This window comes from Amphibalanus amphitrite, unplaced genomic scaffold (assembly GCF_019059575.1).
Source record: "Amphibalanus amphitrite isolate SeventyFive unplaced genomic scaffold, NRLGWU_Aamphi_draft 001478F_arrow, whole genome shotgun sequence".
NCBI lineage: Eukaryota > Metazoa > Arthropoda > Thecostraca > Balanomorpha > Balanidae > Amphibalanus > Amphibalanus amphitrite.
Window position 1 is genome coordinate 8,253 of NW_024882971.1, and position 116,978 is coordinate 125,230.

A 116,978-nucleotide genomic window follows, 5' to 3' on the forward strand; every position below is an offset into this window, starting at 1 on the left:
TTAAAGTATGCTTATCAGTGCAAGGCGTATGGCCGACTTCCTTAGAACTTAAAGGATATCCGCATGCGATTGTGATAATTTCCGCTCGTATTCTTGCTATCGGCCTCCGCAGGATACAGTGTCACGGCACAGTGGGGTCAGAGCTGTGACTGCGATCATTTGAACTGCATTACGTGTTACTCAATTGGCAACAGGTATCAACTAACATGCCTTTTTTATTCGAAGACGTAACGAATTCGGTTTGTATCTATTTGGTGTGTAAGACTTGAGACAAAAATATACCTATACGTAACCTGACATGTACACATGGTTGGTGCATGGTGCATGGTCGTACAGAGCTCAATGTAACTGGGCTCTAAAAATGTGTTTTTAACCATAAATATCATTGCAATGCAACAGATTCAGAAAGGTTCAACCACTATCCCAGCTCATCCCCATACCACACGCACTGGCAGATCCAAACAGGCGGTCTTGGACGCTGTGTGTTTGTGTGTGTGTGTGGGGGGGGGGGGGGGCATACCCCAAAAAAGTTTTTTCCATATTCCAAAACTCCTCGGATTTCGATTCCTTACGCACCGCTGTGCAGTTTAAAACAAACTTTCGCATAACAGTTCATCACTTTTTGTTTTATTCTCAGAAAACCGCAAGTTTTCGTCGATTTCGGGGGCTGTATGGGGGAGGGGTATTTGCCCCAAATGCCTCCCCCCGAATCTACCAATGACCATACAACACTGTATTCCAATGCACATCGTGGAATGACCTAGAGGATTCCAAGAAATCGACACGTTTGGTTCAGTATTACATAACTATGTAGATAGCACTGGTATTTGGAAACAGCTTAATTCGCATAAGATAAGACCCCACTTATACCACTGTCTCCGAAAAGAACGCACATGGGCAAGAAATTACGGCTAAGGCATAGGTCATACCCACTAATTTGAAACGCAAACTCACCATCCTACGCACTTGCGCAAGCAACTATCAATTCTACGGACGCTTATTTCCAATTCATGAACGCCTTCATCTAGTCATCCATAATAAGGTCAATGATGCATCTCACATGCCTCTCCCTTGTGAACAAGTAGCGGCGAAAGCACGTCTATTCATTCACGCGTTTCAGTGTCTTATGGAATGCATTTACAAATAGCGCGATGCCTATCGATAAAGTCGGAAGAGACAAACGAACGAAGGAAAGGCATGCATAGTTAGAATTAAAGCATTCGGCGACAAAGGACAATGCTGCTCACGTTTCTCTAATTTCCCAAAGATGCATCTAAAGTGCGTGAAACCACTGCGTTTGTGGTGGACCGGAATTTCGTGAAACTACAGAACGAGAACGGACCGCATTGGGAGCCTATGGCATGAAAGAAAACATAATTACATACTCGTACGTGGTTTACGTTTACCTACGTTGTTAACGACCGAGACTCCGAGTTCTTGTTCCAAATGATATTTATTCACTTTCGATGATAACACAAAAACAAATATTCTAAATAGCCAGACGTTTCGGCCTCAGGGTGCCTTCGTCAGTGACAATACCGAGATACTAATACATTAATAAATTAATCAATATAATCTTTTACACTTTCAAAATACACATGACCTGGACATTTTTCAACCATTCTGTTGGTTGGCAGAATGGTTGAAAAATGTCCAGGTCATGTGTATTTTGAAAGTGTAAAAGATTATATTGATTAATTTATTAATGTATTAGTATCTCGGTATTGTCACTGACGAAGGCACCCTGAGGCCGAAACGTCTGGCTATTTAGAATATTTGTTTTTGTGTTATCATCGAAAGTGAATAAATATCACAATGTCTGACGTGTCAGACATTGTCTTGTCTGGTTTGGAACAAGATGTATCGTGTACGATACATCTTGTTCCAAACCAGACAACATTTGTTTTACCTGACTTGGCTCGTCTCGTTGTAATGAAGGTATGGGAGTAGAGCGATGTGTTGCAACCGTTACAACCAAGTCGGCCTTCAAAAGCGTGAAACATAATGCCATGTGCTTAGGTTGTAACGTGTGGTCAATATATGGAGGGCAGGGGCAGCGCTGGCATTGATTATACATCGCATGGGAGGCGGGCCGCTACGAAATGGTGGGTGGGGCGCAGCCAGGAATTCAGCTGGACGTATTGGGGCGGAAGCAAACATACCACAAGGGATACCAAGATAGAAAATAAGACTGTAAGATAATTATATAGGTATCTGACTTTGTTCTCCTTTTGAGGTCCAAATTACATATTTTAAAAGATGTATAATCAATGAATAAGATTTGCTGGCGCAAAATAAACGTTTTATCAGTTTCAGCGATGCAGCGAAGCTTGTAATAAGATTGCATGCAAATTGCTTTTATAAAATGAACACAATACAGCACATGCTTGTATCTAGAGTATTATAATGCCGGATATATACATAGCCCAAAAGGTTGAACGACTCACAACTTTCACTCACCTTTCGGTGTAATCCAGCGGGTCGTCTGTTGGTCTGACAACTCTCAATGGTTTCAGTGTTGTCACTGACAGTCACACCCGAGCAGCCACATCGACAAGAGCTGACCCGTTCCACCCCAGTGACGGTTTTCGTCGGACGGACCCGACCTCAGAGCAGCGCGCCCGGTCGCTCGATCCTGCCACTGCAGCCCTCAGCTGAGCGCAGTGGCGACGGCGACAACCCCCCCCCCCCCCAGCTGGGGAATTTGGCAGCCGCCCCGCCGGTCGACGCCCGTCGACGGTCTGCCGTCGGTGACGGTACGCGTACCGTCACTCGAGAGAGTCGACGGGACAGGTGATGGAGCGGCGCCGGTCACCGGTCGCAGGGCTCCTCGGTACGCAATGCATACCACGGCACACACCTGACAGCATGGCAGCTCGCGCAGAGCGGCCGGGCGCCGCACATGCCACTGTGCGCCTCCGATTTCGCCCCTCTCTCCGCAACAGCTCCACTTGGGTGATGGGATGAGGGAATGACGGTACAGCCTGTTAGCACGTAAATCAAGGAGCATTGAAAGCGTGGGAGGGTGGAAAGTTAGTATTTGCTGCACGACGTAATAATATGCATAGCTATGTTTTTTTTTTTTCCTTAGCTGCTCAATTTCAAATAATTCTAGACTATGATCCTTTTTTTAGTTCCCGAAGCAATGTAAATTGAAAACAAACGGATGGCTTTTTATTTGGGCACATTGATTAGTCTTTTTATGCTAAAAGTAAAACTAGTTTTACGACCTATATTCGCCACTGCGGTGCAGTGGCGGGAAATCCGCAACCAGAAAAGGCGCGGAAATTGATGATAGCTGATTTGCCGGCTTGGCTGGACGCTGGTCATAAGGGCACATATGGCATGAAAAGGCATTTCTAAGGACGTTGTTATACTCCATGTATATTTGAACAGCGGAAAATTCAGATGATATGGAAGAAAAATATAGATATAATATAATCGCTGGTACATATTTTCATGAAAATCGCGTTCAATGAATAAAATGAAGCATTGTATGTATAGGTAACAGTAATGCTTTAATGTTGTAGATCGACTATGCAATATGCGTGATAAGGGAAAAGCTATAGTCAGTAAAAAAAAAACGCTCCTCGGGATTCGTTGAATTTTTCCTCGAGGATCGCGCTGGGGGTAAGGAAGCATATTCGATTTTTTCAGACTGTTCGGAAATGGTGCCGAGGCCGACTGCCGAGTAATACACTACGGCGACTGTTTGGCATCAAATATAACACGAATATTGGACAAGCACTATAGTCCATTTCAGTTGCTTTTATTGAACATGTGCACAATTTTACAAACGCCAGTGTGTCATCACTAGAACACAAACTCGAAGACTTCCCCAAGCCAGCCCGCAGTAAGATCAGAAGGCCGTCACGTTCACTTGAGGTCGTGGACGTAGTGGTTGAAGATGGTCTCGTAGTGCTCTTGTTGTCCAGAGGTGGCGGAAGGATTGCCATGTTTGAGAACGTACGCCTCGCAGTCTTCCAGAGTCGCGGTGCCGTTCGAGATCTGAGGATGCACACAATCGACACACGAAATGAGGAAATGGCCACTTGATCATGACAATAGGGTCAGACGGCCCACTGCCAATAGGATGGCGGTTAGTGGCGCACTTGTGCTATTTCCGGTGTCGCCGTATAGTGATAGATATGAATTCCTGTGAATCGTTCGGGAAGAGAACGGCTTGTAAATGAGTTGTCAAGGCTAGAAACGAAAAATCTTATTGCAATTTCCTGGGTGCATGGGGCATGATATGTAGATAGGATTCTATTTCAATAGCAATGTGCGGAATTCAATAGCAAGGTGCAAAATACATGGACAAAACGTTACTTTTATTAAAAGGCACAAACACATTTCTGGCTCCAATGCAGCTACACACATAAGGTACCTATAAAATGTAAAATTTTAAAGAAAAATAAACGGTTTCCCAGTGTCTGCAATGAATGAAAACATGACAACGTCGAATGTCGCCACCACAGAGCATCTTTCAGCATCGTTTGTTCAGCCCGTCCACTGATCCATCCCCATCTGCCAGCTCTCCCCCGTCCACCAGCCCTTTCCTGCCCACCTTGTGCCCCAGTCCGGACTTGTAGGAGCTGTAGCGCTGCTGCACCGCCCTGGCCAGGGTGCCCTCCTGGATGAGCCGGGCGGCCGCCTTCAGACCGCGCGCCATCGTGTCCATGGCTCCCACGTGACCGATGAACAGGTCGCGGGGGTCGGTCGACTCGCGCCGCACCTTGGCGTCAAAGTTCAGTCCGCCCGGCTGAAGGCCGCCCTGTGGGTCACAAAAGATCCGCCAACGATGCTTACTACCAAGCGTATATCTTCGAAGAAGTACGATCACTTAGAATTGAGCCAACATTGGTATTTTTGACGTTGGTAAATTGAGGCAGCATTGGCGAAATTAGTACCTATTGCTCTTATTACTTTTTTTCTTTCTCTTGCCTTCACCCCTTTTTGAATTCACCAGGGGGACATACCTGTTCGATAACGGTCTTCATCACCATGGTAGCCGCCTTGACATCCATGGGGAACTGATCCGTGTCCCAGCCGAGGTCCGGGGAACCCGTGTTGGCGTCGATCGAACCGAGCATCCGCATCCTGTCAGCAGTGGAACATGCACCCCGATGGAAACATACGCCTCACGAATGGCTGCTATATCGGGCAAGGAGTAGAGAACGGAGTGCACAGAATCTCCTAGGTGAGTTGATTGAAAAATAAAGCAGTTTTCGCTATGCATATTTGGGACTCGAGGAGATTATGTCGTCGAGTAAAATTTCAACAACAACGAAGTCATAGCTTGCTCTTCTAGTCCTCCATCCCTCTCTCTCCCTTCTCCCTCCCCCCTCCCTCCCTCTCTCTCTCTCTCTCTCTCTCTCTCTCTCTCTCTCTCTCTCTCTCTCTCTCTCTCTCTCTCTCTCTCTCTCCTCTCGTGTCACTCACGCGGAGGCCATGACGACGTCATGCTCGTAGCTGTGTCCTGCCAGCATCGTATGGTTGGGCTCGATGTTGAGCTTGAAGTGCTTGTCCAGCTGGTGGGTCTTGAGGAAGGCGATGACGGTCATAGCGTCGTAGTCGTATTGGTGACGCGTTGGCTCCTTTGGCTTGGGCTCAATGAGCAGCTGACCCTTGAAGCCGATCTTCTCCTTGTAGGCTGAAGACGAAGACTCGGGTCAGACCGCGTAGAAACTTGGAAATATTCTAGAATGTTTAGCGACTCAGGTGCTCTGGGCTCAGCTGCTAATGGCATCGGGGTATAATGATGATCCACTCATTTGAAGAACGATTTACAAAAATGAGATCATCAAATCAAAAGCCAAACGTGACAGTCTATCATTGTTCTATCCCTCTCCCAGGATCCTCACCAACAACCATACGGAAGAAGTTGGCCATGTGCTGCATCTCCTTGTTGAGGTCTGTGTTGAGCAGGGTCTGGAAGCCCTCACGGCCGCCCCAGAAGACAAAGTTCTCGGCGCCCAGCTTGTGGGCCACCTCGAGTCCTTTGCGCACGGCGGCGCCGGCACAGGCGAACACGTGGGCGTCAGGGTTGGAGGCGGCACCGTTCATATACCTGACGGGGCAGCGTGTTGAGTGTCAGGTGGATAGAGGTCGGATAGCTTTCACCAGCCCCCTATCTCGGCTTAAAGACATGAAAACAAAGACATTGTATAAAAAAAAAAAAACAGCTTGAGAAACTAGTAACAAAACATGTCCAAACGTCAAAGCCGCGTGCTTAAAGTTTGAGATGCATTAGTGGCTAGTGCCTTCGAACCAAGTACCTATGCATGGATTGGGAGGCGACCACACCTGGGGTGGGAGAACAGGTTGCAGGTGGCCCACAGAAGCTTGATGCCGTGCTGCTTCTGCAGCTGCGCGGCCAGCTCCACCATCTCGTCCAGGTTGCGATTGGTCTCCTGCCAGGAGGAGCCCTCAGGAGCGATGTCGCGGTCATGGAACGTCCAGTACTTGTTTCCTGGTGATTTGAGGAAGAGTTGTAGCATACGAGACAATTTGTGCGCTTTTTTGCCATCGAAACTTTTAATGTAAAATAGGTACACAGTTGTTTTTATTTCAGTCACCAGAACAAAATTGGATAGATTCACGTCACAATCTTCCTTTGCTAAGAACTATGTGAACCATTTTACACCTGCGACTACTATGGGATCTTTGTCCTCATGAAATTCTCACCGAGCTTCGCGAAGAACTCGAAGGCGGCGTGCATGCGTCGTTTGGCGTTCTCCAGGGTGTCGGAGCCGTCGTCCCAGGGCCGCGTGATGGTGGGACCCCCGAACGGGTCCAGGCCCGTGGCGCGGAACGAGTGCCAGTAGCAGACGGAGAAGCGCAGCCACTCCTGCATGGAGCGTCCCATCACCTGCTGGCTGGCGTTGTAGTGACGAAACACGAGCGTCTCGTCGGCCGGCGCGTCCGGACGGTACGCGATCGGCGAGATGTCTGCCGGACAGGGAAAAAAGCGGACTAGAAGTGAGGAATAATGCGAACCACCTCGCTTACAGTTTCACAATTCACATCATCGTTGTGATATGCCCTCTTTATTTTGGAGCACCTATAGGTAGGAAACGGAGGACATCTTATTTGCCACTGATGAGGCTTACTGTTCTAACTGCTGAGATCGATTTCCGATCGTTTGGCAGCAGCGAGTCGGCAAGTTTTGCAGGATTTAGTCCTGGACCAACGCTCGGATTGCCGCCTCGAGTGGCGTGTTGACATTATTGTGAGACCTTGAATGTCTAATTTTAGTTGCCCGTGATAGCAGCTCAACACTGATATGGTAGGTATGGCACTGGCAGACAGTTGCGAGGACCGTCATTGAACATTTTAGACGTGGCGTAAGTCGTGGCCGCCTTGATTGAAGAAAGCATTTATTACTAACTAGGTCTAAAATTGTCACGAAAAGGAAACGAGGAACATCATATTTCGCTGTTCGATTCGTTGAATTTGCAATGATATGCATTGGCATATGGTCATGACTCATGAGTCATGACAAAGTTCGATGCAAATGTTCAGGAAACATGCTTACTTATTTTTCATGCTTGAAAAAAAAAACAATGACTGACCGCCAAATGCTAAGTCTGCGTTATTTTTCGATAGCGAGACGTCCTTTATACTCCAAATCGACCGTGGTGTAACGCGTGCATTATGCGACCTACCTATGGGAAATATTTTTTGACAGTTTCGACTTTCGAGCGTACCTGCCTGTGGAAAGCAGCGAATAAGAAACAAGACTTTAGCGAGGAAGCGCCTTCGACCTCACCTGGAAAAGCCTCCTTCATGTCGTCCGAGTTGGCCTCCTTCCTGGCTCGTTTGGCGGGGCTGACTGCTGCCATTGCGGGGTCTCGCGCGCCGTCACTGTTTATATCAGCTGGGTAGGAGCCGGTTTTGGGGGTGCAAACCGCCTTCACGATGCACCGTACACCGTCCGCGTCACAGACACCGTCACAGACACCGTCACACCACACCGCCGCCGGCGCACGTGTCACACCGTCCTCGCCGCGCGCTCACCAACAGCCCTAGCTCCCCCACTGCACCGGTCCTCAGCAGAGTGAGCCCGGCGGGGGGGGGGGAGGGGAGGGGGAGGACGCCGGCCGCGTGGGGTGGCATCGGGTACACCTTTTCCCGGCGTGCTCGGCAACCAAGGTCAGCTACCCTGCGCCGGGGGCGTGTTTACTGATAAACGACTCTGCCGCGTGCACGGAGTGAGGGGCGGGGTGCGGAGAGGGATGCGGGGAGGTGGGTGGGTGGGGGGGTGGGGGGGCAGACACTTCTGCCTGCCGGCGACGAGGTGTCAATGTGGACTGGCATAGGTCGTATATGTCACAACATTTTGTCCAATCCGCTAAATTGCTTTCAAATGTTATTCAGTACCTATCATAATTCATAATACTCAACAAGCCACGTTTGATTTCCAACGGAATGAAGACTGTATAGGGTATTGCTTAATCAGCCAATGCAGTGACCGGGGCGACTAATCGAATTTACAGTGAGGTGCACTTTGAGAACTGAGTGTTTGAGCGTCGTTACCGTTTTTAGCGATGAAGAAAGATGTTCTCCCATTGCACGTATGTATGGAGTGGTTATGACCCCGTCATCTTTTCCACCGTCTCTCTAAAAAATGCGAAGAAAGTTAAGTGAAACCGTCGTCAAACTTGGTACACCTGATTTGAGGAGCACGTCCTCCTTTGATTGACAATTCACATCTGTTAATTGACAATTCACATCTGCACTGCCAGGAATCAAATTCACGCTCGCTACATTTTTTATGTTTACATTCGTTGGGTCTGCTCGAATCAATTTTTTTCGTCTGCTGTTAGGCTCTATAAGCATTGGAAAAAGGCATGCCTATGTCGTTATCTTTTAGTGTAATCCATCTGATCGGGTAAGTTTTGTGCGTACCAGGGGCGGATCCAGAAAATCTCCAAGGGAGGGGCCATTAGAAACCAGGAGGCCCCCCCCCATAATCCCACCTGTTGGAGGCCCCATCTTCCCACTTGTTGGCCCCCCCCAAAAAAAACTGCGTCTATTGAGCTTATCTAGCTGTTCAGGCAACATCTCAACATCTGTGCAGGCTTGGAGGCCCTCTGTGCAGGTTAGGAGGCCCTGTAAAAGTGGTCATCTCTGTGAGTATAAGAGACCTCCAAGTTATGAAAAGCTTTACCAATCTTCTAACAAAGAAGTCTTCTCAGCTAGTCTTCTAAGAAATAACTAAGTGGGTAGGTTAAAAAAAAAACTCATCGGATTTCGGCCACTTTATTTTCAGGAGGCCCCCTTTTCAGCTTTTTAACTTTTTAACTTTTTATTTTATTTTTGAAAAAAAATCGGCCAAGGGGGGCCATGCCCCCCCCCTTGTATCCGCGCCTGGTGCGTACCTACGTAACACCGTCTTCTTTCCCTAATGATTGGTTTTGCGTTATGTATTGTTGTAATGCTTGTTGTAATGCTTCGCGAGATAAGATAAAAGGTTAGGTACGACAAATGTAGACGCGTCTCGTATTTACTCATACCAGACTGCCCACCAAACGCACAGTATGTAAATACGAGTATGTAAATACTTGGGTACGTGCCCATAAGCACATACACCACGCATACAGACAAAGCATAAGGTCGATATGCAGTCAGGCAGGCGCAGCCATGCCGTGCCACAGTTGGAGCCGGTGCCATTGGGTGTGTCGGGTTCCGTGTGACAGCGGCGTCCCGGCCACCTGTCTGAACTGTGCAGCGGTGCACCAGGGATGGAACACCTGTCCCGGTCACCGCACTGTGCACCTAGACGTGGTGCAGATTAGTGCAGAAGCCGTGCCGACGTGCCAGCACAGAGGCGGGGGCGGACGCGGGGTTACTTTGGTGGACACTGTTGAAGACTTTGAGGACAGTGAACGCATGACAGGCGACTGCTCTGGTGTGGAACTGTTGATTGATAAGGAGGTAGGGACCAAGACAGAAGTGACAAAAGCGGCAGCCAACGTGATGTCTAGCAAGCAGTACAGGGTGATTATTATTATTTTTTTTTTTTACTTGTTAAAAAGTAATGAGGTCTCTAGTCTAATGGCATTAAAATGTTGAAAAGCATCAGGACTTTCCCGACACCCTGTAGACCTAACATAGCGCGTCATATCACGCGGAATTTTGGCAGCCACCATTGCCCTTTGTATCAGACCCGGAGTCGGAGTCGGAGTCGGAGTCGGTGTCGGAGTCGGAAGAGCACTACCACGACTCCGAAACCCTGACTACAAGCTTGTTCGTGCATTATTTAACGTCTTTTTTTAGGTATCTCCTCGACGATCGTATGCTTCGAACTGACTCAATACTCCAAAATCATCGTTTTGTGTCGTTCCTTACTGAACGGCGGTGGACCATGCGTGCCCGTTTTGTGGGACATTTTCAGGCTCTATGTATTGGGGCCAAGGCCGTCGGTTAAAAGGGACTAATCATGACATCATACAAAATGTCCCAGAGTTAACTGAATATCTATCACATGCATTGCTTTTTTTGCACGCGATTTTTCGATTTAGAGACCATCATTGACGTTTACTTTTTAACAGCTATAAAAAATCGACCTGTTTACAAGACAGCCGTCGCAAAAAGGAAAACAACAGAAGCAGACAAAACACGAGTGATACAAGGCAAGCGAGACGATCTATAGGAGTCCGAGTACCTACTAATTGACCTGCTAGGCTAGCTAAGTGCTCGCCGGGGAAAAATCGACATTTTCGATTTAGAAGACCAGCAAAGAAAAAAAAGCAGGTGAAAGTAAGAAAATCTTACTTTAACAAGAATGAGCACCGAGGTTTTTCATTTTTGTTGATTTTTATCCCTGTTTTTTTCTTACCCTTTCGTAAAAACTCAATAGATTAAAGTTTTCCCGAATTGTCAACCGTAGTTGATGGTAGTATCTAATAAAGTGAATGATAAATCATTCTTTTCCATACAGGTATTGTATATTACACACACACCTATATATATATATATATATATATATATATATATATATATATATATATATATATATATATATATATATATATATATATATATATATATATATATATATATATATATATATATCCATTACAACCCCTGTTGTTGTTTGTGTCGGTTTGTGTTGGTAATGCCGATAATTTTTCATTCATGACCAGCGAGTCAACTAATCATTTTTCCCGTCCACGCGTCTGCCATTTCTGACCCATGTCCAGCCTCGTTCTTTTGCGGGGGGGGGGACTACGACCGTTAGCATATAGCCTCGCTGGTCCCGTGAGTGACATACCAGCGCGCTCTGTCCGTTCCAGCATGGTGGCCGCCGAGCTGGCGATGGGGATGATATTTGTGGCCGTCTGCGTCTCGATCCCTCCGTGCCTGCTGATATTCAGCTCCAGCATTGAGCGCCTGTTTGTGCTGAAGAACAAGTTTAGTCCGGCAGAGGTGGACACAGAAACAGAGCCCGAGTCCAGCTCAGACGGCAGCGACAGCGATAAAAGCGATGGCCAGGATCGGGAGTCGAACCCGAGGCGGCGCCACAGCGGCGGTACGCACAGACCGCGAACGGGTGACACTCGCTGAGTTCGGAAAACGTTCTTGTGCGGTGATCAAAGGGTGTGGTCAAGCAGTTAACAATATCCTCTAGCTTGTTCTTAGTTTGCCTGACAGATGATGTAACCACTTGTAATGTGTGTTTCATTGCTGCAATATTAAGTGAATAATCTTCTTCATCTTTTCGAGACGCGTGCTGTACATGCGGATTAACATATAATAGCCGTCTTCACGACAGGCTATTTGGTGAATGCACCTTATCTGACCAAATCTCCACCCAATCTCTGTTATAACATATTTTTCGCATCATGGATTCATTTTAGTGTTTTAATCGAAAATAACGTCTGATAATTTGAAAAAGAAAATAGGTGTATAAGCATCTGTGCAACCCAAATAGACAACTTTGTAGAAACACAATGAACCTAATTTGAACAAATCTGTACGTACCAAATTTACACCTAATCTGCACCAAATACGTACCAGCTGGCCGTCGTGAAAACGGCTATTATGCGGTTATTTTAATAAGGTGTCTTCTGCTCAGTGAACTTCAACTGGCTAGTGTTTGCCTATTATACTCGTAAACCTAAATATAACATAGTTGATATTGAATACCGAATACCAAGCAATCACTTCATACAAGCATTTAACTAAATAAGGTTTCATTTATTCATTTTATTGCACATGTACAACACTCCGAAAAGTGCAAAACAAAAGCAACACAATCGTCTGTGAACAGTGGGATGTGAAATGATATATTCGAACGAAAATGACCACAATCACAAACCACTAGAATTCTGGACGTCTTGGCCACAGGGTAACCTGGTCATCGGATGAATAAATAAAGCTACAGCCAACGTGTGACAATCACAGTACGAACCATACTACACTGCTTTACTAAAATGTTTCCTGGGTAATATCATGTTTCATGCTGTCTTATGTAGCTTAATGTTTATTATTCATATAATGATAACCACTGACGAAGGCACCCTGTAGCCGAAACTTCTGGTATGTTTGGATTTGTGATTGTCGTCATCCACGCTCGAAATGCAAACGTCTGTGGCGCAGGGCAGAGGGCTTCCAATCCAGTCGCGGCGAATCCACTGGCATAGTCGAATGGCCTGGGTATTCCGACCTGAGCTGTCGCTCGGCTCCATCCGACTCAGGCCTGAGGCCGGTGCAGACCGTCTGACTCAGGCGCGGAGACTACCCGCGAAGTGCTGGGGGGAGGCGTTAAGCGCCCCCACTTTTTTCGCCGGGCCATATAATAAAAACGGCGCGCAGCAGGCGCGCCAAATTTTGTGTACCTGTAGGGAATCGATTATAGTTTATTGTGACAAAGTTTCAAAAAAATCCGTCGGAAATTTTTTTGAGATATCGAGTTTTTATTGAGGTCATGATTTCTGAGTTTTCGACCAAAAACGGCATATGTTCAAAAAATCATATAAAATGACCGAATAGACATACAGACATGCCGTAAACGCCATTAGACTGCCAATACCATGAACAATCAAATGGCTATCTTCGATTATTGATTATCGTTCCGCATTTTCCAAAATCTTAAGCTGAATCTTTGCAATTTCTCGTGACTACTTCACGACCATGATACATGCATTTCTTAAATTGAACTTTTTGAGCCAAACACGTATACATATGATAAAATGAATGTCACTTTCATGTTCTACGCCCCAAATTGCCCATAAAACATGCGTCACAGGCTGCGAATATCAGTTTTGATTTTCGGGGATATGTGCCTACCCGGTTGACCTGACCTTGACCCTGACCTATTCTTGACTGACCCCTACATGGAGCTGACACTCTTGTAGGCCTTATATGATGGATTGTGCACCGTTTTGACAGAGTTTATGACGAGAGGCGCCCATTGCGAAGTCCTGAAGTCCATGCTACTGAAAGCCCGATTTCAGGTGTTTGACCTGACCTTGACCCGACCTGTGACCTCAAAATTCAACTTTAAAGTACTCATCTGAAGCTTCTCGTCGCGTTCTTTCGTTTGCCGCCTCGCGCGTTTCGCTGCGCCCATTGGTTCTCGAGTTATCGGTTGGGGGCGTTTAACGCCCCCCCCCCCCCAGCAAACGGTGGGTGGCGAAATACCCCAGCAACTGCTGTTTGACTCGGTCTCGGGTACAGACTGTTTGACTCAGGCCTGACTACACACCGTCGCAGTCAGGTTGGTAGCACGCCTTCAGTTGACAGAGTGGCTTCTTGGCCTCGAACTCTCGGGTGCAGCTGGCGTCGTTCCAAGTCTTTCGGGTCGTCATCGCCACGCAGTGTTCGTCGTTGTCCACTGGCTGTCCGGGGTCCCACCAGTGCTGCGGCACCGGGAGTGTGCCGCAGCCGTCGGCGGCCTCCCAGTGCATGCTGACGCTGCGATCGGAGACCCCGAGCCACACCGGCCCACCACCGATCATCTGCTGGGCGCACTGGTTCTCCTGCTCCGAACGGGGCACAGCCAGGTGGGCCGACAGTGCCGCGCACGCCTGCTCGGCATCGGCGTAAACTGCGAGGTCAGGCAGCACCCTTAGACAGCGGCCGGCGCAGCGGCTGAAGCCGGCAGGGCAGGCGCACCGATCCGTGGAGGAACCTGAGGAGGAGGCTTGGCGTGTCAGCAATGGTAGGGGCTAGCCGCTAAATATTTCACTAAAGGTACATAACTGGCTGCATAATGCAGGTGGAATGCAGGCTCAGGACCGTAAGGTATTCAGCAGATTCTTGAACACTGAACAGTATCATAGCATATTTGATATGACTCAGGCTATTTGATACAGACCTCAGCGATTTAGTAAAAACGACATAGAAGGAAAACATTTGATAGGTATTTGACATTTTTGTGCACGTTGGTGCAGCTTTGAGTGGGGAATTTTGAAAACAATATTTTTAGTCGAAGTTTTGAATTCAGTTTTGTCTCAAATATAAAATACCCACAGGGAAACGCATATTTTATGTTACTAAACCCACGCACCGACGGGGATCTGCGCCAACTTAGAACCGACGGGAGGGGGTGGATGACTGCCCCCCTGACATCTCGAGAACGAAGCAAGATAGCGACAAGCGGTAAACGGCATGGGGTATGCATGGACAAGGTCTACAATTTTTACAAAGGTCATTTTCAGGTCAGGTCAAAGATGACGCCACAGGAGTCAAGAAAGTCAAAATGGCGGCGCTAGAAATGGAGAGAGCTTTTCTCGAATAACGTTCGAATTAGTCAAGTTAGGAACAAACTAAGGGCATCATCGTGATCCTCTCGTCAATCCGCATCGAATCATATTATATATGTTGACCTCGAAAGGTCAAGGTCAAAGGTTGACCTCAGGTCACGTGACCTCGAGGTCATCATGTATATCATTCGATGCGCCTTGACGAGCTGAACACAATGAGACCATCCGCGCGTCTGTATCTCATTCCTGTAAGGAGTTATTGGCAAAAAAAACCGTTGGTGACCTTTGATGACGTCACATGACCTTACAGCTGGCCAACAGCAAAACAGGCCTCAAGGTAGTGAAGGTTGATCGTATATGAAGTCACGTAGGTATGGTATATGGGGCCATTCCGACGCGTTTAGTGAAAAAAAAAACAGGTAGTTGATTTTCCCCCACACTGAAAACCAAAACGATTCTCTATTCCCTTTGATCATGGTGTGTCATGCTCCTATAACTCTGCCGTTTTCCTGGCGGAATGCCCTTAAGATACTCAAATGATTCCTCAAATGATTCCTTTTAAGCATATCAGGGGTTTTGGTCTAAAACAACACCCTGATCATTTTCTTCGAACGTACCCAAACTATACCCTCATTCTTTCAATTCCTCCCTTGAATTCTTCTAATATACCCTAGTGTACAGTCTCTGCCGCTACTGTCAGATACCGTACCTGTGCCGCTCGGCGCCTCCGGCGGTGACCGGTCGGCGGGCCGGGACTGGCCGGCCGGGCGGGCGAGGAGGACGGGCAGTCGCTCCCTGGACGTGTTGCTGACCACTAACCCGCGCCCCGCTGGGCTATTCAGCCATACGCGCCCTGCTGGGGATAGAACCTTAACCCTCGTTTTGGATGTGTTACGATATATAAAGGGAAATCGGACGAGGGAGCTGAGAGTAATGAGACAGTTTCTGAGCAAGTTCTACGACGAATATACCTAGGGCATTATTATTTTCCCTTCTGGGTTTATGTGGGGTCTAATGCAAGAATACATTGAGATCAGTGATGGAAATCACAGAATAATACGGGAGTGTTACGTGGTATAATGCGAGTATAGTTTGCAAAATATTCCCCTTATACGCTTAGAAGGAATACTAGAGGTTTCGATGTAAGGGTATTTTGGTAGGTTAAAAGGAGTGTACTGTGGGTATCGCAGGGAATAGAACAGGAATCATATTCCTTTCCTCTTCGGTACTTACTAGGGTATATTAGAAGAATTCAAGGGAGCTATTTAAAGAACAAGGGTATAGTTTGGGTATATTCGAAGAAATGATCAGGGTGTTGTTTTAGACCAAAACCCCTAATATGCTCAAAAGGAATCAAAAAGGTTCTCAGTGTAGGGTATATTAGAAGAATTTCAGAGTGATATTCAAAGAAAGTGTATTTGGGGTATATTCGGAGAAATGATCAGGGTGTTGTTTTAGACCAATTCCCCTAATATGCTTAAAAGGAATCAAAACAGCTCTCAGTGCATTGACGCCTACGTCATCTACTGTAGCTCTGACACGGTGGCAAAGTTGCAAAAAAGTGACTTGAGGTTGGGTCATTCAAAGTGACCTGGTGACCTGACCTTAACCATCGCTCAGTTGGGGGGGCCATTTTGGCTCCCCCCTGTGGTTTTTCCTGAATAGCTAGAAAACGGCGGCGCGCAGCGCCGCCAAATTTTCAGTACCTTCCCGGGCATCAATTTGACACCTTCACACCAAATTTCAAGTCTTAGGTCACCTTAGGTCAGGAGTTATTGAGGTCAAACTGAGGTCATGTTCGAGCAAAAATGAGCAAAAAACATGCAATCTTGAAACGCTCACCAAATCTACAGTTATCAAGCAATTTCAAAGTTCTTTATATGGTCTAGTAGACAAAAAGCGGCGCTACAAAACTGCTATCTCGGATTTTCAAAATTTTGGGCTTTTGACCCCAAAAATTCTAAAAATTGATTTTTTTAGAAAAAAAAAAAACTTAAAAAATCCATTTTTTCCGAATTTCGAAAAAACGGAGTACATGTGATATTCCCTGCGCTTTTCTATATACATACCAAATTTCAGATCGATATATCGTTTTTTGGCCAGGTTATAGCGAAAAACTGTTCAAAAATGATGACGTCAAATTTTTGAACTCAATTTTTAGCGATTCTAGACCACTTACGGCAAAACAAAGACCACCATTGAACTCCCCGTGACGAGCTGCATCGATTCAATACCCATTTTATGCACAAATATTAACTTTGAAATTTGACCTAATTTGACCTGACCTTGACCAAAACGTGACCTTAGCTGGTCCCAAAGGCTTATTGACCCACATAATCGCATTTGTCATGTAAAATGGACCATAAAACATGTATCACACGACACTTTCATATTGTGACCCCCCCCCCCGTGACCTAACCTCTGTGACCTGACCTGGTATCAGTGACCTCAAATAGCAAAATACGTGTTTGAAGAACATTTCCCCATCGATGATTTCCAATGAAATGCATTTTACTCGATTTTACAACGTATTTCTTGAAATGCCTGTAAACGGTGAAAATTGGACCTTTGACCTGACCTGTGACGTCATCGGTTTGACCTAGGTCAATAAAATTGGGTCACAAGGTAGTTCCCTGATAGGGCTATCCAACACCGTTTGCCGCTTGTCGCTAGGTTGCGTAGTTCTCGAGATCTTAGAGGGGGCCAAAATGCCCCCCCCCCCAACGGGGCGCATTGCTCGGCAGAGCCCAACGGGGCGCGGGTTAAAAGTTAGAAGGTTCAAACTTGCACACCTTGCGTAAAAGTTATGAGAGAATAGTCATGCCAAATTTCGCGGCGCTACGCGCCACGGTTTTTCCACTATTCACTAAAAACCTGTGGGGGGGGGGGGGGTGGATGACCGCCCCCCCCCCTTCGGTGCGCGGATTAAAAAGGTCCTAGCTACAACTTGGAAAAAAGAAACTTTGGTAACTTTTCCATTAAATTGCGCCGTGCTGGAGGGGCATTCTGACGCACCCCCTTCCCCAGGGTTTTTGCAAATTTCTCAAAAATGCCCCGTGCAGCGCCGCCGTTTTAGGTACAACTCTTCATACATCTTTTCCGCACATGTTGTGGAAATTTCAGACCAGGTGTATTCAAGGTCAGGTCACCAGGTCACGTCACGTGAATGCCTGTTATAACCACACCGACTGAACAATCGCATCGAAACTGATGCCTTTTGATGCCTTTTTTATGCCTTTTTATGCCTTTTTTATGCCCTTTTCCCTGTAATGCCCACCGTCTGGTGGTTAGAGGAAATACACGAGGTAATAATAATAATAATAATAATAATAATAATAATAATAATAATAATAATAATAATAATAATAATAATAATAATAAAAATAATAATAATAACTTTCAGCGATAAATAAGAGCACCAGTATGTATAAAAGGTATATCTCGAAATTTCGATATCTCTGACCTAAGGTCAGGCCAATTCTGCGATCTTTGCATTACCTATAAGTTAAAAACCGCGACGGGCCGGTGCTCCGCGACTTCCGCGCCGGGCCGGGGGGGGGGCATGTCGGACCCCCCCCCCCCCCCTCCGTCTAACCCGGCTCCTGGGCCACGTAGCGACACGCGGTAAGTGGCATTCGAAAGAGCGTAAAAAAATACTTGACGGAAGCTCATTGGTCATTTTTTGGGTCAGGTCAAACGTCAGGTCGCCAGAGGTCATCAAAGGTCAGATGTAGTCCATTTCAACAATGTTGGAAACTGCCAGAGGCTAACTCGGGAACCAATAGAGCTACAGCGCCGCGGCAAAGCGCATTCGATAGTCCTTTTACAGAGCTTTCTGCATAATGTTCTCAGATTTGACCTCAGGACAACGGTTTAGCCTCCAGAGGGCAAAAACTTGCCGTTTTCACGAAAAAGTTTTTTTCGGTAATAACTTTTGATTCAAGCAGGCCACCAATTAATTTTGCCAGCATCGTGTTCCTCTCGTCGAGACGCGTCGAATAAACTATTCGTTGACCTTGAAAGGTCATTTTGAAAATCTGATCTCGGGTCAAGGTCATGACCTAACCGGAAAGGGTCATGTTGCATATCAGTCGATCCGTATCGTCGCGCTGGATACATCTGACCTGTTTTCATTGCTCTAGCACGTCTCTATCAAAAGTTATAGCAAAAAAAACTTCTGGTGACCGTTCATGACCTGAGATGACCTAAGGGGCACACAGAGGGGTCACAGGTGCATTTTTCCGTTTCAGTGTAATTGCATAACATTCATACAGAAGCTTCCAAACTGCATATGTATTTCCTCTTCGTGGACTCAGCCCTCTCACCGGAGCAGGTGTGCGTGCCACGCCGGAGGAGCTGTGGACCGTGGACGTCCTGTGTGGGGTCGGCCGGCCCGACGGCAGGCAGCAGCGGCCAGCAGCTCTCATCGAGTGTCATCAGCGAGCAGGCGTTCGTGTCGTGCCGATATCGTATGGCGCCGCAGAACTCGGTGTGCGCGAGACAGCGCGCTGCGCAGGCCGGCACCGAGTGGGCCAACTTCAGACGGCGCTCCAGGAACGGGACCGAGCCGTCCTGTTGGTAGAACAAGCCGCGAGATCCCTGCACGGGCCGGGCGCTGCGTGACAGGGCCAGGAGCAGAGCGAGCAGGCCGAGCGGCATCGTCTTCCGGGCCGTGGAGGGACTGCTGGTTCGCAACAGACTAGGAGGCAGAGAGACTGAAAGATGGAGAAACAGAGTGATTGAGAGAAGGAGACACTTTGAGACAAGTGACATATATTGGCATAGAAAGACAGAGACAAAGGGCCAATTGAATCTACAGGTCAAAGTGAAAGACACAGGGCTAGGATACATACGGGCCAGGAGACTGAGGGACTTAAAAGTGAGAGACAATCGGTCTGAGAGATGGGGAGCCACTGAGGTTTACTGGCTGAGAGTCGGATTATTGGAAAGACTTTAAAATGAACAAACTGATAATAAGGAACAGACCGACGGCGGAGAACACATACCTAAACCTACATCTAACCCTCGCCGGCACAGAAGGGTTGATGCAACCCCCTAAGTTTTAAAATAACTCGCGTAAAAAGCGGCTGATCGCGGCAAAGCTTACAATTCCCTCGCATTGATCAAGTCATGTAAACCTGCCCTGAAAATTTAATGACCCTGACCCAAATGACCTTTGACCTTTGACCTTCTTTCTGAGACCATGTTTGGCCAGAATCGCGATTCGGCGTATGTCGGCTCGCATTAGGCCCGGCCCGGCCTCTAACGCTTTTGCGAGGCTTATATCTCAGCAACCACTTGACCGATTTACATGCGGTAATTTTTGTAGGGTAGCTTCATTCCTTCTTCCAAGTAGGTATTGGACTACTCCCGATGCATGTGGGTGACGCCTTTTGCACGTGCCATGCGTGCAAAACGAAGAGGTGTCAGTTTTGTAACAAATGCAATATCTCGTTAACTACGAGGCCGATTGCGCTGAAAGTTGGCATGTGCGTAGGCATCCACTAGGCAGTGCATATCCACGTACCACAGTTGGGGTGTTACTGCACGTGCGCACGTACAGGGGTCGATTCCAGATCTCGAGAACAGTTGAAACGATTTCGCTGAAATTTGGTACATGATTATGGACCAGTTAGTAGCGTGCCGTGCAAGTCAGTTGGGACCTTTTTGCACGTGCGCACGTGCAGGGCGCAGCTTCCAGATCTCGAGAATGGCTAGGCCGATTGCGCTCAAATTTGGCACATTGCTAGAGACCGGTTAGAAGGGTGCCGTGCACAAGTCAGTTGGAGGTAGGTATCCCCTCACAATTTCGCATGTGCATTACCCACCCTCTCACTCGCTCCGTTAGTCGCCCAATAAGGCGTCGTACTGGTACTTACATACAATATACATACATAGTTTTAACCAGATCACCATTTACATGGTTGATGGTAGGTTTACAGTCTTATCAGTAAATCGTATTACAGTCTTATCAGTATCAATAAACAGTAAATCGCCTTTTGGGGCGACTAACGGAGCGATGGAGAGGGTGAGCCTTGCACGTGCGAAATTTCGAGGGGTACCTCCAACTGACTTGTGCACGGCACCTTACTAACCGCTCTCTAGCGATGTGCCAAATTTGAGCACAATCGGCCCAGCCGTTCTCGAGATCTGGAAGCGGCACCCTGCACGTGCGCACGTGCAAAATGGTTCCCAACTGACTTGTGCACGGCACCCTACTAACTGGTCCCTAACCGTGTACCAAATTTGAGAGCCATCGGTCCAGCCGTACTCGTGATCTGGAAACGACCCCTGCACGTGCGCACGTGCAGCAACACCCCAACTCTGGCGCATGGATATGCTTTGCCTAGTGGCCAACTTTATACCTACATGCCAACTTTCAGCGCAACCGGCCAAGTATAGTTACCGAGATATTGCAACTATTACAAAACTGATACCTCTTCGTTTTGCACGTGGCACGTGCATAAGGGGCCACCCACATGCATCATGGGAATAGGCCAATACCTACTTGGTAGAAGGAATGAAGCTACCCTACAAAAATTACCGCATGTAAATCGGTCAAGCTGCTGCTGAGATATAAGCCTCGCAAAAGCGTCCGCACGGCCGGCCGGCCGGCCGCTCATACTCAGAAATTTCCGTTAACCTACGAAAGGCTCCGCTCGCTTCGCTCGCTCCGTAACAAAACGCGTTTTACCGAGTACCTATGATACATTTGTGTAAACTCCGGGTGCAAAGCAACGTCATTCTTCATCCCTATTTACGACCATGCAGATTGCATGGGTCTACTGGAGCTGTAAAATTGTATAGTATATTTCTGATTCCCGCGTATGTACATACCTTTCAGACGAGGCCTGCCTCATGAGTCTTTTTAGCTATACTTGCTAAGGGTCATAAGCGGCGATGGCATCACATAAACAGTACCGATCTGCTTGCGGTACTTGCTTGCTATTTGTTCCGCTGCGAGGTTCCATTGACGTGCGCAGTGCGTAACGAATCCTTAAAAAATGGCACCGTTTAATGCCAGCTTCAACATCAAAACTAAATAGATTCGCTGCGGTCTGAAAGGGCGAACTGCTTTACTTCATGCTAGCCTCAAAGCTCTGTTGAAGGATGAGCTATAGATTTCATAATCATATTCGGCATGGGTCCCGGAACGGGCGATCTGTGACAGCAGCCGTGAGCATGGTCACCCTACTAATAATCGTGTTCTGTGGGCCTTTTGCAGTGTGCACTGCGCAAAGCTCACAGAGTGGTATAATTTGAATGTTGTTTTTTTTTAATTCATTGACGGGAGGTTACCCAGAGGCAGCCCTAGTCCGAGGCCTCCGACTCCGCAGCCCTAGTCGGAGTCGAAGTCGGAGTCGACAGTTTTTCCCGGAGTCGGAGTTGGAGTTAGAGTCGCTAAAATCTTACCGACTCCGAGTCCGGAGTCGGAGTTGGCTCAAAGTCATGCTCTACATACACGTGGAAATACCCCTGCTTTGGACGACCGTTTCATTGGGGAAAAAAACTGAAGACGGCTGCTGCGTAATGGGGTCTGTGTATAACGCACCCTACGGGGGGGGCGGCTATTCATAGCCCCCCCCCCCCCGCCTCTTAACTCCGAAACTACTGGGCCGATCGTCAAAATTCAAACGGCGTCTGATAGCCCCGAAAAAAACAACACACAAAAAACTGTCGAACGAAACCTGATTTCATTGACCTCGAGGTCACCGATGACGTCACAGGTCAGGTCAAAATAAAAATTATCGATGTTTGGCTTGTTCACATTTTGGGCTCTGGCCGCCGTCTTACTAGTCAGGTCAGGCTAATTTTTGCCTTACATACTCGTAAACAGATGTTTTAGATACCCTGAGGGTACCAAACTTGTTCTTTGATTTTCGTGTCATGGTCAGGTCATTACAGGTCACGGAAATCTTATATCCTGCGTCGGTCACGTGACACATGTTTATGGTCCATTTAGGCCATAAATTTCGAATTCGATGTCATTTGTGTTACTCGAGGTCATTTTGAGTTGATTTTAGCTTGGGTCATGCCACTTCCAGGTCAAAAAGGTCAAATTTTGAAATTGATTTTTTTTTTTCAACATAAGAAAACGTGTCTATCGGATGCAGTTTGAGCTCAGAACACGATGGTACTATTTATATTGGTGTACGATGTCAACTATGTACTGAAAAATTGATTTGAAAAATTTATAATTGTGAAATTTTCCTATAATGCGTATAACCTGGCGATTTTTAAAGATATCTGGCTAAACCTTGTTAGTGTAAATCATAAGCATGTGTTATATCACACATATTCCGTTGTTTTTCGAATAAAAAACTTTTGGAAAAAAGACTAAAATATAAATGTTGAATTTTAATATGAATATTTTTTTTCACAATTCTCAACATTTTGAAAATCCGAGATAGCAGTTTGATAGCGCGCAGTCTATTCTTAGTCCTCTCATGCAAAGAACTTGGATCTAGCTTAAAAACTGAGCTTTTGGGAGCGATTGCCGTAGTGCAATGTTTTGCGTCGAAATTTGACGAACATGACGTCACTCTGACGTCATTTCCGGCAGACCTGTGGTAGCTACCAACTTCATATTTTGACACAAGGTGTCAACTTGACGCATCCAAAGGTACTGAAGGTTTGGCGTCGATACGTCTAGCGGTTTGAAAGTTATTGCAGAAAAACGGGAGGAGGGCTATGAATAGCCACACTCTTACCCCGCGGGGCGCGGGTAAGAGTGTAGTACATATATATAAATTTTGACACCTACATCGAGTCACCCTAATTATTCTCATCGGGCGAGTTCTTTTAACGTTTCCAATCTAAGCACTAACCTGCCGTGCGATACTTACAGCGTCTGTTGGTAAATTGTATGTATATGTTGCATGCACTCAGTTGACTTGTAGGTACACGGGAGCGCCGCGCCACTGCACCAGTCGGACGCCGTTGGCCGAAGACCGTGCGGACCGTGCGTCGGGGACTGGATACCTACGCGACTGTGTGGGAGCGTCCGCGTCGGCGTTGTATAAATAAGTACGCTGACCATGGTACGTTGACCATCGATTTCGATGGCATGCTTCCTATAACCACAGTCCACACTGATGCCGTTTGTTCGGCTAGTTCCGCTTTACAAAAAGTTCTCCTTTGTTTGGATTGATCCTAGATTTAGGATGGTGGGTGTACATTGGGAGGGTAACTTGGCCGATTCCTGGGGGTAAGCAGTGAGCACCCCGGAGGTGGGGGGCGTTTTCCGCCCCCCACCCCCTCCGTCTAAGTCCGTAAATAAGAGACCTACAGAAACAAAAGCGATAGGGTAACTGTGGGGAAAACGCACCCCTGGGTTAAACGCCTCCCCTAAAAAAATCGTAGATCCTATCGACGGATAGGTGTTTTATCCTGGCTTTCAGAACAGTCAGCTGCTTGTTTACGTAGTTCTCTATTTCCGGTTCTGCGTCTTGAGGAGCAGCGTGGGTAGTTGCTGATGTTGGTTTTGGGTGCTGTTTTTGTTGTTTTTACAGAAGATTCCTAAGCTTTTGATGCCCTCTTTATATCACAAAACTTGCTATTGTGCACATCACTCAAAACTGCGTTTTATTGTCATTCTGTTGAATTTATTATGCTGCGGTGTTAGTGGCGCGTTTTTTGTCAATATTTTGTTGACCGGAAATGGAGTGGATGGGGAAAGATGCCTACTCGATGCATGGGGCAAGACGCCCCCAGTTTTCTGAAAGGGGGGCGTTTTGCACGGTGGTGAGAGTGCAGGGTAGCGCCGTGTAGGTCGGGGCCCGAAAAGGCCTCTCCCTATCCTTTTTTGCTGATATATCCTAAACGACTGCAGATATCGTCACCAAACTTTCAGGACTGCTCCGGGCATCCATTTTACACATTGCAACAACATTTTATTCCAAAGGCTATGATAGGTTGACCACAAATGACGTCAGAATGACGTCAAGTTCTGCCATGTTCATCATTTTCTGTTGATGGATGGGGTGGGGGCGCTTTGCACATGGGTGTGGGCGTATTACCCAGGGTGTGGGGCAAAACGCCCTTTTGTAAGGGTATGCGGAAACCTTTTTGGGGGGTTAAATGCCACACGCAAGTGTCTTTTCTTGGTCTCAAAGCGTAGTAAAAAGAATGAGCTACATGATGTTGCCCAAAGGTTTGAGTAATCTGGGTTGGGTTGAGTGTCACAAGGTTTCGCGCTTAATGGGGGCGTTTTTGACCTATTCACCCTACTAAACGAAAGGTTCTTACGAGACGATTCTTAACCCGCGCACCGACGGGGGGGGGCGGATATCCGCCCCCCCCTGAGGTTTTTCGCGAATAGCGGGAAAACCGCGGCGCGTAGCGCCGCGAAATTTGGTATGACTATAACCTCATCAATTTTACACATGGTGTGCAAGTTTGAGCCTCCTACCTTTCAAGGTCAGGTCACCAGGTCACTTTGAATGACCCAACCTCAAGTCACTTTTTTGCAACTTTGTCACCGTGCCAGAGCTACAGTAGATGTCGGAGGTCTTTGAAAGTCGCAGGATATTATTAGGTCATTAGTAGCTACAATTTGTATATCTCGGAATTTTGATATCGGTGACCTAAGGTCAGGTCAATTTCGCGACCTCCCCATTATAAGTCAATGGGGGAAAAATCAACTCCCTGTTTTTACCACTAAAACGGGTCGGAATGGCCCCATATACCATAATGACTTCATATACGATCAACCTTCACTACCTTGAGGTCTGTTTTGCTGTTGGGCAGCTGTGAGGTCATGTGACGTCATCAAAGGTCACCAAAGGTTTTTGGCCAATAACTCCGTACAGGAACAAGATACAGACGCGTGGATGGTCTCATTGTGTTCAGCTCGTCAAGACGCATCGAATGATATACATGATGACCTCGAGGTCACGTGACCTGAGGTCAACCTTTGACCTTGACCTTTCGAGGTCAACATATATATCATTCGATGCGGATTGACGAGAGGATCACGATGATGCCCTTAGTTTGTTTCTATCTTGACTAATTCGAGAGTTATTCGAGAAAAACTCTCTCCATATCTAGCGCCGCCATTTTGACTTTTTCGACCCCTGTGACGTCATCTTTGACCTGACCTGAAAATGACCTTAGTAAAAATTGTAGATCTTGACCGTGCGTATCCGATGCCGTTTACCGCTTGTCGCTATCTTGCTTCGTTCTCGAGATCTCAGGGGGGGGCGGTCATCCGCCCCCCCCCCCGTCGGTGCGAAGGTGGCGCAGACCCCCGTCGGTGCGCGGGTTAAACATCTAAAATTTTGACCTCAGGTTGATGTTCAAGGTCAGAGGTCAAGGTCAAAGGCAAAAACCGCCACATGTGTAGTGATCACTGATCTCAAAGTGAGTGCTCTAGAGGGCGGTGCAGGATGCATAAAACCGGTTACAATGGGTGTGAAGCGAAAGAAGAGAATCTGTGGATTCCGATGATGTGTTCTCCATTCAAGGTCAAGGCCAGGGTCATGCTGAGAATTGACCTCAAACTTTGCACATTTTCGCATACATCTTGTATGATTAACCTTCCAGGCGGTGGGGGGGGCATTTTTTTGCCCCCCCCCCCTTAGTTTTTTTCGATATATCTCGAGAACCGCTGCGCCGATCGTCACCAAACTTTCAGTACCCTCCCGGGAGCAGCTAGCGCACATGGTGACCAAAATTTTTTCCAAAGGCTATGATAGGTTGGCCGCTAATGACGTCAGAGTGACGTCATTTCTGCCATTTTCGACTCAAAAAAAGGTTTCGCGGGAAGAGCTGTCAGGTGTCAGGCCTACAGCTTTAGAGATACAGAAAAATGTTTCAGACATAAAAGGTGTGGATTTAAAAGGGCTACAAAACTATTATTTCGGTTTTTCGAATTTTTTTGATTTTGACCCCCAAAAATAAAAAAAAATAGATTTTTTGAATATAATAGCCGAAAAATCCAAAAAGTTTTTTGAATTTCGAGAAAAAAAAAACGGAAAATATATAATAGCCCCTACCACCTTCTATCTAAATACCAAATTTGAGATCGAATTTTTGGCCAAGTTATAGCGAAAAAACTGTTCAAAATTGATGACGTCAAATTTTCACCATCAGGTACGGTTTAGGTCACTTTCTGGTGGAGGTCAGGTCAAGGTCAGGTAAAAAAGGTCAAATTTCAAAGTTGATATTTTTGCATAAAATGGGTATCGATTCGATGCAGCTCGTCACGGGGAGTCTAATGGTGGTCTTTGTTTTGCGCTACGAGGTCTAGAATTGCTAAAAATTGAGTTTGAAAATTTGACGTCATCAATGTGGTTGCCACCCCCCCCCCCCCCCCCCCGCGCCATTTCGTTCCTGTTGGAGATAGAGCTTAGCAGTAAAGACCAAAAAGATTCTTTGGGAAGAGACGAATCCAATGATACCCAGTTTTACCTTCTCAGGTCAGTCATTGACCTTCCAGGTCAGGTCAAACTAAAAAATGTTGCTGTTTTGGGTCACCGTTGGATATCAAGTGCGCTGCTTATCAAATACCGATGACGATGCTGTTTTCTGGTGCCAAGCCAGCTAGAACCTCTTTGTCACACTATCCGACCAGAATTTTGCTGCTGAGGTCATTTCAGGTCAAGTTAGGTCAAGGTCAATTATATGTGTTTGTATGTCTGTGTGTGTCTGTGTGTATACTGATGTGTGCACCGATTGTTTTTGGGTCCATATCACATGAAATCATGATCTGAGAAGCTTTTACCAAAAATGCAGTCAAAAAACTTCACAAAAAGTAAATTCAGCTTGCCTAAAATGCAATTATCTTAGATGACCTAGATTGACCTTGACCCTGACCTTGACCCCTGTACATCGTCGAACAACATGTTCGATGATAGGTGGGAGGTAAGACTGGCAAAAAAGGCCGAAATCAGGGTGTCAAAACCTCACAAGGCCCATGGAAAACGCAAGATGTTGAGAATTGGCCATTTGGGTCATGACATGACCTGAAAAACAAGGTCATATCTCCGAAACCAAAAATCACAGAAACTTGAAATTTTCAGTGGACATCAAGAAAGGATAGCCAGCCGAGCAGCTATACGAAAAATCAGCCTTCTAGCTCTAAAAATGTTGAGTGCAGAGCAGAAAGACTGCCGGGGGGGGGTGGCAACCCCCCCCCCCATGTGCGGGCGAGGGTTAAGGGTAGGGGTAGACCGTAGGAGTGACGGGTAACGTGATAACATGACGTGACGGGACCCGTGATTGTGAATACCTACGGCCAATGACCTCAGGTCACCAATACTATTTTTTGTATTTCTCCGTAGGTCAAACGCTACACAACCGTGCTCGTACTTATTGATTGACAGCTGAGACAAAAAAAAAAAAACGGGCAGGACCTACTATAACCTCTTTCTTCTCGTAACGTGCACTCGCTTGTTTTTTTTCGCTATAGGTACGGTTTTTCGCTCGTATGCTCTATGCTCAATGGGCGAAACGGCGTCCGTTACGGTGAGAGGGGTTGCCACTCGCCCCACTATATCCCCAGTTAGCATTTCGCCTGAGGATCGGTTGATGGATACATATTGGGGAGGAATTGGGATTTTCGGTGCATTTCCTTACCTGGTTGGGAATGCTGAAAAAAATCCCGCGCCAATATATTAGCCGTTTTCACGACGGGCTAGGGGAGAGCGGGGCCAGTTGAAACACGGGGTCAGATGAAACATGGCTTTATTTTCAACAGTATGCAACATATGGCGTTGCCGACACCACTGCGCATCCGCGCTCGACCACTTCCTTTGTCAACGGCGTTTGAGTGGCAAACGGACGGTAATTTTGATTTGACACTTGTTTTTGTGTTTTTGAGGGGCATTTGGGAGAAATCGTTTTTATGAATATTTTGTGATATCTCATATACCTTTGTTTGCTGAAAGAAGAACTCCTGGCTCCGGAATAACACCTTATTTGGCCCTTCATTCAGCATGATGCCGTCCCTCCAGCTCGTTTGACATGTGCTTTACGGCGCGTGCGAGATGGCGGGAGCGGATGGGGTCAATTGAAACGCTTCTCTGAGGGTCAGTTGAAACAGGGCCACAGGCCGTTTCAATGGACCCCGGTGACCTTTGCAATGGTTATTGTTCAGGGGCTGTAAACATTAAAGGAAATAGTCCACCTTTGAAATGAGCTTTTAAACTGAAATAGTAGTTTAATAGAGCTCAATTTTTGACCCCTTTTTCTCCAGCCTTTTGCTTGAAAGCACACTATAGCCTGAGATATTTCTCATTTTCCTCATCCGCCCATTTTACCATAGTCTGTGTACTTTATGTCACGTATTATGAGGAACTTTGCACTTTTAGCTTTCCAACGACCTATTGAATGTAGCATTTGGAAAAGTAAACCGGACAAAATATCTCCTTAAGAAAGTGGCCTTAAAGAGGAAAACATCCCATTGTTAAGGATAGGTGCAATTGACCCCATGGGCTGGTTCAATTGACCCTCGCATCGGGGTCATTTGAAACGGGCGTAGAGCTGTTTTATAAGCATGCGTTTGGCAGCAAAATATGTTTGAAAAATAATTTTACATATCTTAAAATAAAGCCAAAAGACCATATTTTTTCTTGGCATTGTGCATTTTTCGATATGACAACTAGATCTCGCTGTGCATGTCAATATATAAAAAGTGGTTCAACTGGCCCCGCTCTCCCCTATACGACGAATGCACCTGATTTGACCAAATATGCACCTAATTTCTTTTACAGCAAATATCTTCATTTTATGAATTTATTTCAGTATTTTAATCGATGATGCTCTCTGATAATATGACAAAGCAGGCATATAAGCAATTAGTGCAACCCTAGCTGATAGCTGCTAAGAGATGCACACTGAACCTGATTTGACCAAATCTGCACCTAATCTGTACCAGATGTGCACCAAATGTATACCCACCTACCAGATGGCCGTCGTGAAAACGGCTATTACCTTCCCGCTGTTTCAGTGAAGGCTGATCGAATTTTTTGTTTTTATGGACTTCCTCTTGCCTGTGAACTTCAGGGGAAAGTCAAGAAGTTCGATTTTCCCCTTTGTTGGATCGTTCTTTACAGCACACTGTGTTGTGATGTCAACTGTACATCATGGGTGTGAGGGAGGGGTGTGGGGCAATGAGTGCACTGACGTGGCGCCCTCGGAAGGCCGGTATGGGATTAAACTTTAACCCGCGCCGGGCCGGTGCTCTGAGATTCCGCGCCGGGCCGGAGGGTGTCTGAACACCCCCCCCCCCCCCGTCTAACTCGGCTCCTGGGCCACGTAGCGACACGCGGTAAGCGGCAATCGCAAGAACGTCCAAAATAAGGACTAAAACACTCGGTCATTTTTGGGTCAGGTCAAAGGTCAGGTCACCAGAGGTCACCAAAGGTAAAATGTTGACTATTTCAACATTTTGGAAACTGCCAACGGCTATCTCGGGAACCGATAGAGCTACAGCGCCGCGGAAAGCGCATTCCGATAGCCCTTTTACATATCTTTCTGAGTAATGTTCGCAGATTTGACCTCAGGTCAACGGTTTAGCCTCCAGAAGGCAAAAACTAAAAAATAGCCGTTTCAAAAAGCGGTTTTTTGGCAATGATTTTTGACTCAAAAGAGCCATGACATTACTGTTACCAGCATCGTGTTCCTCTCGTCGAGACGCGTCGAATGAATTATAATTTGACCTTGAAAGGTCAACTTGAAAGTTTTACCTCAGGTCAAGGTCATGACCTGACCGGAAAAGGTCATGTTGCATATCAGTCGATCCGCAACGTCGAGCCGAACACAGCTAAGGCGTTTTCAGCGCTCTAGCACGCCTCTATCAGAAGTTATTTGCGAAAAACTGATAGATTCTGTTCGTGACCTGAGATGACCCCGGGGACATAACAAGGGGTCACAGTTGCCATTTTCCGGTTCAGTGTGTCAATTGTACCTACATCTCGATGTTTGAGAGTGTCTAGAATAGCGTTCGTGCAAAACAGATGCTTTTCAATTTTCTCCCATTGACTTATAGGTAATGGAGAGGCCGCAAAATTGACCTGACCTTAAGTCACCGATAACAAAATTCCGAGATAATTTTTTTTATAAATAATGTTGCTCTTATCAATCGCTGAAAGTTTCAAGGCAATCGATCAATCGGTGTAGCTACTAGCTATGACGAGCATTCCTATTTTTTTTTCTGAGGTGAGATCACTTGGCGACCTGACCTTAGGCGACCTGGATCTGAAATTTTCACAACATGTGCGGAAAAGATGCACGAACAGGTGTGCCAAAAACGGCGGCGCGGAGGAAAAACCGCAGGGGGTGTTCAAACACCCCCCCCCCCCCGGCCCGGCGCGGGTTAAAGCTCAACGACACATACGAGCACTCTCCCCTACCTATTAATTTGAGGACTCGCTTTAGGGCCTTGAGCGGGTGGCCGGGCGGATGGGAAGACAGATGGACGGACGAACATCGGGAGAGACGGACGGACGGACGGATGGAGAAACGGACGGATGGAGAAACGGACGGACGGAGAGATGGATGGACGGACGAAGAGACTGACGGATGGACGGACGGACGGAGAGAGTGACGGATGGACGGACGGATGGAGAAACGGACGGACGGATGGACGGACTGAGAGACGGAAGAGCGGACAGAAGGACGGACGGATGGAGAGACGAACGGACGGATGGACGGACTGAGAGACGGAAGGGCGGGCGGACGGACGGAGAGACGGACAAAGAGATGGACAGACGGACGGATACAGAGAGAGAGCGAGAGAGAGAGAGAGAGAGAGAGAGAGAGAGAGAGAGGAGAGAGAGAAAGAGAGAGAGAGAGAGAGAGAGAGAGGGTGGTGAGAGAAATTGGAGGATAAGATGAAGGAAAAGACTTAGAATGGATATTACTTGTCAGAGACTCGGGGAGGACGGGAAGGAGACTGATACCTACAGAGAGGAAAGATAATTGGGCAAGGGGTTTGAGAGATAGGTAAGGAGACGGGGGAAAAATGAGATTTTATTGCTCCGGTCATAATAACACTTCCCGAAATAAAATATAATTGGCCGTAATTATCGAATAAGAATCGGAAATTGTCAATTGAACGTCTGATTTGCTTACATCAATCCGCCCTATAGTTACCCTGTTTGACATGTTTGCACCAAAGCCAACCCTTAGACCCCTAGCTACGCCACTGTTTCATATGCATCATGTCATGTATTTTATGCTCGCCCCCCCCCCCCCCCCCCCAACTTGAAAATTGTTCCCGGGCCCCTGTGTCCAGGGCGTCAAGGGAGAGAGTGAGAAAGTTGCCAGTTTTGTCATCAGAAATTCACCAGGTGGTTATTTTTGGTCTGAATTCGCTCCAGAATTTCAACAGTCACGCGAAACCATGCATCATTGGCGTGGGCTCTTAACCCTATTCCTGGCGGGGGGGGGGGGCCTCAGGAGCCCCCCCCCCTGAGGTTTTTTGGTTATTTCTCCCAAACGCGTTGAGCTAGGAAGCTCAAATTTTCTGACTTTTCCTAAAAGGCTTCTACGCAACATGTCTGAAAATTTTGAGTTGATCTGACCTCAGGTCAGGTCACCAGAGGCGGTTTGGTGACCCTACCTCAGAAAAGTTTGCAATCACGCCAGAGCTAGAGTTTTTGACCGATCAATTTCTTTTCTTCAGGCTTTAGTTAGGGTACCAGTATGTGCAATTTGTATATCTCGGAATTTTGATATCGGTGACCTAAGGTCAGGTCAGTTTCGCGACCTCCCCATTATAAGTCAATGGGGGAAAAATCAACTCCCTGTTTTTACCACTAAAACGGGTCGGAATGGCCCCATATACCATACATGACTTCATATACGATCAACCTTCACTACCTTGAGGTCTGTTTTGCTGTTGGGCAGCTGTGAGGTCATGTGACGTCATCAAAGGTCACCAAAGGTTTTTGGCCAATAACTCCGTACAGGAACAAGATACAGACGCGTGGATGGTCTCATTGTGTTCAGCTCGTCAAGACGCATCAAATGATATACATGATGACCTCGAGGTCACGTGACCTGAGGTCAACCTTTGACCTTGACCTTTCGAGGTCAACATATATATCATTCGAAGCGGATTGACGAGAGAATCACGATGATGCCCTTAGTTTGTTCCTATCTTGACTAATTCGAAAGTTATTCGAGAAAAACTCTCTCCATATCTAGCGCCGCCATTTTGACTTTTTCGACCCCTGTGACGTCATCTTTGACCTGACCTGAAAATGACCTTAGTAAAAATTGTAGACCTTGTCCATACGTATCCGATGCCGTTTACCGCTTGTTGCTATCTTGCTTCGTTCTCGAGATCTCAGGGGGGGCCGAATCGGCCCCCCCCCCCCGCCAGTTTCTTGTCCCGGCGGAGCCCGCCAGGAATAGGGTTAAAGGCAATGAATGCTCTTCTTATTTAACCCGCGCCCCACTGGGGTCTGCGTATAACACGCCCTACTGGGGGGGGGGCTATTCATAGCCCCCCCCTCCTAACTCCGAAACTACTGGGCCGATCGTCAAAATTCAAACGGCGTCTGATAGCCCCGGAAAAACTGTCGAGCGAAACCTAATTTCATTGACCTCGAGGTCACCGATGACGTCATAGGTCAGGTCAAAGTAAAAATTATTAGCATTTTGCTTGTTCACGTTTTGGGCTCTGGCCGCCGTCTTACAAGTCAAATCAGGCTCATTTTTGGATCACACACTCGTGAACAGATGCTCTAGATACCCCGAGGGTACCAAACTTGTACTTTGATTTTCAGGTCAAGGTCAAGTTTCACCGATTGCGATGTGGCAATCGGTGAAAGATATGATACGTGACCGATTGAAGATTACGCTGGAATTGAACCCTCAGGAAATCATATTGGGATTTGATCCAGCTTTGTACGAATGCCCTAGGGAAACCGCAACAGCGATCCAGCGACTCATTTTGATAGGAAAATGGTACATATATAGTTGTAAGGTTAGAAAAGAAAAGCCAAGGTTTGTGAACTTGTTACAAAAAATGAAAATTCTGACACAAGCTGAATTTATGTACGACCATGACAAGAATGAAAGGGAAATTAGAGTACGAGATATTAATATGGTACTGTGCTGTAACCAAACATGCTAATGTAGTGAGCATCATCTATGTGCGTTGGAAAATGTGGTAATGTGTTGTAAAGAAAATGTGTAATAAAAAGTGATGGAAAAAAAAAAAAAAAAAAAAAAAAAAAAAAAAAAAAAAAAAAAAAAAAAAAAAAAAAAAAATTTTCAGGTCAAGGTCAGGTCATCACAGGTCACGAAAATATTATATCATGCGTCGGTCACGTGACACATGTTTTATGGTCCATTTAAGCCAGAAATTTCGAATGTGATGTCGTCTGTGTCATTCGAGGTCATTTTGAGTCGAATTTATCTTAGGTCAGGTCACTTTCAGGTCAAAAAAGGTCAAATTTTGAAGTTAAAATTTTTCAACAAAAAAGGTGTCTATTGGATGCAGTTTGAGCTCAGGAACACGATGGTGCTATTTATATTGGCGTACGATGTCAAATACGTGCTGAAAAATTGATTTGAAAAATTAATAATTGTGAATTATTTGCAATAATGCGTAAAACTTGGCCATTTTTGAAGATATTTAGCTAAAACTTGCTAGAGTTAGTCATAATAATGCGTTCTATCACATATATTCCGGTTTTTTTTCGAAAAGTCAAAAACTTTTTGAAAAAAATGTAAAAATATAAATTTTGGATTTTATTATATCAAATTTTCGAAATTTTCAAAATTTCGAAAATCCGAGATAGCAGTTTGATAGCGCAGTCTATTCTGAGTCCTCTCATGCAAAGAAATTGGATCTAGCTTAAAAACTGAGCTCTTGGGAGCGATTGCCGTGGTTCAATGTTTTGCGTCGAAATCGGCCGAACATGACGTCACTCTGACGTCATTTCCGGCCGACCTATGGTAGCTAAGAAGTTAAAATTTTGACACAAGGTGTCAAATTGATGCAGCCGAAGGTACTGAAAGTTTGGCGTCGATACGTCAAGCGGTTTGGACAGGCCCATGTCACTCCACTTTTGATGACATCATATGGGGGCCTCAGGACAATAATGGCGCGGCGCGCCACAATCGCTTTCAAGCTACTCGCCAACAGTTGCCATTTTTGAAAATATTATTTTGAAATAAAGTTCCAAGTAATAAAAATATTGTAATTAAGTTGTTGAATAAATCGATACCATATCTAAAAACTTACTGAAAAATGATTTATTCATAGTAAAAATATAAGCTCGATGCGTTTTTACGTTGCTTTCCTTCAACTGCAGAGGGTTTTTAAATCGTCTATATCTTCAAAACCGGCCATTTCTTAGCATATTGCTGCTCTTTTTTGTCGCTAGAAAATTAGTTGGACTTTCCAATGACATCAATGGTTGAGCGATTTGTGTAGAGTGTCACCAACAATCTTCAAATGAAATTAGTCATTTTACGTTGTAAAGGAATGGAGTACCCCTATCGAGCATCAGGGGTGACGTCACTCAGGATCTGTCTCTGATTGGTCGGCGGGAGAGTGACTGTACCTTCTATAGATGGCCTTGGGTTTGGAAGTTATTGCAGAAAAACGGGAGGGGGGGCTATAAATAGCCCCCCCCCCCCAGTGGGGCGCGGGTTAATATGCACTGTGGTTCTCTTCTCAAGACTGCATGCTAGTGCGCTAAGACCGTATACACTACACTACATCTCTGATGTAGTGTGGTTCTCTACCAAATCTCTACCCTGCTCCTTATTTATGATTTAGGACGGGGAAAAATATTCTACCTTCATTATCCCTGTCGCAGCTGCGCATTGTTTGTAAAGTTCCACAACCACGCGAGAGTTTGTTTTGATTCTTCATACTTTAGGAGGTAGTGTTTTATTTGATTTTTTTGTTTTTACATGCAACTTGTATATAGGTACTCTGCTTGATATTTTTGCATATTTTAAGAGGGAGAACTGGGGAAGAAAAGGAGTACTTGATTGCCATCGCAGGTAATTCAGATTCGAACTGATTGTTTTGAAATTGATACCTAAGTTGAAGTTATCCGTTTGATTTCTGATTCATTATACCAAAAGGATAGAAAATAAATATTGAAATACCTACATGGTCGGATGTCAGCCTGGTAGTTAGTAACAAGGCTATATGTTTAATGTTATAGTATGTTTTATTCTAAAGGATTCTCCAAGTTCATTATCGAAGCTCTCACGTGAGTTTTGTCAAATTCAGCGTCTCAGTCTGGCTAAGAATTTCTTACTGTGAAAATGATCAATTTCAAATTGTGCTTGGTAAATACATGGGAGTTGTGTCTAAACCCGCGGCCCGTAGGGCTACCGGCGGACCCTACCACCCGTAGGGGGGTCTGAAACGGCCCCCCTAAGATCTCAGAAATTTACCGGCCGATTTTCAAAATTCAAATGGCGTTCGATAGCCCTACCCAGGAACTACCTTGTGGCCAAATTTCATTGACCTAGGTCATACCGATGACATCACAGTTCAGGTCAAAGGTCGGATTTTCACCGTTCACAGGCATTTCAAGAAATGTGTTGTGAAATCGAGTAAATTGGTAAGTTATTGAAAACCATTGATGGTAATTATTCGTCAAACACATACTTCGCTATCTCAGGTCACTGATACCAGGTCAGGTCAGTCACAGAGGTCAGGTCACTTGGGGGTCACAATATGAAAGTGTCGTGTGATACATGTTTTATGGTCCATTTTACATGACAAATGCGATTATGTTGGTCAGGCAGCCTTTGGGGCCAGCTTAGGTCACGTTTTGGTGAAGGTCAGGTCGAGGTCAGGTCAGATAAGGCCAAATTTCAAAGTTGATATTTTTGCACACAAAAAAAATCGGTATCGATTCGATGCAGCTCGTCACGGGGAGTCCAATGGTGGTCTTTGTTTTGCCCTACGATGTCTAGAATTGCCAAAAATTGAGTTTGAAAATTTGACGTCATCATTTTTAACAGTTTTTTTTCGCTATAACTTGGCCAAAAAACGAGATATCGATCTGAAATTTGGTATTTAGATAGAAGACGGTAGGTATTATCACATATATTCCGTTTTTTCCTAACTAAAAAAAAAACTTTTTGGATTTTTTGGCTAATATATCCAAAAAATCGCCTTTTTTATCAAAACTCAAAAATTTCAAAAATCCGAAATAGCAGTTTTGTAGCCCTGTCAATTCTACACCTTTAATGTCTTGATCATTTTTCTGTATCTTCAAAGCTGTAGGCCTGACAGCTCTTCTCGCGAAGGTCTTTTTCGGTCGAAAATGGCAGAACATGACGTTATTCTGACGTCATTTGTGGCCAGCCTATCATAGCCCCTGGAAAATTGTTTTGGTCACAATGTGTAAAATTGATGCCCGGAGGGGTCCTGAAAGTCGACGGAAAAGGACAGGGGGCTGGCGATGCCTCCCCTACGGGGCGCGGGTTAAAAAATGAGCATACTATGATGACGTCACTGGTGGCAGCTGGCACCCAATGTCCATACGAATTACGAAAGCATTAATTGCCAACAAATTTTGGGAAAACTTCGTTTTTCACTCTTACCGAAGCCCGATCCGAGTAAGCGGCTGCGGTTCTGTCCATGATAGTTATTCAGTACATTGCAATGCAAGTGAAGTTCCGCAGCATATGACATCACCACCGTTCTCATATCATGTTTCAAAACGCAAAGTCTGAGTCAGTAGGCGGAACTATGGTCAAGCGTGCCCATTTTTGGGAACGCATTTTCGTTTCCATGTTTGGGAACAATAAACCCAAATTTGGGAACGCCATGAGGCATTATTGGAAACAAGAAGAAGAACCTTTAAATGACATCCAAAAAACATAAAACGATCGTGAACTGCCTTATATTTGTCTCAATATTGCTGGGAAAGACTTTGATATTGTAAGGGCCATCGTAGTTTCAAATCGATTCCCTATTTCTAAAGCAGTCCACCACCCGGCACCGGGTCGCGTGCCCAAATTTGGGAATGCTCTTGTACACTGGCTCGCGCTGCAAGCGTTCCTTATTGTGGGAACGGCGTACCCAAAATTGGGAACGATTTCACTGACGCCTTTCACGGGCTCTTTTCATTAGCATCACGTCCAACGCCGCAAGTTATTGTTAACCTTCCAGGCGGTGGGGGGGGGGCGCATTTTTTGCCCCCCCCCCCCCTTAAGTTTCTTTCTTCTATATATCTCCAGAACCGCTGCGCCGATCGTCACCAAACTTTCAGTACCCTCCCGTGAATAGCTATTGCATATTGTGACAAAAAAATTCCAAAGGCTATGATAGGTTGGCCGTAAATGACGTCAGAGTGACGTCATTTCTGCCATTTTCGACCCAAAAAAGGTTTCGCGGGAAGAGCTGTCAGGCTTACAGCTTTAGAGATACAGAAAAATGTTTCAGACATAAAAGGTGTAGAATCAAGTGGGCTACAAAACTGCCATCTAGGATTTTTGAAATTTTTGGATTTTGACCCCCAAATATCAATTTTTTAATATAATAGCCGAAAAATCCGAAAAGTTTTTTGAATTTAAAAAATCGGAATATATGTGATATTCCCTACCGCCTTCTATCTACATACCAAATTTGAGATCGATATCTCTTTTTTGGCCAAGTTATAGCGAAAAAAAAAACTATTCAAAATTGATGACGTCAAATTTTCAAACTCAATTTTTAGCAATTCTAGACCTCGTAGCGCAAATCCAAGACCACCATTAGACTCCCCGTGACGAGCTGTATCGAATCAATACCCATTTTATGCAAAACTAACAACTTTGAAATTTGACCTTTTTTGGCCTGACCTTGACTTGACCTCCACCAGAAAGTGACCTAAACCGTACCTGATGGTCTTATTACCAACACCATTGAGTTGGAAATGAAAAATTGGCCATAAAACATACATCGCACAACCTTAGTAAAGTTGGGTTCATGTGGTGACCCTTGGTGACCTGACCTGTGACCTGACCTGGTATGACCAGTGACCTCTAATAGCAACACATGTACTAGACAACTGACGCCCTATCGCTGATTTTCAACAAAGTGGGTTTTACTTGGTGTTATAGCGCTTTCCCTAGAAGACCCGTGAACGGTGAAACATTTTATCTTTGACCTGACCTGTGACGTCATCGGTGACCCCGAGGTCAAAGAAATTTGGTTTCCTTCGACAAATTTGACAGGACTATCGAACGTCGTTTGAATTTTCCGGATCCGTTCAGCAGTTTCGGAGATACGGGGGGGGGGGGCAAAAAAATGCCCCCCCCCCCCCCCACCGCGCGGAAGGTGGCCGGGAGGCCCACCGCCTGCCGGGTTAACCCGCGCATGACTGGGGTATTTTCCGTAACACGAGTGACTGAGGGGGTGGGTGTGTAGGGGGGCTCTCCAGAGCACATGAAATGATGATCTCATTTTAACAAGTCGATGGAGGAAATAGAATCTGTCATTTTGCCGCCCAAAGCTATCGAACACTTGCTCAAGCATGTAAAATCATGATTGCTTACGCTTTTTGCTAGGTCTGACGCTTAGCATTTAGGTACATTGTCGGCCTTGATGACGTCTATATTGTATCACTAAGGTCAGCGGAGTTTTCTTCTATAATTCACGATCAAATTAAGGTAGCGAGTCGGAAAAGCCGCCAAGGGACTCAGAAAGATATGCCGAATCAAATATAATGCAGCATGACATTTTACGACCAACTACGTGACCTGAGAGGCTGTGACCCGACCTTGACCGAAATGATATAGTTATGTACAACGTTGGACATCCGTTGGTTTCAGAGTGGTACCGTGACTTTGAAAGGTACGAGGGATACAGGATCTGATGATCGAGGTGATGCCCGGTCCCGCCTGGCTCCGAGCGTATGTGTCCGTTGGTACGCTGCCTCTGCGCCAGACGGTACTCGGACCGCGGCCATTGTTTGTTTGGTCTCTCTCCGAGCGAGGCCGTCGCTGGAGACTGATTTTCTGCTCAGTGTCGGTCCGAAGTCGCTGCCGGTGACATTACTGAGCTGGAGTGCTCGTTTTGGGTGAGTACATTTTTGACTATCGGTGAAAAAATGCCATTAGACTTGTAATGTAGCGTATCGTTCTGTTGGTGGACAGCGATCATAGCCTGTCCCTGTTTAGGAGAATGAACTTGTTTGAAAAGGCAGCTTTTACGATAAAAAGCATATCCTTCTACGTAGGAACTTATCTACAACTTCAACTACTAGTTAGTTGTATTCATGATCTGATTTCTTTTATAATGTCGCCAATAGGTCAATCTGTCCACGGATGTCCTGCTCTCCAAACATTCGTCATTACCAGTGATTTGTTTTTTGCAGACCAGCTGGCGACTGACTTTGAGCCTCGCTCACCACCCACTGCCACGATGGGCCGTCTGGATGGCAAGACAGTGCTGATCACGGCGGCTGCACAGGGCATCGGTCGCCGCTCCGCGCAGCTGTGCGCCTCGGAGGGTGCCGTCGTCATTGCCACTGACGTGAACGCGGCGGCCCTGGCCGAGCTAGCGACCGAGTCTCCTTCCGTCACCGTCCGCAGACTGGACGTCCTGCGACGTGACGAGATCGAGACGCTGGCCGCCGAGCTGGCCGACTCTGTGGACGTGCTGTTCAACTGCGCCGGCTGCGTGCCGGACGGCGACGCGGCCGACACGACGGACGACGTCTGGCAGCAGACGTTCGACCTCAACGTGCGCTCCATGTTCTGGCTGTGCCGCGCCTTTCTGCCGGCCTTCCGTCGTCGTCGAGCCGGTAGCATCATCAACATGGCTTCGGTGGCCGGTCTGAAGGGCGTGCCCAGGCGACTGGCCTACGGTGCCAGTAAGGCTGCCGTGGTGGGCCTGACCAAGTGCCTGGCCGCCGACACGGTCGCCGATGGGATCCGCTGCAACTGTATCTGCCCGGGCACAGTGGACACCCCCAGCTGGCGCGGCCGGGTGGCGGCCAGCCATGACCCGCAGCGGGCCCGAGCTCAGTTCGAGGCGCGCCAGCCGATGGGCCGAGTGGGGACGGCTGATGAGATTGCCTGGATGGTGGTTTATCTGGCCTCGGATGAGAGCTCATTCACCACCGGGGCGTCGATGGTGGTGGACGGTGGCTGGTCCATGTGATGGACGGGCTGAGAGCTGGCACGGAGAGGATGGTAGGCGTATGACGTGTATCACCTTTATGCGGCAATGACACGTTCTTGTAGCAACGACGGAAAGTGAAATATAAGAAGGTTGCGGGGTATTTGATAGAGCAAGGGCTGTTCTATGTGCCAACAACCTAAAGGTCTGGCTACAGTATGCGGGATCCTACTCGCGTGACCTGCGTTTTGTCGGGTTCTGCGGGAAATCGGTACGCAGATGAAGTTCAGCTCATAGGAAATACACAGGGTCGGCTACACTGGGGTCACGCAGATTCAGTCAAGGAAATCCCGTATGCTCGGCACAGGAAATGCTGGATAGTCGGGTTGGTCAGGATTATCCGAACCGATATAAAGTACAAGAGCTACGAACTTTTTATGGCAGAATTCTGCACCCGATGGGAATGTGATGTCTTGAACGAACGTCGTGTAATAATGTTCGGAATCCACGGGCTGTGTAGCAAATACTGATGAGGTCTCGAAAAAATAAGCTGGGACTCGGCATTAGCGATCAGTGTCCGTATTATTGTTTGTCGCTGTAATGTGATGACTAATGTGCAAAAAAATAAACAACGGACTTTATGTGACTTATGGTGATCCCGCGCTAATGAGTACCTAATTGTCGTGCTTTAATGAGTAATGAATAAGTAATAAGTAATAAATAATGAGTAAGAAGGGAGTAATAAGAGAGTAAGTGTTGTAATGAGGAATGAGTAATAATGAGTTTGGAATTACAGTTGTGGGCTAAGGACAAAAATACTGAACAGGGGTGGGTGGCATCTACAAACTACAAACCCAAATGAATTTCGTGATCAAGTCATAGAAAATCGTAGCACAAATGCTGCCAAATGCCCATAAGAGCTATGATGCGCGTTGTTACGCCTTGCTCTTGCTTTGCCATTACAGTCGGTTACCAAACATAGCTCCAATAAACAATGGGTGGGTAATTAGCTCGCCGTCGATGCGCCCGTAAACCCCAACAATCAAACCAAATAAACAGAGCATTGCTCGGATAATTCAACGCAAACTTCTGAAATGCTCCAACGCTCAGTGGGCATCATACAGTGTGTGGGCACAGAGATTGTGCACCCTCACACCGCCTCTTTCCCTGACCCTCCGTCCCTCGCTTTCCAGAGATGTCGGCTGACCCTGCGCCTGTGCGTCGCTCGACGCTTCTGGCGGCGGCGGCGGCGGCAGTGGTGTCTCTGGCGGCCGTCTGGCTGTGGCGCCGCCCCCGCTCCCGCCCGCTCCGGGCGCTCCCGCAGAAGAGGATCGTGGTGGTGGACTCTACTGATCAGTGGTCGACCGTCGGACGGGAGCTGAGAGCGTGAGTTACTGCTGGGACGAGCAGAGATTTGTGGCAGAGATGCTGGTTCTAGCTCCAACTTTCAGCGTGGTGGACTTGGAATATGATGATTTCTGTAAAACAAATGTTTTTTTTTACGTTCATATTCTTGGCAAATAATGTCGGCGTAGTAACTTTTTTTGTTATACACATTTGTTATGCCATCTTTGTTTCTGTACTTCTAGAACCTCCACTTACATGTCGGGCATTTTGCCGTCGCTTTAACGTTGATTCCTCGCCCGTAATGATTGATAAGCCTTAAGACGTAAACATTAGACGTTGGCGTCCGTAAATATTAAGCTTCAATGCTTTGGCGGTGATCAGGCCATCGCTGTCGTGAGTATGGTATGTGCCATATGCTCTGACCCTGCCTTTATCCCTCTCTCGTTCTCAGGCGGTGCTCCGAGACGCCCGTACTGGGCCTGGACTGCGAGTGGGTGACGGAGCCGGGCGGTCGGCGGCGGCCGGTGGCGCTCCTCCAGCTGGCCACCCTGGATGGACTGTGTGTGCTGGTGCGGCTCTGTCGGCTACCGGATCTGCCAGAGGACCTGCGGGTGAGAGGAGAGAGAGAGAGAGAGAGAGAGAGAGAGAGAGAGAGAGAGAGAGAGAGAGAGAGAGAGAGAGAGAGAGAGAGAGAGAGAGAGAGAGAGAGAGAGAGAGAGAGAGAGAGAGAGAGAGAGAGAGAGAGAGAGAGAGAGAGAGAGAGAGAGAGAGAGAGAGAGAGAGAGAGAGAGTGAGAGAGTGAGAGAGTGAGAGAGAGAGAAAAAAAAGAGAGAAAGAGAGACTTCTAACCATTCCGTGACACCTGCAAGATACCTCTGGGTGCTAAAAGCTGAGTCTCCGGCCAATGGCTCAGTCTGCTGCGGGACCCTCCCGTGCTGACCCCTCTCCCTCTCCCCTCCCCCAGTCGCTGCTGCGGGACCCTCCCGTGCTGACGCCTCCCTCTCCCCTCCCCAGTCGCTGCTGCGGGACCCTCCCGTGCTGACGCCTCCCTCTCCCCTCCCCCAGTCGCTGCTGCGGGACCCTCCCGTGCTGACGCCTCCCTCTCCCCTCCCCCAGTCGCTGCTGCGGGACCGCTCGGTGCTGAAGGTAGGCGTCGCCTGTCTGGAGGACGGCGCGCTGCTGCTCGCGGATCACGCGGCGCCGGTGCGCGGCTGTGTCGACCTGCGTCACCTGGCCGGCCGGCACCCGGACAAAGCGCGCCTGCTGCGCCGGCCCGGCCTGGCCGCGCTGTCTCAACATCTACTGGGAGTGCACCTGAGCAAGGGCCGCCGCCTGCGCTGCAGCAACTGGGAGACGGACGCGCTCAGCGCCGACCAACAGGTCAGTGTGGAGCGGAGCGGTGGACCGAAAGGGAGGGGACCGTGGCGCCAAAGGGGAGGGAAGTGGTGTTCCCAAAGGGTGACTCATTGTGCTTATAAAACTTAGGGCTGTCGCCCACTTTTTTAAATTTATTTTTGTCAGTTTCAGTATGATCACAAATCACAATCTTTTCTTGACTGGCGTCTCCTCTCATAATCTTCCAAGTTCCAGTTACCCGTCCGTCTGGTTTCTTTCCTTCTTCTTTTTGTCCTACCATCCGTTTTCTGTCCGTTTCCCGTCCATCGACTCCTGCTCCTGGACCCACCCGTTTTCTGTGTCATCCATTAATCAGTTGTTCTTCCCTCAGGAGTACGCCGCGGACGACGCTCTGGTGGGCGCGCTGCTGTTCCGTGCCCTGCTCGAGCCCAAAGTACCGGAGCTGACTCGGAGTACGTGGCCACGAGTACTCTCTGCCTGCCAGGGCCTGGTCGACTGCAAGTACAAGCCAAGCCACGCGGTGAGGACCGGCGAAAGATCAAGGAAGCAGAGCATGCTGCAATTGGTGGCTGGGAAGGGGTTTAATTCGATAGAGGGGTACTGGGCGCAGGTTAACTCTTTGTCGATAGAACAGTAAGCCCCAGCTAAAGGTGTAAAGGTTTTGTTAGCGTATGAGTGAGACTAAGAAGGTTGTCATCAGGGCTGCGGAGTCTGAGTCGGAGTTGGAGCCGGTCGGAGTCGACAGTTCCACCCGGAGTCGGAGTCGGAGTCGCCAAAAATCTTACCGACTCCGACTCCGGAGTTAGAGTTAACGCTGCGTGGCTCAACGTCATGCCCTGCACCTGTTTACTTGGCGATCCTACGCTCGTTGACCTTTCGAAATCAAAGATTTTTACGCTTTTCCTTCGAGCTGCCAGCAAACATTAATGAGAGAATTAGACTAATCCGTGGAAGTAAACCATCGCGTGACACCCAGTACCCACACCACCTAGCACCTGACATTAAAACACCGTAGCTGTACAAACAGGGGCTATTGGTATATTCATCAGCCCAAACGAACACGGCAAAAAACATACACGCTCAAATATTTCCCCAGAGAGATTGCCCAGCTATCGGGCTATTACCGTCACGCGGCGCATTGATGCCACCACCATTCTCGCAAATCCCTGTCGTGTGTCCATCCCCGGAAAAAGTCCTAAGTAAAAAATGGGGGGGGGGCTAATGGAAAAAAACACATTTTGTGGAAAACCCCATCTTTATTTACAGGTTTCGTGCGTGTAAAAAAATACTTCTATTGGCCTTTGAGGGCCCCTTGGCTGCCTCTGAGGGCGTGGGAGCGCAAAAAAAAACACGGCCAAGGCGGCCACAACCGAGCTGCGACCATCCGGACAGCCCAACACGCAATAGACACGTAGCCACTTTGAAAATCGCGCCGCCGCCACCCCAGGACGAGCCGAGGCAATGCACCAATCAGGAGAGGTCAGCGCAGCACCGCCCTCGGGCCGGGGAAGCCTCCAGAAGACGAGACGCTCGTAGTATCGCGAAAAATACGTTTATATGCTGGCGTATATAAAGGTATATTTTGTCGAAAAAGGGCCATAGTCCTGTTTTGGACGAGTGATTGCAGCGAAAGAGCAGACGGCGGATTCACCAGAACCTGTTTTTAATCCTGCATGCTATTTACAAGGCGTGTTAGTGCAATGCAAGACCTTGGAACTCACGAGGGATCGTTTCAGGCAAAATAAGAACATCTCCACAATGGCCTTCATTTTCATGGTATGGATTTTAAGAAAAACGTCCGTAGTCGGAGCTTGAGTCGGAGTCGGAGTCGGAGTCGATTTTTGAAGCCGGAGTCGGAGTCGGAGTCACCCGAAAATCCATCGACTCCCTAGCCCTTGTTGTCATCCCATACCACTCGTGACTACCTGGTTTTACGGTAAAACTGGGCTCCAAGTTTTTTTTCCGATGCAGTCCATTGATAACTTTGCCGCTAAGTTACATGCTTCTGGAAATGCGATGCTGCATTGTCGATAACCAAATACGCCGTCCGTCAGTTTTTACGCATACCGGAGTCCTGACTTCCCTGTCTCCCCCTCCGCCTCTCTGAGATGATGTTTTTCGTACTCCAGCGTAGATGGGTAGCCATACGGCTTCCACGGTTGACAGTGATGACATCAGTCATCTTTTTGCAAGCTCGTTCAAGATTTGGGCTGTACGGGGATCCCCGTACAGCCCAAATCTTTAACGAGCTTGCAAAAAGATGACTGATGTCATCACTGTCAACCGTGGAAGCCGTATGGCTACCCATCTACGCTGGAGTACGAAACACATCATCTCACGCTCTCAGTCCCAGCGGATAAAAAACAACACCTAAGAACCTCCGCCTCTCTGTTCTCACAGGCCCGTCAGCACGCCGACCCTGCCGTGTCGACGCCGCCGTCGGCCCCCGCTCCGGCGAACCGCGGCGGGTCACGTACGGTACCCACCTCCTACCAGCAGTCCAAACAGGTGTCTGCGGGCTACCAGCTGCGGAAGAGCCAGCTGTACGACAACGCCCGGCTGCTGGCACCGGACGACCAGCCGCTCAGCGTGGTGGAAAACTCCAAGGCCAGGTGGGACCTAGGAGGGAGCCGGGACTCGGGAGGGTAGGGAGGTCATAGGAGTGGTGACATTTTGAGGTGACGGTTCCCAGTGACTGTCAGTGATATGTGTCTCAGTCCGATCCAGATGGAATCTAGTTTATGAATATTGTCTTGAATGGTAGAGTTCATGATAGAGCTGTCTAGATGTCCAGAGCTGTCTAGTGTTTCCGCACCTCTGAACGGTCATGAGAGCATTTGATTTCGCGAGTAGTTGAACAAAGCGCTTTGATATTTTGACAGGTCAGTGCATGCATCTCTGTACTGTGACACTGGTGATTTACTGAGCTGCTTGCTGACGCTGCTGTCCTCTTACGTGCCTTGCCAGGTGGTACGTGTATAAGGGGCTGGGCGATATAGTGCAGGAGGATCCCCTGGTGGTAAAACTGCGGTTCGAGCCAGCCGGTCGGCCCCAGCAGGAGGGCAACCACGGCTACTACTACCTGCAGGTGAGGATAGACGCTTCTCCGTTGGTATGTTATTGTTGGTCTCTGAGAAAGTGTGCGACTGCTGTGTGGATGACAAATGATTTGACGATGGCCTTGGCTTTATGTTTTTTATGAAAAGGAGGTTAAGCATGTTATTATGTCGATAAACATAACACAACCATCTGTTTAGGTGTTGTGCTTCCAATTGGTATGTCGGTCACTGTGAGGACTTGCCTTCATTAACTGTCGCGCCCTCACTATGACTCTCCTGGTTGTTAGAGTGAGATTGATGAGTTTGCTTCTCTCCTTGTGACAACGATTGTCTCACCCGGCCAGGAGAAGGACAACTGCTGTGTGCGATGTGGCGCCAGCGACGGCTACGTCAGGAAGAACATCGTGCCGCAGGAGTACCGAAAACACTTCCCCGGTGAGTACAACTGAGGAGACGTCCGCATTGATACCCGCTCTCGCATGGTATTCCCAGCACACTGATACTCTGTAATGTATAAAGCCATGTCTTTAGTTAGTATGCATAGTTTGTGCACCTAATAATCTGTTTTAGAAGACAAATCTACCCCAAAATATAAAGATATGAAGAGAAAGGTTATTATTGTGCAACGCTAATTTATGCTCGCAGTAAAAACACCTAGTGTCGGAATCATCTGAAGCTACTGACTGATGGTAGGGCGAGTCTAGACTCTGGTTTGTATCTTCATTCGCTTTGTCGGCGGGAGCCATGCTCTCCGGATATCTAGTCCTATCGGTATCTACAAGCATTTCGTAGTTCTGCCAGATTTGCAGTCCTGTGCGTTGTGACAAACACCCAATGCTATGTGATGTCCAGCTCTCCCCGGTGCAATGTTGAAATTGTCGTTTTCGGTCCTGGTCCCGGAGAATAAAATCAGTCCTGAGAACCAACCAGTTTTTATAACAACAAACGGTAAAATAACATGTTGATGTTTGGCCTAATAAATGTGATATCTGATAAATTTTGTTACTCTCAATGCTATTTCTTCATAATTTAGGTGTAATAATACCTAGCAGTTTTCCATCACAAAGCTGGAAAAATTAGAGGATTTCAGGTGCTGGAGTATAAATCCGTAGAGAAGAACAAAATCGTTTGGACCCGACTGGGACCAGCAAAGGGTCCTATTACCAGCATTACCGGGGCGTCCGACTGACGCCGTGCGCCGCTCCGCTTTGATCCGCAGAGATAATGAAGTCGCACCAGTCGCACGACGTGCTGCTGATGTGCGTCAGCTGCCATCAGGAAAGTAACATCCTGGACCTGAAGATGCGCCAGAGACTGGCTGACGAGTGTCACGCTCCTATCGGGACAGAGGCTGATGTCAAGGTGGGTCACACGGGCTGGCATGGACTTATAGTTCCATAGACAGCTGGATTTGGCGTATATCTTAGCATTGTTCAAAATAATAGCATCTTAAAAAGTCGACTCCGGCATTTTCTACAATCCTCCCTCGTGTTATTGATTCCTCCCAGGTTCGTACTCGGTCCCAAGCCCAAGGCTCGTGCTCGCTCACTCTCTCATCATACAATGCTTGTCAAAACTCAGGGACTGATCATGTCAAGTCAGTGTGCATGCGAATAGAACACCCCTTCAGAAAAGACGTTCACGGCCCCCACAACTCCCTCGGTGACTCTCCGTTGTGTCGCAGGTGCGGGAGGACCAGGCGCTACGGAAGGTGAAGTCAGCGGGCCGCGCGCTGCTCAAGAGTCGCGACAAGCTGCCGCCGCAGCGGGCCGCCGAGCTGGAGAGCGTGCTGCGCGACTACTACGGCGTCAGCACCATCACCGACGACATTCTCCACAGCGCCGCCAACATGTGCACCAAGTGGGTACTGCTGCATCAAGCTTCAATAATTGCGGTGGTCGTCAATGTGTAAATTAAGCGATGAATCATGCAAATGCATGAATTTAGCCCCTCAAATTTTCCTATGCTTGTAAACGAACTGAAAGAAATGCGCAAAGAATATTTGTTTAATGATATATGAATGAAGTTTCTCTCTACATATTTTGTATTTTCCTTGTCTTTGGTATCAGCTCCCCAGTGATCTCAAACGGCATCTATGCTTTACTCTGTCCTGCTAGTACCTAAGTGTTTATGTGTTCATCGATCACCCGTAATGTGTCTCCGTCTCTAATGCTGTCCGTCTCTGCCACTCCCGCAGTCACCCTAACTCGGAGTACATGTCCCACGGCGAGGCCGTCTACCGACACTTCTGCCAGCCCGGCCGCGGCCTCATCCAGCTAGAACGACGCTGGCGGCAACACTTCCTCGACTCCATGCGGCCCGCCCGGCTGCCCGACCTCTGGAGCGTCGACCACAACCACGCCAAGATCCGCTGGAAGATCCGACGCGCCGACTGGCCGCTGAGAGTGAGAGAGGATATTTGGAGGCGGTGTATTGGGTCGGAGTACTGGGATGAGAAGGACGAGGGCCCGGTGATGGGGCCGGGACCGGGCGCCGGGCGTGTGAGGGAGAGGGAGGAAGAGGAAGGTGAGCAGGATGTTGAGACCGAAGATGGTGGAGAGGAGATAGATGTGGAGGAGGATGGAGAAGTGGGTGTAGAGCTGGGAGATGAAGATGAGGAACTGGAAGATTATGATGGGGAAGATGTTGAGGTTGAGGTGGAGGGTGAGGTTGACGTACAGGTGACAGAAGAGGGAGTTGAAGAGAAGTTTGAAGAAAATGACAAGAGAACAGTGAACGGTTACGGAGGCGCCGCCAGCACCTAGGCGGCGCCACTGACGCGGTGGACCCGTGGCGGCGTGCGGTGTCGTCAAGAAGACGTCCGTGTTCCAATGGCTAACGTGTCCCGATTGACCGGAACGCTCAGTGGTCAGCGTCACAGCCGCTTTCGGTAAGTCCGTCCTCGAGAGAGGGAGAGGGTGTGAAACAGGGTATCGAGGGGGGATGGGATGGAGGGTGCTGCTGGTTGTTGCTGTTACAGCAAACACATTACGCAGGCCATCACTTGGGCTACGTATTCGTCCGTAGATAGTTGGGACCAGGTACTACCCAGTACCCACTAGCTTGGGTACTGGGTAGTACAAGAGTAGCGTACAAGTTGCGCCTGTGGTGCAGTGGCGCGCGTTGCGTCTTGTGATGTCCCACTCCACTTCATGATAATGGGTAATTATTTGCCTGACCGAGTGCAGTTGAGAAGCCAGTCACTGTCGCGTGCTCTATCCCGCTGCAGTGGGATCAGAATAACAGCTGCGTGGTGCAGAGACGGTCCTGAGAAGTGCCTTACCAACCCTGGTTCAGGTTTATTCTGGTGGTGCTTGACTTGTCGATTTCATCGACATATGACTGGGTTGTTGTGTCGCTGGCTTGTGTTTTTCATCGACTGCTTTTCAGACATTTTTAATCAGCTATCCACATTCTTACCTTTTGCAATGCATTGCTGTGATCATTGGTGTTTGATGTGTGCGACAATCACAAAATTCGACTGTTTTTAATCATATTAGCACACTGCCTTTGTCAGAGATCACCCATGATCACATCACCTGTTTTATTCCCGATTCATTCTATTTTCGTGATATTGCTGCAAGGCAATATCCACGATCCATGAAGCCACGCAACACTATCTCGTTATCGTAATGGTAGCAATCCTCACACGCCATTGATTGCTTGTTGTGACCAAATTAGCCACACGGTCGTCTCGGCTCGGCGTTTTTAGCTCGTGCGGGGGTCCGCCGGCCCGGTGGACCCGTATCGTTCACGGTTGTCCCGTGATCCGTGATGAAACCTGGTCACGGTGTCTCGCTCTCCCCCTCCGCTCTTATCGTTAGATTGTGCAGCGGTGTCAGAGAAAGGCGGCGGAAAGTGGCGCAGTTGCGACAGCTGATCATGACTAGATATACCTCGGGTTGGTGGTGATCTGCACCGGCAGTTTTTTGCAGAGCACGTTTGTGATATGGGATCGTCAGCCCGTTTGTGTACCTGTTGATTTGTCATTGCTGGAGTTTAATTTCGCGTAACTCATAATAAATTGTGATTTATATGCTTTTCCCTATCTTTCTGGTCCCCTATCTTATCGTTTCCCTATCTTATGTAAGAACAAGATTTGCGATTGGTCATGTAGTGAAAGTGGTGACTCAGGCGTTTTCCGCTAGCATCACTGACTGACAACACTCTGTGCTCACCGCCCACGACGTTCAATTCTCTTCAAGGCAGCGTTCAATTCTCTTGAACATGATTTCATGTTCAATACGCTCGAGCGATTCAATTTTGGGCCAAATTTTACGAGATGGGTACGATTACTATATAATCAATCTGAGCTTGCGATTATTAACAATGGATTTACCTCGGACTGGTTTTCGCCTAAGCGGGGCATCATGCAGGGATGTCCCCTCTCTGGAATGCTTTTTGCGCTAGCTGTGGAAATATTGGCCTTAAAAATAAGAGCTTCAAATAGAATTAGAGGCATTTCCGTATCTGGAGTGGAATTGAAGTTGACCCAGTACGCAGACGATACTACGATTTTCGCAAGGGATGAGGTATCAGTTCACGAGCTGATACGGATCGTGCGAGAGTTCTCGGAAGTTTCTGGGTTAGAATTGAACCTAAACAAGACTAAAATTACGCGTCTTGGACCTTGTCAGGATTTGACGCAGCCAGTGTGTGGTATAGTGCCATCAGAGAGTATTAAGATTTTAGGCGTCTGGTTTTCCACGAGCCGGCAGTGCTTAGATGACAATCTCGAACCTATATTGAATAGCATAAGGGTAGTGCTAAATATGTGGTCTGAAAGGCATTTGAGCATAAAAGGGAGAATAACCGTTGCCAAGAGCCTTGCGGTATCAAAACTGAACTATGTGTTGGCATCTTTGGTAATTCCGCAACAGACATTGTGCAGGATTCAGAGCCTCATCATGAAATTCATCTGGCGCGGCCGTCCGCCGAAAGTCTCTCGAGATGTGCTCTACCAAACGGTGGAAGAAGGTGGACTGGGTGCAACATCAGTGCATAGTTTACACAACGCGCTTAGATTAAGTTGGGTGGTGCGCTTACTGGGACATGAATCGAGATCTGGTGATATATTCCGATCTCGCATTGGCCCGTTTACGGTCAACACTTTTTTGAGAACTAGATTCAATGAACAGGTCTTGGAAAGATGTAGACTCAGCGACTTTCACAAAGATTTGCTCCGGAAATTCAAGAAGTTGTTCCACAAACCCTGCCCCGGTTCCAACGAAACAGTTCGAGAAGAGATTTTGTGGTATAATGAAAAAATATTGATAGATAACAGTCCTGTGTTCTTCCCTCGAATGTATCAGAAAGGAATAATATTCATTAACGACTTGCTTACAACCCAGGGACAGTTAATGACATACGCGGAATTTTGCGAGAAATACAACTTTAGAGTGAACAGCCTTCTGTATCAAGGATTAATAAGAGCTATCCCTTCTGATTGGAAGTTATATTTACGGCGATCTGGAGACTTTCTTGATGTAGGACAGATGAGAGGGGCTGCTATTTGCTGCCGGATAGGATCAAAAGTAAAGCGGATCGTAAATTTAAGGACAAAAGAGTTATATCTTTTAGGTTTGACAAGTCAAAAACCAAAGTCTCTAATAAAGTGGGAAGCCGAGCATCTAGCCCCAGAAGCTTGGGCCACATACCTTAAGATTCCATACACGTGTTGCGCTTCCACCCAACTTCAGTCCTTTCAGTTTCAGGTGTTGCACAGATATTTGCCAACTAAACGCTTTTTGCACGTCAGACGAGTCATAGACACGCAGAGTTGTGACTATTGTGGAGAATCCGATACTCTCGTACATCATTTATACAATTGTCCACCTGTGCACGCCCTTTGGATTAGGCTATTTCGTAATATGAACTCGAGAATACGACCTGCACATGTTCCGTGCGATGCTCGTTCCGTGTTGTTCGGTGCAACGCAGGTGCCATGTGTCATTAATGTCATCATTCTGTTAACGAAGCGTTACATACATGTCCAGCGTAGGGATGGTAGGACACTCGTGATGGCGCAGTTGAAATCACAGGTAGAACAGTTTTATGAGGCAGAGAGAATAATCGCTTTGAGAGAAAATCGAATGAAACATTTTGCTGCCAAATGGCGATGTATTTATGTTGAAAATGGTATAGCGATATAACGCTTACGGTCGACTGGTTCGATCAACATATGATTATGGGTTGTGTAATGTGTTGCAGGCAGGCGACACATGTAATATCAAGATATGTTTTAGTGATGTGCTGTGCTTCGCATGTGTAAATAAAGTGAAAAAAGTCCGTCCTCGAGAGAGGGAGAGGGTGTGAAACAGGGTATCGAGATGGGATGGGATGGATCGTGCTGCTGTTGCTGTTAGAGCAAACGCAGGACATCATTTAGGCTAGGTTAGCGTCCGCAGAGAGTCGGGACCAGGCAAGATTTTATCACCCACTAGTTCGGGTAGTACAGGAATACCGTTCAACGCCTATGGTACAGTGGCGCACGTCGCCTCTTGTGATGTCCTAATTCATTATTGGTAGTTAGTCGCCTGGCCGGGTGCGGTTGGGAAGCGTCACTGTCGCGTTCTCTATCCCGCTGCAGTGGGATCAGAATAACAGCTGCATGGTGCAGAGACGGTCCTGGGAAGTGCCTTACCAACCCTGGCCCAGGTTTAATCTGGTGGTACTTGACTTGTCGATTTCATCGACATATGACTGGGTCGTTGTGTCGCTGGCTTGCGTTTTTCATCGACTGCTTTTCATACGATATTTGTTATTAAGCTATCCACATTCTTACATTTTGCAATGCATTGCTGTGATCATAGGTGTTTGATGTGTGCGACAATCACAAAATTTGACTGTTTTTCATCATTTTAGCACACTGACTTTGTCAGAGATCACCCATGATCACATCATCTGTTTTATTCCCGATTCATTTTGTTTTCATGATATTGCTGCAAGGCAATATCCACGGTCCATGAAGCCATTGAAGCCACGCAACACTACCTCGTTATCGTAATGGTAGCAATCCTCACACGCCATTGATTGCTTGTTGTGACCAAATTAGCCACACGGTCGTCTCGGCTCGGCGTTTTTAGCTCGTGCGGGGTCCGTCGGCCCGGTGGACCCGTATCGTTCACGGTTGTCCCGTGATCCGTGATGAAACCCCGTCACGGAGTTTCGCTCTCCCCCTCCGCTCTTATCGTTAGATTGTGCAGCGGCGTCAGAGAAAGGCGGTGGAAAGTGGCGCAGTTGCGACAGCTGATCATGACTAGATATACCTCGGGTTGGTGGTGATCTGCACCGGCAGTTTGTTGCAGAGCACGTTTGTGATATGGGATCGTCAGCCCGTTTGTGTACCTGTTGATTTGTGATTACTGAAGTTTAATTTCGCGTAAGTCATAATAAATTATGATTTATATGCTTTCCCTATCTTTGTGGTGATTACCTACGGCCTATGCTATTCTCCGAGTCAGTTTCGCTCACAGCTATGCATATCACATTTAAAGGCAATAACACATGTTATCCACGCACCAAAATTCAATTAGGAATGCGACGCCCTATTACCCTTGAGTAACGTGATCCTGTATATGTAAACGATATACACGAGAACACTATGTAAGAACAACATTTGCGATTGGTCATGTAGTGAAAGTGGTGACTCAGGCGTTTTCCGCTAGCATCACTGACGGACCAACACTCTGTGCTCACCGCTCACGACAGTATGATGTGACGTCATGAAGCCTCAACAGCACACGCGGCAAATATAGTCTATCCTGATCCTGGCGATTGTGACAGTGGATCGTGACTTTGGAACGGCCTCCTGCAGCCAGCGGAGAGAAGCCCGCGTTTGTCGACCAGAGGGTCGATTTCGTGGCATGTAGTTGTAGGCATTGCGAAGGTCCCACTGGTGCATTGACTTATGCACGTAATAACCATTCGGAAGGAGACGAACTGTGAAGTGTGACTATGCCAACAAATCTTTGCAGTAACGACGGAATGTTAGGTTATTCAGCCATTATTTTCCTAAACGACCTTCAGTTTCTTCATAAGTTTAGTCAGCTGCATCTTACACGTAAGCAAAAGCTCGTTACTATCACTTTCATGAATAAATAAACTCATAGACCATAGTGACGCCGCTTTCCCGAATGCAAATACAAATTTGTTTGCGATAGTTGCGTAATCGCCTGTGTCCCACACATAGCCTGGCCACTGCACTGGCCAGTCTCTCTGTCCAATGTGCATAGTGTCACCCTGTTACCCTATGGCCCGGGGAATCCCAGCCACCCCACCACACACAACACACGTCCTCACTGCGTGAAGGCATCTACCGGGGGACAGCACACCCTCCGAGCGAGTGAGGGGAGGGCTCCGGTCCCGGGATCCGGTCCGCAATCCCGGATCTCTGGCGGACAAACACGGAGCCGGACAGCTTTCTCCGCGCGCGTGCAGTCTGCGCGCACAGTTGGCCAATCGGTTCTGTGGAGAGCTCGCGGCGGCCGCGCGCGGGGTCAGTGTCAAGGCCGGAGAAAGGTCCCGTGCGCGCGACAGGAACGGAGATGAGTCAGAGCGTGCGAGCCCCCCCCCCCCCCCTCCTTCCGCTCCCGGCACGGAGACTGGACGTCGCCGGGCGAAAGTTCGGCAGGTCCTGACTCCTGATGGTTGAGCTGAGTTTGTCTTTGACTGCAGGTAGAGGAGAGCTCTAGCCCGTGCTGCAGAGGATGTGGGTTAGAGTGGATGCCCTGCTGGCTTCTCCAGTGGTTGGATGACGAGTCCTTCGTGGCAACTCGTGTCAAGCTGTCATTGGAACATTTATGTTGTATGTTGCTCGCCGCTGCATTTTAGCATTCCTTTCCCTTTTCATTTGCTGATGCGTAAGATACGCTGTATTTTCACCGGTAACTTGGCTTAAATTGTTCGAACGTTTTCACTTCGGTTTGAGTGAAGTGTTCGGATACCGCCAACATCATCCTTGTCGTTACAGATAGTTACGTGGCATAGTGAGTCAGTAAAAGCGGCTTGAACGTAGGGGTGCGACAACCCTCCTGGTACGCTTGTACCGAGTAGCGGTATAGTGCAATGCCATGCGGAAAGGACTATGGAAGACGGAAGACAGAGGGGAATAACTCATTCCGATTGCAACCTGAACTTATCCTTTAGGTGGGCTGCTCAGAAAATCGGTCAAGGCTAAGTCGGTCAAAAATATCTTATTGTGATCCTTTTAGAAGCGATCGTTTTCCGTCCCGCACTTGGCAAATGCCCGGATGTTTTGAACTGTTTCCCCGGCAGTCAGGCACAACAGCCAAACGATAAATCACGCCGTGTTTGGGATCTCTGGATACGCCCAGAACCCATTCATTTAGCCCCGAACTGACGCACCACGCCGGTGAAAGGGCCTACTTTGTGAGGAGTTACTTGTAGATCATTGGGATAAACCTCATGAGAGGGGCACCTCTTGGCCATCAGTTTATCAGTAGTTACTGTTCTCCTCGTTCGGTCCTATAATGCTAGTGGTAACATTGCTGTTTGGAAGATTTTTTTTTCAGGCAGTTTGTGCGTAATGCTTTTTTGCGTTTTCCGTTTGGCCGCTTTATATTCTATATGTTTTTTATGAGACCTAATTTTGGTCGGTAGTCGGCACTGTTCCTCCACTTTGCCCTCAGCGTCGGTTCACTTATAGTGGCTGAGACAGCTTCGCATTCCGTATTACCAGGAGTTCTTTTATAGTTCCGTCTAGTGTCTACAGCATTGCGTGCAATGCGGTATGACCTTAATTTTGAAGGAGAATTAGCAACACTGCATTTGTTTGCAAAGTCAGCATGATCTTGCGTTAATTTGAGCCGCTTTGAGCCACGATAAGAATGCCTGCCACGTGACGTGTTTACGTCATGTTATTTCTGAAGTGCAATGTCAGTACGCAATGCCCTGCTTAGATCAAGTCTACACTCTGCATACGTGATTAAATCACGCTGGCACCGTGGTGGCTGTCCCGGGGATGCAACCTTGTCCTTGAGGTGTACGCTCTGAGCAAGCATAGGGGAGAGTGGGGTGGGTTGTATCAGTTTTTACTCCGAGACCCATAACCTCGTAACTATCCGTGATAAACTAATTATTTCCATACTATCTCCTTCCTTGATTCTTCTGCTTTTTTGTGCCAAGTAACTTTTCCGCTACCTCTACCAGTTTTTCTTCTACAGTCTGCCGAATAGAACAATGTTTTTGATACAACCTGCCCCATGGCTTGGGTGAGTTGTATCACATGGTGGGGTAATTTGTATCACTAGGTATTTCACGTTTCAGGGAGTGTGCCTGCTACTGGTTTTGAGCATAACAACAACATTAAATGGGGTTGATACAATGTATATGCTCAAAGGCTTCACTTTTATTCGACCAAACTTAGGTCAATGCAATCCGAACGAAACATCGAAACGAACGAAACATCAACAGACTAGACGCAAAAGTGGCCCGTTAAGAGCAAAGAAGCCAACACATTGTGCCAAAATGGAACGAGTATTGACTAGCTACCTACAAACGCGAGCCAGGGCTTAGCTTTCGCGATCAAAAGCAACATACCCATACATACATACATGTTACAACATACCCCACCCGGCTCTGATACAACATGTACCTCGCCGCCATCTTGGAAAAACATCCTCGTGCTCAAAAACAGCGGACAGCTGGAGAAATCCATTTTCACTCACGCAGCCTTAGAACCTACCCTCACCACCGCTAGCGCGGAGATCTTTCAAATTCGTGCACATCTAAATGTCCAAAACACACATTTTCTTGCAACTTATTTTTTTAGAATGACATTAAAAAAACATAAAATCGGCTCTCACCTCGAGACGCGTCCACCCAGCCACACGACAGAACAGGGAAAGATAGCGCCCGGAAAACCTCGTCGGCTGGTCGTGTCACGAGCGCCATCAATTGGATAAGTTTCGCACAATTCGCCCTGATACAACTTGGACATGATACAACTCTCCCCGCTCTCCCCTATCGACAGTTTATGAAGGATAACTCAGCCAATAAGGCATGAAGTAATAAAGCTACAACATATCGAAAAATAACACTCGATACGAGTATAGCGGTTTGTCAAATCGGTTGACATCCGATTTGACCTTTCATTGACGGCTTTGTTACGCAGAGCTAGAAAATCCGTTTTAAGTTAAGCTTTTGGTAAATGTTAAAAAGCCCACGCAAGGAAACAATAAATTGTTTAACATCGGAGACTGCATTTCTGCAAGCGGCATAACACCAAATCGAGGGGAACTTCAACTAAGCTGGGGGAGTAACACCAAAGTGACAAAGTTGTTCGGTGGCGATGATGATTTTGTGCAACAGCTGGCCGAAAAACAGCATCATTATTTGAAAGAGTGTAGGTTAGGTAAGTACCTACCACCACCTAACTATCCTCGCATATGAGAATCTTAGCTTGAAATCTCCGAACACAGCCCCGAAGCGTGCTCAAATGCAATGATAACGCTCTCCTTTTTAAATGAAACATTTACAAATAATAATAACAAAAAGCTTGAACCAGGAACAATGCATGTTATTGATAAGCCTGTCAGCGGCTATAGGACGCCTACGTTCCGAACCATAAAGCGGACTGGACTGTGGAGTCATTTTACTCGGGCTGGTCTACTACATATATATATTCAGTTCGATGTATTGAATAGCAAATGGAGCTTGTGTAGAATCAGCTTACACAGTTTTACATACTTAGTTACCAACACTGCAGCAACGCCGCTATCGTTTTCGAATTTGCCTACTGTTTCTAACAAACGTAAATAGCATAAACGCAGCTGTCGTATTTACTCCCATGCCTTGCCTGGTCTTGAGGAGTGGCCGAGAGAAGCAACACGAGTTAGCAGCATACGCTTCGCTTGCATATAAAGTAGGTACAGTACACATGTAGGTATGTAGTTCTTTTCGGATTCACAAATAAGCTGCATGTACTCAATAGACATAAAATTAAAGGAATTTTTACCTGTTCCTACTGCTAGGAAATATGATGATGGAAACACTAAAGGATTGCTGGGAACATGACTAGGCATTCTTAGCTAATAAGTGACAATCTTATAGAAGGCCTGCTTAATGATTAGTATCCGTTCTATTCTATGTTTGCCAGTTAGCAGTGGCTGAATAACTGATATATGTACACAAGGTCTTCTTTCTGTATTAATAAATATTTTTATAAATAGGTACGTCACCTCGACCCAGGATGTCTATAATATAAGTCTGGAAGAGTGAGGAATAAGGCAGATTATTAGAAAGATTCCACCACAGTATGCCGTGGCGTTGCGATGAGAAGAGACAAAAGCTCAAAGCGGCTTTCTTGTCAGCTCAAATCAAATCCATAGCCTCTCCTGACGCTCCCTCTTAAACGGTAATTACCACCTTCCTTTGGAGAATCCCTGGTCACGAGCTGTGCTAGGCCGATCTGTGAGCCGGAAAACGTTTGATGATCACGTACAATGTCTGCCGGGTGTTTCCTGCAGTATACCACCGTCCAGCGAAGGGAACGGACCGCTAGGTATAGCTCAGTGTAGGAGGCAGGACGCTGGGGGAAGGAACACACAGACGCCGGGATGGAGATCGTCTTGTTCTTGGAGTTGGTGGCTATAAGTGTGTTCATTAGCGGTGGTGTTGCGTTCAATTTCCACGAGCGTCAGACTCCGTGTCACGACCCGGACGAGCGGTGTGTGCGGATCACAGAGTGTGCCTCGTTCCGGACCAGAGAGGCACTGCTGCAGGCCCGACCGGTGACGTGTGGCTTCTCAGGAGCGATGCCTCTCGTTTGCTGCCCGGACTCAACTGCTGGAGCGGATTCAACGCAGGGTACAGCCGGCTCGACTGCTTTGGAGCGGCCGGTAGATGAGTCAGCGTTACAGGAGCCAGTAAAACCGTCGACACCAGGGTCGACTCAGTCGTATGATACGGTTCATGATCCTACACCGGTATCAGCATCAGCTCCGGCGTCGACTCCAGCACCGCCACCTGGCCCCGTGCGTCTGCCGAAGACGGTGCAGCCACCACCTCTGCCAGCTGATCCGTCTTCAGCACCGTCTGACCCCGCTCCAGCCTCTGGAGCTCCCTCAGCAGAACCTAACACTGCCTCATCGCCGGAGGAGGATTCAGCAATCCTCTTCCCGTCTTCGTGGAGCGCCGCGCCGCCTTGGGAGGTCTCCCGTCCTCCCGTACCACCGGCGCAGCCAGCGCTGCCGGAGCGCTGTGGCGACCCGTACCGTGTGGTGCGGAGTACCAAGCGCTGGTCGCGCGGAAAGCTGGGCGCTGTGGGTGCTCACGTGGGCCGCTGGCCGTGGCTGGTGCTGTTCGGTCGCTGGACGGATGCTGGTCTGGGCGGCTGGTTCTGTGGAGGAGCGCTCATCACTGATCAGCACGTGCTAACGGCGGCGCACTGTATGCACCCGGAGGAGGCCGGAACGGTGGGGGGCTGTTATCGGCGACCACGACCTGCTGACGGTGGACGAGTTGCGACACCAGCAGCGGAACATCTCGCGCGTGGTGCGCCACCCGCGCTTCAACGGCGCGCAGAATGACGTAGCCGTGGTGCGCCTCTCGACCCCAGTGAAGCTGACCGAGGGGTTGTGGCCGGTGTGTCTGCCTCCGAGGCAGTCTCCGGTCACTGGTGGTCCGCTCTGGGCGGCAGGATGGGGCGCCACTCAGCGGGACGGTCACCCGGCCTCCGAGCTAGCCGACACACCTCTCCAGCTGACGGACCTGAACCGCTGCGAGGAGACCTACAGACGCACTCCGCTGTTCGACGCACGGTTCCCGGGCGGTTTCCAGGGGACCAAGCTGTGCGTGAGTCGCGTGGGCGGCGCGCCGCGGGACTCTGCCGCGTGTCCGGCCGACTCCGGCGGACCTCTGATGGAGCCCACTGAGGGAGGCAGGTATCAGGTGGTGGGAGTGTGGTCGATAGGTATGGAGTCGTGCGGGACAGATCAGTTCCCGGCCATCTACACACGGGTGGCCGCCTACACAGACTGGATCTTTGCTAATCTGACCTGACGTCTGACTTACCACCGGTCGGTGATAAAAAGAGTTTGGGTGAGTGTAGGTGGGGGTGGGGACTGGGAGGAGGGAGGAAAGCGTAAATGAAGCTGTGGTTGATTAGTCACTGGAATACCGACATAGAATCGATTCCGTTCCGATGCTTATGGTGTTTCATCTAGTATCGGAATAAACTTGCGTTTCGCTAACCACATCCATATCGGAATCGAAATTGAGCAACGTTGGAGGCGAATTAAATCTGTGCTAGCAGAATGAAGCTCAAATTATGGCAGATCATGTCTCCAGACACGCATTTTCCTGTTCGTGATTCATTGATGGCTGCTCACGCAGACAATGCGATTTCATAACTGTCGTGTGGTTGCTATTATCACAATGTGTTGTCATCATGTCTTTGTGCGCCTTGTTTGTTGACTTTTCCTTGTGTAAAAAGTATAATATGTTTTCCGTCACTTGTTATCTTTTATACTCCTCGATACGTTTACCTTAAACAGCTAAATGAGTTACATTGTACGTAATATAGGAATTTCCAGAGTGTCAATTCTCCCACTATCTCTAAGCTGACTCAGAGGGGGTATATGTGCGTCACCACCACCCACTACATACCTACTGCTCGAGTACTCGCGAGGTCACTATGGAGACTCACTCATCCCGAGGACACCTTACGACACCGCTGCACTGAGCGGATCATCACCCTTCTCTGAATCCATCTGCCACCTCCTTCCGACCCTATAGTAACCATAGGCTGCACCCTGACAATGCTCTGCTCGTGTCTGAGGAAGGAACACTTGACTTTCAGTCAGTCCGCTATCTCTATCCCAATGGATTCGTAAGGTCACTTGAGAGTTGAAGCAGGTCGCCCAAAAGACGTTATACTGGTTGTAACAATGCGACTGTTGCAGACTTGTAAGAAAAATGGCTGGCCTTTCTATATAAAAGTTAATAAATGGATCAGCCACTGACAGGAGTTGACGACTCTGGACTGGACAGGACTGGGACTGGACAGGACTGGGACTGGACAGGACTGGGACTGGACAGGACTGGGACTGGGACTGGGACAGGACTGGGACTGGGACAGGACTGGGACTGGGACAGGACTGGGACAGGGACAGGGACAGGGACAGGGACTGGGATTGGACTGGGACTGGACAGGACTGGGACCGGACAGGACTGGGACTGGACTGGGACAGGACTGGGACCGGACAGGACAGGACTGGGACTGGACAGGACTGGGACTGGACAGGACTGGGACTGGACAGGACTGGGACTGGACAGGACTGGGACTGGACAGGACTGGGACTGGACAGGACTGGGACTGGACAGGACTGGGACTGGACAGGACTGGGACTGGACTGGGACAGGACTGGGACCGGACAGGACAGGACTGGGACTGGACAGGACTGGGACTGGACAGGACTGGGACTGGGACTGGGACTGGGACTGGGACTGGGACTGGGACTGGGACTGGGACTGGACAGGACTGGGACTGGGACAGGACTGGGACTGGACAGGACTGGGACCGGACAGGACTGGGACTGGACTGGGACAGGACTGGGACCGGACAGGACAGGACTGGGACTGGACAGGACTGGGACTGGACAGGACTGGGACTGGACAGGACTGGGACTGGACAGGACTGGGACTGGACAGGACTGGGACTGGACAGGACTGGGACTGGACAGGACTGGGACTGGACAGGACTGGGACTGGACAGGACTGGGACTGGACAGGACTGGGACTGGACAGGACTGGGACTGGACAGGACTGGACAGGACTGGACAGGGACTGGACAGGGGCTGGGCAGGACTGGACAGGGACTGGACAGGGGCTGGGCAGGACTGGGACTGGGACTGGGACAGGACTGGGACAGGACTGGGACAGGACTGGGACAGGACTGGGACTGAACAGGACTGGGACTGGACAGGACTGGGACAGGACTGGGACAGGACTGGACAGGACTGGGACAGGACTGGGACAGGACTGGGACAGGAATGGGACAGGACTGGACAGGACTGGGACAGGACTGGGACAGGAATGGGACTGAACAGGACTGGGACTGGACAGGACTGGGACCGGACAGGACCGGCCGCGGTCGGTCGGCCGGGCGGCGGGGGCCGTCTCTCCGGGGAGGTGGGCCGGTACCTTTCGCCGGCGGCTAGTGACCCGATTCGCGCCGGTCTCCGCGCGCCGTCGCCGGTCCGGCCGGCCGGCCAGTGGTCTCTGTGGCCCCCAGCTGGAAAGTTGGGCCGTCTCCGGTGTCTGGCGCGCGCCGCACGTGCCACTGGTCCACAAACGGGGAGCGAGCGGCGCGCTCTCTCGGCCCGCGCCCGGTGAAGGGTGCCACTGGGACGCACCGGACGGCGGTGATGGTCGCTGCGCGCGAGGTGCTGCTGTGCTGATCGGTGTGAGAGGGGAGATGTGAGAAGGGTGAGCGTCCGAGAGAGATTTTCGCAATGGTATCAGCACTGGATTTTACATTAGGTGAGTAGAAACCGGCGATTCGCGTCATGTCTTCAATGCGATGCTTCTGTGGGTGCTGATAGGTCAGGTCAGTCCAAACAAAGCATCCTGGTTTGCTTTGCTCGCGAAGGCTTTCGTTCGCGCATTGTCTGGGTGCAGCCAGCATCTTTTGAGCTAACGCACTCGTATTACCCTCATTCATGTATCTGCGATCTCAGTTGACTAGTGAGGGCCTACCCGTAGTGTTTTGCTTTTTGGTTCCGATTGATAAATATGGAAGCCATATTAGTCAATCGAAGCATATTCGTCTTATTTTAAATATTTTTTCACTATTTCTTTATTTACATTTCCTCTAAAATCCTGGTAGGAACTGAAAAGCGAATGATCACTTTTAGCACGAAACATAATGAAACGTTCGGTTCATTCAGGAATTTTTCGTACGCATAGAAATACTCGCAACACTCTCGTTAACGTCCCAGCACCGCCGCCGGTGTCGTATATCGAAGATCACGTGCTCTGCCCTGGCCCGGCCGGTCCGGGGAGGGGGAGAGGCGGGGAGGGGGGTCGGCTGCTGCTCACCAGTCGGCGCCGTTCTGATTTCTCTGCTGCCACAGCCGCGCTCTACGAGAGATCTCTGATCGGCCATGGCTGATACACGGGCTGGCCCGAATGCAAGCTACGGCAGAACGTGCAGTATCGACTCGCAGCAGCTGCACACTGCACATGAAATAGTAGTGGGAGATTGCGAAATGCAATAGATTTGAACGTATTCAATCCGAATCTGAATGTATAATATCCATAAAATATGGCTTGTTGGAAAACATGCAGAAAGGGACATGCGGTTTCTAGAGATGTTTTGCCGGGTACAGAAACAAGAAACGAGAAACGGTTTCGCTAGAAGGTAGCCAGCGGAAAATCGCTGGAGAAACTTTTCACGTTTATCATTGTGGACGTCGAACCGTTTCTCTGCGCTGCTGACCGCTGCATACTGGACCAACACAATGGAGTTCACGACCTCTGACTCGGTGCCGCACAGTGTGGGCAGCGTGTGTAACGGAGACGCCCCGTGACCGTACGCATTGTCGTGTTTGAATGCTGCACGGGGACTAAATGAACAGCCCACCCGCCGTCCCGGCCGGGAAATGACCAGGTAATTGCTGCTGAAGCACTGAAGCTCACCTAAGTGAGGTGATAATAGTGTAAAACAGAAGAGTGTGCTTGTCTAATTTGGTGATAATTAGACGTTCTGGGAAGCTTGTAGACGCTAGGAGTCATTTTAGAGTTATCCCGACAAAAACGTTTCGCGACATTGTATAAAAAGGAAAGTGATTTGACGGTGCACATTCATTTTGGTATTTCTATACTGCTTTAGGTATAAGTAGGCACTAAAATCGAATAAACACCTGTAACTAGGTACGCTTGTTTACTGGTGCGATTAACTGAATAATTGGTGGCATACCTACCTTGCAATATAATTTCACGACCGATTATAGCGGTTTCAAAATAAAAACATTTAGGCCTGATAAACTGCTAACGTAGTCAGTTACGATTATAAGCGTACGGTGTTTCGGATCGTTTACACGACATGAACAAAGTACCACAATTGCGTTATGGTCATGGTCCTTGAGCGAAAGTGAACTCACTGCAGTGTCTTTCTGTAGGGGCCCTGAATCAGCCGAGCGAGAGTTGGCTTTGACTTCTTTTGACTCATCGGTCGCTGACCTGACCACTGACCAGTTGTCGGCTGGGACCTTCTGAGAGCTGCAATCAGTCGGAGTTACGAGACCATGGAGCTGCTGGGCTCATACGATAAGGAGATTGATCTTTTCAATATTTTGAGAGAACGCTTGAAATTCTCTCTCTTGTGAAACATTTTACGATAAATGTATGTTTTTATTTCATTGGTGAATTTCTATTTTCTCTCAATGTAGTGGTAAGGTGGTATATTTGTTTAGAGTTGAACTAATTGAGATATTTTTACTCCACCAGACATTCAGCGCTAAAAATCGTCCATGGAACCACGTAACTTATCAGGGCACTGATTCAGCACTATATAGTATATAGTCTCAGCGGGAGAAACTGTCTGCAATACGGTGACCGGTCGGTCGGCTTTCTCAGTAGCACGCGTGATGGCGCTAAGCGGTACTCAGCGTCGCTGAACAGACAATGACAGTGTGGACCGTGACGGGCAATGTCGTCTTCTACCGGCGGGATGAGTGTGGTTACGAGTGGCTGACATACCTCGGACTTCGTGACATCGTGTCCAGGTTTCGTGATAATGACTAGCTGCACAGCGAAAGTTACATGCTTTGGCCGTTTGTTGCTTGAGAGTTTTCGTCAACAAGATTCAACATTGAGTTTTCTGAATGCACCTTTTCTACTCTTTTCAAACAACCTGCCGTTATTAGTTAATTGCTACGGTAATGTCTCAATGCCTTTAAGCTGGACGTTGGCTATTTTGTTATTACCTTGTCCTCGATGTATTCTGCATTCTCGCTTTACTTATGCTTATCAGATGAAAACACTTGATTACTTTAGGACGCCGCGTATCCATATGGGGTTTACTCACTGTATCTCCCTTTCATCCACCCCTTGTGTGTCCGCAACAGTCCATGGTTGCCAAAGTGTGTATCCGGTGTGAGGCAATGGGACGTGTGTGTGTTACATCCGGGCAGTGAGCGGAAATGCTTTCATCTAAACATAGCTTATGTCACATTTGGGACATGTTAACATCCGGCCCTTGAGGATGTGTGCTTTCATCAAAATATAGCTAGACGAAGGGGAGATGGGGAGTGAAGGAGTGGTAAATGGACGAATGGACGGATAAACGGGTTAAAATGAGGCGGAACGGGATCGAACTTTCATCCTTGTCTCAGGAATGAGTCACAGAGTGGCATTATATCAAAACAGTATTACAGCGGTACGCTATAACGTACAAAATGCACCTAAATGCCCGACATGGATGTTATGTCACATACGTCCATGGAGTGAACCGTCCGCTGCTGCAAGTATCGATCAGCCTGCATTATTTCGTCTGTTGGGTTATTACTGTCTTAACCCACGAGCCGCTGGGGGGGGGGCATAAAGTTGCCCCCCCCTTTACGTTTTGTGAAATATCTCCGAAGCCTGATGAGCTACAAGCGTGAAACTTGGCATAGCTTCAAATGAATACCTAGGCAATGTTTGAGGAAAATTTGGTGGTTGTAGCACCTAAGATGACGTCACAGTGACGTCATAAAGTTTTGTCGTTTTCCGATATGGACCGTTTCTGATGACGCTGAGCATGAAACTCAACTGTAAATGAACTAGAAAGCACCTGCTGTCATCCTAAAATATCTAACTACACTTCCATCTAGTTTCTGACCAATAATCGGCCCTTTATATTCGGTCCCATATATCCGATGTATCGTGAGGAATATGAGAGTCGCAAATCTATAATTTCACTTATGACGTCACTGTGACGTCATTTCAAATGGGATCGACACCAAATTTGGACACAACCTCGGCTAGGTATTCAGGAAGATGTGTGCAAAGTTTCGCTTCTGTATCTCCTCGCGTTGCGACGATATCGTCGCAGAAGTAAAGGGGGGGGGCAACTATATGCCCCCCCCCCCCAGCGGCCGGCGGGTGGCGCGGAGGCCCAGCGGCCGCCGGGTTAAGTGCGGCTGGAAAATGTCTGTTTTCCGGTAAACGCCGGTGTTTACCGTTCTACAGTGACTTGCATTGCTTCATCACGACGTCCTTGTTCTGAATGGTCATGCAGCCTTGTTTTCCTGGATAGCCGCTGAAAAAAATGACAAATTAGACATGTTCGCTCCTATCTTAAAAACAAGCACCTTTACACACTGCACTCCCTGCCTGTTATGTTTTGCTCCGGCCGAGACCGACGCAAAAATAGAAAGAGATCATTTACCAATACCATTGTGAAGACGACTAATCGTCAAAATCAGTAGGGTGAAGTCGTATAAGAGTACGCACTTAGTGGATTTCTTGCTCTCATTTGTTTAATATTTGAAAGAAAGAAATCGCAAATAGGGAATATTAAAGTTCATTGAATTAGCCATCATCCCATGGGGCAACGATCCTTCAGCGTAAATGGAAGTGGTTTAAAACTGACATTTTCTGACCCGTGCAGTTGCGTACTCTTACCACATGGGGTGTGTAAGAGTACGCACGCCAGGCGGGTGGAGTACGCAAGCATATGAACACACACCTATGCAGCTTGTACTGTCCAAATGCTTAACTTCAAACTCAGAAGGCATTTAAGTTAATTCTAGTATCCAAAAAGAAAAACATAAAATAAATCTTTCAAGTCTATAAATCAGTAAATAATCATGTCGTGTGTTTCTTTTAAAAAAAATGCACAATCAAAAGGGAGAATAACTCGTATTTGGAAGAATTTCGGGTACGCATCTGCATCACAGTGCTCCATTGATGATATACCTACAAAACAAACGTCATTGAGCGATATTTTAATAATTGTATACTTCTGTATATTCGATTTAATGTATAATTCTGCGTACTCTTACCCTCCTGAACAGTGCGTCCTCTTACCGTACATGCAATTCGCGCACAAAACAACCCCGAAACGTTGTGCAAAACTTCGCAAACAGAATATTGCACTGCACAGTATTTCCCCAGATAACCTCACAAGTTTCCCACAACAATCGCGGAAATGTACCTTACCTCAACTGCCAAGTATCAAAATTATTGTACCATACCATAATAATATCATAACGCTCAAAAATAATATTCATCGCCTTAAACTCAACAGCGTCACCGCTCAACGCCCACGTTCCGTTGGTGACAAACACGCACTGGCGGCTTCATGTCACTTCATGAACTCGACAAACCCGCGTTGCTAAGCAACCGAAACAGCTGATGCGTACTCTTATCGCCCGCGTACTCTTACCCGCCCTTACCCTATACAACGGCATTATAAGAACGTTTTTTCTCAGGCAAACCGTCTGACGTCTGCATATTGGCAGTATGACATTTCAATTGCCATGGTATGTCGCCTGCGTTCGCCAGTTTAATTACAACAGGTTATTTACCTATCGAGGTTATTAGCGTAATACAAATAACAAAGCCACCTTTCCATCCACAAGACAATGCCCAGACAATTGTTCCAAGGCGTCAGTGTTGGATCGATAGAAATCGGGCCACGCAGTCTCGTGGCCGAGTGCCGACCAACTTAGGCATGCTTGGGTGGCGCGTGAGGACGTTTATATCGTACTTCCGTCCGTGCGCTCACGCACGCTCCGTGGACCGCCGGCGGGCCACGCGTTTCCTCGTCTTCCGCTCGGGCGCCAGCAGTGACACAGATCTGGGCGATCGGGGACCGATCCGGCACGGCACGAGCTCCGGAACACCGCCAGGGACGGGCCTGGCCGGCTCACCCAGTCCCTGCAACCATCAGCGAGGCTGCAGCCAGCCATGCCGGATCGCTATCTCACCGTAACGTGCACCAATCACCAGCACAGTGTGCCACGCACCATCGGCGCGCATACCATGCATCGGGTCAGACCGGCCTGACCAGGCCAGGCTGGGCCGGCGGCCCCGGCCCGGCCCCGATCTCACTTTCTATGCTCGGTAAGCGGCCAACACCTGCCCGCCGCCGCGCTGGGCAGACGGGTCTCAGCGCGCTCCTCGGTCCATCTGGCCAGACCAGTCCGCCGCACAGTGTGTCAGAGGTGTGTGACGTCACGGATTGCCCTGGGGCAGTGCTGAGGCGCCGGTCAGGCTGGTCGGGCGCGGCCTGTCCCGCTACTATACCGCCGCCATCCGCTTCCCAGCCGCCGCCGCATAGCTGAGACATCGCCCGCCCACCGCCCAGCCGCCGTTTCTGCTGGGTCCAGGGCACTGGGCGTGGGCCCTGTATCGCACCGACTCCAAAGGCGATTTTCTCGATGTAATATGCGGAGCATGAACATTGAACATTGAACACACTTGAAACGGAACGAGTGACGAATTTGCAGTCTGTAGTGCAGTGGTGTTATAACTTAGTTTCTTGTGTTTCAATTGTAGTTCCGTGTTTTGTTCCGAACTTCCGAAACTATAGCTTCACGGCAGCGGAACTGAGATGTCTTTAGCTAATTCGAAGTTATTAAATGACCGTAATCCAAAGCTCGGCTGAAAGCAAAGTTACATATCATAATCCCAATTACCGCTTTTGAAACTCGTTTCCTCTCTATCAGATTCGCGTCATCTGAAAGCCCGACCTGTCAGTGGCACTGCTGACGAAGAATCGATTCTCACTCGCTCGGCCTGCTGAGTCGTGGTTAGCTGGTCTCCACTTCAGTGGAAGCCACTTTCGATAGCGGTTGTCAAGGGCTCTCTCACTCTCCTACTCCTCTCTCCTCTCTTTCCAATCCCGTCCCTATTTCCTCCTTCAACCGGATTCCACCGGCGGTTTATTAAGTGCGAAAAAAAACAAAAATGATGAACCGTACTCAGCAGAACAAAACTATTCCTCTTCTCTCTCACAATCTCAATCCCTATCTCCTTTTCCATCCCTCTCTTTCATTTCCTCTTTTTCCTCTCTTTCCCTTTCTCTTTCTTTCTCTCTCTCTCTCTCTCTCCCTCTCTCTCTCTCTCTCTCTCTCTCTCTCTCTCTCTCTCTCTCTCCATCCCCCTCTCTCTCTCCGGCCTTGACCGGGCTCGCACCGGTCGCCTGGGTTGGGTCGTCCAGGGTGGTCCTGCCGGTTCCCACTCCCCACTCCCCCCACCCTTCCGTGACCAGTGGGCCAGTGCCTGCTGATTTCCAGACCAGCCGGCTGCCTCGTCAGCTCCGCCCCGAACCGGTGCAGCGTGACAGATTAAGATATGATCCGATCGATCCCAAGAGCTAATTTCTAGCCGTGAGTGGATTGATGTGTCTTGATAACCTGATGATGTTGCATGAGGAGAAATGGAAAGTTGGCCGTGAAACGATGAGCGATTTCTTATACAGGAGGATGAACGTCGATTTAGCGAAGCCGGTGCTTTAGTTTTGATCTGCTGTTTGGGCTGGTTTCAGACCTCAAGGTCACCCTTTCATCAGAGAAGGCTCGAAAAAGGCTCATCATGATAACCGCAGGATGTTTGAAAAGACAAACACTATTCGTTAGAATTGTGTTTTTCTATTGAAAAACAACCGGAGCGTATTCAATAACACTTCCTGAAGCGATCTTTTCGTGTGTGTATGACTTGTCATGCTTAGACGAGGCGATGCGTAAGATGAATAGTATACCCATAGTTACGCATTCGAGCGCATGAAAGTCATGCTTTGAGCAATAAATAGCCGTTGCCGACAGTTCCGATTGAGACAACGTTGGTGCCTGTTGGAGACTGGAGAGCCCAGTCGCTTTAATCGAACTGTTCGGGGAGAAATTCAGTTTCATCAATCACGATCGGACTGGGGGGTACACATTCCGCTTGAACAGCAATGCTGATTGATCTAAAGAAAGTTTGACAAATATTGCGCAAGTGAGCGTTTAACGCTGTACATAGAGCGTGTCGTGCAAACGCCGATCGGAGATCGCATTGCCCTTGGAGCTGAGACTTTATACGTTTCAGAGTGAATGCTCACTGTAGAAGTGACTGATCCAGTATGGCAAGCGTTCTTATCTGCGAGTCAAATGAGCATAGCACCAGTCAAAACATGGTGTGAGTAGAAAGCAGTAAACACACTGATGTTAATTTAAAACTCAGATCTCAATCAAAACCGTTTAAAACTCAGATCTCAATAAACATGCCTATCCTTTCAAATTCCCACAAAAATCGCTATTATAAAAAGCTGACAATCAATTTCAGCTTCCTTCAGATGTGGGAAGGATACCTAAATGTCTTAACGTTTTTCGCTGACGTTACGTTGTTTTTTTTCAGGTCCATGGAAGAAGAAAGCCTGTCATTCGAGAGAGTTACAATCAGTGTTGTTCGCCGTGTTGCTTCACATTTCATTAGCGCAGCGTCCATCACCACCTCCCGGGTATTACTCATATCATCACGACGGCGCACCGGGGTTGCCATGGCCCGGCTACTTCACACAGCGCGACCCGCGCGCCATACGTGAGTATCGAACGGCAGGCGGCCATTGTAACACTCTTGTATATCCTGAGATGTGTTGCCAACACATCGAGCGAAAGAAAGTGAAAGTTCCCGTTAGTCTGGTTACACCCCACCCAAGCTCGCTCTTTCTGCAGCTCCCGTTTCGTTAATAATTGATTTAAGATAGAACGAAGGCTCTGGGAGAATGTAGCCATATGTGTGTACTTGTGTGACTGGTGTCTGGTACGGTTATCGTTAGCCACCTATAGTCTGGTTCAAAGGTTTCTACCCACCGAAGTCCTGTTCTGATGTAATCATGCACCATTCGCTACAGCTTCCTGTCTAGCCTAGTTCTGCCATTGACACACTTTGACCCGTTCCGACACATTTTCCGCTTCCTTCAGAAAGTGGCCACTCTGACTACATACTCTCAGACTTTTTGTAATGACCGGCCGTGACCCTGTAAACAGTCATGATGCACGGAGACTCGATGTGACTCACGATAGTCCACGGTGACACAGGGTGACCCAAGGTGACCTAGTGTGACCGCCGGTGACCCATGCTCACTGTGACCCATGCGATCTCTCTCCGTCCCACAGAGGGTCAGCAGATCCGACCACTGCCGTGTCGGACGACCACCGGCGGTGTAGGTGTCTGTATGTTCGTCTGGGACTGCTCCAAGCGCGGCGGCACCGCCGTCGGCATCTGTACCGACAGGTTCATGTTCGGCGGCTGCTGCGAACTGCCCGAGTCGCCGCCGCCGCCGTCGCCGCCGACGGCCAGCCCCGCCGCCGGCGACGGCTGGACGTCGCTGCTGCAGCCCGTCGAGCCGATGCCGACGCCCATGTCGTTCGTCGGCGTAAGGCCGGTCCTCATCGGTGACGATGAACTGAACGAGTTGCCGACGGGGCCGGTGACGACCGACCGGCCGCGTCCCACCACGCTCTGGGAACGGCCGACGCGACCGACGCGCCCGCCGCCGCCGCCGCGCAACACTGTGACAGCGGGGAGCGCGGCGGTGACCGTCCCTAAAACGACGACCACCACGACAACTACAACCACCACCACTACACCTACCACCACCACTAGACCACCTACAACAACCACAACAACCACCACCACAACCACTACACCTTCCACTACCATCACCACCACCACCATCACTGACCCAGTGCCGGACGAAACACCACCCGACGTCTCCACACCATGGCCACGTCCCACCCGGCCTACGCGACCCCCGCGGCCCGCTGCGTCCACTGGGACCCCGGCGCCGGAGAGCAGTCCCAAGACGGAGCCTCCGGCCACCCTCAGCGCGGTTACCGGTTCTAACGCCACCGGAAAGCAGCCAGGTAATATACCGGGAGTTTAACGGTGATTATTGATGTAATTAGTACAGTAGGGACTAAATTAACATCAAGGGTCAAATGAATGACAAAATTATCAAAGGAATATTCTACGTTTACTGGCTGGCGTCGCTAAAATTGCGTCGCATTAGCGCCATTTACGATTATTTATGAGTGTTTATTGCATCTACGGACGCTACTTCTGAATCGTGATACATACTCCAACAGATATTTTTTTAAAGGAAGTTCAAGCTACGTAATATAAAATAGATTAACGTTTCATATCATTTTGTCCCTCTCTAACCCCTCCTCCCGCTCCCGCAGAGTGCGGCGTGCCGCCCCTGTTCCCGCTCGGAGACGGCTCGGGCCCGCTGAGCCGGATCGTGGGCGGCAGGAGCGCCCCGTTCGGCAGCTTCCCCTGGCAGCTGTCCGTGCGGCGTACGTCGTTCTTCGGTCTGAGTACCACCCACCGGTGCGGCGGCGCACTGCTCAACGAACAGTGGGCCGCCACCGCCGCGCACTGCGTCGACGAGTGAGTGAGATTGGAAACGATATAGGAACGAAACCATGAGGAATGTGATTACTTAAAGTAAAACGCCTTTTTATTGTGTAGTACACTCGGGGGCAGATTGATGTTCCACAACTCTTTATCCACCGGGTTCCTATGGCTCAGCATTGGCAGCAGCCGCCTGGTACCGGTAGACTGTGCCGCTTCACTTACTTGTCAAGCGGCACAGCCTACCAACACCGTATGCCACCGGTCTGGGTCGGTGGCTGGAAGGCGATGTGGGCCGCCTGTGACGTCAGCGCAGCGGTGAGGGCCGAGCCCGGAGGCATGGCTCGGGTCGGCGCGGCGCGGCGGCTGGCGAGGGCTGGGGAGTGAGGTGGAGTGGGAGCACGGACCATCGCGCGGCTGAGCGAGTGTAGTTAACTTTCGCGTCTCAAGGCGCCAATTATTCTACCTAACAATTGTGCTAAGGCAGTTGTTAAAATGTCCTATCCCCAAGACAGCGCCTATCATCATACTGGCAATGCGCATTACGACACACTTAAACGTGGCATTGGGACAGCCGATAGAATTTATAGCACACGTGCATCGAGTTGCGGAGCTACATTGTTTTTAACAGATAAGTATTAAGGCCTTGATTGAGCTCATTGGTGTCTATTATTTCGCACAGCATTCGTCCAGAGACGTGGGAACTGGGTTTTTTGGATAGCGCGGCGTCCCAACTTTAAGCAACTCTTACTGTTCCTCTAATGTGTGGTCGCAGCCACCAATAGCAAACCGTTCCATCTAAGAACAAATAAGTCGTGCACCTGGGACGGTTCGAGCCGGGTTTCTCCAACCGGTCACCCCACGACGCTAGCGTGTATCCACTGAGCTGCCGAAACCAGCGACCACCCGCCGCGGTCAAACGCGATGAAATGTCACAATACTGTCATTGGCGGTCAGCGGGTCAATGTCATTTTGTTTTGTGCGGACGAGGACCATTCTCGGTAGCTCAGTGGATGAACGCTCGTGTCGTGAATTGGCCGGTGGGAGAAGCCCGGTTCGAGCCCCCCTGAGTGGCCGACTTTTTGGCTCCTAGTTGGAAAGGTTTGCTATTGGAGGCTTCGACCACATATTAGAGCAACAGTAATAATCGCTTTAAATTGGAGCGTTGGCTGCGGCACTACTCATAACCCCCAAATCCCACGGCTCTGGACGATTGCCGTGCGAGACAATAGACACCAATCTGCTCAATCAAAACCTTAATACTAATATGTTATACAAAATATAGCTCCGCACCTCGATGCACGAGTGGCATAAGTTCTATCGGCTGTCCCATTGCCACGCTTAAGTGTGTCGTAATGCGCATTGCCAGTATGATAATAGGCGCTGTCTTGGAGATAGGACATTTTAACAACTGCCTTAGCACAATTGTTAGGTAGAATAATTGGCGCCTTGAGACGCGAAAGTTAACTACACTCGCTCAGCCGCGCGATGTCCGTGCTCCCACCCCACCTCACTCCTCAGCCCTCGCCAGCCGCCGCGCCGCGCCGACCCGAGCCATGCCTCCGGGCTCGGCCCTCACCGCTGCGCTGACGTCACAGGCGGCCCACATCGCCTTCCAGCCACCGACCCAGACCGGTGGCATACGGTGTTGGTAGGCTGTGCCGCTTGACAAGTAAGTGAAGCGGCACAGTCTACCGGTACCAGGCGGCTGCTGCCAATGCTGAGCCATAGGAACCCGGTGGATAAAGAGTTGTGGAACATCAATCTGCCCCCGAGTGTACCTACCGGAATGTGGACAGAAAGTAAGCACGTCTATAAGTTACCGTGCATAAGTAAAATGCGTCAGGTGTGTATATGGTAGTGGTGTCAATCGGAACTTGAATCTTCGGAATTCCGATTTTGTCCAATGTCCAATTCGGAATTCGGTTGGACAATGGCAGCAGGTTTTGGACAACTTTGGACAATCGCTTGCTACACTTCAACATTTTTAAAAAAAGTAGTCGTGTTTAACATTGATTGGCTATTAGAAAGCTCAGCTTTCGATATGATTAAAGGAACTATCCCACCTTGTAAAATGTTGTTAAAACCAGTTAAATTGTGCCCGACTTTATAGATGGGATGACCAGGAACACGGTTCTGGCATTTATTTTTCATTCAACATCTTAGGCTTCCCATATTCCAAACACAAACTTTCAAATATGTGACGTCACAGCCCAAAATTACCTCCTTCCCCAGGCCACATTACTGTCATAAAGCTGATTCTTTTTACTCTGTAGGCACCACAACAAAGTTCAGACCAAATTTTAAGCGATTTTTCAACGAACAAACCCATTTAAATCAGAATGACTAAACGAGGTGACGTCACACTAACGGTCGCTCCATGTTGAAGATAGGGCCTTGCTCAAGGCCCATTTTCAAATGAAGAGAACGAATTTCTTCAACACCAAGAGGCCGCGGGGGTTGAAACCTAGATAGATAATGGTTTCTGAACCTCGCCGCAAACTTGGCTATCTCAACTCAAACCCCATGTTAAAGGTGGGATAGTCCCTCTAACCCGCGCCCTGGTGGGGTCTGTTTATAACGCGACCTGGTGGGGGGGGGCTATTTTTTGCCCCCCCCCCCTCGTATCTCCGAAACTGCTGGACGGATCCGCAAAATTCAAACGGCGTTCGAAAGGCCTGTCAAATTTGTCGAAGGAAACCAAATTTCATTGACCTCAGGGTCACCGAAGACGTCACAGGTCAGGTCAAAGATGAAATGTTTCACCGTTCACGGGTCTACTAGGGAATGCGCTATAACACCGAGGAAAACGCATTTTGTCGAGAATCAGCGATAGGGCGTCAGTTGCCTAGTAGATATGTTGCTATTAGAGGTCACTGACAATACCAGGTCAGGTCACAGGTCAGGTCACCAAGGGTCACAGGTCAGGTCACATGAACCCAACTTTACTAAGGCTGTGTGATGCATGTTTTATGGCCAATTTTTCATTTCCAACTCAATGGTGTTGGTTATAAGACTATCAGGTACGGCTTAGGTTACTTTCTGGTGAAGGTCAGGTCAACGTCAGGTCAAGGTCAGGCCAAAAAAGGTCAAATTTTAAAGTTGATAGTTTTGCATAAAATGGGTGTTGATTCGATGCAGCTCGTCACGGGGAGTCTAATGGTTGTCTTTTTTTTGCGCTACGGGGTCTAGAACTGCTAAAAATTGAGTTTGAAAATTTGACGTCATCAATTTTAAACATTTTTTTCGCTATAACTTCGCCAAAAAAGAGGTATCAATCTAAAATTTGGTATGTGGATGGAAAGCGGTAAGGACTATCACATATATTCCGGTTTTTGCGAAATTCAAAAAACTTTTTGGGATTTTTCGACTGTTATATCCAAAAAATCTATTTTTTGATTTTTTGGGGTCAAAATAAAAAAATTCCAAAAATCCGAGATAGCAGTTTTGTAGCCCTGTCAATTCTACAGCTTTTATGTTCTAAACATTTTTCTGTATTTGCAAAGAGATAGGCCTGACACCTCTTCCCGCGAAACCTTTTTTTGGGTCGAAAACGGCAGAACATGCGTCATTTCCGGCCAACCTATCATAGCTTTTGTAAAAAAAAAAATTGGTCACAATGTGTAAAATTGATGTCCGGGAAGGTACTGAAAGTTTGGTGACGATCGGCGCAGCGGTTCTGGAGATATATAGAAAAGTCTGGAGGGGGGCAAAAAGTAGCCCCCCCCCCACCAGGTCGCGGGTTAACACTTTTGAGCTTGTAACGGTACATGAAAAACAAATTAAATAACAGTGTTGAGTGTAAACTATTGCGTAGGTGTCGGACATCTTTGGACAAATGGCTGGCTTGGACATTTTTGGACGGACAATCGACGCAAGCATTGGACATTGGACGGACTTTGGACATACGTTTTCTGAAATTGACACGACTAGTATATGGTAGTCATTTATATAACACAGCAATAGCTTATTGAACCCATCATAAACAACGTCCAATGCCTGCAGTTTAACCAGCCCCAAACTTCCGTTCCCGCAGTCTCTTGTTGGCCCAGATCCGAATCCGTGTCGGCGAGTACGACTTCGGCTCGCTGAAGGAGCCGCACCCATACCAGGAGCGCGGGGCGCTGAAGAAGGTCGTCCACCCCAAGTACAACTTTTACTCGTTCGAGCACGACCTGGCCCTGGTGAAGTTGGACCGGCCGGTGGAGCTGGCGCCGAACGTGTACCCCATCTGTCTGCCGGGCAATGACGACCTGATGGTGGGAGATAACGCCACCATCACCGGCTGGGGTCGGCTCAGCGAGGGCGGCATCCAGCCGGGCATCCTACAGCAGGTCAGTGGGGAGATGGGAGCAGTTGGGGAGAGGTTTGAAGGGGAGATGAGGAAGACAGGGGTGGAAACACGAATTAAATGGTAGACGACATGCAAAAGGTAGACAATGGATGATAGACTGACCAACGGATAGACGGATAAACAAATAGATGGATGGATCGATAGGCGAATTAACGAATATACTCGGTAGAATAATGGACAAAAAGACGGTAGCCGTGAAGGCAAGCATATAAAAATGATGAGACTGAAAGCACGGGAAGTCGATGAGACGCGAGACGGGCGGTGGTAAAGAGAGAGCGGGTGATAAAGTGTCTTAATGTGGTACTGAGAGCAACAGGCAATGCAAATTAAAAAAGTCAATTGTCATACTTTTAGGCGAACGCATGAGTTGGGCTGGTGAACGGTGACCCCATAGCGGCCTTGTGGTGTGTCACAGACTGTGATGCGTCATAGAGGTTATCATTAGCGGAAATTCCTGTTGTGTACAAATCATACTTTAGCAGCATTGCTGATGGCCTATTATTTCGTAACTGGGTTGCTCATGGCATGATTCGTATGAAACTGACATTTCTAGCAGATAGTTTGTTCTATGTGCATCCAAAATTCTGTCAGTCAGCGCATTGCAAGTCGATCTATCACGGGTTGTACAGATCGACCCGCAAGTGGCTCATTTTAGCGCGTTGCGCTTGCGGCGTGCAGTGGCGCAAAGGGACACTGAGCCACGGCTGACCCACTGCGAGCCTATGACGTCATAATGTCCCGCCACATGACCTTGTGCAACCACATCCGCGACGCGTCGGAGGCACGTGACGAAACCGGGTCTCCGTGTCAGCTGGACGGGGGAGGGGGGTGGCTCCAGGCAAACAGGGCTCCGTGTAGACTGAGGGCTGAGGCGTGCTTTTTAGGCAAGCTGTTGGGGGGGGGGGGGGGGGGCTGAGGGCGGATTTGGGTAGCACGCATGACTCTGCGTGGGATATAACAGCCTCCCTGTTCCTGGGTGCTGATGGAGCCGGAAGGTAGCTACCTGCCAGTTTTCCTGTGGGATCGTTTCACTCGGCACTCGCAGATATTAGGCCAGCTGTGTCGGTTAGCGCGGTAGTGCATTACTTCATCACTGCCGCTTTCCGTGATTATTTGATTCAATATGAAGGTTATATGCATTCCAGGGTGCTTAGTGTTTCATAGAAATCTTGTAAAGAAATCCGAGATATTTAATTAGTCATTTGTGTCAAAAAGAAATCAAGTTTCCTGGAAATGCGACCCACTGATGTTTTCCGCCACAGCAGAGGCAGTTCAGTGTACATTTTGTCTGTCTATGCAAGGCAGGTGTCATCTGCCTTAACATTTCTTCTTTCGCTATTCTAATGGAAAGTCCGCTATATCGTGTGTCTGCGATAAGCTCACGTCTCTTTACCGGTTTTAGCAGATCATCCTTTCTCGGGCATTGTCTGTGCGATTGCCTTTCGTGGAGCAGACCTGGGGGTGCTCAAGTGCATAATGCTGGCGCCGTGGGTACACTTTCGCCCCACTCTATCGGGCTGTTGCACAATGACTGGCCGCCGCCGACACGATCGGTTCACATCTCACTTTGGAGGGGAAAGTTCCGATCATATCGAGCTTAACCTCCCAGGCATATCAGGATGGCGGGGCCGAATTTGGAAATCAGACACCCATCTGTCAATGGAATTTTACCTTATTATAAAACGTTGTGTTTGTTACTATGCAGCTAGAGTAGGTGCAACATTGGTATACGTTTTTTATTACCCAATCAATCACAACATGTAGGTATGAATGCTTACGTGTCGCATATTTTTAATCAGCTGTGTGTTAATTTTATCGTGCCGACTGTTGCAGGCCACGGTTCCCATATTGGAAAACAGCAAGTGCAAGAACATGTTCAAGAAGGCTGGCCGCGTCGAGTACATTCCAGACATCTTCCTCTGTGCCGGATATGAAAAAGGAGGAATCGACGCCTGTCAGGTATGTGTAGCTCTGACGTATCAACCCAACACTGAACATCAAACGCATTTTAAAACACACCACCGACGGATAATTGCTTTCCTTGGAAGCTTATCTTTTAGATGTGAAACAACTCTTCCGCCCAAATAGCACCTTATTACGATATACTGCAAGACAGGCCCGATGACTGATCTGACGATCGTCACCTTCGTTAGCGTCTCTAACATCCGGTGCCGCGGTGTCAGATCGCCGGCTTCCCTGTCGCTGCGGAACGTAGACAGTATGTGGCTGCCTGTCGGTGGACGTTTCTCTTTCTCACGCCGGGAAGTCTGGCCGCCCGTGAGAAGGTTCGTTGAACGCGACTGGACCGGCCGCACACCGTGTCAGCGTGTCAACTCATGAGTGGAAACTCGATTCCGGTGTCGTTTAGCCTGATGAGTTAGGTGTGTTCATGGCGAGCGTGTGGCTTTTCATCAAGGCGTATTTATCTTATAATTGCAAACTATTTAAAGCTAAGCTCGTGCTATTTCTGGGCAGTGTTTCAGGCGTCACGATCTGGCCGGTAAAAGTGAGCGAGCGCGAGCTTTTGGTGTCAGTCGGCGCACCAGCCGGAACCGCCCGAGTCAGTCACGGTCGTTTGTGCTGTCGGAACACGCGAAACTCGGAGTTACGTCAGATAATTATTACGTCATCGGCTGCAAAGCGCGGAGTGCGGACTATAGCTTTGTGCGCCCCTCTCCTCTGCTTCCCTTCCCTGCTCCAGAATATGTCACTGTCATGTCAGAGTGGTGATGACAGCTGTCTCCGCTGCCCTCTTTTGTTGCAATCGAGGCGATACTTATACTAACATCATAGTCGGAACGAATATCATTTGACAAACTGCCCACCGAATGTGCGGCAGGTATATTTTCAATGCATAAAAGCCTCTCACTCTCCATCCTGGGCACACCACAGGGAGCCAATACTTTAACCCTCGCCGGCACAGGGGGGGGGGGGGTTGATGCAACCCCCCATAAGGTTTTTCGCGAATAACTCGCGTAAAAAGCGGCCGATCGCAACGAAACTTTCAGTACCCTCGCATTGATCAATTTTACACGTTCCCTGAAAATTTCATGACCCTGACCCCAATGACCTTTGACGTGTGACCTCTTTTCCGTGACCATGTTTGGCCAAAATCGCGATTCGGCGTATGTCTGCTTGCATTAGCCGCGCGTTTGCAAGCTTTTCGTGGTTTCAAACGTTCAAACATGTGATTTAATGTTGCTCCCATACATTAGGGTGGGTGTCAAGGTCACCTGAAAGTCAGGTCAGGTCATTGACCTTTGGTGACCTCGGGTGACCTCGGTTCACTTTTTCGAGTTTTACATGTTTCTAGGCTAGTTTTTGGAGCTGAATTCGAATTTAGCAACCATTTGAACATTTACGAAGTAGTTTTGGTGCCTTCGTAACATGTTGCGAAGCTGTCAGAGGCGGTTGACACGTATTACGAATACCCGTCACAACCCCTACCGGTTGACCTGACCTGACCTGACCCGACCTGGTCTAAATGCTTAAAAACATCATCTCTGATCAAAACTAACACGATATTCGTGATCAGAACCCCGGAAAACCCCATAGCAGCCACACTTTACGACTTTCTAACAGGTCCCGATTTTCCCGGTTTTCGGGTCATTGACCTGACCTGGAAGGTCACCCGATGACCTGGGACCTTAAAATTGGGTATCATCGGCTTCCGCTCGTGACGGGCAACACGCTCGTTTTTTCCGCGAAGCTCTAGCTCGATCAGGGGCTAAACGCGAAGGGGGGGGGGGTCGTACCAACCAACCCCCCTTGTGCCGTCGAAGGACGCAAAATGGCCTGTGCCGGCGAGGGTTAAAGAGATGGTCTTGATGGGGTTCAACGCTCAACACATACAGCTCAGCGGCGCTGCCAGCGGGACGGTACGGAAGGGTACCGGACAGCCCGGAGTCGCCCACCCGCCCTCCGCCGTCTCTCACCCGGTGACCCAGTATCGCCACTCTCAGTTTCCGCTGCTCACAGCCGCCGTGAGAGCGTCACGCCGAGCCGGCGAGTCGAGTCGCCCGGCGAGTCTCCCGGAGAGCTCGCTAGCACCGGCCAAACCACTCAGCCAGCAGGCTCAAACGCCCGGCGAAAGTAGCCGATCGACTGCACTGGACGCGAATTGATTCAGTGACTGTGCGGTTGTCCCTTTCAGTTGCTAGGAACGATCTCTTTCAACGAGAGAAAGGATCCAGTCTGTCTGACAAGGCAATTGTCTTTTAAATTGAAGCAGGAAATCGTTCAATGAATTACTTTGTATCACAAAGATTTTCTTGAAAAGCTACATAACAATAATGTAGCCCAGTGATAAAATGCATAACTAACTGGCCTGAGGATTAGGACCACTAACATTACAACATTACCAGTCATATTTTCGCCGGGTCGGAAGTTCATCAACAGTTAACTTTCTCCGTTGAGTGGGTCATATTGTCCTCGTGCGTGTCGCCTGATCTCATAGTGGCGCGGATGAGACGTGACGCCATCACGTAATGGCGCGGTCCAGTGTGCTCCCTTCCGCCCACTAACCCAGTTTGTAGGTGGGCGCTCACTGCCGCGGCAGATGGGCGCTCCCCACCACAGAGCAGCCGGCTGCGCCGCACCGCACCGACACTCAACATAGCCAGCACAGTTCCCACATTACGGCCCCGCCCGGTAAATAAATCCAGACAGTCCACTTATTGAATGGGACGGAAGGCCGTTTGGAACAGACCGCCGAGTCTGTGGGGATGGGTAAATCAACGGTAATTGTGTGCTGGCGGGTGTCGCCGGAAGTGTTATAGCATAGTCCCAGTGACCTCTGTGAACTGGCCCACATGCGAGGTCACTCCGCAGACTGAATCGGAAGACTAATTATTCATTTAGTGTGCTCTGATTTCATAGATCCGATTCGCTCACTCACTTCCGCTCCTGCTGGCTTCAGCTATAACCGAAGCTGATGATTTGATGCGCTGACACAACGCTACCCTGTACTCATTATTAAACTGCCTTTAGCTGCCTTCAAAGGCCCTTCACCTGCCAGTCTGTGATGACCCCTACTGACCTAACCTGACCCCGTTCCCTTAGGGCGACTCTGGCGGCCCGCTACAAGTTCGAGGGAAGGACGGCAGATGGTTCCTGGCCGGCATCATCAGCTGGGGCATCGGCTGCGCAGAACCCAACCTGCCCGGAGTCTCTACTCGCATCTCCAAATTCACGGACTGGATCCTGGAGCAAGTGACCGCCTCCGACGCGTGACGCGCCGGACGTAACACCGGACGTGTCGCAACGCACCGGACGTGACGTGACGACGCACGCTGTACGTGACTCCAAAGGACCGGCGCCGCGCTTGCCAGTCTTTTTGCACACAGTAACAGACTCGCGTTAATGTGCGTAAAAAGCGAAAGTGAAACGGGAAAAGTGCGCGCTGTCGGCCGTGAGGCGTGTGACTGCGGCCGCAGCCAGCGGAGCGAATCCGTGACCCGAGCTGGAACTCTCTCCGGAGCGCGCTCCGGTGTTTTTACTCAAAGTACGGCGGTCGGAACCGGGACTCGGCGAATGATCGGACCGCAGTGTGGTGTGTGTCAGAAGAAGGTGAGCTCTGGAAGCTCTCTTTGGAATGGGTTGGTGCTGGTTCACCAACTAGTGCCGCGCCGTGGAGACGCACTCAGTGCTGCCACGGCCGGCGGCACCAGAGCTTTATGGCGTATCTGAGCAGCGTATGATCGTCGAGCTTGTGTTTTATCGTGTGTTCACCACCGTGTGTTTACTGCAGAGTGTGTGTATCTGTGTGTTCATTACGCCAATGTGCTGTGTCTGACTCGCCGTGTCCCACGCATCCCACGTGACTGCCCAACGCGCCGGGTATCGGCGTCCACGGAAATAAACGAGCCGTTTTATGTAGAGCCGGCGTGTGCTCTCGTTGTGGCCGCCCGGAGCGCGGCACTCTGTGAGACGCCACGAAAGTCGAGCCGCGTGGGACGGAAGCCGCCGAGCGCTCTGTTTTCTCGGATGGAAACTGGGCCTGACACTGGGCGGCCCGCCAACACACAACACCTACCTCTCGGACGGAGAATCACCGGTGAAAATGAAAGACGGTCCTGCTTTTTTAGTCACTGACGATAGGCATTCGGAACCTTGTTTAACTTATGAGTTTTAGAATCCGGCTATCATCAACATTCCACGATATAAGCTCAGTAAGTATGCAACGTACTCAACAGAGGCAAGGAACGTAAAATTGACACTGCAATTAGTTACGAAACAGAAGCACTGCGAAACGAGTGAATGCAACGGCACATGAAACAATAACACGACGGATAGTAACTGCATCACCATACGTGAGTGCAGTCGCATCATCCTAACTGCAGCAGTGCACACGGCAGAAGCACAAGAAAAGGAGACTGCAACAGTGCACACATCGATAGCACCAAGAGCGGAGACTGCAATGGTGTATAGGACGGTAGCACCAGGAGCGGAGACTGTAACAAAGCACACTGTGGTAGCACCAGCGGTAAGAGACTGAAACAGTCCGCACGACAGGACCAGGGACAGGAGACTGCACACAGGACGGTAACATCACTGAATGGTTTCTGCATTAGCGCACAACACTGGCATCTAATGATGGAGACTGCATTAGCACACATAACAGTAGCACCAGAATATTGATGCCGTGATAGTTTATGCAGCAGATGCATTGCGACCTGTAGATTGCGGTATAATACGCAGCATAAAACAAATGACGGAGACTGCAACGGTGCACACATGACACAACAGTAGCACTAGTTTGTATGGAGACTGCAACGGTGCACACAACAGTAGCACTAGTTTACGTGGAGACTGCAACGGTGCACACAACAGTAGCACTAGTTTACGTGGAGACTGCAACGGTGCACATAGCAGCAACAACATGGTACGGAGACTGCAACAGTTTACACAACAGTAACACCACGGTCTGGGGACTGCAACAGTACACACAACAGTAACACCACGGAATGGAGAGAGCATTAGCGCATATAACGACAGTGACACCGAACAACCGAACCGACTGCACCAAACCATACATCAGAGGCACCACGACTTCGACAACCGTGAGACGAAACTGCAACCAAACGTGCATCACTCTCACTATCCTGCAATTGCATCAGCTGTTTCTATTGGAAATTTCCTCTCTCCTGTACCACTCGCGGGAACACTGCCAACTCCCGGCACAAAACAGCCCGTGAAAGCTCGCCAGAGACCGACGGTCACGTGTCCATCGGGGGACCGCAATCCCGCAGAAGCCGAGACACGGCATCACAGCGATGCGATAGTTGGCGCCATCTCGCCTCTCGCGCCATTCGATCTCGCACGGCTCATTTGGTTTACGTGGAGAAAGCCGGTCGCTGGTTGATCATTACACCGGGAACTCCCCCCCTGACATACACGCCACCGCCGAGGGATCGGCTCGGATTGGAGAAATCTCGGGTCTTCTCTGGTGTGAGGATTGATGGTGCTGTTTGACAATGTTTTCAATCCACGATCCGCGTCTCCAATCGCTTGACAATGTGGTTCGAAGATTGGCGTAAGCACATTGTTTGTGAGTAATGGAAAAGATGATTAGTTCGAAAGCCAAACGTGAAACGAGTATGGCTTACTAAGGCGAGGCAATGACCCTTCGGCCTTCACTTTTCATCAGCCCGTATTATACCGGAAATGACATTTATCCTTCTTTCCCCTCCCCCTCCCTCTCTCTCTCTCTCTCTCTCTCTCTCTCTCTCTCTCTCTCTCTCTCTCTCTCTCTCTCTCTCTCTCTCTCTCTCTCGTGCAAACAGTTCTGGAAAATCGGCATCCTGCGCTCAATCATGACCGCGGGTATACCTATACGATAGGTAGACACTAAGTAACATCCATCCCGATCCAGTATTCCTCAGAGCACCGCTTGTCGTTTGGTCAGAGCCGGCACACCGTCTGAGACGTCAGCGATGACGTGTGTTTGAACCAATTGCACTTGATACATACAACTTTTCGATGCAGCTTTTACATATGTACGGCGACCAGTTGAATTACTAGAGTGAAACAGGAAACTTATTACAAGCTAAAGCCAGCCATCGCCGACCACAGGGCGAATACTGGCGCCGAGAACACTGGTTTATTTGGAGTTGGACGCGTGAGACATCGGGCCTCACACGTTAGAGGAACTCTTTCAAGGAAAAAACGAATGTAACAGAGCATTTTAGCGAGATATATGGATACATGTCATGATGCCATAGAACATGCAGACATTGTTGCAGTGACTATGTCTAGATGTCAGTAGTGACGTTTATCAAATGGACCAACGTAGTACACTCGGGGGCAGAATGATGTTCCACCACTCCCTAACTATCGGGCTCCCATGGCTCAGCACTGGCTGCTGCCAGTGGCAGCACTGGCAGCACTGGCACTGGCAGGCAGTGCTGAGCAGTGCTGAGGACAGGCACCACTGGCAGCAGCCAGTGCTGAGCCATGGGAGCCCGATGGGTACGGAGTGGTGGAACATCAATCTGCCCTCGAGTGTACAACACAAAGCAAAGGAGTGAAAAAGACCACAACATGCGTGTCGCACCGTTCATATACGCTGCTTTGGAAGAGCGTTGACTAATCTCTTCTCTTATTGTTACGACCAAAAAAAAAAAAAAAAAAAAAAAAATCCAGAACATGGCAAATATATTGTAACAAAAAGACACGTTCAATTTAGACATTCATGCCTGGCACGACGAGATCGAAATTCTCAACTTCCCGCTTCTGATAGCGCCATTACTGATGCAATGTAAAATCAATCCCGCACCCCGCCTCAACCACAACGCACTGATGAACTGACCAATGCTCTGATGATAATGATGCTTGAACGATGAAACAATGGACTCGCTTCACCTAATACTACATGACTGCAACGGGAGACCTCACAAAATCTCCTCCTGCACCTCACGTTTTACCCTGATGCGAGGCGACCTACGTGCATCAACAGGCGTCAGGATCAGCCTCGGTAGCCCAAGCTTCACGCCGATGGGCGGAGGTGGCGTCACCTGCCGCTCCCTCCCCGAAAACGACAGCGGATCGCCCTGCGAGCTAGCTCCCGACGACCGTGGCGACATCTGCAGATCGGGTCCCACATCGGGCGTCGGTTTTACGTCCTCGAGTGACGGTGGCTCGGGATCCAGCTCAACTTCCAACATCGTGCCCGCATCCAGCTCAGGTCTGAGGTCGTCGGGTGGCTGTGGCGACGTCTCCATTTCATCTTCGGATAGCATTAGCGGACTCATTTCCAGCAGCGGTTTGACGTCCCCCGGTGACGGCTGTTCCACCGCCGCTTCCCCCGACTGCGGTGGGAGTGAGCTCAGGGACGGAAGAGGCATGTCCCAGGCGAACTGCAGGAAGTGGTAGCCTTTGTCCCCGCAGAATTTCCTCAGCAGCGCGGCGCGGCCGAGGTCGTGCTCCGACCACTGGTCGGGCTCGCGGTTGTGGCGCACCATGTCCCACTGAGCCGGGGTGAAGAGCCGTCGCAGCCTACGCCGCTCGGCGTACGCGTCCAGCCGGGCCAGGCCGGCGCTGCGTTGAGCGCGCCGCAGCTGCAGCGCCGACTGCAGCGCCACCCGGTACAGCTCCCAGTGGCGGCGCTGGAGCTGGCGCAGCGCGGCCGGACTCGTCCCCTCTGAGAACAGCGCGGGGTCATCCACATCAGGCAGCGGCGGAGGCGACGGCGGCATCGGATAGCGCGCGTCCAGGTCCGGATGGGGGTTGGAGGCGGCGGCTGCCTGCGTGTTTAGACTCTCGCGCACGTGGTGCAGCGCCGCCTCCTCTTCGGAGAGCTTGAGTCGCAACTTTTTCACCTCGGCGGAGAGCGCCTTTCGTTGCTGGTCATCTAGCTCCACGCCAGAGGAGAGGTTCGCCCGACGCTCATCAGCGCTGCCGCCGTCCGACGGCTCTGGCGCCGAGGGAAGCTGTCCGTTAGCGAGGCCTACTACCAGCTGTGGCGTCTTCTGGACGGTGTTAACCCCCTGCGTGTATACAACTTGGCTCCGGGGAGTAAATCGCTTTACAACCACTCGCCTGGGGGCGCCAATATCCGATGCCGTCGCACCGCCGCGGTAACGCACCACGACCGTGCGAGCACCCGGCTGGAGCTGACTGACAGGCACAGAGCCGGGCGCTGGCATATAACGGGACACCGGTCGAGGGGCCAGTTGAGGTAGAGGCTTCTGCTCACGAGCAGCCAGATGCGTCCCGGACCGGTACACCACTATGCGGCGAGTCGGCGGAGCGGACTGCGCCGGCGGCGAGGGGCGCAGCTCACAGTTGGAACCGCTGGACACCCGCACAGAGCTGGGGTCCCCTACCGGAGACCCGGTGTCCGAACCGCCCTCCGGCCCGTTCAACGTCACAGTGTCGGCCTGCGAGCTGGTCTCCGGGTCCCCATGCACCACCTGCACACACGGAAACACCGTCACCATCGAGTCGTCCTCCGGTTCACTCAGAGTCACCTCATCTGCTCCGGCACTGTCTGACTCTGATTGTTCTGAATGTCTGTCCGAGTCATCTAATTTCAGACGCTTAGCATCCCGCGCAGCGTTCACGTTCATGCCTCCGCTGACGCTCTCATCGGCACTATCTTGTGTGTCCCTGAAAGCCTTCTGCGCGCCGCGATGCAGACGTTTGAGACACCTCTTCGCCGCCGATCTGGCCTGGCGCTGGCGACCCGGCGCCGCTACGTCAGGGCTGCTGTGGTCGCCTCCGTCACCATCATCGTTTCTGCTCCGGTTAGCCGCGATCGCTTTGCGCGCCATCGCCAACTGTTCATCAAAGCGACGCTTGCGCGGGCGACCGCGGGGCCGACCACGGCCGCGGGGCACACCCCGACCCAGGGCGCTCGGCGGGTCGGTCGGGTCGGGTCGGCCGAGAGCTCCGTCGGGGCTGCTGCGGCCGCCTCCGGCACTGTAGTCGTCCCCGTTTCGGTTAGCCGCGTCCGCGTCGGCCGCTCTGCGCATCATAAACCCCCATTCTCGTCCGAAGCGCTTGCGCGGCCGACCGCGGGGTCGACCACGACCGCGCGGCACGCCTCGGCCGACGGCGCCCGGCGGGTCGCTCGGCGGGTCGACAGAAGCCTCGCGCCGCTCCATGCGAGGGGGAGGGGGAGGGCGCCGTTTGCGGGGCCGGCCAACGCGACCGCGGCTGCGAGGGACCTCCTGTCGTTCGGCACTCGGCAGGTCGGCCGGCTGATCGGGAGTGGCTTCGCGCTGCCTCCGGGGAGGGAACGGGCGCCGGTACTTGCGCGGTCGCCCGACCCGAGACCGGCCGCCGCGCGGATCCGCCGGCGGATGGATCGGAGGCGAATCCACCCGCAGCTTCGGGGGCGAATCCGCTTGCGGCTCCGGGGGCAAGTCAACCCGCGGCTCCGGAGGCGAAGCCCCTGGCGGCTTCGGTGCGATGCAGACTTCCGGTGACCGCTGTGCGAATGGATTCCCTTGCAGAATGGCCAGCCTCTTGCTGAGCCTCGACGAGGACAAATCGACTGCTGGGTTGTCGCTCAGGCCACAGATGGATATGCTCTGACGAATCTCGTACTCCTGACAACAGAATATGAGAAGATCAATAAGAGATCCAGGAACAGATTAACTATTGACATAGGTAGTTGCTATAGGAAGTATATGCCTATGTATAATGTATATGCTCTCTGAAGTTTTAAATCATTAACCTGATGAAGTGTAACATCATCAGCACATGCTTGCTATGCTTAAGCACCATACCAGCACATGGAGCACAGGTAACACATGGAGCTGAGCACATCATGCATGGAGCACATTAATGAAAATATACTGAAACGTAATGTATCTGGCTTAAGAGATGAGCTTAGTGGAGAAATTAAACCTCTGAGATATCACTAACAGTGATGGTACATTTTAAAGAATGTTTGTCTGCATGTGGCTAGGTTAATCATTTTCAGCTGGAAGCTAGTGCAGCTTAAGTCATCTTAAATACCTATCCATAAAAGAAAATACCTATAATTTAAAACAAAACATGCATGAAGAATGGCCACTAGCTGAATTGGAATTGTTAGCTTCCCTGAGGCATCAGGAAGGTTTACTCCTAATTTACCACCGACTCCTAAATGTACTTACCAGCATTGCCTCTTGGACAAGCCGGGCACGTTCAGCAGGATCCATGACAGCACACAATGGTAGGTGACAGACTCACAGTGTGCTCTTGCTGGACAGTGCCTTTACTCCTTGCCAGTGACACCCCCAAAATGTTAAATCAGTGGGTGGTGGTCACAAAACTGAGAAAAGAGTAAATGGCATTAGTAAGGAGATAACAGGCACATTGGTAACTACATACTGTGTGGTGGCTCAAGGACTCTGGTGATTTCCTCCTTTTGCACCATTTAAAAACTGAAGAAATTCACAACACAAAACATGAGTAGAAAGAAAACATCCTTCAAGGTTGCAAAATCAGAACCCAGACAACATATTGAAACTTATAATACTTTTCGCCAAAACATTTTATAGGTTTAGACCAACCACACTTAGGATCAGATAAGCTTATGTTACATCAGGTAAGGTTAGGTTAGGTTTGTTAGGATTTGATATTTCTGATGTAGTGTACCTACCCTATTTTCCAAGCATTAAATAATCATATGAACAGTTTTTGGTAGTAGAAAATCAGGCATCACACTTCTTTGCAAACAAGGAGACATGTTATAACCGGAGAATGAAGATGTTTCCTTCTAACTAAACCAGACCAAACCAAACCAAACCAAAACAAACCTAACGTTGCCCAACCTACAACCTAACCTACAACTTCACTTACATGAGCATCTCAATCTCCGGGTATAGCACCTCTCCTTGGCTCAGGCTGCAAAAAAAGTGCAACACCTGATTTATAACTACCCAATTTTTTACATTGATATGTGGTTTGTACTTAGTGACAATATGGTGTGGTTTTTATTCAATTTTGACCCTAGGGTGCAAAAAGAGGGATTTCATCAAGACTCCAATTGAAAACACCAAAAGCACAGCCTTGCTTTTTGCAGTACTTTGCCTTAACCACAGTGCATAAAAAGCAAAGTTATTTATATGTAGTAGAAGCGATATTAATTAAGTTTTTAACATAATTAGAACTTCGTCATTACACAACGAAGTGGCGCCAAAATGATGTGCGCTAGAATTGAATAAAATGTTGTTTATTGTTCTGTTCTCCATCCTCTTATGATTTGGCATAAAAAATGACGTCATAAAACCAGACTTGTTTTGTCATACTTCTGCCATAGGCAACGGAACTCTGAAACATTCGATTTCGAAAATATTCAGATGTGATTTTTAATCGACAAATTTCGCTAGAAATCTGGGCTTACTCACGTAGTACTGTTACTTTTTTCACTTACAAAAAAGGCAGCTTCCTTGAAAATATTGACGTCACCAAAATGCAGGACTTTTGTTTTCGGCTGTTCCTTGAAATGACTTTCCTAGATGAAATTTTTGGCACGGGGCTTGGGACGAGGTAGTTCTCTATATACCGTGGACGAGGTGTTGTCAGAGGAGACCTAAGGGGGCGGCGGCATTTTACTTTCGGGTTCCGGAGGAAGAGGATAGGCCGTTCTTGGTGGAAAGAGGGTTTTGTGTTTACACGCTTGGGCGCAAAGCGCGCGAACTCCGCGAATCCTGGAGTCTTCTGGGCCTTCTCAGTCTCCTCGCACCTTGACCTGTTACATAAGCAGGCTGTTCCGTTCTGGCACGGCCCGTCTGAGTGCCGGGGTAGCTGGCTGCCTTATTCTTGCATATCTTTTAGCTGGTGATAGTGAACCAAAAGATTTAAACATGAATCTTTCAAAACTTGCTGCTACACAGCTGAAGAGTGTCGCCACGGGGGAGGTTAGTAAGCTTTTTTTGATTTAACAGTTCATTGTGCTGCCTGATTTAAGTTTGTTATTGCTATAGCAAAAGTGCATGATAATGGTGGCATTAGCAAACTGTAAGACCTCCTTCCACCACCTCCTTGAGCTGGTGGTGGTCATACAGAGATTGATCACATCTCTGTATGACCTGCTGTAGGTTCAGGCATCAAAACCCCTCCCCCCTCCCTTTGCTGCAGACGGTGACGCTGGGCTCACTGTGGGCTGACCAGCCCACTGTGGTGACCTTCCTGCGCCGCTTCGGATGAGTGTTCTGTCGGCTGGGGGCCAAGGACCTGAGTGCCTTGCACCCCCAGCTCAAGGAGAACGGCGTCCGCCTGGTGGGCGTCGGTCTCGAGGAGCTCGGTGTGGAGGAGTTTGTTGAAGGACAGTATTTCTCCGGAGGTAAGTCGGACCTCAGCATGAGGGGGACTGGAACTGTTTGAGAACTGGGTTTGGGTTGGATGGTTTCATTTGGGTAAAGGGTACTGGAAGAAGCAGAGTGTGGCCTTGGGTGTTTGTTGAGGGATGGTATATTGGTCTCAGGATGTTTGGCTGGATGGGGAGGGAGACAGGGAGGGTGGAATGGTCCTGGTTTACAGATCTGAAGTTATTTGGTATGAGGGAATTGGAGCCAGGGAAGCCCAACTGAAAGCAAACATTTTGAGTCTGAAACGGTAATTTTCAGAGCTTCTTGGTTGGTCGCTATCAAAAGCGTTGTTCTATCGGCCATTTTCAGACCTCTTCATTGACCTGAAACAGGAGAGCTACAAGGAGATGAATATGAAGCGCCACAGCTACTTCAGCATCTGGCCCAGTGTGTTCGGCAAGAAGGGACGCGACGCCACCAGCCGGGTAAGAGCTGCTGGTGACGTCAAAGTAGTTACGTCCGTATTGGCGCATGACAAGTAATTTGGATATTGGACGTGTTCACTGTCGCATGAGGACTCGCACTTTTGTTCGCGCGCTACGTAACTGGCACGTGCTGTAGTACGACTGTCACCGGGGATATCGGCTATCGCTATGTTACGCATCTTTGATGAAAACCTTTTCCATCGGGGTTTTTATAGTTGTATGCGATGTAACTGCTCGATCCGTAATATTATCCGCCATGCCGTCCTGACCGGTCGCCGGCGGTCTCTCGCCGGCAGGCCAAGACGATGTCGATCTCCGGAAACCTGAAGGGCGACGGCTTCCTGATGGGCGGCACGATCGTGGTCAATAAGGGCGGCACCGAGACGCTGCTGCAGTTCAAGCAGGACGGCCCGGCCGACCACGTCGAGAACAGTGCCATTCTCAAGGTCAGTTGCGTGGTTACATCGGATGATCTGTGAAATGAGCAGTGTGGAGCACAAAAGGTATTATTGTTGGTTTGTGAATGGTCATAAGGGTACGGAAAGGTGCAATGTTAGATCAACCTGTTGAACACGAACGGAAATGTGCATTTGTTTTGTGTGTAAGTAGTTATTTTTTACGGTAAGTGCGAACCTCAAACCATCCTGTTAACCTACAGGACCATCCTGTTGACCATCCTGTTGTCTGTTTCATCCCTGCGGCACCGCCTGTCCACGTTTGTGTCCGTGTTGGGAGAGTGGCCGGGCCGCCGGCCGGTCGGTCTCCTCCCGACCCCGGGGGCACGCACCGGCTCCGTGGCCTGGCGTCATGGCTGACCGGCCGGCCGGCGGTGGGTGCTGAGCAATCGCCCCGCCCCGCCAGACTCCGCGGGCAGTGGAGGACGGCGCGTTACAGGGTGGTGGCTCGGTTACAGGTGCTGGGAATCGACTGAGGAGCTGACCGTCGCGGGCCCCCGTGGTATTCTTATGTAAGCCCCAGCGGCCAGCAGTGAACGTCAGAAAACTTGTATTGATTGCTGGTGCGCTTTCTGAAATGCTCGGCTGACGCTACGCTACTGCAAAAGTATGCCAGATATGTTAACATCGATGCCAGGCTTGCGGGATGATTTGATTTTGCGTTTCTTACGAATGGCCGTGGCCTACCATTATCGCTCACGAGTCAATGCGTGCTGACGCTTCGCCACGTGCGCTGTATAGTTAGTTCGATCGTAGCTAGGCCTGATAACGGTATCACACCACATTTTACAATCCTCTGTGCTGTGGTACGAAACTGAACGTCGTACGTGAAACAGAAGACGCTCAAAGTGCACACAGATTTGCTACAGGTTACGTAACTTTTCCATGTGTGGATTACTCATCGGAATGATCACGCCGCGGCGGATTGTCGAAACTGCGGGCGCTTTTCGCCAGTCACGGCAGCTTTCGCTGACGACCGTGTCCAAAGTTCAATCTGGCCCCGGCTGCCAACAGTATGGAGCCAGCGCTGTTTGAGCTGGCGTCCACTACTCTGGAGCGTTCGATAGAATCAATAACACAGTGTTTGTGAATTCCGCGCAATCGCTGGCCATTTCTCCCGGCAACAGTAATGTTTGAGGGCTGGGAGGGTAAAATGAACAGCGTTCTTTCCTAAAAGCTGTCCGAGTGGAATGACCTAAGTAATACCTTTTCTTGTCAGTCGCGCTTGAATGTTCTTAGTCTTTTCTCTTTATTTTTGTTTTTTACTGCGATCAGCTGCATACGAATGTTCCTTTATATTTTACCTTAGACTTTGCCCCTACGCTAACCCCGCCTTGCGCTCGACCACACCCTACCCACGTGGCAGCAGTCGTTCTGTCTGTGGAAGTGCCCGTTCCCTGTCCGCGTCAGATAGAGAGAATAGAGATGTTATCGGGCGGCACAATCAGCTGCACGCTCAGTCACCAGTGACATTACAGCCCGATAACACGCCGGCTGCCGGGGGCTGGCTGGGATCATTGGGGAGGGGAGGGAGGAAGGTGACAGATTTGTGTGGGGTTGAGTCTGTTGACAAGAGGGAGTGACATCATTTCAGGTGTAGGCTTTGGTGAAGTGAGCTTAACGAGTTTGCAAAAAGATGACTGATGTCATCACTGTCAACCGTGGAAGCCGTATGGCTACCCATCTACGCTGGAGTACGAAAAACATCATCTCACGCTCTCAAACTTGTGGACTTAAACGTGCTTGCGAACTTCCGTAGTGCTAGAAGCCATCATAATGCTGAATGGGGTTTTTTATCAGCTGCGTTATTTGATTTATCCAGTCTAGTCTAGTCTTACAGCCTCTGACTCTGGTTCTAACATCCGTTCTGTTTGCGGCAGGCTCTGGGCATCTCCGGTGGAGACGCGGCGTCGCCACCGCCGGCCGCCGACGGCGACAAGCCCAAGGTGACCTGCACGGAGGACGTGTGCACGCGCTCCTAGACTGCCGACGTCGCCGGGAGGTGAGGGGTGGGGCGCGCGGGCCGGTCGGCCGGCCGTCGGCTCCGACGATCGGACGAATGACGACGCCGACGCAAAGTCCCAGCGGACCGGTCGGTGTCTGAGGTGTGTCTGATCAGAGGGTCACCGGCGGGCGTCTGTCCTGCTCCGCTGCCCCACTTCGCCCCTGCCGCCGTGCATCGGACAGTCTAAAGGGATGTCTGAAGATTCCTGGTCTTTATAATGTTATCCGTATCTCGTCTATGGTTTGCCGGCGGGTGGGCTTGACTCGTTCGGCCGCCGGTGAAGTCTCTAAGTCTCCATCGCTGCCTCTGGGAACGCCGCACGGCGCTTTCTATCGAACGAACGACACCGGCGCTGACTCGCCAGAACTGTGTGTGATGTTCTGTGATGTACTCTTATCCACCGCGGCTCTCTCGCTCTCTCCGCGTCCCTCCACTGCTCTGCTCTCTCGCTCGCCGCCCTCCCGGCTTGCTGTCTGTGTGAGGTGGGCACTGGCAGGGTGGCTTCAAGCGCCACAGGCTGGCGCCGCGCAGCGCAGCTAACTGAATTCCACCTCTTCGGGTGCGCAGAAAACTAATATAATCACGTGCACCTCATCAACTGAGTGATATAGACCAAACACATGTATGCCTTCGCTTTGCCCAGTTGAGTTCGCTTGACTGGGAATGGAGAGAAACGTCGAATATTTTGTTATTGTTTAATGATGCGTCAATACAAGTGGGACTGCTTTGGCATGTGTGACTGGAAATCCTTCCTTCGATTTGCCTCCTGTTTGGGACGATGCTGTAGCCAGTGCCAGACATGGTAGCTGTCGCTGTTTTTCCCGACAATGTTTAGGTAAATTTTGATGATTCGCCGAAAACTGGGTGCAGGACTGAGACGAGGGCCTCACTCCTGGACATCATCGGCCGAATGCCGGCCCGTTTTGCCGAGTCATTCGGCCGCCATGTTAGGGCTGATGCGGAGTTTGTGGTGATCCCTTTGTTGGCGTCTGTTTGTGGCTTTGCTGAGTCAATGCATTCGTAGATGTAGTTTGGACCTACAATATGGCCACGACCAGTCACATGGCTAGCTCATGCTCTTACGCGAATGTGGTGCAACTTTCTTCGAATTGATCCCGCCAAATGCGATGGGCCCTTTATTCTGTATTTACTGGCTTCATTTTAGGGTTAAAAGTATTTGACCTTCGTTATAAAGAAAGGCTAAGTCGTAAATTTCTTATGCAAAGTGTGGACACAGCGACTGTAGGGACATAGTTAACTTCTTCAAAAAGCATCAACAACGTCTAAATAACACTTTTGCGACCATACGAGTATTACAACAGAGTTCGGTCATCTACCCCTCATCTGAAAAAGTGAAGCAACTTATTAGGACACCAGCCTTCTAAATATGGCAATTAGGATTTAGGGACTCTCTAGGCCTAAGTGACTTTACCGATGCGTCTTTTTAGCGATGAGCGAGCGAATGCAACTGTAGTTTACCGTGAAAATGGACCCAAGGTTGTGGCATTCGGCAGTGGTCAGTGGTGACGGGTCTCGTACCCGGTCTCGCTGGTGTCCCCCCGTGTAATGCTCTGCCGCCAGTCGCCACAGCTTCACATTGCCAGTGGCTCCCCTCACTCGGCTTCTCCCCACAAGCCCACTGTATGTGCATATGGGGACGTAGTTGCTACAGACTTGTTTCTTTGTTTTATTGGGTTAGGCCCATTCGGTCTGACAAGACCATTTCAGAGCCTGGAGGATAATAGGAATTAGGGGGAGGCATTGGTCTGGGCAGTGGGCAAGCACCCTAGAGAGTCGCCGGGGCTGAGCCCGTCCGAATGGACAGACCGACCAGCCCCCCAAGCACTCTCTGCACCCGGCTACGGGGTGCGCTCCCTCGGGAGCAGTGGTGCCGCTCCAAGGGAGCAGCCCGCATGAGATAAAGTTGCCTGCCCTGCCCGGTTGCGGCGTGGAGGAGAAGGATTTGAATGTCCTGAGGGTCCTGAGGATGGAAACGACGGACGGTGTGCTCCAGACCGGGCCCAAGGCCCTATATGCCACCAGGCCCTCGCTGGTGTCTTCCTCTGTCTGACACACTGCTGTGCCGGCTGAACATGGTCATTGGCCAGTGGCTCCCCCTACTCCGCACGAGCTCAACAGTCGCCTTTGTTACTCCAGACCTGGCCTACAGTCTGGCTACATCCAGCGCCACCTACGGTTCTTCCCACAGTGATGAAGCCGGGTTTTGACCGGTTTTGCAGGGATCGAATAGACTCAACATGTACTCTTTGACATTTAAGATGTTTATCACGAATCCGGTTGAAATAGTGAATTTCTCTTTTTCCGCGCTACCTTGCTGAGCATTGCTGATTGTATCCGTTTCGGTAGGTATGTGATTGAATATTGTGGTAATTTGGTGTAGTATCAATGATAATGGAAAAGTTGAGGTGCGGCAGAGCGCACATGCATTGTATAATCATGTGTGCGTACACTTCCGCGTAAATAGACGTCCTGGGCTTCAATGGCGCCGGAGGAAAGCGTACGGCTTGGATGGGTCTGTACTAGAGATGTCAATCGGATACCAACTTGTTGGTATACCGATACCAAACCGATACCAACTTGGTATTTGGTATTTCAATCCTAATGTACTTGGTATTTTGTTGGTATTATGAACCCTCACCTATGTGTAAGAGGCTGAGAAATTGGTTAAAAGTCAGTATTTCCCTCATGTTATGAAGTTGGTTCGGTATCTGTATTTCTTCACGGTTTATGTTGGTATTTCGTTTGGTATCGGTATTCAGATTTTCTGTAATTGACATCACTAGTCTGTACTTTGTGTTAGTTATAAGGTTTTTCTCCATAGACGTCGCCAGCATAGCTACCGGCCAGCCGACCGTTCATGCGCACTACGGCCTTGCCATGCACTTATACCTATAACTACAGTGCTGTTTTGGTCACGTGTAACCTTGTTGAGACACGGATGGATCGTTGAGTTCATTTTGGAGGCTGCGTCTGGTAAATGTGAATTGTTGGGTTTAGGACGTTAAAGGAAAAGGGCCACCTTCGTGAAATATGAAGATATCGTTGTTTTTCATTTTGACATTATTATTTTTCATTTTCTTTTTAAAACTGGTGCCAGAAGTGCACAATTCACGAAAAAGTATTTAAAACTATTTAACATATTGGTACTATGTTGATACTCTCTACGGCACCTACTGTATGATGGCATAGCGATGACGTCACACTCAAGCCAATCAGCGTTCAGAAGACAGACTCGTCGGATTGTGTCAGATAAGCTGATTGGTTAAAGCTGAGCTGGTTGGAGCTGATTGGTAAAAAACCAAAGCCTCGCCGCGGGTGGCTGTATTGTCGGATAAGAACGCATTCCTGGGATAAGAACGCATTCCTGGCGTATTTTCTTTTAAAATTGCCGATAACTACGAATGGAGGCCGAAATCGGCCGTAAGGAGGTAGACAGATAGGTTTTCGGACACGGGCTACAAGATGGCTATCTCAGTTTCAATCCCCATGTTAAAGGTGGCCCTTTTCCTTTAACCGGTCACGTCAGGTTAGGGTTATGCCGTGGGTTAGACCTATCGCGGGTTAGTCCGGTAATTTGAAGGTGGTGGATGAGTGTGCCCTCGGTTAACTTTTGTCTTTTAAATGCGAAGAACGTAACTAAGTAGGTAAATGAAGAGTATTCGTGCGTATTGTTTTTAAGTTGCATTTATTAACACTTTGGGGTTGGCTGGTCAGAGTCATGTCTGTCATGGCTGGTTACTGTTTAACCAATTGCTTTGTATTCCACCATAGACCTCACAGAGGTCTATGATTCCACATATTGCCTGCTGTAGAAATGCTCGCTCAGGCCGTCAGACGTGGTCGTGTGGTCACCTTAAAGAGTGTTCGGAAATTATTGCCCGTTGTTTATTCAGCTAAAATCTCACCGTGCGCTTACAGAACTGTTTGAAATTTGCTGAGGCCGTGCCTCCAGCCTCAGGCTATCCACAGCTATCCGTTAGTCACATGACCTACCGCGGTTACCTGACCTTGACACTTGAGAGGCGCCATGGGGGCCAGTGTTTAACAGGCGTAACTCACACCTGAAGGTGGTGTCTACTATGGCGAAAGAACACTCTTTGGCAAAGCGTCATATCGCGCTAAAATTATGGTGAAGGCTGAATGAAGGAGGCAATCGAATCGAATCGCATCCTCTGTCCCCAATCCCAATCGAAAACATCTGGGGAATCATGAAGGACGAGCTCAGCAAGATAAAACCAGCTAGGTACCACAGAAAACGGACTTCAGAAGAACCTGTGAGAAGTGTGGCTGAACATTAGCGCGGATACTCTGGACATCTTCATCAATGGGATGCCAGAGCGGATGACGGAATGGGTATGACAGGACGGCGGTTAAATTGGGAAATGAACCATGACCCGGGGCATGGGTGTAACTTTGTATGCTTTTGAGGTCCCATGTGGGACCCCAAAGCGAACATTTGGGACCCCAATTGTCATTTTGGGACCCCAATAGTGGAGGCCCCCGAGACGCACAAGGTACTTTACAAACGGAGGTCCGATGTTCATATAGAAAGTTCTCTAGAAGGTTCTCTATAAATAGGAGGCCCCTTGGACAAATCGGAGGCCCCCTGGACAAATAGGAGGCCCCCTGAACAAGTAGGAGGCCCCCTGAACAAGTAGGAGGCCCTCCGGAAAACAGGAGGCCCCCTGGAGAAATAGGAGGCTCTCTGGACAAGCAGGAGGCCTCCTGGACAAATAGGAGGCCCTAGACAAATAAGAAGCCCCTAGACAAATAGGAGGTCCCATGGACAAATAGGAGGCCCTATGTACAAATAAGAAGCCCCTTGAACAAATAGGAGGCCCCATGGACAAGTAGGAGGCCCTCTGTACAAATAGCAAGCCCCCTGGAAAAATAGGAAGCCCCCTGGATAAATAGGAGGCCCTAGACCTAGACAAACAGGAGGCCACTTTCACAAAAGGAGGCCCCCTGGACAATTAGGAGGCCCCTGGATAAATAGGAGGCCCCCTGAACAAGAAGGAGGTCCCCTGGATAAAGTGGAGGCCCCCTAAAATAGGAATAGGGGCCCTCTGGATAAATAGGAGGCCGCTTGGAAAATAAGAGGCTACTTTAACTAATAGGAGGCCCCCTGGACAAATAGGAGGCCCCCTGAACAAGTAGGGGCATCTTGAACAAATAGGAGGCCCCATGGACAAGTAGGAGCTAGAAGCCCTCTGTACGAATAGAAGGCCCCTGGACAAATAAAAGGCTCCCTTAATAAAAAGGAGGCGCTTCAAAAAAGGAGGCCCCTGGACAAGTAGGAGACCCCTGCACAAATATGAGACCCCTGGTCGAATAGAAGACCCCTGGATAAATCGGAGGCCCCTGGACAAATAGGAGGCCCCTGAACACGTAGGAGGCCCCCTGGATAAAGAGGAAGCCCCCTGGAAAATAGAAGCCCCCTGGATAAATAGGGGACCTGGACAAACAGGAGGCCTCCTGTACAAATAGGAGGCTCCCTAGACGAATAGGAGGCCCCTTGGACAAATAGGAGGCGCCATTAACCAATAGGAGGCCCCCTAGACAAAAAGGAGGCCCTCTGTAACAGTAGGGACTGCTCTCTGTACGTACAAATAGAAGACCGGCGCTCGACCTGTAGAAGCTTAGCTGTACATATGTACAAAAATTAGCTGTACATATGTACAAAAAGGAGGCTCTCTCTGCAAGTAGTCGAAGTAGCAGGCTCTCTGTACTGTGCCTACAAATAAGAGGCCCCCTGGGCAACTTAGATGCTACACAAATCGGAGGTCACGTATAAAAAAGCGGGACTCTATTGGAATACCTGTTTGAATAAATTATTTTCCTGATATTCAAATTATTTAATCCTCGCCCGCACATAGGGGGGGGGGGGCAGTGATTGCCACCCCCACCCCCAGGTAGTTTTTCTGCTCTGCACTCAACATTTTGATTGCTAGAAGCCGGATGTTTTGTATAGCTGCTTCTCTAATTCCTTTCTTACTTCTTAGTGTCCACTGAAAATTTCAAGTTTCCGTGGTTTTTGGTTTCGGAGATGTGACCTTATTCTTCAGGTGATGTCATAACCCAAATGACAAATACCCAATATCTTGCGTTGGCTATGGGTCTTATGAGCTTTTGACACCTTGATTTCGGCCTTTTTTGCCAGTCTTACTTTCCACCTATCAGGGAACATGTTGTTCGATGATGTAGAGAATTGCCAGGGTCAGGGTCAAGGTCAACCTAGGTCATCTAATCATTGGATTCGTCTCTTCCCAAAGAATCTGTTGCTCTTGACCGCGAAGCTTAAAATCTTGTAAGAAAAAATTGTGGTGACGTCGAATAAAATACCTACACAAGCAGCGGGCCAACCCATCATATACCGATGACGCTGCCGTATTAGTGCCAAGCCAGCTAGAACAGCTCTTTGTCATACTATCCGACTAATTTGCTGGCTGTGGTCATTTCACGTCAAGTTAGGTCAAGGTCAATGATATGTGTTTGTATGTCTGTGTATGTCTGTGTATGTACTGATGTGTGCACAGATTGGTTTGTGTGTCCCTGCCTATTACATGAGATCATGAACTGAGAAGCTTTTACTTAACATGCAGTCAAAGAAACTTCACGAAAAGTAAATTCAGCTTGCCTAAAACGCAACAATTTTAGATGACCTAGGTTGACCTTGACCCTGACCCTGACATCTGTACCTACATCGCAGAACAACATGTTCCCAGTAAACATGCCGACGTCGGCCCGACGTCGGTCCAACCTCGGCACGACGTCGGCTGGATGTCGGGTATGCCCGCATGTTCCGACGTCCAGCCGAGGTCCAGCCGACGTCGGGCCGACGTCGGACCGAGATCAATTGCTGAGGTCCAGCCGACGTCGAGCCGACGTCGGGGCGACGTCGGACCGACATCGGCCGCTGTTTTGACCGTTAAAATAATATGAAATGCATGTTTCATGTTTCATAAAGAGCTTCTGTATTCAAAATATCCTCAGGAAACTCAAATCTTCCTCCACGCCGCAATCCCCTGATCCGGACTGGACGGAAAACTTTATCCCATTTGGGATTGTCCGTAAGCCGAGCTCGCCCGTAGCCGGGTGCAGTGAGTGCTTGGGGGCTGCTCGGCCTATCCTTTGGTCAGGCTCAGCCCCGGCAACTCACCAGGGCCGGGCCCAGTTCATATAGAAAGGCCAGTCGGCAAGTGTCACTTTGCCAAAGTGCCACTTATCAAAGGGACACCTTGGGAAACGTTGGTGCTGCTGGTGCAGGTGTGTAAGGGTGGCTATATGAATCCATTTGTGGGGTCGCCCTTTCCAATAAGTGTCACGTAACAGCAATGGGACTCTATATGAACTGGACCCAGGGTGCTCGCCAAGAAGACCAATGTCCCCATCCTATCATCCTTCCGGCTCTGAAATGGTCTTGTCAGACTGAAAGGGGATAACCCAACAAGGCTGCGTGGTGTAGTGGTTAGCGCACTTACCTCGCGTTCAAATGTCACGGGGTTCGAATCCCATTGCCGGCTCATGCTTTTGCCGCGTTGTCCCAGGGGCATTCCACGTCAAGTGGGACAAAAAATGATCATTTTGAACCTCACCTCCTCCGATTTTTGCGAAACTTTGTGAACTTAGTCATCTATATGTGAAAAGAAAGGAGACATTTTTTTGTCAAGATATGACGTCACGTCTCCGAGATACACGTCATCAAACATTGACTTAGGCAAGGCACATTATCATTTTTAAAGCGTCATAACTATTGAAGTTTTAGACATATCACCACGAGACAAAGTGTGAAATGGAGGGAATAGATCACGCTTTCATTTGAGGATAACAATATTGACGTAATTAACTAATTAGTGAACTTAATTAAAATTCAAAAAATAAATTTTGATTTTCTGAAAAATGGGTACCCTTCGATTTTGCTCATTTTTACATATTTTATTCTCCTATACATTAGCTACATCATATAAAAAATCCAGAATGGGCCGACGTCTACGTAACTGTCTTTTGGACTTCGTAATATCTGGGACTCGCGTGTTTCGTTTTAGCAACCAAGGAGAGGCGCTACCCGGAGATGCTTCTTTCTACCCCAAACTAAAGCAAACCTAACCTGACCTGACGTGACCTGACCTAATCTAACACGCGTAAATATGTACAGCCCTCACGGCAGTTGCCGACTGGCCAAATGCTACCTAGATAGGTACGAACATTAGCCCTCACGACAGCTGCCGGCTGGCCAGATGCTACTTAAAAAACGAATGCGTGTTAAAACACTTCAGGGCAGGGCTTAGGCTGACCGGCCGCGAGCCAGCGACCTTTAGCTTTCGAGGTGGGTACACTCGGCACACTTACTACTAAGCCACGAAGATAGCTGGTCATCGTAAGCCAGTTTTTAATGATGAAATTGGGTATTCTCCGGGCAGCGCCTTTCTTTGGTTGCAAAAAGGAAATACGCCTGACTCTCCCAGCGCTAGGGGAGAAAGGCCCGGTTTAGCCAAAAAAGGTATTAGAAAAACGGAATTTGAATTGTAGGTGGGGCGGTGGGGAACTTTATCGTGTTCCAATTTCATGGTCCTAGATCAATATCTTCAAGATCAAATGAGGTTAAACGTGATCAAATTTGCTATAGTGACTATTTTGCGTTTATACGCCCATAGCTCTAAGAGTTACTGGCCGATTTTTCTATTTCTTCCTTTATACGACATTTGTAGTGTTATGAGAATCTCTAGTTAATCTTGCCATAACTTTGGCAGTTAGTGGCCTGCTAAGAGTAAGATGGCGCCGGCAGAGGCGGGGATCGGCCGACGTGGGAAACGTTTCAGTCACAGCTTGTGTTTGCACCCTAATAACTCAATTTTTACTAGTTGATTTTCGTATTTATTTGAACATTAGATTGCCTGTACATTTTAAAGCCTTCACACAAAATTTGACACGAATCTATTATAATCAGCGGTAAGAAGCGCGGTGCAAAGATGGAACCGTCCCGCGCCGGCACAGTCTACCATTCAGGCGGCAACGGCCGGCGCCGGCCGCCGCGCCATTCCGGTAGGAATGTTTGACTTTACACCACTATTACTAGAAAAGTGGTGGACCGATTTGCCTATTGCTTGCACGGGAGGATGTGCAATTCAATTCTGGACAGATACTGAAAGTTTGACGTTAATATGATAATTATGGCGTGAGTTATTGGTGATAAACAGGTGGAGTTAGCGAAATCGGCCCCTTCCACCGCCCGTGCTACGTTGCACTACTTGTTGCTATATCATCCAAAGTTATCGTTGGCCCACTCTAATTTTCTCAGCACGTTTGCCTTACGTGTAGTGGAAGACAATATCTAAATTTGAGCGAAATCGAAGGATACCCATTTTTCACAAATAACATTTTAAGAAATTAATTCAAAATAAAATAAATTCAAAATCACCAAAAAATGTAAAAATTGTCAAATTTAACTAGCATAACTCCTTATGTACACGTTTCAGTTTGTTTGAAATCAATAGCTTCAAAAATGTTGAAGCTATAGATCTTTCAAGATTGCAATAGACGTCCAATTCTGCTCAAAAAGCAAAAGTTTAGCGACTTGTATCTCTGTAGCCCGAGGGCATATGACAAAATCCTTTCACCCTCAGAGGTTTCACCCAATAGCCTATAAGTATACCAAGTTTGAACAAAATCGCAGAGGTGGCCGATTTTGGCTGTCCCGGTTGACATGGAATGCCCCCCCCCCAGTAAACATGCCGACGTCGGCCCCGTCGGTCCAACGACAAACGATCTCGTCAACCTCGGCAGACGACCTCGGCCCGACGTCGGCTCGACGTCGGCTGGACTTCGGCTGGACGTCGGTACATGCGGGCGTACCCGACGTCCAGCCGATGTCGGGCCGAGGTTGAACCGACTTCGGGCCGACGTCGGGCCGAGCCTCGGCCCGACGTCGGGCCGACGTCGGCATGTTTACTGGGTTCAATGAAAGGTGGGAGGTAAGACTGGCAAAAAAAACGAAATCAGGGTGTCAAAAGCTCACAAGGCCCATAGCCAACGCAAGACATTGGGTATTCGTCATTTAGGGCATGACATGACCTGAAGAACTAGGCCATATCTCCAAACCCAAAAGCCACAGAAACTTGAAATTTCTAATGGACGCTGAGAAAAGATAGAAAAATAGCTATACAAAAAATCAGGTTTCTAGTTTTTTAAATGTTCAGTGTAGAGCAGAAAAACTAACTTGGGGGGTGGCAACCCAAGTTAGGACCCAGGTGCGGACGAGGGTTAACCCTCACACTTTCTGGGGTCGGTTAGATTCCTTGCGCAATGCTGTGCAGTTAAATTCTTTCTTTATAATAAGGGCATTTTGTTTTATTGTCGAAAGTGAAAAAGCCAGAAATTTTCGTCGATTTCGGACGCCGCGGGGGAAATTTACATACAATGTCACCCTGCTGGCCTGGAGCCACCAGTAGGGTCAGGTGACCCAACATTTCTTTATTAATATTAAAAAATTAAATCATGGCATCCGAGCTGTGACGAAAAATAAGTGGCCTAAATCCGATGAGAAAACTGGATTTGAACTTTGAAGGTACCCTGGGTTTGGCTTCTGAGCCTCTGGTCCCCCAGTGATAATTTCTTAGAGGAGGCCCTGGCGTGCGTTCGTAAATTAACGCTTCCACGATTGGAGGCCCCTAATTGCTTGGAGGCCCCCCACTAAATGGAGGCCCCCTTGGACGTTTGGGACCCCAATGGTAATGTCAAAGTTTCACCCATGACCCGGGGGCTCTTTGTTTATCAATTAGGCGGTGAGCTGATGGAGGGGCAAATAATTTCCGGACACCATGTACGGCTCTCGCGAGATTAAGCGGTAGGTTTTGCACTTTTACATTTCCGGTTATATCTCAGAAACTAATCGATCTACGATGAAGCCATTTTACACGAACATGGCCGGCTTGTTACCCAACAAGTCAATCGCATCTTCAAAACTTAAAAGCTTAAGACGACGAAGATATAGCCTGAAGTACACTAAATTTTCTAGGTGCAAAACCTACCGCTAAAACCCGCGAGACCTGTACATCAGTCACGGCGACTGCAGACTTGTTGCTCGTCTAAGCGTCTTTCCGCTTTTACTGTGGCCTGCGTGATGTTATAGGGAGGCAGCTTGCAGGCAAGATTGTTTTGGCTTATATGCTTCTCACTATCTTTGGCTTCTCGCCAAGCCTTCATATGTTCGATGTCCAGACGCTCTGGAGCCCAATTCTGAATTCAGCATACTCTGCAGCGTGAAGTAACTCAATGCTGGTGTAAAAGGGTGCTGGTTCGGATCCATGAAATCGAACGGTTTGCTGCTGCTGTTCCGCCACAACGATGGCTTATTTGTTATGTTCTCTGAATATTTCAACAGTCAATGACCTCCGGTATTTATCCGCATATGAGTTCATTCGTAAGTTGATCAGGACGCGGATAGCCTTGTACGTTGTTGCCTATCAATTACGATTTCTGCGAACTTCATATAGCGTATTTGTTTATTTGAAGAGCTTATATGTGCAGATGGATGCATATATTCTGCATCAGACGCATTGATCAGATTCAGAATGCTTGGCATGCAATGCGAAACGATGTCCAGGATCAAGGTTAACCAGCCAAGGTCATCTAACAGCAACAATGACAGTTAACATCTAACAGTTACAGCAAGAATGATAGATATCTGAACAAAAGTTTGTCATTTCCTTGTTTCATGAGCGGAGCACGTCGTATACACGGACACACTGTGCGCAATGCATGTAGCAACATCCGGGACTACAATACTATACTTATATACGGGCTTATATATTCTGAAGTGCTCTGGGGCCTACATTAACACGCGCCGTGCAGTGATGGTCTGAGTTTTCCGTTTCGTGCTAGGGCGTTTTCACGCTTTCTCCCCCCTCCCCCCCGTCTTAAACTCGGCTCCTGGGCCAAGTATAGCGACACGCGGTAAGCGGCATTGGAAAGAGCGTCAAAAATAATGAAGGAAACACTTAACGAACTACGATAGACTACGATAGTCCTTTAAACCCGCGCCCCGCTGGGGGGGGGAGGGCAGAATCTGCCCCCTCCCGTTTTTCGCCAATAACTTCTAAATGCGTTACGCCAGCGACGTCAAACTTTCAGTACCTTATCATACATCAATTTGACACGTTCCCTGAAAATTTGAGCGAAATCCGTCGGAATTTTTTTGAGAAAATGACGTTTTAGTGACGTCATGTTTGCCATTTTCGCCTCAAAAACGGCAAAATTTCAAACGACGCTATCATCTTACTTTTAAAGGAATCAAGACGTAACAAAAAAGGTTATGCGTGATTTTACTTTGTCTTGCGAATGGCTATTTCGGTTTTAAAATTTTGGATTTTTGGCCATTTTTCAAAAAATTGAAAATAGTTATAAAATCCAAAATTTTTACTATCGAAAAAAACGGAATATGTGTCAGAGAAGTGGTCTATGTGCACCTACATACCATTTTTAGAAAAATCGGTTCAAAAATGTGGGAGTTATTCAAAATTTTATGACCTCACGACACACAAATTTTTTGAAAATGAATTTTTTGGAAGTTCTAGACCTCGTACGGTAACAAAAATAGCACCATTCGATTCGCCGTGAAAAACTGCATCAGCTAGACACCTTTTTAGACCTTAACAACCAACTTCAAAATTTGACCTCACTTGACCTGACCTTGACCTGACCTCGACCTGAAATTTATCCAGATGTAATCCATATCACTTATTGAGTGTGCCTATTGAATTCTATGAATAACATGATCCATAAAACATGTGTCGCACATGCCCTTTTCCATATTTTATTTTTGGTGACCTGACCTGACCTGACCTTGACCTTGACCTTTGAATGATATTTTATGCAACGAATATTGTCTTGGGGTATTTATGCAACGAATATTGTCTTGGGGTAGCCTAAGAACACGTTTTCGTCAATCAGTCTCCGTCCATTCTTCGGCAACTACGGTGCAAGGCCGATACTGTAGAAACTTGCATTTTGCACCCTTAACCTGACCTTGACCTGACCTCTGACCTACTTAAGCAAAAAAAATTGGTCTCTTAAGATCCGCCTTGTTGAGAGCTTTCGATTGCCGTTTTCCACGTCTTTCTACGACCATCGGTCCGGAAGTTAGACAGGGGGGCAGATCTGCCCCCCCCCCCCCGCCAGCAGGGCGCGTATGGCTGAATAGCCCAGCGGGGCGCGGGTTAACGCTCTTTCTGTGGTCTGTCCTCAGATTTGACTTTAGGTCAACGGCTTAGCCTCCAGAGGGCAAAAACTCTAAAATAGCCGTTTTACGAACATGTTTTACTGTAGTAACTTTTGACTCAAGAGAGTGGCACGACATTCCTTTTGCCAGCATCGTGTTCCTCTGGGCGAGACGCGTCGAATGAATTATAATTTGACCTTGAAAGTTGAAGGGTCATTTTGAAAGTTTGATCTCAGGTCAAGGTCATAATCTGACCGGAAAAGGTCATGCTTCATATCAGTTGATCCGTATCGTTGAACTGAACACATCTGAGGTGTTTTCACCGCTCTAGCATGTCTCTATGAAAAGCTATTAAAAGAAAAAATGCTGTGGACCTGTCTGATCTGAAATGACCTCAGGGGCACCAAGGGGATCACAGGTGCAATTTTCCGATTTAATATGTCATGTTTACCTATAAACCGATGCTTGAGAGTGTTTAGAACGACAGTCGTCCAAAAGAGGCGCATTTCAATTTTCTCCCTTTGACTTATAATGGAGAGGTCGCAAATGACCTGACCCTAGGTCACAAATATCAAAATTCCGAGACATACATTTTATACATGCTGTTACTCTTGTCAATCGCTGAAAGTTTCAAGGCGATCGTTCAGTCGTTGTAGGTAAAGCGAGCATTATAACTTTTTTCTGAGTCAAGGTCACTTGACGTGAACTGGGAATCTGACCTTGAACGACACGGGTGCAGGAAATATGTATGAATAGGTGTGCCAAACGCTGCGCACCGCCGTTTTTGAGATATTCGCGAAAAATCGGAACGCGAAAAAAAACAGCACGGCGCGGTTTAAAGGGACACTCCCACCTTAACATTAGTTTTGAGTTGAGATAGCCAAATTGGTGGCCATGGCCTGCAAATACCGGTTTGGGCACTCACAACCTCGAAAAATGCTTTAATTCGAAGATATGGAATTTCAAACTTGCAGTTTTCGGATTCTAAGGGGCTAATGCATTGGAATGCCTCCTTAGAATTTGTGACGTCAGCGGAGATCTAACGATTTTTAAATCTTAGACTAAAACCATCGTTAACACGTGGTGGTATACGCTGCTTTGCGCGCAACGTCTGCCGCACTTTAAGGCTGCCAAATTATTGCTTCCAAATAAAGTCGCTAGTAACAGGGGAGATCCCAAAAAGTAAACAAAAGTAAAAGCCTAATATCTTGAAAACCAGTGAATATTTTTCGGTGAAATTTGGTAGATATTCGTTTTCGCTCTTTCTGAACCAAGGGACATCACTTTCATGCCAATTCATTAACTTTTTTGAAGGTGGGAGGGTCCCTTTAAGTTATCAGTTACTTGTTACTCCGCCTCCCTCCCCGTTGTAAAAAATGTTCGACTCGACATTAGCCGTTTTCACGACGGCCATCTGGTACACATCTGGTGCACATTTGGTGCACATTTGGTCAAATTAGGTTCAGTGTGTCTCTTAGTAGTTATCAGCAAGGGTTGCACTAATTGCTTATGTGCCTGCTTTGTCATAATATCAGAGAGTATCATCGATTAACCCTCGCATGTGTGCGGCGTTTGCCAGCTTCTAATGTGTAGGGGGGGGGGGGGTCGGTTGGACCCCCCCTTGCCGTTTGGCCCCTGATCGAGCTAGAGCTTCGCGGAAAAAACGAGCGTGTTGCCCGTGACGAGAGGAAGCCGATGATACCCAATTTTAAGGTCCTAGGTCATTGGTTGACCTTCCAGGTCAGGTCAATGACCCAAAGTCGGGAAAATCGGGACCTGTTAGAAAGTCGTAAAGTGTGGCTGCTAAGGGGTTTTTCGGGGTGCTGATCACGAATATCGTGTTAGTTTTGATCACAGATGATGTCTTGAAGCATTTAGACCAGGTCGGGTCAGGTCAGGTCAGGTCAACCAGTAGGCGTCGTGACGGGTATTCGTAGTACGTGTCAACCGCCTCTGACAGCTTCGTAACATGTTACGAAGTCACCAAAACTACTTCGTAAATGTTCAAATGGTTGCTAAATTCGAATTCAGCTCCAAAAACTAGCCTAGAAACATGTAACACTCGAAAAAGTGACCCGAGGTCACCCGAGGTCACCAAAGGTCAATGACCTGACCTGACCTTCAGGTGACCTTGACACACACGGGAGTAACATCAAATCACATGTTTGAACGTTTGAAACCACGAAAAGCTTGTAAACACGCGGCTAGTGCGAGCCGACATACGCGAAATCGCGATTCCGGCCAAACATGGTCTCGGAAAAGAGGTCACAGGTCAAAGGTCATTTGGGTCAGGGTCATGAAATTTTCAGGGTAGGTGTAAAATTGATCAATGCGAGGGTACTGAAAGTTTCGTCGCGATCGGCCGCTTTTTACGCGGGTTATTCGCGAAAAACCATGGGGGGGTCCATCCGACCCCCCCCCCCCCTACACATGCGAGGGTTAAAACACAGAAATAAATTCATAAGATAAAGATATTTGCTGTAAAAGAGATCAGGTGCAGATTTGGTCAAATTAGGTGCACTCGCCGGATAGCCCGTCGTAAAAACGGCTATTATGAGCAATGCTTACATGCACTCTGAGACACGACTCTTTTCAGCGTACTGTTAGAAATTGTTATTCATAGAATCAGAACTTTGCTGAGCCAAATTAAAAGCTGTTATCGGGGCGAGTGATTAGTTCTATATTGTGCAGACGTACTGTGTATATCAACTTTCTCAGTGAGCTCTAGGCTAGAATTCGTCCACACGAACCCTCACTTAACAAAAAGTCATTGTTTTATATTTGGAAAAGAACTACTGGCTCAGGTGCCCCGATGGGTCTTATGTGGTCAGACCTTGTCTCTTAGACAAGAGACAGAGCATCTGGGTGTACAACTTCAATCGCAGCTACAGGCTACAGGCCATATCAGCGCAAGAATGCGCCGGGGAAGAGGTGCTTTCTTCGGCCTCACGCCGGCCGGCATGTTCAATTCGTATTTGACTGCAGTGGACAAGGCCTATCTTTGGCGTATGGTAGTATCGCCAGCTCTGCTTTATGGATGCGCTGTGTGCTTTTTAAGGTCAGAGGACATATTACGTCTTGATTCTTGGCAGGCGACTGCAATCAAGTTGGCCTTGCGTTTGCCTCGCACAGCGCACCATACAGCTCTACTGGCGGCACTACGGATTCCGAGTGTGCAGGAAGGTCTCCGTCGAGCTTTATTCAATACTTTCAGGGACGCGTTTCGCGGGGAGCATCGCCTTCGTCGTGTTTTGTTAAGTGATCTGGCTCACACTGCGCTCAATTCGACCCGTTTGCACTGCCCAGGCTCACTTGTAAGTCACATGCTCTCACTGTGTGGGATGAACTATGAAACACTATTGAGAGTTGCTGGGGGGCATGTGTCACGAGACCTGATTAGCGCTCCCAGACGAGTGGATGGTATTGCCGACTCACTGCGCTGGCTACTGGCCCAGAACAATGGCGACGCCTGGGCCATGATCCATATGCTTGTCTTACCCCAACGAGTGTCATCGTAGCACTCCTGTTAAAGTTTGCGGGATTACTGGTTTGCGCTGAACAGGCTGCATGGAACAGCTGTTTGTACGTCTTTGTGTCACATGAATATGATGTGTATTGTGTAACTGTGTGAGACACCTTGTATTGTATCATGCCAATATGCTTTGTCCCTATATGATGGGATGTTAAATAAAATTGATTGATTGATTGATATATGACCTCGGTTGCTAAGTTCACGACTGGTACATACATGAAGATCCTGCCGAATCGGGATATCTTATCTATCTTTGACGTTTCCCAGTCTCGGTAGCTGGAATTAATAGAGCGCTGGAGATTTTCACATCCAGCGCAGTAATTGGCTAAGTCAAACAGTATATTGTTTTGGTTGATGTAGGGCCTTGTATGTAGTTAATCAGCCGAGTAGAGCTGTAGTCCAGTCGGTAACACAATTAGGCGAGGGAAAGGGTGTTTTTACTCCCTTCCCTTTCATAAATTTTAACAATGTAACACTTCCATCGCCATTTCGCCTACCTAATTGTGCTAGATGTTGCGAAAAAGAGCATAATGATCGTTACGAATGGCACCCACTGGTGCCCAATTGGTACGCAAGGACGTGGGCACGGAATGAGCTGAGATAAGCGCACCGACGTTACGTAAAGCTGTGGGCTGCCCTTACTGGTAAACGAAAACCAGAAAAGCAAATGTCTCGTCAACATCTCACAAAAAATAGGTAGTTGAGAAGGCAAAAATAAACTAAGATAAAGCGGATAAGATGAATAAGATATTCTGTTCAGCACCACCTTTCTTAGCCAACTTCCTGACTTCACCGGCTTTGACCGGACCTTGACCTTGGGTCAACACCAAAGCTGGCCTTTCAGTTTTTCAGTTTTTTTTCATATGTTTTTTTTTTCGCGATAGCTCCGAACACGCTGGCGATAGAGAGCTGAAATTTGGCATACCTGACTTTTGCTTCAAGCCGGATCTTTTGACACCAACCGCATTTTTGGGTCAGGTCAGGTCACTGACCTATGACGTCATAAGTGAACCTCTGCACGGTCTTCAGATGTCGCAACTTCGCAACGCCCTCACTGCCAAAGGAGATGTCACAGGGAAATGAAACTTGCAGGATCTAGTATCCATTATGAGTCTCACAACTTGTATATCTCGGATTTTTCCTAAGGGTCATATGAGGTCAGGTCATTTTCGTGACCTCACCATTATAAGTCAATGGGGAAAAATGAAAGTTGGCATGTAGGTAGGCACCCACTAGGCACTACATATCCATGTGCCAGAGTTGGGATAGGTACTGCTGCACGTGCGCACGTGCAGGGGTCGTTTCCAGATCTCGAGAACGGCTCGACCGATTGCGCTCAAATTTGGTACACAGTTAGGGACCGGTTAGTAGGGTGCCGTGCACAAGTCAGTTTGGACCCATTTTGCACGTGCGCACGTGCAGGGTGCCGCTTCCAGATCTCGAGAACGGCTGGGCCGATTGTGCTCAAATTTGGCACATCGCTAGAGACCGGTGAGTAGGGTGCCGTGCACAAGTCAGTTGGAGGTACCCCCTCAAAATTTCGCACGTGCAAGGCTCACCCTCTCGCTCGCTCCGTTAGTCGCCCCATAAGGCGTTATACTGGTAATTACGGAGCGAGCGAAGCGAGCGGAGTCTTTCCTTAGATTTACGGAAATTTTTGAGTATGAGCGGCCGGCCGGCCGGCCGTGCGGACGCTTTTGCGAGGCTTATATCTCAGCAACCACTTGACTGATTTACACGCCGTAATTTTTGTAGGGTAGCTTCATTCCTTCGACCAGACCAAGTATTGGACTATTCCCAATGCATGTGGGTGACCCCGTATGCACGTGCCACGTGCAAAACGAAGAGGTGTCAGTTTTGTAATTGTTGCAATATCTCGGTAACTACTTGGCCGATTGCGCTGAAAGTTGGCATGTAGGTAGGCACCCACTAGGCATTGCATATCCATGTGCCAGAGTTGGGGTGCTGCTGCACGTGCGCACGTGCAGGAGTCGTTTCCAGATCTCGAGTCGAGAACGGCTGGACTGATGGCGCTCAAATTTGGTACACGGTTAGGGACCAGTTAGTAGGGTGCCGTGCACAAGTCAGTTAGGATTAGTGATGCCAATTACGGAAAATCGGAATACCGATACCAAACTAAATACCAACCAAAACCGTGGAGAAATACCGAAACCAAACCAACTTGGGAACACGAGGAAAATACCAACTTTTTACCGATTTCTTAGCCTCTTAACCCTCGCCGGCCGAGGGGGGGGGGCGGGTGCCGCCCCCCCCATAGGGTTTTTCGCGATAGCTCCGAACATGCTGGCGATAGAGAGCTGAAACTTGGCATACCTGACCTTTGGTCCAAGCCGGATCTTTTGACACCAACCGCATTTTTGGGTCAGGTCAGGTCACTGACCTATGACGTCATAAGTGAACCTCTGCACGGTCTTCAGATGTCGCAACTTCGCAACGCCCTCACTGCCAGAGGAGATGTCACAGGGAAATGAAACTTGCAGGATCTAGTATCCATTATGAGTCCCACAACTTGTATATCTCGGATTTTTCCTAAAGGTCATATGAGGTCAGGTCATTTTCGTGACCTCACCATTATAAGTCAATGGGGAAAAATGAAAACTGCTATTCTGGCGCCGGGAACGATCTCCAACTATCTCAAGCACACAGAATCGTGATTTGATGCACTCCTTGCAAGGTTAGATGCGTCACTTTTGCAAGGTTGACCTTGCGTGACGTCATTTATGACGTCATCAAGGTAATATTAGTTTTTCGTCAATAACTCTTGATCAAATTGAGCTAGCGAGTCGGGAAAGCCACCAATGGACTCAGGAAGACCTGCCGAATCGAATGATATGCGACATGACCTCTTTCGACCAACTTCGTGACCTGGGGGTGCTGACCTGGCCTTGACCTGAGGTCAACACCCCAAGTTGACCTGACCCGGACAAAAAGTATATCATTCGACGCGCCTGAGCGAGGCGAACACGATGCTGCCAAAATCGGCGCTCTGCGGCCTTTTTTTTGCGAAGTTATTCACCAAAAACTGAACCGTACCTTGGGGCACTTGACCTGACCTCAGAGGTCACCGGTTGACCTAGGACCTTAAAATCGGGTACCAATCTCTGCGTCTCGTAACGGCGCACACGCTCGTTTTTTCCGCGACGCGCTAGCTCCACCAGGGGCGAAACGGCGAGGGGGGGTCGTACCCCCCCCCCCTTCTCGGCCGGCGCGTATGTAGAAAACCAATAGGTCCGGCGAGGGTTAAACATTAGCGAGGGTTCATGATACCAACAAAATACCAAACACATTAGGATTGAAATACCAGATACCGAGTTGGTATCGGTTTGGTATCGGTATACCAAAAAGTTGGTATCCGATTGACATCTCTAGTTGGGGCATTCCAGGACGATTCAACAGGTGCATAACACCCGACCCCCTCAGATTTGCTTCTAAATTGCTGTACAGGGTTATTCTGTGCCCAGAAGCCGAATCTGAAATTGTCAGACCCGTAGAAGCAACAGTTTTTGAGTTATAGCATTGGGAAATTTTGGAAAGTTTAAAAACATCATTGTATTTTAGTAGCTATATCTAATCGAAAACTTTTATTAAACTATAAAAATTATACATATTTGAACTCGCCACATTACAAGCTTTCTGATGGTATGCAAAAATTTTCAAAATTTTGAATTTTTAATTTTCCGAAAATTGTTCAAAAATTTCTTTCAAATTTTTCAAAGTGTGGCCAGTTAAATAAAATTTATTTTTTTAGCTTTTATTAATGCTTAGGGTATTGGGAAACTATATTGTGAAAATTGGAGATAGGTATTTTTTTATAAATATTTTATTTTATTTTTTTACTTTCTCCATGTAAATATACCATTTTGCTTTGATATGGTGCCGACGGTGCTATCTCGGGAACGGATGATCGTAGCGCGCCGGACGAGGCGGCAATGGAAAGATCTCAACGAGATGGATCTAGACATTGTCCGAATGTTGTTCTTAAAGGTCACGGGTCAGGTCAAGGTCAGTTCAAAGACCAAAATTCCAGGTTCTCATTCCCCGGCTGCTCCTAAGGCACTTTCATAATGATGAAGCGATGTGAAAATCGCACAGCATGCGTCCAACATATTTATAAAGCCGGTGAATCAGTAAATATGCAATCACAAGGTGAGGTCAAGGTCAAAATCAGGTCACGAAAGGTCATGATGAATAAACAGGGATTAGGGACATGCGACACATGTTTTATGGGTTAGTTTCCGATTCCAAGTCAATGGTGATGGGCATTTGACCATTCGGGACCAAATCAGGTCAGATTAGGCCAATGCCAAGGTCAATGTGTAAAGTTGCTGTTTCTATGTCGGCATTAAAATACCTACCTAATAAAATTGTATGATATATGGCTATACTAGAGCAATGAGTGAAATGAAATGAATAATTTTTACATTTGTCTCCGTTTCCAAACTTCCATTTGGCCCATCCCGAAACCTATCGCTATATCATCTGCGCCTGTGACAGACCAGTCACTGCGAGCTCGGCTCGCTCGAATGAGCCTTGGCGCGGTGACAGACGACGCGCCGGTCCATGCGGTCAAAACAGCACAATAAAATCATCGGGTGCCATAAACGCATAGGGTGACGTTGGTCGCTGGTCACAGCTGCGCGGGCCAGTTGCGGGATGGGGACTCCAGTCTTCCGAAATTCACCGCATGCGACAGTGCGTGTGAACCGTTCGTGCTTGGAAATGTCACCACGTGCAGCAAGAAATTACTGCTAGGATCCGTTTGATTGTTATCATCCTAATCGAGTGCTGAAAGGAGTTCAGAGAGTATCCGCAAGACTAGTGAGTGAAGTGAATGACGACAGGGTAGGAACTGGTGCATTTTTATGCGTTTCCTGCCGGAAACGCTTGTCGTTGGGACTTCAGTGAGAACTATACGTTCGTCATACAGGATGAGGTGCAGAGTCATCACTGGGACGCGCCACAGTGCACCGTTCACCCGTTCGTGGTGTACTGGAGGGAGAATGGAGAGGGACAGCACCAGAGCTTCTGCATTATCTCAGATAATCTAAAGCACAACACGACCGCTGTCCATGCTTTCCAAAAGGCTCTGATTCCACGACTGAAGGAAAAAATTCCGTCTTTGACTAAAATCAGATACTTTTCAGACGGCTCAGCAGCACAGTACAAAAACCGCTTCAACTTTTCAAATATCTGCGCTCACAAAAGTGACTTTGGGCTAGACTGCGACTGACAATTTTTTGCCACCTCGCACGGGAAAGGCGCATGTGACGGCGTGGGAGGCACCGTGAAGAGAGCGACCGCTCTCGAGAGTCTACGCAGGCCCACAAGGGAGCAAATCACAAACGCGACCGAAATGACAAATTCGAGACTACAGTGAACTTTGTATTCGTGTCGAGGGTCGAAGTCGAAAAAGCTGCAGAACACCTCAAGGAGCGTTTCAGCAAAGCGGTGGCAGTGAAAGGCACGCAGAGTATGCACTGCTTTATTCCGGTCAACCACGAGACACTGCGAGTCTCAAAGTTGTCAGGGGGACCAGGCCGGCTGGTGAAAGTGCAACGCAGTAGGGCACCGAAAAGACGAAAGTGAGCCCGCGTAGACTTGCTAGCACCCCTGCCGTGTGTCTGTATGGTGGCTGTCTGTGCACTGTATTGTTGGTGATATGTGTGCCCAATACATTTCAACGAGCTGGTCACCAAAATGTGTGTTGTATTTCCTTCGTTGAACAAGGGATTGGTTGACCTGACCGTGACCTGACCTGACCTGATTTTGTCCCGAATCGT

General features: G+C 48.6%; 7 protein-coding genes across 12 annotated transcripts; 5 read left to right on the forward strand and 2 right to left on the reverse strand.

Moving 5' to 3' along the window:
* Positions 1-3,748: 3,748 nt before the first annotated feature.
* LOC122373333 (xylose isomerase-like) lies at positions 3,749-8,128 on the reverse strand. Its single transcript, XM_043351296.1, has 8 exons — positions 7,772-8,128; positions 6,688-6,951; positions 6,307-6,472; positions 5,865-6,070; positions 5,443-5,653; positions 4,980-5,100; positions 4,568-4,774; positions 3,749-4,008 (listed from the first exon to the last, which is right to left on the reverse strand). The coding sequence occupies exons 1-8, from the start codon at positions 7,842-7,844 to the stop codon at positions 3,877-3,879; spliced, it is 1,380 nt and encodes a 459-aa protein (XP_043207231.1). The 5' UTR covers positions 7,845-8,128; the 3' UTR covers positions 3,749-3,876.
* A 27,390-nt stretch (positions 8,129-35,518) lies between these two features.
* On the forward strand, positions 35,519-50,013 carry LOC122373330 (exonuclease 3'-5' domain-containing protein 2-like). 2 transcript variants are annotated; one of them, XM_043351290.1, is made up of 11 exons: positions 35,519-35,687; positions 41,949-42,141; positions 42,554-42,713; positions 43,219-43,482; positions 43,829-43,978; positions 45,859-46,070; positions 46,426-46,546; positions 46,862-46,952; positions 47,737-47,879; positions 48,202-48,377; positions 48,715-50,013. In XM_043351290.1, the coding sequence occupies exons 2-11, from the start codon at positions 41,951-41,953 to the stop codon at positions 49,280-49,282; spliced, it is 2,076 nt and encodes a 691-aa protein (XP_043207225.1). In that variant the 5' UTR covers positions 35,519-35,687; positions 41,949-41,950; the 3' UTR covers positions 49,283-50,013. The 2 variants fall into 2 exon arrangements, with proteins under 2 accessions (XP_043207225.1, XP_043207226.1); XM_043351291.1 differs by having other exon boundaries at positions 35,525-35,563.
* Positions 39,620-41,396, forward strand: LOC122373331 (3-hydroxybutyrate dehydrogenase type 2-like). Its single transcript, XM_043351292.1, has 2 exons — positions 39,620-39,712; positions 40,010-41,396. The coding sequence occupies exon 2, from the start codon at positions 40,057-40,059 to the stop codon at positions 40,795-40,797; it is 741 nt and encodes a 246-aa protein (XP_043207227.1). The 5' UTR covers positions 39,620-39,712; positions 40,010-40,056; the 3' UTR covers positions 40,798-41,396.
* A 9,082-nt stretch (positions 50,014-59,095) lies between the features above and the next one.
* Positions 59,096-60,539, forward strand: LOC122373334 (chymotrypsin-like elastase family member 2A). Its single transcript, XM_043351297.1, has 3 exons — positions 59,096-59,269; positions 59,720-59,953; positions 60,015-60,539. Exons 1-3 carry the CDS (start codon positions 59,096-59,098, stop codon positions 60,537-60,539), a joined length of 933 nt encoding a protein of 310 aa, XP_043207232.1.
* A 2,116-nt stretch (positions 60,540-62,655) lies between these two features.
* Positions 62,656-83,099, forward strand: LOC122373332 (serine proteinase stubble-like). Of its 2 annotated transcripts, none has more exons than XM_043351294.1 (7): positions 62,656-63,020; positions 70,866-71,048; positions 71,627-72,376; positions 72,695-72,902; positions 76,903-77,200; positions 79,054-79,179; positions 82,282-83,099. In XM_043351294.1, exons 1-7 carry the CDS (start codon positions 62,993-62,995, stop codon positions 82,450-82,452), a joined length of 1,764 nt encoding a protein of 587 aa, XP_043207229.1. In that variant the 5' UTR covers positions 62,656-62,992; the 3' UTR covers positions 82,453-83,099. The 2 variants fall into 2 exon arrangements, with proteins under 2 accessions (XP_043207229.1, XP_043207230.1); XM_043351295.1 differs by having other exon boundaries at positions 62,752-62,966; positions 70,949-71,048.
* A 2,759-nt stretch (positions 83,100-85,858) lies between these two features.
* Positions 85,859-90,373, reverse strand: LOC122373329. 4 transcript variants are annotated; one of them, XM_043351287.1, is made up of 3 exons: positions 90,335-90,373; positions 89,325-89,482; positions 85,859-88,772 (listed from the first exon to the last, which is right to left on the reverse strand). In XM_043351287.1, the coding sequence occupies exons 2-3, from the start codon at positions 89,367-89,369 to the stop codon at positions 86,112-86,114; spliced, it is 2,706 nt and encodes a 901-aa protein (XP_043207222.1). In that variant the 5' UTR covers positions 89,370-89,482; positions 90,335-90,373; the 3' UTR covers positions 85,859-86,111. The 4 variants fall into 4 exon arrangements, with proteins under 4 accessions (XP_043207222.1, XP_043207221.1, XP_043207223.1 ...); XM_043351286.1 differs by having other exon boundaries at positions 90,013-90,371; XM_043351288.1 differs by having other exon boundaries at positions 90,313-90,362.
* LOC122373335 (prostamide/prostaglandin F synthase-like) lies at positions 89,368-95,135 on the forward strand. Its single transcript, XM_043351298.1, has 5 exons — positions 89,368-89,383; positions 91,364-91,498; positions 91,833-91,948; positions 92,245-92,394; positions 94,284-95,135. Exons 1-5 carry the CDS (start codon positions 89,368-89,370, stop codon positions 94,383-94,385), a joined length of 519 nt encoding a protein of 172 aa, XP_043207233.1. The 3' UTR covers positions 94,386-95,135.
* The last annotated feature ends 21,843 nt before the right edge of the window (positions 95,136-116,978 follow it).

Coding starts and splice junctions, on each gene's coding strand:
- LOC122373333 (XM_043351296.1), bottom strand. CDS start 7,844: ATGGCAGCAGTCAGCCCCGCCAAACGAGCCAGGAAGGAGGCCAACTCG. Junction 6,071..6,306: donor AACCTGTTCTCCCACCCCAG/GTGTGGTCGCCT, acceptor CTGCCCCGTCAG/GTATATGAACGGTGCCGCCT. Junction 4,775..4,979: donor TGAAGACCGTTATCGAACAG/GTATGTCCCCCT, acceptor TGTGACCCACAG/GGCGGCCTTCAGCCGGGCGG.
- LOC122373331 (XM_043351292.1), top strand. CDS start 40,057: ATGGGCCGTCTGGATGGCAAGACAGTGCTGATCACGGCGGCTGCACAG.
- LOC122373330 (XM_043351290.1), top strand. CDS start 41,951: ATGTCGGCTGACCCTGCGCCTGTGCGTCGCTCGACGCTTCTGGCGGCG. Junction 42,714..43,218: donor ATCTGCCAGAGGACCTGCGG/GTGAGAGGAGAG, acceptor CCCCTCCCCCAG/TCGCTGCTGCGGGACCGCTC. Junction 43,483..43,828: donor CGCTCAGCGCCGACCAACAG/GTCAGTGTGGAG, acceptor TTCTTCCCTCAG/GAGTACGCCGCGGACGACGC.
- LOC122373334 (XM_043351297.1), top strand. CDS start 59,096: ATGGAGATCGTCTTGTTCTTGGAGTTGGTGGCTATAAGTGTGTTCATT. Junction 59,270..59,719: donor CACTGCTGCAGGCCCGACCG/GTGACGTGTGGC, acceptor CCACCGGCGCAG/CCAGCGCTGCCGGAGCGCTG. Junction 59,954..60,014: donor ACCCGGAGGAGGCCGGAACG/GTGGGGGGCTGT, acceptor CGACACCAGCAG/CGGAACATCTCGCGCGTGGT.
- LOC122373332 (XM_043351294.1), top strand. CDS start 62,993: ATGGTATCAGCACTGGATTTTACATTAG. Junction 71,049..71,626: donor GCGCGACCCGCGCGCCATAC/GTGAGTATCGAA, acceptor TCCGTCCCACAG/AGGGTCAGCAGATCCGACCA. Junction 79,180..82,281: donor GAGGAATCGACGCCTGTCAG/GTATGTGTAGCT, acceptor CCGTTCCCTTAG/GGCGACTCTGGCGGCCCGCT.
- LOC122373335 (XM_043351298.1), top strand. Junction 91,499..91,832: donor AGGACAGTATTTCTCCGGAG/GTAAGTCGGACC, acceptor GGCCATTTTCAG/ACCTCTTCATTGACCTGAAA. Junction 92,395..94,283: donor AGAACAGTGCCATTCTCAAG/GTCAGTTGCGTG, acceptor TGTTTGCGGCAG/GCTCTGGGCATCTCCGGTGG.
- LOC122373329 (XM_043351287.1), bottom strand. CDS start 89,369: ATGGATCCTGCTGAACGTGCCCGGCTTGTCCAAGAGGCAATGCTG. Junction 88,773..89,324: donor TTGTCCAAGAGGCAATGCTG/GTAAGTACATTT, acceptor TTCTGTTGTCAG/GAGTACGAGATTCGTCAGAG.